Genomic DNA, 144179 nt, shown 5'->3' with positions numbered 1-144179 from the left:
CTTGCTTTCTAAATGTGTGGCGCACCCTTATCCACGATCCTTGGGTGCTTCAGGTCATCAAACGTGGGTATGCGATCAAATTTACCCAGTCTCCTCCAGACCAGTTTGTGACCACTCGCCCTTTACCTGCTGCCTGTCAAACCATGCTAGAGTCTTCCATCCTCGAGTACATCCAGAAAGGAGCCTTGGAAAAGGTCCCTCCTTCGGATGAAGGAGGCAGGTTCTACTGTCCAGTCTTCCTGGTGCCCAAAGCAGGGCTGGAGAATGATCATAGACCTCAGGTACTTAAATCGTTTTATCGTAAAAAAGCATTTTCGGATGGAGTCCATCGACTCAGTAGCTTTTTTTCTGCAGCAGGGCGACGTCATGGTCACTTTGGACCTCAAAGACGCTTACCTGCACATACCGATCTTTCAGCCACACAGACAATTTCTCAGGATCGCTGTTCAGATTTCTATCCACAGGGAGCATTATCAGTTTGCTGCTCTTCCCTTCGGCATCACCTCTGCTCCCTTCACATTCACCAAGGTAGTGGCCCCAGTCGCCGCCGCCCTCAGACTTCAGGGTCTGTTTATAGTTCCCTATTTAGACGATTGGCTTATAAAAGCTCAATCAGTCCCAGTCCTCCAGCAACATCTTCAGATTGCCACCTCCTTCCTGCTGAAGCTAGGCTGGCTAATCAATTGGGAGAAGTCAGAGGTCATACCATCCACCCAAAGGAAGTTCCTGGGGTTCCAGTTGAACTCGGAGACTATGCAGATCTCTCTATCCGGCCCAAGAAGGGCAAGAATTCAGGCGGGTGCCCAAGTTTTGTTCAAGACCCGGCAGGTTTCCATCAGAACCACCATGAAAGTCCTAGGCCTAATGTTATCTTCTGCCCGGGTGGTCCTTTGAGCTTTATGGCATTCCCGTCCCCTCCAGGTGGAGGTAATGATGAACTGTGGATTTGTACAGAGCAGACTACTACAAAGTTTGAGTTTTATATATATAGATTTATTTTTTTTTTATTAACTTTAGTTGATGGTAAAACATAGCCTAAAGCTATTACCCCATATTGCAAAAAAGCTGCTATTTTGTTGCTGATTTTGTTGTGATATTAAACCAAAGCCAAATGTTAGTTTAGTAGAAGTATACTGAATACGTTCTTATTTTATATTCCCCATTCCTTTTGTAGCTACTCCTGTTTTTGCTCCAAAATCTGCAATAAAAAAGTAACTTTTCTACAACATGTATCTTCAGCCTTAAACAATTTTTTTTATTGCTAAGTTGTAAGATGAATTAGGACTCAATATAGAGTATAAAAGTGTTGGAAGGGTACTAACATATTAAAGGCTTAATCATTGTGTTGCAATTAATATTTGTTGATGATGTTTTCTTACTGGTAAACTCAAGCTATCAATTTTCCTTTTTCTGTAAATCCAAATTTACTTTCTGGTCTACGTAAGTTTGGTACTTTCCACCAGACATAATTAACATATAATCATTTGTATTTCTATCTATTGTAAATCACAGTTGTTAAATCTATAATGGAATCTATTGCACCATGCAGCCAAGTTTGTGTCCTCAGTCTCTCCAAAGATTTATGGAAGTGGATAATGCCCTAAAGTGGCAATAATTAAATTTTATAATGCTGTAGCGGTACAGTACATTTACTCCCTTAATACATGATTATGTACAGGAAAGGGCCTTTCCCTGTTGTCACATACCTGAAAACATAAAAATGTCTTTGTCAGCTGTAACATTAGCATCAAACTTCAATGGAAATAAGGGGCATATGCCAAATCCTAAAAAAAATCAGCCCCATATAACTATTCCTTATCCAACAAGCTATACAGGAGGCACTATGCTTTTCAGTAGGTAGAATTGCCTGGGCGTTTGCCAAACCCAAATTTCACCATCAGGCTACCAGATAGCAATACATGATTATCATGCTGTTTCCAAAAGTGCAGGTTCATATAAAAAAAACTCTTGGGAATCTTGATTGGCCTACAAATATGGACTGCTCTCCTCTCATGATGTGGCTGCTGATGGATAAGGTAGTTCATATCTTCCTTTATAATCCTTTGTATGGCAATGTACCATGTAGGCCCCCCCCTTTTTGATGTCCAGCCCTCCCGGCTGCCTTAGCGTATAAGATAAGATTGATCAATGTCATATCCAATCCACTTTCCAGAGACATCAGTTCCTCCTATTTCATGGTGCCCCACTGGATTGTTTGTTTCATCCTGCACAGTGAAGCCACCATTATGGTGGTGACTGTGCGGAAAGCGGAAGTGCTGATTGTAGCACCCACATTGTTACTGTGTATCTAATAATACTGTGTAGGCAGCATGCAGGAAAACGGAAGACGAAAGGAGAATGACAATGGGAGGCTGAATACAGATGAATAGTGAGACAGAATGAAGGAGAATGGTGAGGCTGAACACAGGAGAATAGGGGACAGAACTTGATTTTTTTGAAAAATAGGTAATTTCGGGTGACACAGTACCTTTAAAGAAGATCTTCCATCAGTTGCTTGCATCTTTCAATAGGTTTTGCTTCACTAATATAACTCATAGATTGTAAGCTCTTGCGAGTAGGGCCCTCAGTCCCATTGTGTGAAATGACTTTCTTTGTAATGTATCTTTCTGTCTGTATTTGAACCCTACTAATTGTACAGCGCTGCAGAATATGTTGGCGCTATATAAATAAAATATATTACTATATATTATTATAACTAGGCTCTCCAGTGTCTAGTGGGTGGTCTCAGGGAAGGAACAGGCAAAGAGACCTGATTTTGAGATATCTGAGACTGTCCAATAAGATGTTAATAGTGGCAGAGAGCTGAAAATCATGCCCCTTTGCCTGTTTTTGTATGAGATCACCCACTTGACAGCAGAGAACCTAAATGGCATCAGACACCAAAACTAAGTGCACGTATTAGACAATAACATTGGGGTCTACAGAAAAATACACAAACACAAACTGTATACACATACAATACATTACTTATCAGATATACCGTATATACTCGAGTATAAGCCAACCCGAATATAAGCCGACCCCCCTAATTTTACTACAAAAAACTGGAAAATCTTATTGACTCGAGTATAAGCCTAGGGGGGAAATGTGGCAGCTACTGGAAAATTTCAAAAATTAAAATGGTCAGAGTTTTTGGGTGCAGTAGATGCTGGGTGCTGAGGAAGGGGAGGGGGTGTTTTGGTTGTCTGTCTGCCCCTTCCCTGAGCTTGAGGACTGTTTTTTTTCCCCCCACTTGGAATTCAGCCTGGCTGAATGTAGGGTATCTGTAGTGCTCCTATTAACCCATTCCTGACGGAATAGGAGCACTGCAGATACCCTATATTCAGCCTGGCTGTAGTCAGACTGAATTCCAAGTGGTGGTGGTGGTGGGGGTCTGCCCCTTTAAGCTCAGGGAAGGGGCAGACAGACAACCAACCCCCCCCCCTTCCCCAGCACCTACTGCACCCCAAACCCTGACCCTCCATTGTTAGAGTTAAGTCCTCCATCTTTGTATTTTGGCAGCCATCTTGTACCCAACACCATCAACATCAATCTAGTATTTATCTCCTATCCTATGGATAGGGGATAAATAGTTGAAAGATCACTCTTACTTATTCATTTCAAGGGGTGGGTGGGGGTGGAAGGGGATATTGTTATATACACTCCAGACACTGTATTGTTTACACGGTGTACTCACATTCTGCTGCAGTTGTTCCAGGGAAAGAAGGTTGTCCAGCCAGAAGGTCCAGGGGGAGTGCAGCAGGATGCCCTCACTGTCTGGCTTCTGTGACAGCTCCAGGTGATGGTTCAAGTGCAGCTGCTCGTTGCTCTCTGCCTTCAACTCCCGCCGGCCCAGACCCGCGGGGAGCGCCATCTTCCTGTGGACCCCGGCAATCTTCGTCCCTTAACCGCGCAGAGCGTCAGCAGTTTTGGCGGCATGGTATGGAACCGCGCGAAGCGCCATCTTCCTGTGGACCCCGCACTGCGCAGAATCAGGATCCCCTCACTGTCCGGCTCCTGCGGCAGCTACAGGCTGGTGATTGTTCAGGTGCAGCTGCTCCTCACTCTCTGCCTTCAGCTGCCGCCGGTACAGACCCGCGGGGAGCGCCATCTTCCTGTGGACTCGACGCCGAAACTGATGACTCTCTGCACAGTTAGTGACAATGCTGGCGCTCCCCACGGGTCCGGACCGGCGGCAGCTGAAGGCGGAGAGCGAGGAGCTGCTGCAGGAGCCGGATAGTGAAGGAATCCCGCTGCACTCCCCGTGGACCTTCTGGCTGGAGTGCAACCTACACCGTGCAAACAATACAGTGTCTGGAGTGTATATAACAATATCCCCCCCTGCGCTTGACTCGAGTATAAGCCGAGGGGGACTTTTTCAGCACAAAAATTGTGCTGAAAAACTCGGCTTATACTCGAGTATATACGGTAACTGTGTTAATTTACTGTGCAGTATTCTGAACTGTAGCAAGCCAGGACAACCCAATGTTTACAAATGACAAACATCCTCACAGTTATCTGATACCATCCATTTCTATTTTAGCACTTTTTGCATTGAAAGCAGGAAATATATAGTAGCCCTTGTCTAGTAGGAGTGTAGTATATTGCAGTAGCCTTAACAAAACCAGAAAATGTAGAAAGCAATACTTGTCTTTGTAAGCTCAGGCTGTAATATGTGAAATATTCAAATATTCAAAAATACATTCAATGCCTTAAACGCCGTATTAGTTCTGCCACAGGACAGAGCGGAGTTTATCAGATTCAGATATGTATGTGCCAAGTTCATTATAAATAATTAAGGGTGTTGCCATATAATAACTTTGGATTTTCCACTTCCTTGTTCCTTCATGTTAGCCTTTTTTGTGTTAATCCGCTGTAGATAATTTATGACTATCAAACGTAACTTAGCACTACTCTTTATTTTTTTTATTTGTTTTCATCTTTGGAATAGATTTAAATAGGACCTTTCAGGTCCTTGGGCACCTGCAGTTTTCTATACCGCTAGAAAGCAGACAGTGCGCTGAATTCAGTGCATTGTCTGCTTTTTTGTTATACGCCCCAGGGGAAGAGATATGGGTGCTGTTACCTTAGCTCTTCACTGTCAGAAGGGCGTTTCTGACTGTCTTTGAGGAACTCCCCTCCTGACTGTAAATTCCATAGCCTGGTACTGTCAGAGGGGCCGTTCCTTACCACCCAGTGATGACGCTGAGCGGTGAGGAATGTTCTCCCAGTACTCGTCTATGGACGAGTACTGTCAGGCTGCAAGGGGCGTTCCTCACGGCTCAGAATCATGTCTGGGTGGTAAGAAACGGCCCCTCTGAAAGTACAGTGCTATGGATTCTACTGTCAGGAGGGGCGTTCCTTACAGACTGTCAGAAACGCCCTTCTGACAGTGAAGAGCTATAGTAACGGCACCAATAGCTCTTCACCAAGGGCACATAATGGGAAAGCCAATGACTTCAATGGGTTCCTTTTTCTGCTACGAAACCCTTTGAAGTCAATGGGAGGCTTTTTTTCAACGCTGAAATTCAACAACAAATTTTCCTCCGTGTGAATGGACCTAAAGGCTAAGGCCCCACGTAGCAGGCTGCAGCAAAAAAGCACAGCAGGGAAAACCACAGCAGCAACACATCACAGAAAGGACATCTCTGTGGACTTTCTGCTTCCATTATACTTATTGGGAAACTGCCAGCATTTCCAGAGGTATAATTGACATATTGAGAGTTCCAAACTTGTTAACAAATTGATTCTACACAGTCCAGTCACATTAATGTGACCACCGTCTTCTTTCGACGTCAACGTTAAATAACCAATCACAGAAGGCGTGTGTCATCAGCCATCTGGGTGCACTCATCATTGTGGAAGGCACGATGGATCAACACAAGTATGCATCTATCCTTGCGGACCATGTTCACCCCTACATGCGAATTGTTTTTCCACAAAATAATGGCATCTACCAGCAGGACAATGCGACGTGTCATAAAGCTTGCAGTGTAGGTGCGTGGTTCGAGGAGCACCAGGATGAGTTTACCATACTCCCTTGGCCAGCAAATTCCCCGACTTGAACCCAATCGAGAATCTGTGGGACCACCTCGATCGGGTTGTTCGTGCCATGGATACTCAACAGCGTAACCTAGCTGGCCATTGCACTGGAGTCGGCATGGCTCAACATCCCTGTGAACATCATCACAATATCCTCTCTCTTCCTGCACTTCTCGCAGTAGTATGCTTTGAGAAAGGTGATTATTCTGGATTTTGACAGGTGGTCACATTAATGTGACTGGACTGTGTATATCAAAGAAAGTTCATCTTAACCGCTTCTTGACATCTAATATAATAATCTGTAATCGCTCTCAATAGCTATATAATGAAATGCATGTACAAGACCCCTAATAAAATAGTTTAAAAAATTTAAAACCTTTTTAAAAATATAAAAAAAACTAAAAAGTCAAATCAGCCCCTTTCCATGGATTTGAAATAAAAATAATTAAATAAAAACAAACATTAACAATTTACATATCTGAAATGATCGATCTATATACATATTGTAAAAATATTTTTCCCATACAGTGAATGCCGTAGTGGGGACAAAAGGAATCAAAACTGGGGGCCACATAGTGGCTCAGTGGCTAGCACTGCAGCCTTGCAGCGCTGGAGTCCTGGTGTTCAAATCCCGCCAAGGGCATAAAACCATCTGCAAGGAGTTTGTATGTTCTCCCCGTGTTTGCATGGATTTCCATCCCGTATTCCAAAAGACATACTGATAGGGAAAAATGTACATTGTGAGCTCTATGTGGGGCTCACAATCTACATTTAAAAAAAAAAAAAAAAAAAGGAATCAAAACTGCCAAACCAGCATTTTCTCACTGCTTTGCCTCCTAAAAAATTGAATAAAAAGCGATGAAAAATAATGAACATTCTCCAAAGTGGCCTTATGCATTCCTGTACATGAAAATATTTTTTTTTCCCCAAAGTTTTGGATTTTTTAAGAGGTTAAAATGTAAAAAATAAGATATAAATACGAACAATATAAATTTGGTATCCCAGAAATCATAATGACCCATAGAATACAGGTGGCATGTCATTTTGGCTGCACAATTAATACTGTAAAAACAAAGCATGTAAGAAAGTCCCTCATATGCAGTTTTTCTCCAACTCTACCCCAGACACACTGATCAAATGGCATTGCACTGAGCGTCCTGCGCACTCTAAGCTGCACCAAACCCAACCCTCCACAGATGTTCACCAGAGCCCCTGATGGTGGGGATGGACTTGGAAGCTATCATTGGGCAGGGCGGTTATGGGTCAGAACGCTAGACACACAGCGCACCACTAGTCACAGCAGACCCAGAAACTGGAATTACTTTCCAGAAGGTTTTCAGAGTTGAGATGAAGGTCTGAAGAATAAGAAGGCAGCGGATGGCGGTAACCTATAGATGGCACCAGTGCACCAAAAGAGTAGTCTTCCAATCCTGGTTGTCAATGTGAAGTCAGCACAGTACAGACAGGTAATCCAGGAGAGAGGTCAAGCAGGCTGGGTCGGTAACTGGACAGCAGAGCGGTCCCAAGTCGTGTTCAATAAGCAGAAGTCTGAAGGCAAGTGGGGGTTGTTAATAGGAGAGAGCAGAGTACAGAGTCAAGAGGCAAAAGCAGAATCAAGAATGGAACCCGGAGATCAAAGCAGGAGACATATGAGACATAGCAGAGGAGCGCTAACAACCAGAGTGAACTGAATAGCCAGCAGTGAGCGGGTGGAAGTTCAAAATATATAGGCTCCGGCAGGCCCAGCATCATCCCTGTACCGGAAGAAGAAGGCATGCCACTGAAGAGGTTCTGGCCAGACTCCTAACATACTCCACTTGTGGGTGTAAATTGATGTTTGGGCACACTGCACTGCACGGAAGGGAAGGGGCGACACTTGGCAATTGAAAAGAAGATTTTACTGGATTAGTTTTCAGATGCCATGCCTCATTTGCAGAACCCTTAACATACCAATACAATGGAAACCCCTAAAAGTTTATTCCCACATATGACATTAAAGGGGTTGGCCACTTTCAGAAAATATTAAGAGATAAATGTTATTGTTCGTACAATAAAAAGATATACAGGACTGTGTCCCTTACTCCACGTCTGGCCCTTCATATTATAGGTCACAATATGGAGGATACACTCTGTTTAGACACAGGTAGGAGAACAGAAGGAGGTATTGAGTATTGCAGAAATACTCAAAGGGGTTGACACGTTTCAGACCAATATTGAGAGACCAATGTTATTGTTTGTATAATAAAAAGTTGTACAATTTTCCAATATACTTTCTGTATCAATTCCTCACGGTTTTCTAGATCTCTGTTTGCTGTCATTCATTCTGTTACTTCTAGTGGATAAAACTCTGACCGTGGTCATGTGATTTACGGTCCATGGTCATGTGATGTACGGTCCATGGTCATGTGATGTACGGTCCATGGTCATGTGATGTACAGTCCATGGTCATGTGATGAGCACACAGGTGCACAGCTGATTACCAGGCAGATGTCTGATTATTGTGCTGTGACTGTAACGAGAGGCACCTGTGTATTCATCACATGACCATGGACCGTAAATCACATGACCATGGTCAGACTTTTATCCTCTAGAAGTAACAGAATGAATGACAGCAAGCAGAGATCTAGAAAACCGTGAGGAATTGATACAGAAAGTATATTGGAAAATTGTATATCTTTTTATTATACAAACCATAACATTTGTCTCTCAATATTGGTCTGAAAGTGACCAACCCCTTTAAGTAGGTTATGCTGGGTACAACAGTGCCATACATGTGAGCATAAATGTAAGCTGTGAGGAGTACATAGGGAACACCAAATTCCCTACAATTTCCCCAGTAGTTCCCATGACTGGGGGGGGGTCTCTTTTGGGGATCACTTCTGGTTTATTTGAAAGCTGTAAATCTGGGGTATTCCCTGATATACACTCACTCAGCTTATACATTCATTTACTGCAGCAGTCAGTTCTGTTCTAATGATTTGGTGATTTTTGTGATTTTTTTTTTGCCAACACATTGTGCGAGGTATTTTTTTTTTTTATATTTCTGGTGATCTATACATATGAGGACTGTTTATTTTGCAGGATGAAATGTATGTTCTTGTATTGTGTGTATATTCACTCATCTTCCCTGGACCTCCACTAACTGTACTCTGTGGGTCTGTAGGTGTTGAACTCCCAAAATTTCAAGTTTGACTGAAAATGCAGCTTAAAGGGGGTTTCCAGGCAGAAAATCTTTTTTTTTTTTTTTAAATAAAAGTCTGTTAGTGCTAGTGATGGGTTAATAAATATACCCATATACCTTTAGCAGTTATTTGAGTGACTTCTGGGTGTCTCTGGTTGCTGCTGCATCCTCTGTGTTTGCTTCATGCTGTTGCTTCCTGCTGTGCTGCTTCCTGTAGCTGCTGCACTAACTCCCTCTCACTTAGCCCCCCTCCCCTCTTACTCTGTTACAAAACCCTCCATCTGACTAGCCTAATCCCTCACACCCTGTCTGTGTCACCAAGCCTAGCCCCTCCCACTCTCACTGACTGGCGATCCCATCCATTTACTAGTCCCTACCCCCCTTGCTAATTCACTAGTCCATCCCACTCTCCCCATCTGCTGGGATAAGCTATTCCACCCATTGTAAGCAGACAGGAAGAGGGGGGGGGGGGGGAGCCATTCCCCGGACACAGGAAGGCTTGGTAAGTATTGCAGGGGATAGGGTTGGGGGAAGAGTGATGGTGACATTCCGTTTCAGAAGTGGTAAAACGGAACGTCAAAGAATTATCAGAAAGTGTCCATGAAGTGGTCACATGACCGCTCCAGGAATATGGGTAATTATTAGAGATGAGCGAACACTAAAATGTCCGAACGGATTTCGAACCCCATTATAGTCTATGGGGGGGGGAAATGCTCGTTTCAGGGGTAGGCAAAATTCGATATAATTATACTGACCAAGTCCACGAGTGACAGTCGGGCTGCATTCCCCTTGAAGTCTTCTCCCGGCGCAGCGCCCCCGCGGCGTCTTCCGGCTGGAATTCACTCTGCCTAGGCATCGTGGCCTAGGCAGAGCCGACTGCGCATGCGCGATCGGCTCTGCCCGGCCCGACGCCTGAGCAGAGCCGACTGCGCATGCGAGGGCATGCCCACGCATGCGCAGTCGGCTCTGCCTAGGACGGATGCCTAGGCAGAGTGAATTCCACCCGGAAGAAGACGTGGGGACGCAGCGCGGAGAAGACTTCGGAAAGGTAAGAGAAGAACCAGCGTTGATTGGCAGAATGTATAGCATTCTGCCAATCAACACTGGTTCTGCATCGAACCTTAAACTTCAGACAGCTAGTAGTGTTCGATCGAGTACGAGTATTTCGAATACCGTAGTATTCGATCGAACACCTACTCGATCGAACACTACTCGCTCATCTCTAGTAATTATAGATATTTTTAAATTGATGTAAACTAGATGTTAGGTAGGGGGAAGGAGTTTAGATTAGGGGTTAAGTATCAGTTTATCCTGAAAACCCCCTTTAAGCCCAACCCAAAATTGTTAGAAAATTCCTAGGTATGTGGGATATATTAATTTGATTAAAGTAGGGCCACTCTGGATCATTATACTGTGTAGATGGCCACTATAGGCCATTAGGCTGTATGAGGGGCCACTCTTGCACATTATTCTGTGTCACAGGCCAATATATGGCATTTACATGCAGAGATCCTGCTGTAACACTATCAATACGTGAGGAGTGCTGAGGAAATTAATATAATATATCTATTCCGATGGTGGCAGTGATCAGGTGTGACATTTCTGCCATTATAACTCTCTTTTGACATAGACAAATTGCTAGAAATATGACGACTTCAGCCTCTGAGTGACTGCAATGGTCATCTATTATATGCAAGTTAACAGACACTGGGAGGGTCAATGAGGACAGTTAATATTTTTTTTATTTAAGCCCATTTACAGAGATTTGAAAGATATTGAAATCTTGATGAGGAAAGGCGTGATATGGAAAAGATACCTGTAGAAGCAACTATATAAAGTTTTGATAAGAGGTAGATTCTAAATATAGCATTCTACTGACAAACCTTATTTATACTATACTTACAACTATACCGTATGTCTTCTATTGTCTTTAATCAACTTTATTTTATCCTTTGTCTTTCAGTTCATCACCATTACTTTTTTTCTTGCTGTTAGTGAAAAGAACAGAGGCCAAAAACCTGTCATTATATCTAATTGGATAACTTTATAGTTGTCATAAAGTTTTCTTTTAATGGGATGTGCATCCAGTATTGTGCTTACTATACAGGCAGACCACTGCTGCTGTGGGGCCAATGGAGGAGGGGGCTGACACCAAATAACTTCTTCCTGACATTAATTTACTGCAGATTCTTGCAGCTGCCACTAGGGGGAGTAATGTAAAGAGATTTAAATTTTTTACAACTTCCATTGAGGTCAATTGTAGCTGTATTAATTCCTTTGCATTTAGCCTCCCATACTGGTGGCTGCAGGAGGCAAGTTTTAGCATCCATTGAGCCATAGGCAGTATCTGACAGAAGTCAATGGATTTTACTATATACTGCAATGCATTTGTATTGCAGTGTATTGTATGAATGATCAGACCCTGTAGGGTTTAAAGTCCTTGCGGGGTCAGAAAACAAAGGTAAAAAAAAAAAATATAAAGAGTTTTTAAAAGTATTAAAAAAAACACAAAAAAATTAAAATTAAAATCACCCCCTTCCCATCGACCACATCTAAAAATAAATCAACAAAAATAAACATAAACACTTTAGGTGCTCAAAAATGTCTGAACTATTGAAATATAAAAATATCTATCCTATATGGTAAACACTGTAGAGAGGGAAAAAAATTTGATAAAAGATGGATAAAAAATGATTAAACCATCAGACTTTACCCAACATGATATCAATAAAAATGACATCTTGTCCCGCCTAGAAAGATGTCTTAACCAGCTCCAGTGGCGGATCCAGGGTTTGCGGGGCCCTGGGCAATTGACTTTGGCGGGGCCCTACTTACTGGGGGTCTCGCACTTCTAACCTGTACTTCCCAACTGTTGAAGACTAGAAAGAGGGAACAAAACGTGCGGCGCGCGCAGCGCGCCGCAGCAAAATAGGCCCCGCCCACTTTTATGTTGACTCCACCCATTCTCATTCAATTTTCATGTGATTCCACACAGTATAATCCTCCTACAGTCACCCATAAATTATATCTCACCCCCATTTTCATATACACCCTTCATCTACCCCTAGTTTCATGTCCCCCCCTCTATCTCTGTCCCCAGTTTCATGCCATTCTCCCCCTTTATCTGCCCACAGTTTCATTTCCCCCCGTCTCTGCCCCAGTGTCATGCCGTTCTCCCCCCTTCATCTGCCCCAATGTCATGCCATTCCCCCCCCAATTTCATCTGCCCCAGTGTCATGCCATCCCCCCTTCATCTGCCCCAGTGTCATGCCGTTCTCCCCCCCTTCATTTGCCCCAGTGTCATGCCATTCTCCCCCCTTCATCTGCCCCAGTGTCATGCTGTTCTCTCCCCCTTCATTTGCCCCAGTGTCATGCTGTTCTCCCCCCTTCATCTGCCCCAGTGTCATGCCGTTCTCCCCCCTCCATCTGCCCCAGTGTCATGCTGTTCTCTCCCCCTCTATCTGTCCCAGTGTCATGCCGTTCTCCCCCTCCATCTGCCCCAGTGTCATGCTGTTCTCCCCCCCTTCATCTGCCCCAGTGTCATGCCATTCTCCCCCCTTCATCTGCCCCAGTGTCATGCTGTTCTCCCCCCCCTCCATCTGCCCCAGTGTCATGCCGTTCTCCCCCTCCATCTGCCCCAGTGTCATGCCGTTCTCCCCTCTCCATCTGCCCCAGTGTCATGCTGTTCTCTCCCCCTCTTCATCTGCCCCAGTGTCATGCCGTTCTCCCCCCTCCATCTGCCCCAGTGTCATGCTGTTCTCCCCCCCTCCATCTGCCCCAGTGCCATGCCGTTCTCCCCCCTCCATCTGCCCCAGTGTCATGCCGTTCTCACACACACACACACACACACACACTCACCATTCCTCGTTCCCCCGCAGCTCTCTCCCTCATACACATATTGTAGCCACGATGTGATGACGTCATCACATCGCGGCTACAAATGCCGGAGCTCAGCGTTAAAGCAGGAGCTGAGCTGTGACAGCTCCTGCTTTAAACGCCTATGTATTCGGCTCATCGGCGTCCTACCGCCGATGAGCCGAATACATAGGCGTTTAAAGCAGGAGCTGTCAGCTCCTGCTTTAACGCTGAGCTCAGTTGGAGTCGGGACATGCCGATCGGGACCATTTTGTTAGGTCCCGGGCCACACCGCGGGGCCCTGGGCTGTTGCCCGGCTCGCCCGGCCCTGGATCCGCCCCTGACCAGCTCCATACATGAAAATCTGAAAAAAAGTTTTTCAATATTGCAAAGTTTAAAAGGTATCAAAACATTAAAATACGATATAAATTTGGTATTGCTGAGATCATACTGGCCCACTAAGTACAGGTGACATGTCATTTTTATCACGTAGTGAATCCTGTAAAAATTAAACCCAAAAGAAACTGGTGCAAATGCATGTTTGTTCCCAATTTTACCTCATTCTAATTTTTCTTCCAGCTTCCCAGTACATTGCACAGGATATTGAACGGTGCCATTACAAAGGACAATTTGCTTCACAAACGATAAGCCATCATGTGCATCTCTGAACTGAAAAATGAAAAAATGTCTATTGGAATGTGAGGAAGGAAAAATGGAAATGCAGAAACAAAAGTTGGCTTGGTCCTGAAGTGTTTAATTTGGTAAATGAATTTGATTATTTATTCTGTGTCCATATGGAATATATGCTTGGTATTGTGATATAGTTAAAATATCCTCTACATTTAAATTCTTTATAGAAAATATTGGTTTAACCCCTTCCCACTGTAGCTATTTTCAATTATTTTTTTTTTTTACTCCCTGCGTTCCAGAGGCCATAACTTTTTTTTTATTTTTCCATTCACAAAGCCATATGAGTGCTTAATTTTTACGGGCCAAATTGTACTTCTTAATGGTACCACTTAATATTCCATATGATTTACTGGGAAGTCAAAGACACATTCAGAATAGGGTGTAAATTAGAGAAAAACTGCGTTTATATGACATTTTTATGGACTTCGTTTTTACGACGTTCAGTGTGCAGACAAAATTACATGTCACTTGCATTCTTTAGGGTGGTACGATTATGGTGATAGCAAATTTATGTAGTTTTTTAAATGTTTTATCCCCTTAAAAAGTGCAAGACTTTACTGTAACTTTACAGTTAAAGGTTTATAATTAAATAAGGGTGTGACTGGCACCCAGGTGAATCTACGGGATAGGGTCCCAACCCGGATTATACATGAGAGTAAAAAAATCCCAGTAGAGTAGATTCTGGTATCAAAAAGTGTTTTTATTATAATTTAAATTGCACTGTGCCACACGTGGCTTTGCAGAGTACAAATGAGCAATGTTTCGGCACTATCTGCCTTTCTCAAGCTCGTAGCATCGATAGTGATCCAGTGTAGATATAAGACAGTTAAGTATTGGATCCCTTCCTATATGTGTCCTGTTAAGTAAGACCAGGTCAATGACCGCGGTTGTGTACACGGTACTCTGTGTTCCAGCCGTATACTCAGGGTTCTTTATGTACAACTTGGTCTAGTCTGCCGCATGAGGTACCAGGCAATAGGCACATGTTAGGAAGTGGATACTCTTTCCATAGATCAGAATGGCCCTTAGTTATGAGTTGCACTGGTGTAGCCTGTCAGTCTAGGATTGCTGGTATGGGGTTGTGATCAGCTGCTGGGATGGCCTTTAGGTCTGCCGTGCTGTAGTCCCCACTAGCGTGGCCCCGGGCGGTCACCGTTGGTGGCGGTAGTGGAAGAGGAGCTGACAGGCTACACCAGTGCAACTCATAACTAAGGGCCATTCTGATCTATGGAAAGAGTATCCACTTCCTAACATGTGCCTATTGCCTGGTACCTCATGCGGCAGACTAGACCAAGTTGTACATAAAGAACCCTGAGTATACGGCTGGAACACAGAGTACCGTGTACACAACCGCGGTCATTGACCTGGTCTTGCTTAACAGGACACATATAGGAAGGGATCCAATACTTAACTGTCTTATATCTACACTGGATCACTATCGATGCTACGAGCTTGAGAAAGGCAGATAGTGCCGAAACGTTGCTCATTTGTACTCTGCAAAGCCACGTGTGGCACAGTGCAATTTAAATTATAATAAAAACACTTTTTGATACCAGAATCTACTCTACTGGGATTTTTTTACTCTCATTTACAGTTAAAGGGATTCTACCATTAAAAACCTTTTTTCTGTGGATAAGACGTCGGAATAGTCTTTTACCTTTAGGTGTGATCTCCGCTGCGCCATTCCTTAGAAATACCGTTTTTTACCAGTATGTAAATTAGTTCTCTCGCAGCGATGGGGGCGGGCCCCAGCGCTGAAAATGCGACGAGGGCGTCCCCACTGCTACAAGAGAACAGGATCCTGCGACGCCTCTATCTTCTGCTGGATCCTCCCCTTCTTTCCTCATCTTTCTTCGGCGGCGTCACCTCCAACGCCTGAGCAGTTGGCTCTGCCAGTGAGACACTAGCAGAGCCGACTGCGCATGCCGGCCGGCGGCCATAGTTCCGAGGCCGCAATTGCGCGCATGCGCAGTCGGCTCTACTAGTGTCTCACTGGCAGAGCCAACTGCCCAGGCGTCGGAGGTGACGCCGCCGAAGAAAGACGAGGAAAGAAGGGGAGGATCCAGCAGAAGATAGAGGCGTCGCAGGATCCTGTTCTCTAGCAGCAGTGGGGTAGAATCTCTTTAAGTCTTTTTTTGCAGGCCCATATGTACTTTTGATTTATACTATTATAGGAAATACTGTCACTTTAATTGTTTTTTATAAAAAAAAAATTTATGTGAGACAAATTAGTGAAAAAAAAGAACTTGGGCTATTTTGATTTGTAAACGCTGCATTTTTGGACGTATGGATGCATAATTTGTCTATGGTTATTTTTGTTTATTTATCTTTATATGAGATCTTTATATTTTTACTATATATAAAATATATATATTTTAACTTTCTAATTCCCCTAGGGCAGTGACAGCGAACCTTTTAGAGTCTGAGTGCCCAAACTGCAACCCAAACCCCACTAAATGATCACAAAGTGCCAACACGGCAGTTTAACCAAATACTGTGCGGATCTACAATTTCAGACAATTATGGACCCGCAAAATATGGGGCTTTACAGAGGTTTCAATTATACAAACAACTTTGTACTGCATTTGGTACTGTCTTTGCTATAATTTTGAACAATTAATGTTCACTATTTACATCATACAGATCTGTTTTATAGTGACCGTGCAATGTTATTATGACCTATAATAACATCACATGTCTGTTAGGGGGCGTTCACACTACTGTCGGTGTCCGACATGTAGTGTCTGCTCCTAGTGTCCGCTCAAAATCTGTCACGGACACTAGATGTGTCCGTGACACCTGTCATTCACTTGAATGGGCATCGGGTGCGTTCTTTTGCACTCCGTGCCCGTCCTTCCCTGTCCGCAAGAGAAGATGTCCGACTTCTCAAGCGGACAGAAAAACCCTGCATGCAGGGTTCCTCTGTCCGCTTGAGAAGTCGGACATCTTCTCTTGCGGACAGGGAAGGACGGGCACGGAGTGCAAAAGAACGCACCTGATGCCCATTCAAGTGAATGACAGGTGTCACGGACACATCTAGTGTCCGCTCCTAGTGTCCGTGACAGATTTTGAGAGGACACTAGGAGCAGACACTACATGTCGGACACCGATGGTAGTGTGAACGCTCCCTAATAAAACAGATACTGTGTGATATAAATAGTAAAAGGTCCCCACTCAGTCCAATTTGCTCCACCGTGTCCCCCACACATTACAATCTGTTCCACAGTGACCCCCACACAGTCCAATCTGCTCCACAGTGGCCCCATACAGTACAATCTGCTCCACAGTGGCCCCCACACAGTACAATCTGCTTCACAGTGGCCCCCACACAGTATAATCTATTCCACAGATGGGTGCCAACAGAGAGGACTCTGAGTGCCACCTCTGGCACCAGTGCCATAGGTTCACCATCATGGCCCTAGGGGGTTTAAACCTGTGATCTTTACTACTGTAATACTACTGTATTGCAGTCTATAAATAAATCGTTTCATATCTGTGAGGCCTCAAGCAAGCCTCAATAGGCATATTGTTAAGACAGCCTAAAAGTCTTCATAAGGCTCTAGAATGTCATGGCAACCAGGCGGCTTCTTGAAATGCAGGAGCTGTACTGGAAGAAGCATTAACAATGGCGGTAGGAGTAATACAGGTGGGCCTCTTTTTACACTGAGCAGCCACCATATTTAGACATAATGTCCAAAAATCAAACCATCTATATTAGTACTTTAAAAGTCAAATAACGCTCTTTCCCTTCCGCATCCTGCTGTGTGCCCAAACAGAAATTTAGACTCGCATATATGGAGAGGGAAGAGTAGACGGACTAGGAAGACAGAGGACAAACAAGAAATTTCTATACAGCAGAGCTCTGTTGTAAAATAAAACTATCATTGTATAGCTCAGTGGGCATGACCTAAGGTTGGGGTCACTGATTGCAGAAAAGCTACATTTTTTGTTTTTTTGGTGCTTCAGCCTTATATCTCTAGGAGCCATTCACCTTCCCCTCCCCTCTGAATAGACTGTTACTGTCTGCTACTTAAAGAGGACCTATCACTATATCTGCGAGATTCAGTTCTTTGTAGCTTTTAATACGCTCCACTGATTCCAGCACTGTTGCAAATTTTTCCTCATCCCCCACCATTTCTGAACTGTAAGTGCTGTTTATTTTGGTGCCTTATATGCTGGCAAGGTTCTTTACTGCCAGGTCAGAGGTGCAAGACAGGAACAGGCAAAGAGTGTGACTCCAATCTCTGACACTGTCCACATCTGATTGGAGCTCTGCATCACACCCTATGCCTGACAATAGCCACCAGACAGAAATTGGAATATCAGGCACCAGAACTAAGAGCAGTCAGGAATGGTGGAGGTTAGAGAAAATGATAAAATTGTGCTGGAATCAGTGGAGTAACGCCTGTTAACAGATACTAAGAACTGGAATTGTGGAGTCAGAAGTCCTCTTTAAGGTTGAAAAGACTTTTGTATGGGGATTTTATTTGAGACTGAAATAAGGAAATAAGAGAAGAAAGTATCACTTTTCTTTAATAAAAAGTGCTTAAAGTTAATAATAAAGTTTTATATTAGCACATGAACTATTGACTTATAAAACCTATAAAACATTGTAAACATTTAGCTGTGCTGTAACTTAGCATGCTGATAATGGCGGCTGCTAAGCTTTTGGGTCAGGCTACAGGAGATGTGCACAGATTATATATTGTTTATTCAAAGTGTCAGTATTAGAGATGAGCGAACACTAAAATGTTCGAGGTTCGAAATTCGATTCGAACAGCCGCTCAATGTTCGTGTGTTCGAACGGGTTTCGAACCCCATTATAGTCTATGGGGAACAGATACTCGTTAAGGGGGAAACCCAAATCCGTGTCTGGAGGGTCACCAAGTCCACTATGACAACCCAGGAAATGATGCCAACACCTCTGGAATGACACTGGGACAGCAGGGGAAGCATGTCTGGGGGCATCTAACACACCAAAGACCCTCTATTACCCCAACATCACAGCCTAACAACTACACACTTTACACACTCAATACCACCTCTCTGACAGTAGGAAAACACCTTGAAACATGTATATTTGGCACTTGCAGTGAGGAGAGCTTGTCACCAGCAGTGAATTTGGCCCTTGTAGTAAGTTGAGGTTGGCACCAACATTTGTTTTGAAAATCAGGGTGGATTGAGCCTCTAACCAGCAGAGTTTGGGCAAATTCATGGTGGAGGGAGCCTCTAAAAACCCCAGTTTGGACCAATTCATGGTGGAGGGAGCCTCTAAAAACCCCAGTTTGGACCAATTCATGGTGGAGGGAGCCTCTAAAAACCCCAGTTTGGACCAATTCATGATGGAGGGAGCCTCTAAACAGCCCAGTTTGGGCAAATTCATGGTGGAGGGAGCCTCTAAAAACCCCCAGTTTGGACCAATTCATGGTGGAGGGAGCCTCTAAAAACCCCAGTTTGGACCAATTCATGGTGGAGGGAGCCTCTAAACAGCTCAGTTTGGGCAAATTCATGGTGGAGGGAGCCTCTAAACAGCCCAGTTTGGGCAAATTCATGATGGAGGGAGCCTCTAAACAGCCCAGTTTGGGCAAATTCATGGTGGAGGGAGCCTCTAAAAACCCCCAGTTTGGACCAATTCATGGTGGAGGGAGCCTCTAAAAACCCCAGTTTGGACCAATTCATGGTGGAGGGAGCCTCTAAACAGCTCAGTTTGGGCAAATTCATGGTGGAGGGAGCCTCTAAACAGCCCAGTTTGGGCAAATTCATGGTGGAGGGAGCCTCTAAAAACCCCAGTTTGGACCAATTCATGGTGGAGGGAGCCTCTAAAAACCCCAGTTTGGACCAATTCATGGTGGAGGGAGCCTCTAAACAGCCCAGTTTGGACCAATTCATGGTGGAGGGAGCCTCTAAAAACCCCAGTTTGGACCAATTCATGGTGGAGGGAGCCTCTAAACAGCCCAGTTTGGGCAAATTCATGGTGGAGGGAGCCTCTAAAACCCCCCAGTTTGGACCAATTCATGGTGGAGGGAGCCTCTAAAAACCCCAGTTTGGACCAATTCATGGTAGAGGGAGCCTCTAAACAGCCCAGTTTGGGCAAATTCATGGTGGAGGGAGCCTCTAAACAGCCCAGTTTGGGCAAATTCATGGTGGAGGGAGCCTCTAAAAACCCCAGTTTGGACCAATTCATGGTGGAGGGAGCCTCTAAAAACTCCAGTTTGGACCAATTCATGGTGGAGGGAGCCTCTAAAAACCCCAGTTTGGACCAATTCATGATGGAGGGAGCCTCTAAACAGCCCAGTTTGGGCAAATTCATGGTGGAGGGAGCCTCTAAAAACCCCCAGTTTGGACCAATTCATGGTGGAGGGAGCCTCTAAAAACCCCAGTTTGGACCAATTCATGGTGGAGGGAGCCTCTAAACAGCCCAGTTTGGGCAAATTCATGGTGGAGGGAGCCTCTAACCAGCCCAGTTTGGACCAATTCATGGTGGAGGGAGCCTCTAAAAACCCCAGTTTGGACCAATTCATGATGGAGGGAGCCTCTAAACAGCCCAGTTTGGACCAATTCATGGTGGAAGGAGCCGCTAAACAGTCCACTTTGGACCAATTCATGGTGGAGGGAGCCTCTAACCAGCAGAGTTGGTGGAAATCAGGGTGGAGGGAGCCTCTAACCAGCAGAGTTGTGGGAAAGCAGGGTGGAGGGAGCCTCTAACCAGCAGAGTTGTGGGAAAGCAGGGTGGAGGGAGCCTCTAACCAGCAGAGTTGTGGGAAAGCAGGGTGGAGGGAGCCTCTAACCAGCAGAGTTGGTGGAAATCAGGGTGGAGGGAGCCTCTAACCAGCAGAGTTGGAGGAAATCAGGGTGGAGGGAGCCTAGTATTAGCAGAATTGTGCAACGCTTATGGTGGATGAGTATGAGGATGCGGAGGAATTGGAGAGGTTGAGTACAGACATGGAGTTTCATGTTGGGGTGCTTTACACAGGTGGGCACAAAAATGAAGGCTCTATCCAGTGGTGGTTCATTTTTATCAAAGTGAGCCGGTCGGCACTCTCAGCTGACAGACGGGTGCGCTTGTCAGTGATGATGCCACCGGCTGCACTGAACACCCTCTCAGATAGGACGCTGGCGGCAGGACAGGACAGCACCTCCAAGGCATATAGGGCAAGTTCAAGCCACAGGTCCAACTTCGACACCCAATACGTGTAGGGCGCAGAGGGGTCGGAGAGGACAGGGCTGTGGTCGGAAAGGTATTCCCGCAACATGCGCCTATACTTCTCACGCCTGGTGACACTAGGACCCTCCGTGGCGGCACTTTGGCGAGGGGGTGCCATCAAGGTGTCCCAGACCTTAGACAGTGTGCCCCTCGTTTGTGTGGACCGGTGAGAACTTGGTTGCCTACTGGAGGAACTGCCCTCCCTGCCGCCGTCACATGCTGGAAACATCTCCATCATATTCTGCACCAATTGCCTGTGGCAAGCATTGATGCGATTGGCCCTCCCCTCTACCGGAATAAAAGACGAGATGTTGTTTTTATACCGGAGGTCAAGGATAGCAAAGATCCAGTACTGGTTGTCCTCCATGATTTTGACAATACGCTTGTCGGTTGTAAAGCACCCCAACATGAACTCAGCCATGTCTGCCACAGTGTTAGTTGGCATGACTCCTCTGGCCCCACCGGAAAGTTCAATCTCCATTTCCTCCTCATCCTCCATGTCTACCCATCCGCGCTGCAACAATGGGACGATTCGAAGTTGCCCGGAAGCCTCCTGTATCACCATCACATCATCGGACAACTCTTCTTCCTCCTCCTCCTCCTCCTCCATTAAACGCAGTGAAGCGGACAGATGTGTGGACCTACTCTCCAGCTGTGCTGCAACGTTTCCAACTCGTAGCTGGGGTCAATCTAACAGCGGAGGAGGAGGCGGTGGCGGAGGAGGAGGCGGTGGCGGAGGAGGAGGCGGTAGAGGAGGAGGAGGAGGGGGTTGTTCTTCTCGTGTCCCTGCCAGGAATGTTAGGCGGGGAGACGAGGTACACCGGGCCAGTTTGGGAAGCAGTCCCAGCCTCAACTACATTCACCCAGTGTGCCATCAGTGAAATGTAGCGTCCCTGTCCGCATGCACTTGTCCAAGCGTCGGTGGTCAAGTGGACCTTTGTGCAAAGCGCGGAACTAAGGGCCCGCCTGATGTTGAGTGACACGTGCTGGTGCAAGGCGGGGACGGCACACCGGGAGAAGTAGTGACGGCTAGGGACGGCATAGCGAGGTGCTGCAGTTGCCATCAGGTCCAGGAAGGCGGGAGTTTCAACAAGCCGGAACGCCAACATCTCCTGGGCCAGCAGTTTAGCAATGTTGGCGTTCAAGGCTTGCGCGTGTGGGTGGTTAGCAGTGTATTTCTGCCGCCGCTCCAATGTCTGAGAGATGGTGGGTTGTTGTAAAGAAGCGCCTGATGGTGCCTTTGATGGTGCAGGAGAAGGAGATAAGACAGGAACAGGGGAGGATGAGGGAGAAGTCAACAAAGTGGCGGAGGCAGATGAAGTGGTGTCCTGGCTCGTCCTCTGGAGTGCATTGCCAGCACAGTCAGCAGTGGCAGTGGCAGAGGCAGAGGCAGTGGCAGAGGCAGTGGCAGTGGCGTGAACGGCAGGCGGCCTTTGTCCTGCCGTTGCTGCCTGCCACTGATTCCAGTGCTTGGATTCCAAATGACGGCGCATTGAAGTGGTGGACAGGTTGCTCTTCTCAGAGCCCCTAATCAATTTCGAGAGGCAAATTGTGCAGACAACACTATATCTGTCCTCGGCGCATTCCTTGAAAAAACTCCACACCTTCGAGAAACGTGCCCTCGAGGTGGGAGTTTTTCGGGGCTGGGTATGAACTGGAACATCTTGGGAGATTCCGGGTGTGGCCTGGCTTCGCCTAAGCTGCTGACCTCTGCCTCTGCCTCTAGCTACCCTTTTTGGTGCTGCACCTGCCTCAACATCCACACTACTTTCCCCGCTTGACATCCCCCCTGTCCAGGTCGGGTCAGTGTCCTCATCATCCACCACTTCCTCTTCCAACTCCTGTCTCATCTCCTCCTCCTGCACAATGCGCCGGTCAACTGGATGCCCTGACGGCAACTGCGTCACATCATCGTCGATGAGGGTGGGTTGCTGGTCATCCACCACCAAATCGAACGGAGATGGAGGAGACTCTAGTGTTTGAGCATCTGGACACAGATGCTCCTCTGTTAGGTTTGTGGAATCGTGACGTGGAGAGGCAGGTTGAGGGACAATGAAGGGAGCGGAGAACAGCTCTGGGGAGCAGGGACAGTTGGGGTTATTGTTCTGTGAAGCTTGGGAATTTTGGGAGGAAGGAGGACAAGACTGTTGGGTAATAGGAGGAGAGGAGGCAGAGTCTGACTGGCTGCTGGACAATGTGCTGTAAGCGTTCTCTGACAGCCATTGCAAGACCTGTTCCTGGTTCTCGGGCCTACTAAGGTTTGTACCCTGCAGTTTAGTTAATGTGGCAAGCAACCCTGGCACTGTGGAGTGGCGCAATGCTTGCTGCCCCACAGGAGTAGGCACGGGACGCCCTGTGGCTTCACTGCTACCTTGCTCCCCAGAACCATTCCCCCGACCTCGCCCACGGCCTCGTCCACGTCCCTTTCCGGGAGCCTTGCGCATTTTGAATTCCCAGTTAGAAATTGGCACTATATACCAGCAGCAAAAATTGTGGGTGCACGTAACCCCAATATATTCTTTGAATTCCCAGTCAGACAATGGCACTATATACCAGTAGCAAGAAATGAGGGTATTTATAACCCCAATATATTCTTTGAATTACCAGTCAGAAACTGGCACTATATGGCAGTAGCAAGAAATGAGGGTATTTATAACCCCAATATATTCTTTGAATTCCCAGTCAGACAATGGCACTATATACCAGTAGCAAGAAATGAGGGTATTTGTAACCCCAATATATTCTTTGAATTCCCAGTCAGACAATGGCACTATATACCAGTAGCAAGAAATGAGGGTATTTGTAACCCCAATATATTCTTTGAATTCCCAGTCAGACAATGGCACTATATACCAGTAGCAAGAAATGAGGGTATTTATAACCCCAATATATTCTTTGAATTACCAGTCAGAAACTGGCACTATATGGCAGTAGCAAGAAATGAGGGTATTTATAACCCCAATATATTCTTTGAATTCCCAGTCAGACAATGGCACTATATACCAGTAGCAAGAAATGAGGGTATTTGTAACCCCAATATATTCTTTGAATTCCCAGTCAGACAATGGCACTATATACCAGTAGCAAGAAATGAGGGTATTTGTAACTCCAATATATTCTTTGAATTCCCAGTCAGACAATGGCACTATATACCAGTAGCAAAAATTGTGGGTGCACGTAACCCCAATATATTCTTTGAATTACCAGTCAGAAACTGGCACTATATGGCAGTAGCAAGAAATGAGGGTATTTGTAACCCCAATATATTCTTTGAATTACCAGTCAGAAACTGGCACTATATGGCAGTAGCAAGAAATGAGGGTATTTGTAACCCCAATATATTCTTTGAATTCCCAGTCAGACAATGGCACTATATACCAGTAGCAAAAATTGTGGGTGCACGTAACCCCAATATATTCTTTGAATTCCCAGTCAGACAATGGCACTATATACCAGTAGCAAGAAATGAGGGTATTTATAACCCCAATATATTCTTTGAATTCCCAGTCAGACAATGGCACTATATACCAGTAGCAAGAAATGAGGGTATTTGTAACCCCAATATATTCTTTGAATTCCCAGTCAGACAATGGCACTATATACCAGTAGCAAGAAATGAGGGTATTTGTAACCCCAATATATTCTTTGAATTCCCAGTCAGACAATGGCACTATATACCAGTAGCAAGAAATGAGGGTATTTGTAACCCCAATATATTCTTTGAATTCCCAGTCAGACAATGGCACTATATACCAGTAGCAAGAAATGAGGGTATTTGTAACCCCAATATATTCTTTGAATTCCCAGTCAGACAATGGCACTATATACCAGTAGCAAGAAATGAGGGTATTTGTAACCCCAATATATTCTTTGAATTCCCAGTCAGACAATGGCACTATATACCAGTAGCAAGAAATGAGGGTATTTGTAACCCCAATATATTCTTTGAATTCCCAGTGAGACAATGGCACTATATACCAGTAGCAAAAATTGTGGGTGCACGTAACCCCAATATATTCTTTGAGTTACCAGTCAGAAACTGGCACTATATGGCAGTAGCAAGAAATGAGGGTATTTGTAACCCCAATATATTCTTTGAATTCCCAGTCAGACAATGGCACTATATACCAGTAGCAAGAAATGAGGGTATTTATAACCCCAATATATTCTTTGAATTCCCAGTCAGACAATGGCACTATATACCAGTAGCAAGAAATGAGGGTATTTATAACCCCAATATATTCTTTGAATTACCAGTCAGAAACTGGCACTATATGGCAGTAGCAAGAAATGAGGGTATTTGTAACCCCAATATATTCTTTGAATTCCCAGTCAGACAATGGCACTATATACCAGTAGCAAGAAATTAGGGTATTTATAACCCCAATATATTCTTTGAATTCCCAGTCAGACAATGGCACTATATACAGTAGCAAAAATTGTGGGTGCACGTAACCCCAATATATTCTTTGAATTCCCAGTCAGACAATGGCACTATATGGCAGTAGCAAAAATAGTGGGTGTATATAGCCCCGATTCTATTGCTAGGGGACTTGCAGTGTATTTCTGGGGTGAAGGTGGGGGGGCACACCGTTGGAACGGGTATCGGGGGTATATATCGGGTATACGGGAATACACTGTCAGTGTATTCCATTCAGGATCCTGGGAAAGCTGGGTTGCGGCGATTGAGCCCGTCAGTGCCACGTTACACTGACAAGCTTCTCCCTGGAATTGAAGTTATATGTAAGCCCAATATATTCTTTGAATTCCCAGTGAGACAATGGCACTATATGGCAGTAGCAAAAATAGTGGGTGTATATAGCCCCAATTCTATTGCTAGGGGACTTGCAGGGTATTTCTGGGGTGAAGGTGGGGGGGCACACCGTTGGAACGGGTATCGGGGGTATATATCGGGTATACGGGAATACACTGACAGTGTATTCCATTCAGGATCCTGGGAAAGCTGGGTTGCGGCGATTGAGCCCGTCAGTGCCACGTTACACTGACAAGCTTCTCCATGGAATTTAGCTCTTATAAGAACTGTTGGTTGTCTTCTCCTTCCTATCCTAGCCTGTCCCTGCCTACCCAGAATCTAAGCCCTAGCTAACTGGACGGAAACCTCCGTCCCCGGTGAATTGCAAGCTCAGAATGACGCGAAGCTGGGCGTCGCTGTTCTTTTAAATTAGAGGTCACATGTTTTCGGCAGCCAATGGGTTTTGCCTACTTTTTTCAACGTCACCGGTGTCGTAGTTCCTGTCCCACCTACCCTGCGCTGTTATTGGAGCAAAAAAGGCGCCAGGGAAGGTGGGAGGGGAATCGAGTAATGGCGCACTTTACCACGCGGTGTTCGATTCGATTCGAACATGCCGAACAGCCTAATATCCGATCGAACATGAGTTCGATAGAACACTGTTCGCTCATCTCTAGTCAGTATCCATATGTTGTGCATGTTCTCTTTTACTTTATTCTTCTACAAGGTACCGTGTTAGAGAAATACATACTGTCTGTATTCCATCCATGTCCCAATCTCAGCACATGAAAACTATTTAATTCTGGTCAGAAGTCAGGAAAACAAGTAATCAGTATTGGCGGAACTCCAGGTATCCAAAATTGTAATCTAGAACTGCTTGTAAGACTTCAGATTTATACATTAAAACATATTTACAATATTTACAGAAAAAACATATTGGAGGGCTATCTTATAATAGCATATACAAGTATGATTTTTTTTTTTTTTTTTTAACAGCCATCACATATCTGATATTCACTGTTGTGTAAATATAGGTCAAATCACACCTGTGTGTTTGTGCAGATGGCTTGACACTTGCCTTCATGGCCTACAACTGTTGGATGAAGATGTTGAAGCTGTGGCTGGCACCTATGCAGCGGGGTACCCTTATCTGGGGCCCCCAGGACATAATTTGACCCAGAGAACTTTTAGTCCCCATGGCTTTTTCTAGTGATATATGACTAGCTTGTAGAATTAGATACCAGTTAGCTACCTTGACATCACCCATGACACCCTTTTTATTTACCACTATTATACCTTCCTGCACTCAAGTGGAAATAGTGAGACCTTGGTTCGTCTCGTATCCTTTTTCACCCAGACGAGCTGGCAGATCTTTGATCCTATTTCCTCCTATTTGATTCTCTGCAATCATGCCTTAACCTACCCTCCACATCAGCTCCTGGCTATCAGCAGATCATACAATTTGTCTACTCCATGTCAAGTACATCCCCCCACCACGCCCTATGGATTTTGAACATTTATAAAAAGATGGACCAATTATTCCAGGACCTCATCTCTAATATATAGAATTTTAATGGGACATATATCTTCTCTTGCACCTAAACACTCTTATATGACTAGTCGGGAGAATTGTTTAGGTAGGGAATTCCCTTTTTCTCTCTTGTTGATAGTCTGATCAGAGGCCAAGAAAAACTTGAGACGCTCACAATATAGAGAAAGCCAAATTAAGCCTTTTTCTGTGGTATCACATATTTGAAGTCTTTCATAACTGAAATCCCACCTTCCCAGATTTGTACTGGAGATGTCATTATTCGAGAGAATCCATATATTATATATATTGGCTTGTCCTCTGTTTTGAAACGAGGTACACTTGCTCCTCCAGGAAATCTTTGACCAAGACCTCCCTCTGATGCCAAAGCTCTACCTTCTTAACCAATCTCCCAAAACTATGGGGAAATTGCTGCCAGGCTGATTATTCATTTCCTCACTGCCGAAAAGTGTCTTATTGCTGTGTTTAGGAAGAAGACAGTCCTCTCATCCTATTTAAATGTGTAGTCTAATCTAACCTAACAGATTAGAATTTGTGTTTGCTGGAGTGCCTTAAAGTCATTATTCATGACTCCAGGGAAAAATTCTTGGTGGTATGGTTGGCCTGGGACCTACATTGTACTTCAGACTAATGTGGCTTGCTTGCTCATACCTCTGCAATGGCAGTAGAATTGTTTGATATACAAGGTGGCCATAAAATAACCTCAGGTGTTTGGAGTCGTGTGTAGGCTGACCCAATGGACGGAACTGCCTGAAAATTTGTATGTGTGCTAATCAAGGCATGGGGAAATGGACAGCATGAAAAAAAATTTAATACCAAAACTCTGTACTCTGTGGTGCTGTACAGTAAACGTCCCTTATTCTCTACTCAGTCGTCACGTTGCCTGTCTCTTTGCCATTTCGTGCGCGTCTAGTGAGGATGTTTTATGAGAATGCCGGGAACGCCACAGCTGCCCTGAGAGCTTTTCGTTGTTTGAAAGACCTGCATACAGGTGCCGGCCCAATGTCTGTAACGTCGCTGAGACAAATGATGAAACGTTTTGAGACAACTGGGTCCGGCCTACGACCTGTACCGAGGTTGTGGAGGATATTGTTGCAGCTGTTGAGGAACAGAGCACCAGTAGTCATAGCGGTAACTGCAGTGCACGCAGTGTTTCCAGGCAATTGGGCCTCCCATACAGTACCGTGTGGAAAGTTCTGGGAAAAATCTTGCGGATATACCCATATAAAATTAGCCTTCATCACCAACTGCTTCCTCGTGACAATGACACCCACATGACATTTGCATTAATGTTTCTGGCCAGAGTGGAAGTGGATACCAATTGGCCATGGAATATCCTGTGATGCGACGAAGCGCATTTTTACCTGAATGGAACGGTCAACACACAGAACTGTCGCATATGGGCCACCGAAAACTCGTATGCGCTTGAGGGGGTTCCGCTGCATTCGCCCAAGGTGACCGTTTGGTGTGGGTTCACCTCAACGTTCATGATCGGACACTACTGACAATCACCAATGTTAGTGTCAACGCCCCCTTAGTGCTATGCTGTCTGTGGTTGATCCTCTTTTCACATGATTTTTTTGGGTTCTTTTTCTACCCTTTATATGTCTCTAGGTCTATGAGAAACAGATGACACGAGGATGTTATCTGTTTTTTTTTCTCACAAATCCATACACTTTCATCAGTGAAAAAGGATGTGCTTCTGGATGTCTGAATAAACAACGAAACAATGAAATAAATGGATACAAATGACATCTGAGAAAAATGCAGATGCCACATGTATGTGATTTGCGGAGTTGTTAATAAGGCCTAAATTCCATAAATTCTGAGGCATCTATAACAAACCGACATTGGGATTCTAACAATTCTAAATAAACATTTTGGTGTTTAGTAGAATTTATGTGTCATATCACAATACACAAGCAATTGTAACACAAATGTATGCCCATATAGCAGTCATAAAAGAACTCTTTTAGTGGCTTCAAATAAGGACAGAGTCTGCATGTGTTTATTCATATTCATAGCAGCAGAACAACATATAACTTTTTGTTCATCCCAGGAAGTAGAAACACAATATTTATTTTGATAGGAAGAATTGCATGCACAAAAGACAATGTTCTCCTTTTCTTCATAAAGTTTTATATATATATATATATATATATATATATATATATATATATATATAGTGTTCCAACTTGTCAGACGTAAATTCTTAATAAACTTTATGGGTTAAATGTAAACCTCTGTAATAATTGCCATAGGCATCCTTCCTGTTTTTTGGAATTTTAGCCTGTTGCACAATGTAATAATTTAACATAGTCCTATTAATAGACCATATTACATGTAATAGTGTAAGTCCTTGTTGTTTAAACATGTCCACTTATCAGAACCTTCACATGGCAGAATTAGAAACATTGCTTAAAAATGAATCATAGTAGGGTTTTTACAGTGTATGTTCAGTACTGTTAAAAGAAAACCAAGCCATACTGTACAAAAATAAGTTAAAAATTATATTTTCATATTGCAATTTCCTTTAAAGAGAGTCTTTCACCAGGGTGAAGCATATTAATACAAGACCAGAAAGGGGTATCCCCTCAGCAACAAAAATCAAGATTAAAACCTAACTTTTATTAAAGTCATTTAAAATAAGTCTATAAAGTTCATGTGTACCTCCTTCTACCACCTAGTGCAATAAAATCACTATTCCTCACTGAGTGGCAAATCTTTTTATGCAGGCGTGTGTTCTGTGATACCTAATCTGTATGTCGGGTGTTCACCCTGAATCTAGGTACTTGTTCACACCACTCTCTATAGCTCACCTAAGCTGACAGGTGCTCGTTCTGACCGCTCCATCTCTCCTCCTCAAACAATTGGGTTTCAAATTGACTGTGCTGGGAGTCTCTGCCTGAGCCTGGACACTTATGAGAACCTGCAGCTCTGGACCCTGCTAGTTATTCTGCCTGTATCTGTGAGAACAGATTGATATTCTAGGACATCAGATATGTTTGTCCCTTATATTATAGCGTCTCTACGCGTTTCATCAAGATTATCCGTAGACGATTAAAATTTTTGCATGCTGCCCTAATAACTATAGCCTGCCATCTAGCCTATTGCAATACCAGCGATATGGCATGTGGTAAAAACCACAGTTGAGACCGGGACCCTGATGGTGGATCCCGGTTGTAGTAAAGAGGCTGACACTGCGCTCTGTCGTCTCACTCTTAAATAACCCCCGAGCGAGAGCCAGATGTACCTTTTATTTATACCTTTTTGGGGAATGTCTGATGTTTTGATGGTTTTCAATTCAAGCTGTTTTGGGAGGTGAAAGGGCAGTTCAGGTCTTTTCGGACACAGGCATACCTAATGTGTGCTTGATTTACTTTATTTCTATATCTGATCTAGGGAGAAGGGGGTGAGTTAAACTTTTTATATTTTCAAAAACATTTTAGACCCCTATGAGGTCGCAATGATTTGGCAATTTGAGGGTGGTTGCGAATTCTTGCACTTGATCATCTGCCTGTGTAGCAGAGCCTTTCATTTTTGCTTAGAAATATGAGGAGGTGGGTGGACAATAAATGGATACCTCCAGGTTTTTTTTTTTATTGTTGATCTTCCTTTTGATTTGACACATGTTTCTAGTAATTTAACAAAAACCATGTTTGTATAAAAAACTATTGCAAAATATCAACAGTATTTGACATTAGTTTATATTATTGTGTATGCAACTGATCATAGAATTCCACACATATCACACACATATGGTTAAGTTGTTGACCTAACTTATTAAGCAACATGATAAAGATAATTATACCTTGACAAGTACTGAAATTGCATATCCTGAAACCAAATAATAAAAGGTGTGTACACTTTGCAAGCTTCCTAGCAATAAATTACAAGCCCACAAGAGGAAGAAAATGACAATTGTAAAAGTTGGCTCTTATTTGCACTATATGCCACTAAGGGGGTAATGACAGTAAAAATGCATTTTATTGCACAAAGGGTCAGTGTATGGAACTAAAAAGGGACTATATTGCACTACGTACACTCAGTGGCCAAAAGTCACAGGAAGCTGTGTCACAGTGCCGGTTGTGTCGGATATGATATTCAAACAGTGTGACGCGATGCGGCCTATGGTGATAATGTCGTCAGGATATCTGAGCAGTCTGATGCAGACAGGTGTCTCGAGAACATGGCAGCACCTCGCGAGTTATGTGACTTTGAACGTGGGATGATAATCGCTGCAAGACGTATGGGGCATAGCATTTTGGAGATTACCTGGGAATTTCAGTTTCTGAGGTCAACAGTGTCTTGGGTGGATCTGCAGTATCGCAGAGACAATGTTGGCAGCCACGTAAACCGGCGCACCGGTTGACCATGAGTGTTCAATGAATGGACATCACGTCACCTCCAAAGAGTCTTACGAGGCTCTCAATGATCTACTGTGGGTCAAATCAACATCGACTTGAATGTGAGGCGCCAGGACCCCATTTCCACCAGGACTGTACGCCAAGAACTGCACCACATAGGCTTCAACAGTTGACGCCTGACCCATGTCCCTTTTCTGACGCTGCAACACACAGCTGGAAGACTGGCATGGGCCCGCAACCATCCTCATTGGACCATGGAACAGTAGCGGCATGGTCTGATGAATCACGGTTCCAGTTGCACAGAGCCGATGGGCATGTGAGAGTGTGGCATATCCTCCAAGAAGCCATGGATTCTGCATGCCAACAGGGACGTGTCCAGGTGGGAGGTGGCTCTGTCATAGCTGGACCATATTCACATGGTCACAATTGGGTCCTGTTGCCCAAATGTAGGGAGAAATGACCGGTGCGCGATACGTGCAACTTATGGCAGATCATATGCACCCCTTTCTGGTGTTGGAGTTCCCTGATGGGGATACTGCGTACCAACAGGACAATGCAACATGTCATTGCTAGTTGGTGGCATGGGACTGGCTTAATGAACACACCAGTAACCTCACGATCCTCGATTGGCCTGCCCGCTCGCCTGACCTCAACCCCATAGAGCATTGATGGGATGCTGTGGATACCAGTGTCCACTCCATGTACCCAGCGCCAACTACACAGGACCAATTGTGGGCTGCAGTACAGATTGTGTGGATCAGTATCCCTCCAGAACTCCTCCAACACCTCGTGGAGTCCATGCCTTGTCGTCTTGCTGCAGTTATCAAGGCTCGCGGAGGGGCGACCTGCTATTAATGGTGCATCCAGTACCTTCACATGACTTTTGGCCACTCAGTGTATATGGCCACAGAATAGCACTATGTATCTGGTCACTGTCAGACGCTACTTCACTTTATTTCAGTACTAAAATTTTATTAAGGCAAATGTGGTAATTAAGATTTGCTTTTATTGACAAAAAATATTGCAGCAAGAAGGAATTGCTGGAATGGAATGAAACTTTCTATGTGTGAATGTAATGATGATATATGCAAGATTCAGGTGTCAAACACAGGGCTCATGGCTGCAATCAAGCGTCCTGAGGCAATATCCTCAGGTGATGCTTCATTGCATTTACTGGGGGTTGACAGTCTTTGTTTAATCAGCTGTTACCTATTGAATTATTGTAATAGGAGCTCCTGTCCAGGACAGCCACTAGGAAATGATGCACATTTTATCACAACATTGAAGAATGCCAGGATGTTTTGTTACTTATCGGCTCTCTTTAGTGCCAGGTACATGGCACCCTCATGGTGGCAGTGGAGACTGGTCTGGAGAGGAGCATGGATCGGTGAGTAACTTATTGACCACTAATCATATGAGTTTATGTATATTCAGCGATGAGAAAAAAAACTGACATCCAGCGCTTCCACTCGAATAAAAATACAATCTTCCTTTATTGAAATCCAATGAATTAAAATGTGACAATTCCAGACATCTGGTGGTACAGCTTGATGCAAAAAAATTAATGCTCGCTGGCGCCTTTCGAGAGCATGTCTCTCTTAGTCATAGCTAACTTCTATGTGTGTGCACGATGTTGATATAGGCACACATACTCCGTTCATAACAGCTGTTTACAATTAAGAGTAAAATCGTCACAGTGACAAACATGAACCTAAGACGAACGAATGATCATTATAAATAACATTGACACACACATAGAAGTTAGCTATGACTAAGAGAGACATGCTCTCGAAACGCGTCAGCTAGCATTAATTTTGCTGAGACAGGTAAGATGATTATGGCAGTCCTAGGGGTAAAGCAACAGTCTTACAAAGATTTTCATTCTACAGCAAGTGGTTAGGTTAATGTTATAACTTTACTCTGAAAAACAAAATTGCTGAAGTCTGTGAACAGACAGGATTGACTGAAATATTAATTCAGGCACTAATGTATCTAAGGCATACACCCTGCAAACCTCTGAACTTGTTCTCGTTTTAGATACCCTTCATCCTGAGATTTTCTTCATGATTCTCAGTTGTCTTTAGCACATGAACGTTTGACCTGTGTTGTACAGTTACATCAGATACTACCTGATTTATATACTGTAAGTAGGTCTTCACTTCATCTCTTGACCCGGACAATGCACATCTGTAATACTGTTTACATACTGGTAAATGGATTGTGATCAGACATCTTGTTTTATTCTGGAAAACCTCCTTATTTGGAGTCTGCTATAAATGGATCTTCTTCTGATTTGTGTTCAAGTTAAAGTGGAGGGTTTGTGGGCCATAATAAAGCATCACCAATTCACCAACATGGAAACTCACGGTAGCTGAAAAAAATCCCAAAAGAACATAGTATAAGGACAGACGTTTGGCATGGGGGGGGGGGGGGGGGCATGGGGGAATTTAACATATCCGAGTGTGCCCTTAACCCAGTTATATCATTATTATCACTATACAGTTACCATATTGATAGATACTGACTCTACATAGGGCTACTGCAGACCATTTAAGTAAATACAGTACAGGAAAAATGTAGTGACTTTCAGGTAACATCTCTGACTGTAATTGTTCATATTTATCGTTTCTTCCATCTCTTTCCATGATCACTTCTTCCAGCTGGACTAGCGCAGGTAAAGGGAGCAATGTGCATTAAAACTCTCCCTTAATGTCTGTATTACAATGTATGATCTGGGACAACCCATTTAAATTAATGGTCCCCTCAATTAACAATGCCCCTGTGGCCCCTAATTAATAATACTCTTGTATGTCTCCTTAAATCAATAATGCCGTCTTAAATTAGTACAGCCCAATACCCCAGAAAGTAATACTTCTTTACATAAATGCTGCCTCCTAATGCCCTGGCATGCCCCAATAACTCTTTATATTAATAACAGTTGCTATATAGTAATGTCATTGCATCTTAGTTGTTGCCAACTTTCTGCTATAACATGTATTTCAAATGCATTACTGTCCTGTCTATGTCTGAAATTCAGAAATTTCTGTGTGTTTGTAGCAGCCTTGGAGTGGGCCCAAAAAACTCAGTAGACCCATGGCTCGTGCCTTCTGCTAACTATGCTTCTGTATCAGAACCTAGGTACACTGTACTCCAAATCCAGGTTATCATGTAGCTAAAGGACAGAGACAACTAGGGAGTAACTCTAGCTGGTAATGGGCCCTATTTACTTACTTCTTCTGGCTTCGGGCCTACTTGTCTGATGTCACATGACCAGGGCCTGCGTCCTTATGCTTTGTGTTGCAGGCCCCGGGTCACATGACATAATGTACGTCATTGAAAATGGTCAACATCAGTGGAGACTGCAGCAGAGCCAGGGAGAGGTAACTAACAGTGTTTTTTTTTATTTTTGTATCCTCCCCTGGATTTCAGATTATGATATACTGTGTGTGCAGTATAATATACTGTTTGTGCAGTATAATAATTGTTTATGGGGGTCCACAATGGGACATAGTACAGTGTGCAGGGGCCACTATGCGGCATCATACTGTGTGTGCAGGGGCCACTATGGAGCATCATATTGTGTGTGCAGGGGCTACTACGAGGCATCATACTGTGTGTTCAGGGGCCACTACGGGGCATCATACTGTGTGTTCAGGGGCCACTATGGGGCATCATACTGTGTGTGCAGGGGCCACTATGGGGCATCATACTGTGTGTGCAGGGAGCACTAGAGGCATCATACTGTGTGCAGGTGTCACTATGGGGCATAATACTGTGTACAGAGGACACTATGGGGCATAATATTATGTGCAGGAATGTGTGTGGGGGTCAGTCAGGTCTTCACTGTCGGTCAGGGGGCCCCATGTCAAAAATTCGCCACGGGCCCCACCATTCCTAGTTACACCACTGCTAAAGGAACTCCCTACACAGAAAACAAGAGATCTCAGCACAATCAAAAGGCTGCTTGCTGTCTATGACTAACATCCTATCAGCAATCACTCAGGCAGCTAACCAAAAGTAAAGAAACTTTCTTTGCACTCATTGTGAGAAGTTTGAGCCTCCTCTGAGCAGTTATAGGCTGGAGTCATAAAGCAGCAGATTTATGTGTTGGTTGGCACTGTTGGTTCCTAAAGACAAGCTTCACTAGTATGAGGAACAGCAAATTAGGGGGACACCTAGTGGTTTTTCAGGCAGAAAACAGCAAGAAGTTCACATACAATGCACTACATTTTAGTTCAGAATCACATGATCTATTAAATGAGGCTAAGCTCTCTAGAAAGGTAGTGACTGTAAAAAAGGCTTTTCTGGTCTAAAAATATTTGTAAGCTATCTTATCCTATCCTGCATGTAATCAATACATATAATAGGCATTGCAGCAAAATTGCATAGTTAATACTTATATAGCATACATTGCTTCAATTTTGTTATTTTTTAAACATTTTTCTTAAATTCTTTTGTCACAAATTTCATAACATACATTATTAGTTATTAGGATTGGAGCTTAGTTTTGGGTAGTGTTCCTTTCACAAAGCCTAATTTACATGTGTACTTTTTAATTGTGTTTTACTATGGGAGGAGTTGGTTTTGCCTGTGGCATGATCACATTCTAACTGGAGTATGAGACTTTTAGTATCCCAGGAGCAAAGGTTCCCCTTTGTGTCTTACTGGGAAGTCATTGTGGATTAATTTGTGCATCTTGTGTTATCCCATGAAGCAGCTACCACGTCACCAGAAGCCAGAGGGTTTATTTCGCGAGCATCATCTGTAAGAGTAGTAAGGCCAATCGCCTTGTGGAGACTTTGGGTGACTGAGGGTTTTTCTGTGAATAGTAAGGTGTCCTTGTGTTTTCAAACGCATCCTATTGATCTCTCCACTATATTACCCATATGGAGCTGGAATGCTACTTCCACGGTATATACAGAATAGGATGCTGTCACAATAAGACCCTTTCCTATGAGTAGGTTTCAGGTGTAACCATTGTACAGGGGGTCTGCAGAATAGGGCAGGTTAATCACAGGGGAAAGAACAAAGCTAACAGTAAGTGGTATTACATTAGCACATATTATGTTTTAACATGAAAGCATGTTATAAATCATTATTACACAGCCAGCATGACCTACTGGTAGTGATACAGTAGCTACATCTATCTTTTTAATCAGACTTCTACCCCATGCTGGTGTTTGGGCTGAACAAGCACACAACCTCACATCTGCAGTCTTCCATGCAGTTAGATATTGGCAAACAAAAACCTATACATGAATTCTAACATTTATTATGACAAACTGTAGAATATACTTATGTGTAGCTGTTTACTTCTTTTTACAATCAACTGTATTCCTTCAAAGAGAAAGGAGAACATCTGTAACTGGGCTTTACTGAGGCGAATGAAAACAGGCATTATCATTTTGGAAAGTTTGCACGTCTGAGGTGTATTAGTAGTGCTGAAGCCACTTTTGCAACAGCTGGTTGGAGGAGAGATTGAGACAAAAGGGTTAGCCAACTAGAATATTGAGAGAGGCTAGAAGGAAAGCTTCTCACAAAACTCAGGTTGAACTAGTTCAGAAATCCAAGCGGTTTTGTAATAATGATGTTTGTAGTAGAGACACTTTTTAATTTACATTTAATACGCATACAGATGTGATACACTCTACCATTTATAAAAACTGCAACATCATCCAAAGGGATCCAGAGTTAGTTAAGATTTTTCCTGATCAACCAATAATCGCCTTTAATTTTTTTTTTTTTTTTACCAGTATCACTGTAAGAGATAAATTGGTCCGTAGTAGGTATATCAGGATGAGTAAGAAGAACTGGTTGAGGTATCATACTGCTAAAGGCAATTTTGCTCGCAGACACTGCAACTTTTGCTCACAAAAATTGAAAGTAGAACCTTTCCATAGGAAGTACACATTTTGTAGTGATCCGATTTCTAAATTTCAAGACTAAATATTTGTTTTTTTTGTTATTTTTTGGCTCTGTCAGTTTTATTATAACCATTGTATTCAGTTTAGAGAACATGTAGCTCTATCATTACAGGGCAAGGCTCCCCTTGCCTCATACAACATGTCAGCAAACAACACGAAGACAACGCAGAGGTTTTAAGGTTTGCTGGTATTGAGGTGGTCAACATTAGTTCCGGAGAAGGTGATCGATATCACATGCCCTGGGACCTTTGGGTCTTAACAACAGAATCAGCACGAGAGTCTCCCGATAATATGGTATTGCTTTAATAAGCCATCGTTATAAATTGATATATGTATATGAGTTGATTGTAAAATAATGAGATGTGACCAGTGTGTTTGTATCTAATGGAATTTTACTTTGTACACTTTTGTATGTTTTTAAATACTGTCTCCTGGTTGCTGTAACTATGCTGAATGCGCAGTCTGTGCTTGTGTCAGTGCTGAAGCAATTGGTGGTTGCCAATGTGATGGAGACAGAGGGCACCTTATTATGATGAACCTGGATTCTTCCACGACATCAGGCTGTAGAAGTACGATGTGCACGAAATAGCCCTTCACTGCTTTGTTACCAATGATGCATATTTTTACTTGCCTCAATAAAGCCTGGTTACAAATGAATGCCTCCTCTTTTTTCCTTTCTCTTCTGGATTTTGGATTTGTTTGGCGCATGCACCCATGTACAGCTAAATGGACTGCAGCAACTGAAAATAATCCCTCCAGCCTGCATTATATAAGTGTTGTTATTGTGGAGCAGTGCCAGCTGTTGCCTCTCCCTCTTTTTGTTATTTTTATTGTATCTTATGTTCTTGTAAATTAGAATATATCAGTACTACAGTCTTCAGAATTTTCACCCTGACATTACCATTGGGGAAGTGCTTCTTCTTTGTGCAAAGTTGACTGCTGAGCGTCTGCTATTGGATTGCTGTGGTTGCTAATCCTTTTCTGAAGAGGGAGTGCAATACAACTATATTAGCACTATCTACTGTACAATATAGCTAAGATTAGAGGCATATTTCCATTACATTGTTGGTGCCAATACTAATGTGTGAAAGTCCTACGCTTAAATGAGATTATTTTATGCAAATTTTGTGTGGTATGATTTTAGGTTGTGTCATATTCAGTGTTTTCATATATGTATAATCAAGGGTGAACCTAGCCTCTCTGTTGACTGGGGCAAACTATAGAAAGACAACCACTGTGATAGGGCCCCTCATTTGCAGATGAAAAAATTCAACTGTACTGGGACCCACACTGCATACTGCCCCCTTTACTGGCCCACACAGTGTATTGTTTCCCTTTCCTGGCCCGCACACAGTATAACACTCCCTTTACCAGTCCACGACACATAATACAACCCTATTATTTTGCCCCGCACACAGTATATAGCCCCTCTTTTTTTTTGGCCCCCACACAGTATATGACCACCTTTTTTCTTGGCCCCCACACAGTATCCAATAGGTAGTGGCTAATTTAAAAAGAGTGCCGCCCCCACCTTCTCCCATTTATGTCATGAAGTGCTGCCTGAGACGATCATCTCAGGTCGCCTAATGGCAGATGTACCCTTCTATATAATAGTTGGCAATAATGCCATGTCAAAACATGCATGTTAATTTTTGCTGAAAGCATTTCAGTTTAAAGCAGTGGTAAATAATATGACCTGAAATGTATAATGTAAAAAGTGATTTCATACTTGGCAGATTTAATGCAGAAACTTATGTGACTGTTAAGGGGACTGGCCGAAATGTATGTATCTCATGTCCCGTGTCAGTGTGACAGCTCTTTTCACATACAAACATAAGCATGCATGGTGTTTACTTCCTTGTCTGCTGAAATATTGCTATAGCAACCATATATACCTTAAAGAGGACCTTTCACCATATCTGGGCACTGGCAGTGTTATATACTGCCAGAAAGCTGACAGTGCACTGAATTCAGCGCACTGTCGGCTTTCCCGATCCGTGCCCGGTGTAAAGCGCTATCGGTCCCGGTACCGTAGCGCTTTACAGTCAGAAGGGCGTTTCTGACCATTAGCCAGAGACGTCCTTCTGCCTCGCGGCGCCAATCGCGCTGTGCTGTGGAGCCGGGAGGAACGCCCCCTCCTGCTCCTGATAATGCTCGTCTATGGACAAGCTGTGTGAGCAGAGGGAGGGGGGCGTTCTTCCCGGCTCCACAGCACAGCGCGATTGGCGCCGCGAGGCAGAAGGACGTCTCTGGCTAATGGTCAGAAACGCCCTTCTGACCATAGAAGAGCTACGGTACCGGGCCGTAAGCTCTTCACACCGGGCACAGATCGGGAAAGCCGACAGTGCGCTGAATTCAGCGCACTGTCAGCTTTCTGGCAGTATATAGAACTGCCTGTGCCCGGATATGGTGAAAGGTCCTCTTTAAGGTTAAGGCCCCACGGGCCGTATACGCAGCACTTTCCGCAGCGCTTTTAAGAGAAAGTTCACACAGTTTTCCTCTGCGGACTTTCCCTTAACATTATATCTATGGGAAAGCCGCCGGCGTTTCCATAGATATAATTGACATGCTGCGATTTGCAAAGCGTGTCTGCGCTGCGATCTTTTCCGCAAAGTGGAGATGGGATTCACATGAATCATAAGCAAAAGCACTGATGCCCAATATTAAAACATAACATTTATTTATTCCTATATAAAATACCTTGATCCCTTATAAAATATCCTTGTGTAAGGACAACAGATAGTCAAGCTTTCAGACTCAGCACATGAGTATTATTCTTTCCTCACCCATGTAGCAAAGCCCAACCGTCTATCAGATGTAATAAATAGAAACGGTCTTACCAGGTCTAGTCGCCGGCAGGAGTACTGTGGACAAAGGGTTAATTCAGGAATCCTCCCTATGCATATTCTCACAATGACCCTCAGTTCCCCGTAACTCCCGCCCTGACAAGGGCAGTCCACAGCTGTCCCTTACAGTTGCCTGGTATAATATAGTATATATCCCTACGCGTTTCCTGGCACCGTATTGCGCCAATCATCAGGGGATTTTCAAAAACACTAAAGTATCCAAGTGCTATGCCTGCCCACAGTGGTGAGACTAGACTAACTTAGTTAGACAGTGCTAACTAGCATGACTACCAATGATGACTATGATAGCAAATGAGGAACGATACCTGGTTTCTTTTTAAAGCCATCCAAGCTCCACCTTTTCTTCTGTCACCAAGTCCATTCCCATACAAACTGTCCGGAGATTTCGCGCCCTTTCCGCGCCTGGTGATGACGTAACATGGGACCACGTCATCCCCCTTCCCCTTCTCTGTAAACGGAGTGCCGAACAGAGATAATGCACATGCGCATTCAGCGTCAGGCGTCTCCTAGGAGATTCTCACGTGCACACTACACAGCTCGGCCACTGTGTGTGTCCTTCAGACACTTGGATTGGCACACCATAGCTCCAATTGCTGTATGATTCACATGAATCCCATCCACTTTGCCTGCACTGTACAATGCCGCGATTTGCCTGCACTGTTCAATGCCTGCGGGCAAATCGCGGTGTTTATGTCCCGTGGGACCCCGGCATAACATTGAATTCACACACCACAGCTTTGTTGCAGGCACTTATGTTACTATCCTATTCATCTGAATAGAGCTTGCAGAAGCAGAAGCAATCCTATAAAAGCTTACCTACTAGTAATGAAAAAATATACTGAATTGTAACTAATTCCAGATTTCATTTCAGTAAACAATTGCTAGTGTTGTCTTGTGGTAGTGTTATGGTAGATGGCGGCATCAGTGTATATAATAATAACTTTAAAACTACTTGTCTGATATTGTGTTTGCTTCCCTGTGCCTCCAAAACTGCTCTCACCATCGAGGCATGGACTTCACAAGACCTCTGAAGGTGTCTAGGCACCAGCATGTTAGCAGCAGATCCTTTAAGTCCTGTTAGTTGGTAGGTGGTAACTTCTTGTACCAGCACAGCACACAGTGGTCCCCCTGGTCAGTACAGTGGGGGTCCTGAGTCCCCTGACTATACAACTGCAATGAGGGAAATTTTAAATGAAGGAAATGCCTGAGCATGCGCCATGCTTCCATGTCTGTAAAACTGACAGAAAGTCCTATTGGCTTTGAATGGAGTGACTGGATGAATGCTGGACCACCGATCAGTGTATTCTCTAAGATTTGCAGTCTGGAAAGGACAGAGTTACATCAACATACTAATGAGGTCCATGAGCCCAATAACTTCTATTCCTGTCTGGAGGGAGTGTTATATTTTAACTCTATCATTTCATATCATCTTAAAGGAGACAATACCACTGCTCCATTCAAATCCTCACTATAGTCAGCGAGCCTGCTACTGAAACTGGGAAAGTTCTTGCATAATTTGGAGGGTGTAACAGCACTATAAGGAGGGGCTTAACACATAAATACAGGACTGTAGTTCTTCTATATACACACAATTGTCACTGACAGTGAGAATAGACATGACATTTAACAATAGAAAATATAGTTTTCTGTACTGGAAAAGTTCTGGATCTCATTTTTTAATGATATTGTTTTTTGGAATTGCTGACTGTCATTCCATGCAGAGAATTACAGAATGTGGAATACAATGCTCCCAGGTAAGTAGGTTCTCATACAATATTAATAGTAATAACAATAGTAAAGAGCTGCTTATGCTATTTATATTAGTTATATAGTATAACGTGTAATATTTTGCAGAATGTTATTTTTTTGTGGCTCATTTCATTTGTAAATAGTTGTATATTTTATATACAATGATGTCTATCACCTATACAGCACTATAGCTATTTATACAATAATCTAAGAATGTATAATATTATCAAATGATGCACAATTAGGGTCATCTATATAACAGACATATAAAGTCCTATTCGTCCTTTTCTGTATTTTGCATCTTTTTCCTTTTTTCTAAATAATTAACATAAGGACCACAGAGTCCATGGTAATAAAACCGTTTTGGTACAGTTATGAATTAGTCTTCATAGTATCTCAAACTGAATACTGAATATCTCAATACAGAATTATGTATTGATATAAAAAGGTAGGTGCATATGAATAGCCAGAGCATAGACAAGAACTAATAAACAGTGATGCTCTGAAAGTTTCTATTCATCAATGGTAGTAATTTTTCCACTAACTGTCACTAGATGTCGCTGTTGTTGAAAGACTCAATACATTGCTACAGTGTATACAGCTTTGCTTTAGTGTCATATATATAGATATTTGTAAGTTAATAGAATACAGAAATAAATTATATTGTATTGTAATCTCCTGACCTTGTCGCCACACAAGTACTTGTAACACTAATATGTGTACCTAGACTTATATCTACAAATATGCATCCTCATTCTAAAATCTCAGTCTTTATATATGGAATTGAAGCAGAATTCCAGAATATTCTTACAAAGACTTACATGGATTAGTATATATGTATCAGTTACCTGATAATCTTCGTTTTCACCATGTTTACCCAATTACTCGTAGTTTGTGAGCATTGTATCTTAGCTGTAAGGCGATTAATTTCAAGGTGCACTGACTTCCTGGTAAGTTTCTGCTAGACTGAAGTGTGTGCACACAATGCTGGAGTGCACAGAATGAGGAAGAGAGGAGGGAGGAAGGGATGGAGTGAGCAGCTCCTGAGTTACTGAGGAGGCAAGAGGTGTGTTATAGGCTAATTCAGACTAATACAAGACCAAGCACTAAGATAACTCCTAACATAACTCAGATCTCTATCGTAATAATGCAGAGCTAGAGAACACGATGCCTAAATTAAAGGTTGTATAAATGTAGATTAGATGGTCTAAAGATACGCCAGATTTATCATCTATCATCGGTTACTGTGATAAATTTGGTGCATTTGTTATACTGTCCAACTGTTAGTAAGTCTTGTCCATTGTTTTTGAGACCTCACCTGAAATGACACTTTGAGATGGTTTACCATCCTGCTGTATATACTGGTATATTTCATTTCCACTGGCAATCTTACTATTTTGAGCAGATCAGTAAAATATAAAGGTTGATAAGAAATTATATATTTATTTACACATTTATTTTACAGTGTTAAAGCCATTAACAGAATTTCATATCTAATTAAAACTTATTACAAGGATTTGACTTCCTGATCATGGGCCTCTGACCACTTAGGGTTCACTCACATGACCGAGTTTCAGCAGTGAGATTTGGTGCATGTGTTGGCCGTAATTATGGACCGGGATAGGTTGTAATTGGTATGGGACAGTATGTTGCTGGGAGGCAGGGACTCCTAGCAGTATAGATAACTATGTCTCTCCCAGGATAAGGTGCAGGCTGGAAAATCCAACTGACGCATGGACTGAGTTTCATTGCTGGTACTCAGTCATGTGAATGCACCTTTAGACCCACACAGTACATTTTGATGAAGTGGTCATAAGCATGGCGCTGAACTTCAGTACCTATTTGGTACTTGTCTAAGGTAGTATGGAGACACACCTTGAACTGTTGGCACAGGGAAGGGTTATGCCCCTGTCCTGACATCAATCCATTAACGGTAGTACAAACTGGGTATGAATTCATATTGCTAGGTGCACGTTCTATCCCCACAGATGGGGTTAATAGACTAGGCAGAATCTGATGGGATACTACCTGACTGTCATCACAATGCTACATCACATCTGGTGACCAGAGACCATGTTCCAGGGGACCCAAGGAGAGGAAGTGCTATGTCGAATTACCACAAGGGATGCTGGGGCCATATGGTCCCTGGCAGTCGAAGAGGAGAATCTCAGGCCCAGTGCACTGAGTAGGGTTGTGTTCTATTGGTAAAGGAACACCAAGCGGTGGCCATGGCAGCTGCTTTGACTGAGGTCTCAACTAAAGAGGAAGGAGAGCCAGCCATACACACTGCAGTATAGTCAAAAGCAGGATTGTTGTTAGGTGTGCCTGGAGACTCGGCAGAAGAGAGCTGAGGAGATGCTGACAGTACCTACACAGTCATGACAGCCATGCCTCGGCAGATGCCTGTTCAAACGGAAGGCTGTTAGTCCCTTGCATGCTTTAGTTTAGGTGTTTAACTTAGGTTCAGGAGAGCTGCACCTTCTGCTGGTCAGAGTCTGGAGCGGTATGACCAAGAAAGGGGGCTGTGTGGGCAGGTGCAGCTGATTCTCCTGGTTGGTTGTGTACACTGGTGTCCTTGTTAGGGTTACTGGGTTAGAATCACCTATAGTTATTGTCATTAAGAAGTAGAGTTACATGGTCAAGCTGTTAGAATGAACTACATGGTCAAGTCCTAAACACTGTCCAGGACTCTGGGGGATGGACTACACTTCTGAATTCCCAGGCCCCTCCTGAGCTGCCCCCTTTGGATGCTTGGCGGGGGATGCAACTTCGTCACTTTTTACATTCTCTCCCTGCTCCTGCAGAGTTCCGCGTCGAACCTACCCCCTTGGAGAAGATTTTTGTTGGTGCTGGCCCCCTTCGCCACTCCCTCTCGCTCACTTACCGGATCCTGGTTGAACCTCCGGAGGACTTTGTTCCGCCGTTCTTGCTGAAATGGGAATCTGATTTGTCCCTTTCCCTCTCTCAGGAGCAGCGTAGGCGCATTTTTCGCCTTTCTCATACTGCTTCCATCGGCTCTCGCCACCAGGAGGCCAGCTACAGAATCTTGTCCCGATGGTATAGGGTTCCTACGAGACTCCATGCTATGTTTCCTCAGGTCTCCCCATTATGTTGGCGCTGTGGCGACGAGGAAGGCACGCTGCTACACATTTTTTGGTCCTGTCCTGCCCTTTCGTCCTTCTGGGAGGGGGTCAAGCGGATAACCCTCCAGCTTACTGAAACTTCTCACCATTTGGGCCCTGCCCTGTTCCTCCTTAATCATTGTGAGTCTTCTGTAAAGGTCTTTAAGCGTTCCCTACTTAGATTCCTGATCCTCGCTGCCCGGGCTTGTATCCCCCTTTTTTGGAAACGAGTGGATCCTCCTCCTCTCTCCCTCTGGATTTCGAAGGTCAACAAGATAATGCGCATGGAAAATCTCACGTCTTTCCTGCATGGCACGACTGAGGCGTACATCAAAACCTGGTTCTACTGGTTCAGGTTTCAACAGTCTGCAGAGTACCGGACGCTCCTGGGCTCTGACCCCTCCTCTGATTGATACTCTTGTTGTTCGTCTCAGGTATTTGACCAGTGGTTGCTCCCGAGCCCTTCCCAACTGGCTGTGGTATGGATGACCTGGCGAGCGCTCTCACTGGTTTCCTGACTGCTCACACTCACCCCTACCTACCCTTTCACCCCCCACATTTAGTCCTCTCCCCCACTCATCTGTCCCACTAACCCCTCCCTCCCCCCCCCCCTTTTTTCCTTTTTCTTTTTTTTTCTATGTTGCTTTCTTTGTCTTTAATTTTTTTTTTATTTTTTTTTTTTTTTTTTTTATTTTATTCTTCTGATTGTATTTTGTGTTGCACTGTGTGCTTTTTCTGTTCGCAGGGCGGGTGTTCGCCTTGTAACTTGTAATTGTTTTTTCTTTTCTTATTGTTTAAAAAAATTTTCAATAAAAATTTGAGTTATAAAAAAAGTCCTAAACACTGAGTCCTAAGGCTGCTACAAAGTTTCTACAGCTGTGGACAGCGGTTAAAAGTTAATGTTATGGATGTCTCTCTTTATGTTATGAGACTGAATAAAAGGTCTGCATGTTTAGTAAGACACCTTCTATACCATGCTGTATGTATTATCTGTGCTATAAGAGGGGAGCAGCATGGAATCATGTAGAACCCTGTAGGTACTTAGGTGGCAGACCCTGATGTAACCACAGGCTCGCATATCAACCCAGTCCCCTTGTGAATCAGTGTCTTCATTGGATCAGATAATGATATAATACATTGATGTATTCATGCTAAAGATCTGTGAGCATTAACCATTCAGTACTAATGTCCTTGGTATTTGTGCATTCCTTTATCTTAAAAATCTACCATTGTAATTATAATAAGCCATGCAATAATCCACGACTGGTTCTTAGTCTCTTCCTTTTAATTAAAGGAATTTCCCAATGTACTACACCTGCAGGTACATTTGCAGAAATACAGGTAGTAAGAACTAGTTTCAGTACTAAACATACTTGTATATTGCTCTCAGAGAATTCCTTTTCTCTGATACAAATCAAAAAATTTGCTTCAATGTGAAAATGAAAATGTCAGTGAGAGATCTCTATTAGTAAAGCTCTGTCTGCTATATGATAACCTCTAGAGATGAGCGAGTACTGTTCGGATCAGCACGTCCGCATAGAAATGAATGGACGTAGCCGGCACGCGGGGAGTTAAGCGGCCGGCGTCAAAGCGGAAGTACCAGGTGCATCCATTCATTTCTATGGAGCGTGCTGTTCGGATCGGCTGATCTGAACAGTACTCGCTCATCTCTAGTAACCTCCTCTCATGTTAAAAAAAAAGTAATGGACACTTGCCATCCGTTTTTTCTAACGGATACAAAAGTCCTGCATGTAGGATTTTTTGTCTGCTGGAAAAAAACAGACTTCTGACAGATTGTGTGTAAACGGACACTAATGGACACAATATAAAATCCCATTGAAATGAATGGAAATTTTAACGGATTTCTGACTGTTCAGTTAGTGTCCGTTGCTAAAATCTTGTATGGACAGTAGCTATGGACACTACTGACTTTCACCAACGGTAGTGTGAACGCCCCGTAAAACACATAAAAATGTGGTGCAAAGAACCAAAGAACGTGGACCTGTTTTGGGTGAAATTATGCCAGAAGTCTAACACATTTCACTAAGCAGATCTTCTCCACTGGATTTACTCAGATCCCAGCAGGGGTGAGATATAAAGATGAGGTGTTTAATACCATAGCTCATGATTACTGATGCATAATGTTTGTGTTCCATTATGAGCTACTGTATTGGAGATCTGTTGGCCCATATACTGTTCTTGCACATGAACCCTCTGCTATCTGTGTCTGACCTTGGCTTCCACCAAACTAAAAAAAAATCTTAACATTAAATGTGTTTTCTCAGCCACCCTCATCCTTGTCCCATCTGGACATCACAGAGGCCATTTCTTGCTCAGCACTCCGTTAATGTATCACAACAAAGAGTGGCCTGCCTTGATGAACTGGACTTGTTCACACAATATTGTCAGGGCTGCTTCATTTAAAAAGCGGTTATCTTTATGAGATATAAACATATAAGTTCCCTGTAATGGCACCCATTAACAAGATTACAACAGGACAGGTTCATCGCATGTCCCTGTGTGTGAATAGAGTGCTGGTCAGGCAGTAAAAAAGACCCCTTGTTGTCATTATCAGTGAGGGCCCCAGCAGTCAGCCCCCCACTGATCAGACTTTCATCACATATTCAGTGGACAGGAGATAACTGGTAAACTTGGTGCAACCATTTTTATTCTACAATATGTCCTTATGAAGAAGAGCATAGGATTTGAAACATGGTATCAGAATTGGATGTGTTGTAAATACTGATACACTATAAAAATAATTGTTTAACCTAAAAGAAATTAATATTCATAGTTAGATATAAGGTATAAGAATTATATTAAAGGACACGTTTCCTTTATAAGTGTTACCCCTATTAATTTCCCTAATATTTTGTAAATTTCAAGACAGTGTACTCAATATGGAAATATCTTAATGTCACAAGACTTTATGGCACAAGTCCCACAGTACCCAACATTGCATCAATATTTACTTTATTCTGAAATCAATGGCAAGGAACATTTCCCTGAAGCAAGTAGTTAAACAATGAACAGCATTGACACTACTTTTATACAACAGTTTGTGATGGCGATGTGACCCCACTGACATGCTGCAATAATAGGAATGTCATTTTGCATGTATGCTTTATTTTGTGCATGTTGTGTTCCTGCATATCTTAAGGTCCTTCAAATACGGAACTAGTTTAGAATATCGTGTCAGGTGAGGCATTCATGAGCCTGTCGTTGTTCTTTATAACCTCTAGCATTGTGAGTAATGCCAAAATAAACATATTCACCTGATGAAATTTACAATGCCACTTGATTGTATTTATTGCGTGTTTCCTTCTATACTATTTCCTTGTCATACTGAACTTCCCTTTCTGAAACAGTAAATAGTTTGCATGTTAACTTTTGTTTTGATCCTGTGTAGACTTCTCTTTTTTATAGGTTTATAGAAACCTAAAAAAAAATTCAGCTGTCTAAAATGAGGTTTAGGTGTTGTAATTTCATGATTCCCCTCTTCAAAATGTATGCATCACTGGGTTTTCCCACAAAAAAATTAATAATATGTCAATAAGATATATCATACAACACAGAACTAGTTTTACTTTTGGCAATAGGTATTTTTGTGGTGTATTCAACCCCAGCCTGCCTCAAGCATTTTTCAATTTTCGTTTTTGATTCCCCGCTTTCCGAAAACCCCAGTCTCTTTATATTTTCATTCACAGAACCATATTTACTTTCATATGTATACTAGGGAAAGGGGATGATTTACATTTTTTATACTTTTTTATATTTGTTTTTAACTTTTTTTTTTTTTTTTATTTTAGACCCACTAATGGTCTTAAATCCTTGGAGGCCTGATTATTAATACCGTGTTTCCCTGAAAATAAGACAGTGTCATATATTAAATTTTGGTCCTAAAGATATGCTATGTCTTATTTTCAGGGGATGTCTTATTTTATTCTTGTGTGCTGCTGCTACCACTGCACTACGCTGAGATGTGCTTGCTGTGCAAAGACTGTATGAAGAAAAACATTGCAGCTGGCTGAACGCTGTGTGCGGTGCTTCGTGTACACAGGTATGACGGCTGCTGTGATACCGCACGTTGTATCCACTCTTCCTGCAGCTGTGGGATGAGCTGTGAGAGTGGACCCCGTGCCACATACGATGCTTAGTGTATGTACAGCGGGCATCTCCCAGCTCATCCTACAGCAGCAGGAACAGTGGATACAACGTATCACAGTGGCGTCAGCAGCCGGAATACCTGTGCATACGGAACATCGCGCACAGTGTTCAGCCGGCTGCAATGTTTTTCTTCATACAATCTTTGTGCAGAAAGATTATTATTATTATTGGGGGGGGGGGGTCTTACTTTTGGGGGGTGCCTTAAATTAGGCAATTCAACAAAACCTCTGCTATGCCTTACTTTTGGGGGATGAATTATTTTCAGGGAAACAGGGTACAATACATTGCAATGGAAGGGATTTAAGGAGGTTTTCCCTTTTGGGCAAGTTATCCCCTATTCACAGGATATAGAATAGCTTGCAGAACAGTGGGGGTATGACTTTCACCATTCAGGAGAACATGGCATTTTTTTTCCCCCATTCTGAATGGAGTGGTCAGCAGGCAGGGCACTCAGCTTTTTGAAAAATTACTATCCTTGCCTTCTTTATCTCTGTGTACACAGCACTCAATGAGCGCTATATTCACAGCTATGAGAGCCACCATGATTCAACTTTCCTCTGACCTAGTCAGCTCTGCACTTATTATCAGTAGGCTTATGTATCAGTTCCAGATATAGAAGAAATCAGGCAAAAAAAAAGTACTGTTAAGATGTCCCTCAAAGGTCCCTTAGGTATAATAGGAGCACAAACTCTGCAGAAATATATATATTTTAGACTTATTCATTTTTGTAGCTTCTATTTTTAGACCATTGTATAGGTTCTTTAAGCCCAGGGAGTCGGATCTCTGATACAATACACTGAAATGCTAATTCATTCCAATGTACTGCAAAATCCATACACTTATATCAGAGTCTGCCTAGCATTGTTTTTTTTAACCATTCCGCCGTAGCAGTGGTATGGTGAACGGGCTCCTGTATAGTGAATAGAGCAGTGGAAACATACTACATTCAATTAGTAATATTGATAGTTTTACAAGGACCCACATTTTTTTTTTGCAAGAGGAGTGGCTCTGTTAAAGAACATAACATTCTTAAATGCAAGGACATGATTGAGAATAGACATGAAATTTACTTTGCTTTTTTGTAGGTCTTGTTATCAATAGGATAGGCTTAGTATAATGTGCTTATGCATGTTGGACACAGATGATGTTTCAGTAAAACATTCTTCCGTGTCTGAATCCAATCAAACAAATAAAGATCAGCAAAACAATACATGTAATTAAATAAAACCATGGTGTACTGCTTAGTTCCGGGAAACCAGATTTACATACTCCTTTTCAAACAACACTCTAAACCTTCTATTGTTTTGACTCTATGATCAAACCTATAAAAGGAAGCTATTAGGGTCATATTGTATTGCACGTGTTTTGTGCAAATAAAGTTGGGCAACTACAGTATAATGAAGAAATACCCCAGTTTTTTGGGGCTTTTTAATGGACATGTAGCACATGGATATTGATTGTCTTCCTTACAAGACTCACTTATTGCATAATTTTCCAAATAATGATTTGTCACCTGTTGGGTGCCAGCGATTTATCCGAAGTGGCATCACTTTGTGGCGTGGTCTTCCTCATAAATGAGAGTATATGAAGATTTTTTTGTGCCCTATTGCAGATAGAGAGGAGGGGGCACCCTGCTTCCACTAGTTGTCCTATAGTTAGACACAGCCGTATGAGAAGAAGCAAGAAATGCATGATGTCCTAGGACACAGAGCTTTATTACTATTAAAGTTGAGGCCCCACATTGCGGAAATGCAGCTTTTATTGTTGCAGATTTTTCTGCATTTTTTTTTGTGCCAAAGCCAGGAGTGGATGGAGAAGATAGAAACATAAGTACTTCCCATATATTTCCCATTCCTTTTGTAGCCATTTTGTGGCTAAAAAAACAAACAAACAAAAAAAAAACCACAGCAAATTCTGCATAAAAAACTACCTTTTCATACCATGGGGCTTCAGTCTAAAAGTCGGAATTAAATAAACAAAATGAAATCAAAGAAAATGAGGAAATTAAGAGCAGCTTTGCTGTTTTTGTGTGTGCTTTTGTCTATAATAATAAACTGAATGGTAGGCTTCCTGGTTTTACAAGGAAATCTTGTAATTCTACAGTAAAATCCCAGACTGAGGAAGTAGAAAGTATAAAACATATTCAAAGAAAGTCACGCAGACCTATTTTTAGTATAAAATGGCTTTTGTAGCAGCAAAGGCTACAAAGTAATGAGAAATCTGTCACTGAATAATAGAATTTCTTTTTATATCTGCTTTTGAACTTTCGGGGTGATAAGCTTTGATTATGTAACATGGAAATACACCTTAGTCCTTACATAAACTCCTTATTTAATGTGTTTATTAGTAGCTAGCATAGATAAGTCACCAGGTTAAACAGAAATGAGTCAGCATTTCAAGACTTCTACAAGACAGTAAGTCCTGAATAATCTTTTGAGGCCATAAATAGAAGTAGTAGTACAGTATCTAGGCAATCATGTATAATTCAATGCATCTTAAGGTAAAATCATTTTACTAAAATGCATTCTTTCTAGAATGAATGCTTATGTAATGGTAATATATTTAAACAGATAGTAAGAAATAAAACAGATGAATTATTTATTTTCCTAGAAACAGCTCCACTGATCTCTATGGAGTATACCTGGTATTGTAGTTTGGCCTTTTAAAAATGAATGGGGATGTGTTGCACCAACCTTCTCACAATGAGGCTGATTTATTAAGATCGGTGCTTTTTGTGCTAGTGCTGGTACAAGGTTTTGTGTGTCTCAGGAGGACAAAATGAATGGATAAAAAAAGTTATGTTCACCATGGACAATATTAATGATATAGGACTCCCCAATATTTAAATTGGTAGGAAAACATCATGTGATCAAAAGTATACAGACACCCCCAAAAACATACGTTTTTCATATTAGGTGCATTGTGCTGCCACCTACTGCCAGGTACTCCATATCAACGACCACAGTAAACATCATGAGAGAGCAGAATGGGGCGCGCCACAGAACTCACGGACTTCGAACGTGGTCAGGTGATTGGGTGCCACACATCACGCAGGTCAATGCCAAAGACGCCTCGCTTGGTGTAAGGAGCATAAACATTGGACGATTGAACAGTGGAAAAATGTTGTGTGGAGTGACCAATCACGGTACACAATGTGATCCGATGGCAGGGTGTGGGTATGGCGAATGGCCGGTGAACGTCATCTGCCAGCGTGCGTAGTGCCAACAGTAAAATTCGGAGGCGGTGGTGTTATGGTGTGGTCGTGTTTTTCATGGAGGGGGCTTGCACCCCTTGTTGTTTTGCGTGGCACTATCACAGCACAGGCCTACATTGAGGTTTTAAACACCTTCTTGCTTCCCACTGTTGAAAAGCAATTCGGGGATGGCGATTGCATCTTTGAACACGATCGAGCACCTGTTCATACTGCACGGCCTGTGGCGGAGTGGTTACATGACAATAACATCTCTGTAATGGACCGGCCTGCACAGAGTCCTGACTTGAATCCTATAGAACACCTTTGGGATGTTTTGGAACGCCGACTTCGTGCCAGGCCTCACCGACCTACATCGATACCTCTCCTCAGTGCAGCACTCCATGAAGAATGGGCTGCCATTCCCCAAGATGCCTTCCAGCACCTGATTGAACGTATGCCTGCGAGAGTGGAAGCTGTCATCAAGGCTAAGGGTGGGCCAACACCATATTGAATTCCAGCATTACCGATGGAGGGCGCCACGAACTTGTAAGTCATTTTCAGCGAGGTGTCCGGATACTTTTGATCACATAGTGTAGCACAGCGTCAGATGCCTACACAAGGCTAAAGACGAGGAGAAGATGCAGGTGGAGTGAACAGGAGGCAGGAGAACAGGTTCACTAACATAAAATATGCTTGTCTGAATGACATCTATTCTATAGTACTAATAAATATTTTCTTAAAGGACCACTATTTCAAGTATTGTCATTTTGCTATGACATGGTACCACTTCTTGATCCGTGAGGATCTGATTCCCCGGACTCCCACCAACCATCAGGATCATTTGTAGAACTAGTCTAGCCTTGTAGCTTTAATGTTTCTATTACATTTCTTGCAGTGATACTCCTGGTTATCCACTTTACAGGGAACTTTACATTGTTCCACCTGAACAGCAAACAGTTAGGTACACTGCTCTGAACAACAGAAGCTCATGGCTCTTATGCCTTTTAGAATTGACAAGGGTCTCAGCTATCAGCTGCTGATAAAGGCTCAAACAGTATATGTTATCTCTATAAACACAAAGATAACAACGTTTACTGCAAGTCATTGTGTGTCCTGGCAGCATGTACATTTTTTTTCTCTTCAAACCTGTGTAATGTAAAATATATTGACTGCACTTATTATTAGATCTGATTAGATTTTGAGTAATCATAATAAATAATTAGAGATGAGCGAGTAGTACTCGATCGAGTAGGTTTTCCATCGAATACTACGGTATTCGAAATACTCGTACTCGATCGAGTACCACTCGCTATTTGAATGTAAAAGTTTGATGCAGAACCAGCATTGATTGGCCGAATGCTATACAGTCGGCCAATCAACGCTGGTTCTTCTCCTACCTTTAGAAGTCTTCTCCGTGCAGCTTCCCTGCGGCGTCTTCCGGCTCTTCATTCACTCTGCCAGGCATCGGGCCTGGGCAGAGCCGACTGCGCATGTCCACTTGTAGTGCAGGCATGCGCAGTCGGCTATGCCCAGGCCCGATGCCTGGCAGAGTGAATCCAGAGCCGGAAGATGCCGCGGGGACGCTGCACAGAGAAGACTTCTCGGAGGATCCAGCCCGACCCTCACTCGTGGACTTGGTAAGTATAATTTGATTGAATGTTGCCTACCCCTGAAACGAGCATTTTCCCCCCATAGACTATAATAGGGTTCGATATTCGATTCAAGTTGTCGAATATTGAGGGGCTACTCGAAACAAATATCGAATATCGAACATTTTACTGTTCGCTCATCTCTATAAATAATCTTTCAGTGTAAAGGCAATGTCTATAGCTATTGCCCTGTCCATCAAAAAGTCAAAGATCACCCACCAGCTTGTAAGCTTGTTGTGGAATACAGGAAGAGAGAAGAGAGAGTAGGCAAACTGCTGAGAGAGGGAGCTGTGAAAACCTGTTTAATGTTATAGCATATGCTAGCTTGATGATATAGTTCTATATGATGGATAAAGTATATGTTTACACTGAAACTTGAATTTTCTTGATGAACAATAACAATAGCATTTTATTATAATAGTAACCACATAATTGAAATAGGCTATATTATGTTTTAATATTAATTTGCCCCTATCTGTTTTATTTTAGGGAGTTATTTGTAAAAACAAACCAGCATGTAAGTATAATGTGTTGTTTCTTAATATTATCTATAAAAGTAAAACCAATCAAACATATCAAATCATTAAACACTTTACATTGTGTGTTTGATGTGATTTATGAAAATACATAATTGCCTGTTTGAGGAAATAACTATTCTCCTACTAATTTTATTAGTCAAGTATTTGACAACCTCATGTAAATGTGCAATAACATTTCCTACTACTGCTTCTTTAAGAGGTATGACGTGTGTATGTTAATGCTTCCGTTTTTTTAGAAAGTGAGGGAGTTTTCCGAACTTGCATTATAGGTGTGGCATGCACTTCTCTTCTTTATTTAGAATACCATCTGATGGTCACATTACGTACATGATAACAAAAAGGGAACTCCTGCTGTATACTTTTCTCAGCACCTACTCTCTCCACGTCACATAGTTTCCATTGCATATTAAGATAGGGCAGCAGAGAGGAAGGTATGTGAGTCACTATGTGACATGTAGTAATGTTTTATTGTCAATAAAATCTAGTAGTCTTGTGAGTATGTTGTAATGGGTCATTTATTCAGTTATATACTCACATAGGAAATCTTACATCATTGTTACAACCCCTAGTCCTTGCCTCATTGCTTTTCTCTTGGATTACAAATGCCCGCTGGATCTTCTGATCTCAGTGTACAGAGGTGATTATGTCATCTACATGATGAACAGGCGCTTTTTCACTTTTCATTTTAAACCTGAGTTACTGAAATTCCTTGTTATCTATTATGCTTTAAACGCTTTAGTATCATATTACAAATATAGAAGTTATATCTAAAGACATGCCTTTTAAATTGGTCCACTCACTATGACAGTTCTTTTTAAATCGCAGTATTAGAATGGTGTCCTAATACAGGTATAATGGGGCATGTAATTGTTTTATCCATTAAAATGTTAAACAAAGTGAGTGGGTAGGAGGAAGGTGGGTCCCAGTATGTTCTCTGTATAGTTATCCCCAGTAGTGTAATTAGCAAAGACTGGGCCCCCCAGCAAAATTTTGACTTGGGCCCACACCACGGTATAACACCCCATTTACACACATTTAAGTGGCCAAAGTGGCCTGCAGACTGTATAATGTCCTATAGCGGCCCCTCCACATAGTGTAATGTAACGGCCCATCCAAATAGTATAATGTCAAATAGTGGCCCATCCACACAGTATAATGTCCCACCGTGGCCCCTGCACACACTATTAAAAAGGCTATTCAGGTGCTGCTATTAGTTTGTAAAAAGACCCCCCCAATTTTTGTTAATTACCTTGGTAATAAGTAAATGAGCTTGATCGTGCACAGTGGGCATGTCGTGCACCCCTTAGCGTCATAGCTTCTGCACGCCCACCGCTTCCTCCAAGCCCTCCTCCTCCTGCTTATTCACGACGGTTTCTATTGAAAGTGCGTGCGCTTTAGCGCTCCCTCCGGTGCACTACTGTGCATGCTTCAGCTCGCAATGTTCTTTATGGGAAAATGGCGCTGGAGCGTGTGCAGTAGCGTGCCGGAGAAAGCTTTCAATAGAAACCGCTGTGGGCGTGCAAAAGCTATGAAGCTAAGGGGTGCACGACACGCCCACCATGCACGATCAAGCTCATTTACATATCGATTACCAAGGTACTTAACAAAAACGGGGGGGGGGTGTCTTTTTACAAACTAATAGCAGCACCTGAATAGCCTTTTTAAAGGCTATTCAGGCATATATTTAGCTCATAACCCAAAAATCTGCTGATAGAGCCCCTTTAACCCCAAAAAAATCTAAAGGGAATCATATGCAAAATCAGTGTAAAAAATTTGTATAAAAACAACGTATACTGCTGAAATTGTGCACAAGGAAATTGGTGTTCATCACATCAAAGAGTTAGAAATATGTATTACATACCCAGTACTCAAGTTAAAATACAATAAGTAGGGATCAACAAGACAACAGCGTGCTTGAATAGGGCATATGCATAGAAAAAAAACTGATAAACCTATGAATAATTAAGGTGCCTATTGAATAATACAAAAAGAAGTATGAAGTTATAAAAACTGAATGAGAGTCATATAGTTGGATCAAAGTGACATAAATATATGCAAGTAATAGCAAATTACGTCACAATTGTGGTTAAATGAAGCAACTGAAATCAGGTGCTTGATAAAACACCAATATAAAGTTATAGTAAGGAAGAGAACATACCCATAATGATAGATGGTATAGATACCTAGCAGGAGCAGACCCACCCTCCCTCCCCTACGCGCGTTTCGGCTGTGATGTGCCTTCCTTCCGGACCAAAAAACTCCATCTGAACTTACCCTAAAATGGTACGTGTGGCCCTGGAGTCTATGTACTTCTATCTACTTCTAATTAGCTCTTTGTGTTATTGCTGATAGGACATTTGTTATGATCTGAGGATCTCTGACCATGGACTGGCCCCTGACTGATAGCTTCTCGGTCAAGCGTAAGAAAAACACAAAAGAAAAACAAAAACTAGAGTAATGAGCGGTTTAGAATAACTTGTGTGTGGATACTTCTAATTCCTGCCTTGCAGTGACCTGAGTGGGCGCGAACACAGCCGAAGAAATAACTCGCTTACAATTAAACAGAAACACCTATATTTTTTTACATTTAGAAATGAGAGATAGATACAGGGAAAGCTCTCCCCTCAGTTGTCCGACTGGATTAATGGTGAATATGAGGGAACACAAAGTTTAGAGCACAAAGTAAACATGAAACACAGCAATACTGACACTATGCGAAGGGATAGGAAAAACAGAAAAAAGTCCAAATTCCAAGAAGTAAAAAGACTAGGGTTCACTGCTTGGAAAAACCGGAACACTATGCTTGGAAATATGTGCTCAATACTTAGCAAAAAATCCTGATAGTGTGAACAGGAAGCAAGGTAAGCTGAATGGTCCAGGATTCAGACACAGATGAATGAAGTAGTTTCAGGCAGACAGATCATTTCAGGAACACTGGAAAGTGGAGTTTAAGACCGGCATCTGACAGCATGCAAAGCGGAATTAAATAGTCAAGAGCAGGAGTAACCAGAGAGGGGATTGGAGGCAGAACCACCCACAGCCTGTAATGAGTTCTCAGCACTGCAGAGGACTTAACCCCTTCTGAGGCAAAAACACGCTACAGCACTGACCCACAATGCAACTCACCACGTGATCCACGCATGACTGCTACCACAGAAATCGCATGCCCAGTGTGAACATTCACCTGCAGATGATTTATGTGCCAAATGCCATTCAGAAACTTTGCGCCTGAACCTAACAGGCTGATGCTAGGTTCACACTAGTGCCTGGAGTGCGTTCTCAGCTTTCCGTCTTCTGCATGCAGACCGGGTCCGGCCGTGAGCGCCAGTGAGCGTTTTCTGCTCTCCGCCGCGAAACAGTTTTTTTTAAAATCGGACACAGAATACTGCATGTCCGACTCTGTGTCTGGTTTAAAAAAAAAACGTTTTGCGGTGGAGAGCATAAAACGCTCACCGACGCTCACGGCCGGACATCTTTCAAACCCATTCAAATGAATGGGTATGAAAGAGTCCTGCAGGTTTCCGTCTCCTGCTCAGTTTTGTGCAGGAAACGGAAACCTGCAGAACGGAGACCAGGCGCAGATGTGAACGAGCCTTTAGACTGCAAAGACCGGGTCATAACAACATTACTTATAGGCAGCAAGTAGCATTCTTGGTTACGCTTAGACTTCTCTTTCTATGGGTAGAATATGCAAATCTGTCTTCCATGATGTAATTAGGCAGTCAGGTGCCTCAGTGTTGCAAACCGATAGAGGGCGCTCACTGGAATGTGCAAGCGTGTCTTCCCTGATGTAATTCAGAGATCTTTTAAGCTGCATCATAAATTGGATTTGCAGTCCAGTGTTCCTATATCATGGTCACTTGGGATCAGCTATTTGTTTGCTATTTTACAGTTACTCTTGGCAGAATTTCATGTATAGAAACCAGTAGTGGTAATAATTGATGGAGGGGAGGCAGACTACTCTGTATTGTACATACTCCTACCTCAGGAAAAGAAGTAAAATGTGATGAAGCTACAATGGGGCTATTAGTAGCAGAAAAATTGATAAGACACCATGTATTAAGGCTTATACAACCAGGGAACAGATTGCCCAGCACAACCCTGTAGATATTTAAATTTTTGCTGAAGACTCCGATACCCTTTAAATGTGGCACTGTCATAGGATGTCAGTTTAAAATTTCAGCCACATAACTACTTATTCCTACATTACTTGATGTCGTTTACAGCTTGTTTTATTTTCTGTTTTACTATAATGTCACTTTATTTACAGATGATATATTGAACCTATTTTGCCGGGCATATCCTGAACCAAACACACCAACTATTTTGGATAATCTGAAGATATCTACAGTTATGAAGTGCCCACAGTCTAATCGATGTTCTCTTCATTTAGAAGTAGTTGGAACAGTATTTGTTAATGGTATGAGCTCTATTGTTTGTTCTAACACTGCCACTGTCCAGTAGTATTTTATATGCAATAATTAAAGATGAAATTCTTGTTTAATTCATGTATGTACCTGCCACATATTTAGTTCTTTGTGGCTGTGCCCTTAACCACTAGTATGATTTTAATTTCCCATTTTTGCTACATGGTTTGATGATGGGTGGTTTACTAATATTCATATTGATCCATTGGCTTCTGCAGCAAAAAATGCTGTGTTTCACATCGCCTGCAAAGTGGATGGGATTCTGGTCAATCCCATCCAAACATGGCTGAAAAAAATCTGCAGCGGAAATACTGCGCTTTCAAAACAATTGCGGTTTTGCAAATCACAGCATATCAATTATACCTACATAAGCGCTACCGTTTTCCTTATAGATATAGGGGCAGAAAGCCTGCAGGTGAAAACTGTGAAATTGCAAATAAAAATGCTGTGGGAAAAAATACAATGCTTTTCTGCTGCGTTTTTTTCCGCAACGTTTTATTTATTTATTTTTTGCTGCTCATCGCTACATAGGGCCTTAGCCTAAGTCCAAATACAGACTGCATGTATTTAAGGTGGAGGCTGGCATAGATGTGAGCCATAAGTTACACCACTTTCTGCCAAAAATTATAATAAATCCACCAGGCTGCGAGAGAGCACATGCCCACCTGCTAAGGCCTGCCCAAATACACACCCACATTTTGGTACAGTGCCATGAAGGGGGCACAAAAAGCCACAAAGTTACATATTTTGGTTCAAAATAAGCCATGTGCTAAAAGTTGCACCTTTTTATGTCAGTTTGAAATTATAAAATAAACCTGTGATATTACATCATATTGCATTAAAGGAGTTTTCTGGGCAATTTCTTTTTTTTTTTTTAATAAAAAAAAGGTCTGTTAGTGCTATCAATGGGTAAATAAGTTCACCCAAATACGTTTACCAGTGTTTTGAGGGATTTCTGGATTTCTCTGGGAGCTTATGGTGTCCTCTGCATTTGTTTACACGGGTAGCTTCCTGCTGTCTTAGCCTACAACTACCATGATGCATTGCAGTTCACTCAGATTCCCCCCTCTCACTTCCTCCCTCACAAGCCCCTCCCCATTTTCCTAGCTAACCCATGGACTACTAGTCCTACCTAACTAGCTAGCTAACTCAGTCCCCCAACCCCATCCCCACACCATCATACTTATCTGTCTTGAAGATGACTTTGAGGTGCCTCTGTCCCTTATTCTGCCCGCACCTGGGATCTGGAACTAGCACCTGTGCAATAAAACACTGGTAGAAGCCACGCATGCGCAATAGAACACTGCTTCTTTTTGCTTCAGCTAGCGTTCTATAGTGCAGGCGCAGACGCAGGCTCCGTTGTGATGAAATGACACCCAGCAGAAGAAATGAGCGTTGGTATGAGGGGGGGACATGGGAAGGAATGGGGAAGAGGCATACTGGTGGTTCTCCAGAAACAGCAAAACAGGCTTAGTGGTAAAGGTTTAATTTACCCTGGACAACCCCTTTTAAGCTACATATACACTGTACATGTACACTGAGCTGTCCACTTGTAGTAATTAGGGCATAAATATTAACACATTATAGGACAAAGTTTCAGTCTAAGAGAGACCTTCCTCAGGTTTAATCTGATATTGTGTCTAAGAAAACATATCGGCGTATTACACCAGCAAATGGTTTGTAAGAGTGCTCACCATTCTTGCCAACATTTGCTGCTGTAAGACGTTTTCCCGTCTTGCAAAAATATAGACAGAGATATATAATTTTTTTTCAGCATTGCAGTCTATGTAAAATGGAGGCTCTTTCATGCATCTGTCTGTATCTATTTTTTTGCTATATGTTTTGATTTTTCTTTTTACTTCAGAGTTACAATCCTTTGTGGAACCCACCCTATACAAAAGCAAAATATTGCATAAATATCTAATTTAGACCTAACCCAGAAGACCCTGGAGAAGACAAATGTATTTTATATTGTTTTTCTATATCTGTTTTATTACCTCTTCTACAATATATAAATAAGGAAAATATATAAATGTTTTATCATATAAGTTGATATCTTTCTAGATAAAATTCGAGGAGTGGAAATATGTTCTATGTCACTCAGCTCTCAACACAACCAATGTATGCACATAAGGTTTATGAAGCCTACACACAAGAAGTTGAAACATAAGGTAAATAAAAATGACCTTTGCAGAACTACATTTACAGTATGATATCACCTTGAGTTTCCCATTCATACATGTAGGAAGATGTAAACAGAACTGTTTCTAAGTGGGGGCCCTATTACAGATTTTGCATTGGCATCCTTGAGCTTCAAGTTATTCTTCTGGGTTGATCAATAATGAACACTTATCACATATCCACTGCATATGTGATATCTGTCTGATCTCTGGGATTCTGACTCCTGAGGCCCAACAGATCACAAAAACAGGGACCATGCATTCAGCATTTCAACGGAGATACAGTCTTGCATGCTGCTCAATTCCAAATAAAGTTCTCAGCTTTCCTCAGCAGTCTTACATACTTCATATCGAGTATGCAATACAGTGATCTCATTCAAACAGGCTCCATAGGGTCAGATTCTTGTGATTATGGGATAACCACTTTAAGTTTTATGCACAATGAGTCATGAACAATAATACTATATTATCGTCATTTTTAATGCAATATGAAGGCTTAGTTTTATGGAAATTCCTTGTTATTAACCGAGTGAAATGCTACTATATAAAAAAAAACATAACTGATTATCAAAGCTTGTTCATTTATATTCTCTAATAGGATCAACCCAGGTGACTTTTCAACTAATCTAATAAAAAATCTTAATTACAAAAGACTGTACCATACTACTAACAGACATATGCTTAGGGTAGAAAAAGACAATGTGCTGTAGTTACTCAACACTTAATGCAAGTTATGTAATCAGGTTGTCTAAGGGAGCCTGCACACGGAGTTACGCTCCGCTCATTCTGAACATAAAATTCGTTCAGAATGAGCACATAAAAAACAGATCCCATTGATTTCTATGGGTGCCGGCATACGTCCGCTACCCATTGAAATCAATGGGAGGCTATTTTCCCTATTGCTTTCAATGTAATAAGCGCATATGCCGGCACCCATAGAAATCAATGGGATCTGGTTTTCACGTGCTCATTCTGAACAAATTTTGCGTTCAGAATGAGCGGAGCGTAACTCCGTGTGCAGGCTTCCTAAAACTGGATTTTTCCTATAAGGAAATGTCTTCTCTGTTCTTGGCAGTATGGGGAAATCCCAGAGATGACAAAAATTGGGAAGTAAATATGAAAGTAATCTAGTACATACTTGTCTAAAATTGTCAAGCTGACACATGTAATAAACACTTGCACATGTAAGGCATTAAGTAAATGGGAGCCTATTTTTAAAAGATTGCATGTTAAATGTGTACATTCCAGTTCCAGATACAGGTCCAGGCTAACTGCTTTGAAGTGGGTGTTTCTGAGCTTGTTTTTGTAACTATGAAGACAGTTCCAGACTACTGTGGCACTGAAATAAGTAAAGAATATCAAGTGGCAGGTAAGGCAATGCAACTGTTTGCCATCCAACATTTATAGGGTCTTCAGACTAAAAAATATTATTATTTGTGGATTTCCTCCCATACGCCAAAGACATACTAAGGGGAAAAAAATGTACATTGTGAGCCCTATACTCAGCAGTATGCTGAGTTGTATAGTGAGCTACAAGAATATGGCACTCGAGCATGCGCAGTAGCACTCACAGCAGAGCGTTACTGCGCATACCCGGGAGTTGAAAGCGCAGAAGCGAGACTGGATGGAGGATGGAGGCGGTTACAGCAAGTGAGGAGGAGGGCATGAAGGGAGCACAAGCAATGGAGGGGTGTGAAAGAAGTATGACTCAGGGGGGTGTTCGCTGGCCCTGGGGAACGCCCAAGGTGCTCAGTGAGCATCCTTAGCATATCGGTTGTACCAATGGGGCGGTCTTTTGAAAAACTAGTGGCAGCACCTGATTGATTTTAAAGGGGGTTAAGCGGCTGGACGCCGGCTGCATCCATTCATTCCTGTGGAGCGAGCTATTCGAAACAGCTGAATTCGCTCATCTCTACTTTTTAGTTTTTGTCTGATGCAAAATACAAGTAGTATTTTAGTCTTTTAAGTGAGAATATAATGAAATGTTGCGATGTTGTTTGTGTCAAAAATTGGTTCAGTTATTTTAAAAAATTATGTGGCCAACATTTCCTACAATAAAGTTCTCGAATGATTTAACTCCTGTGAGAATAGGTATGTTGTAAGGAGGGTGCTCCAAAGAATTTTAAACAGATATTCCCCTTTGAGGTTAAGGCTGCGGAAAAGACTGTGGTGGAAACCATAAATCATTGACTGATCCATCACACAATACACATCATCAGTCTCTCTTCGGCATTTATTGGGTTCACTTAAATATTTGCTGTTTTAATGGAAAAAAATAGAGCTGGATATATTACTGTTTTTCCTGTCTATTATGATGGAATCAGGGACAGACCCCCCCCAACAGAGCCTCCCACATAGACATTTACAGAGCCTAACCCAATGTTTTGTTGCTTACATTGTTGAAACTTGTTATTGACTATGCTTTGATACACTTGGCTTAAGATGCCAATTTGGAACATATGACTAATGTTTTCATTGAAATTTTTAGCAGAACATTATACGTTTGTCATGTGGGTGAAGAAAATGATGGAAACATTTATTTCCATGCTAAAGATATTTTGATTGTGTGGTATATAGAAAAATATTTTCCTGACCTGGGGGTAGGATATACACTGTATACATATACGTATTTATGTATAGTTATCTGTTCTCCATTCCAATCCAGTGTCACACTTATACTAAAAGCCCAATAATTCTGCTATAAACAAATAAATAAACAAACATATACCATATATAGGTACACTCTCTGGTGTAATTAACCCCTTAGCGACCCTTGACGTAACTGTACGTCATGGGTCGCATGGGGATGTATGGAGCGAGCTCACACGCTGAGCTCGCTCCATACATGGCAGATGCCGGCTGTATCATACAGCCAGGACCTGCCACTAACAGCAGCGGTCGGTGCCCGAGCCGATTGCTGCTGTTAACCCTTTACACACTGCGGTCAAACGTGACCGCAGTGTGTAAACGACGCCGGCGGCACGGGCGCCGCCATGTTTCCCCGATCGCCGCCCTCCTGAACGTCACATGAGGGTGGTGATCGGTTGCTATGACAGCCGGAAGCCTATTGAAGGCTTCCAGGCTTGTCTCTGCACGAGATCTATTAGACGATGCCAGAGGCATCGTCTAATAGAAGTGCTGCGATTTTCCTATTCACTGCAATACTGTAGTATTGCAGTGAATAGTATGAGCGATCAGACCCCCTAGGTTTCAAGGTACCTAAGGGGTCTGATCATAAATGTAACAGAAGAAAAAAAAAAGTTTTTAAAAGTATTAAAAAAATAAAAAAAATATAAAAGTTCAAATCACCCCCCTTTCCCTAGATTAGCTATAAAAGTAATTAAAGAACATTAAACATAAACATATTAGGTATCCCCGCGCTCCAAAATGCCCAAACTATTAGAGTATTAAAACATTTATCCCGTACTGCGAACGGCGTAGCGGCAAAAAAAATAAAAACCGCCAAAAAGCGTTTTTTTCAACACTTTGCCTCCTATAAAAAATTGAATAAAAAGTGATCAAAGCATCAGATCTTTCCCCAAATGGTATCAATAGAAACGACATCTTGTCCCGCATAAAAAGACACAACAACCAGCTCCATACATGGAAATATGAAAAAGTTACAGGTGTTAGAACATGATGACACAATTTTTTTTTTCTATTTTGCAAAGTTTATCATTTTTTTAAAAGTATCAAAACATTTCAAATACTATATAAATTTGGTATCACCGCGTTCGTACTGACAATTAGAACACAGGTAACATGTCATTTGTACCAAACAGTGAACGCTGTAAAAATTAAACCCATAAGAAAATGGCGCAAATGCATTTTTTCTCCAATTGCACCTCATTCTGAATTTTTTTCCAGCTTCCCAGTACATTGCACAGCATATTGAATGGTGCCATTACAAAGTACAATTTGTCCCGCAAATAATAAGCCATCATGTGACTCTGTGAACTGAAAAATGAAAAAGTTATGGCTCTTGAAATGTGAGGAGGGAAAAACGAAAATGCGAAACCAAAACATGGCCTGGTCCTTAAGGGGTTAAATGGAAAATCACAAAAAACCACCAGGTACACAAGTTTAAGCAAAAATAGAAAAAAAGTTTTATTACATAAAATCCACATATAACAATACAACATATAACATTTCAAAAGAAGGGAATAGAGGGGGCAACTGAGTTACCCAATAAATAGGAGTGAAAATGGGAAAAATGGAAAGTATGCACATGAGAAATGAATTGATATAATTAGCAAAACCATAGGCCCACAAATATATATGGAGCAGTGGATATATAACAAATGTAGCACAACAAAGCAAGGTGTATTGCTATAATAGCAAAAGTAACATGCCACAGTTGTACATCTCCTACAGAACTGTGATAGACATATAGGCCCATGAGTGGTGCAAAAAATACATGATTACAATAATAGTAGCATACAGACCGTATAGGCCAAAAGGCCAAATGTCCCAATCCACTCCACTCCTGGGTGTGGAGTGGATTGGGACATTTGGCCTTTTGGCCTATACGGTCTGTATGCTACTATTATTGTAATCATGTATTTTTTGCACCACTCATGGGCCTATATGTCTATCACATTTCTGTAGGAGATGTACAACTGTGGCATGTTACTTTTGCTATTATAGCAATACACCTTGCTTTGTTGTGCTACATTTGTTATATATCCACTGCTCCATATATATTTGTGGGCCTATGGTTTTGCTAATTATATCAATTCATTTCTCATGTGCATACTTTCCATTTTTCCCATTTTCACTCCTATTTATTGGGTAACTCAGTTGCCCCCTCCATTCCCTTCTTTTGTAATGTTATATGTTGTATTGTTATATGTGGATTTTATGTAATAAAACTTTTTTTTCTATTTTTGCTTAAACTTGTGTACCTGGTGTTTTTTTGTGATTTGCTATAAACAAATAGCTAAAAGATTATTCGCATCTTGGCAAATCCCTTCAGAAATAGAAGTAACAGATGGAAAAAGCGAACTGCTCCTTAGGGGGCGTTCACACTACCGTTGGTGACTGTCAGTAGTGTCTGTAGCTATTGTCCATTACAAGATTTTAGCAACGGACACTAACTGAATCGTCAGTAGTCTGATAAAATTTCCATTAATTTCAATGGGATTTTATCTTGTGTTCGTTTGTGTCCGATTACACCAAAGTCCGTTTTTTTCCTGCGGACAAAAAAAATCATACACGCAGGAATTTTCTGTCCATTAAAAAAAACATACGGCAAGTGTCTGTTATTTTTAACATTGAAGTCTATGGGCAACAGACTTATAACAGACAGTAACTGATAGGTTTCTGTTTTTTTTTTTTTTTTTTTTTTTTTTATACGGATACCTTCAGAACAGAATCCAAGGGTAGTGTGAGCCCTTCCTAAGTTCCAACCCTTAGAGCATGGTATTTGGGAACAGCTAAGCACTGCTGCTCTGTGGTGTTTTCATAAACAGGTCAAAAGGGAGCTATGCAAATAGTACATATAACTATGCTGTTTCCTTAACTGTGAAGTTCCGGAGACAATGTAGCTGAGCTGTGCTATACTTTCCATAGCTCACATTCACCTCTACAAGAATGATGGAAACAGCACAGACCAGCACTGCTTGGCTGTTCCCATAAGTCCTGCCCTTGGAGCAGTTATTTCCATCTTGGCAGATGGGAGTAACCCTTTTAGTATAAAATGTAAAACCACTAAACTTTCTAGTCCAAAAATACCTTTAGAATTGTATATTAAGCATTTATCCAATGGATTTTCCATAAATATCTCAGATAGGACTACCCTATGAGAACATTGTGTTGGTTACTGAAAAGAACAACTCTCTAAGTAGATGGGTTTATAAACCAATTGGTACTATATGTGTTTAATATGTAGAACTGTAAATGTAATTGTGACAAACACTTTATAATAAAGCATGTTTCATTTCTAGGTTGCCACGATATGGATGTCGGAAATAACATACTGCCCTGTCTAAGTAAGTTACAATGTGCTAAAGGCAAAAAGCTTCTCTCTAGATTCAATAAGAAATGGAGGTCATCCATTAAATATTGTATACCCTACCATCAGTAGTGCTTGATGTCATACATTATTGGAATGTAATGTGTTCAGTATCCAACAAGAGATTTGTAGTAAACCATCCCAACTCTTAACAAGTCAACAGACACGTACAATTACCTGATAGTGGATACATGTGGTTTTTATTGCCTGGAATACTCTTCATAAATGAGTCCAGTCTGTAATGTATGGTGCTCAGTTGCTATCATATATAAGAAAGTAATGTAAATATCTGTCTTTTATTTCAGCTGGGATATTAGATTACTTCGTCAATGAGGAAAAGAAAAATATAATTGTTTATGTTTCTAATATCCCGGAAGATTATGATTACAATGTGCGTTTATGTTTGAAGCGTATTACATGCCATGACACTGGAGCTCATGCCCTGGTTTGTACAATCATTTCTATATGACATTTGTATTGTTTTTAGTAAAATTTCAAAGTTACTGACCTTCATATTCTTATGAAGCAGCAGTCATCAGAACATTGTTATTGCTATGTACATTGTATATACTATAGACTATGGTTATGGTAACTGGTGGCTGTAGGGTATATTACACAGCATTACTGTTCAGCTGACTTAATCAGGCTTTGTCAGAGAGGAGACCTTTCTAGAATTAAGGGATTCTCCAAAACAGACGGTTGACTGGCTATTACTAATCTTAAAGAGGACATTTCACCACCTTCACTAACTCCTACTCTTGGCATTCTTCAGTAGACATTCACCACTGATTTTGGCGCAGTTGGAATCTTTCTTTAGCCCCCATAGTTTCTGAGCAACTGTAGTTGTTACATTCAGCACCATATGCTAGTTACACTCTCTACTATCAGGTGTTAGGATAGCAGATGCAGTTTCAGAGCCAAAGTAAGAACCAGTACTAGATATACCGATTAAAATGGTTAACATGGTGCTGTGTGTCCAACACCACCCGGGCCGCACCAACTCCAACCCCACAGTGGTGTGCACCAGACCCCCAGATGGTGGGGATCGACTTGGATGCACTGCTGGGCAGAGAGGTACAGGTTGGGAAACGCCAAACACACAGCGCACAACAAATCACGACAAACCAGACACTGTGACTCTAACCAGCAGACGTTTAGGGTTGCAGGTTTGGTCCAGGGATCCAGAAGGCTGAAGCAGGTGGTCAGCAGGTGGCGGCATAGAGTAAATCGTAGTCGTATGGTCCGGGTCATCAGCAAGAGGGCAACGCAGTACAGAGGGAAATCAAAGTGGAACATCAGGCAGGCTGAGTCGGTAATAGGAACGGTAGTGTAGTACAAAGCAGGGTTCAGGGAGCACAGGTCTAGAGGCAAGCCAAGGTCATTAACAGGAACAATGTTTTATGTTTCATTGTATTCTCATATTTCAATTTTCTGTGTATAGATACTAAAGGACAACTCCACAAAGGCTGTCACTTTGCCATTTTCTGAAATTTTACCATGCTTGTGCATTGAGGTAATTTTCTAATTATAAATGTTTAATATAGAACAATTTTAATAAGATGTGTTTTACTTTAATGTTACCTTAAATTCTGAAGTTCGGATATGACTAATTTGGTATATTTCCCCTTTTTTTCCCATTTATGTATATATTACAAAACATGTAAAATTCTCAATTTTCATTAGTTACCCCACTGTTCTTTCACAGTGCCAGTAAGTCCTACTTTACCACAGATAACCACATCCTGTTTTTCCAATGTGGTATCTTTACTTTGTGCTGAGTTATAGATTGGATGCTCAGACAAAGTTTGATACATAAGTACTCTATGGAAAAAATATGTTATTTATATATTCATTTCTCTCCCTCAAAGTTGTATGATATATATATATATATACTAGCTGGTACCCGCGACTTCATCTGCGGTGATTGTAGAAGTGGGTATATACAGGCGCGGGTAAGGTTTTCGTACTGTGTATAAGGGATGGGATATAAAATGTAACTGTGTATCTTGTTTTTACTGTAATTCTGAGAGCACATGAGACTTCTGTGTTGAATGTAATTTGTATTTCAGCCGCTATACGGTGCTGGTATAAACTGTACATAGTGTCTTTGGGACAGAGGTATTTCAGGTTAATATACTTCGATATACGACATTGTATGAGTTGTTATTTTGCGCCAGTACATGTAAGTTTTGGGCACAGGATACTCTTGAGCAAGCCACATAAAGTCTGGCCCTGTGCATGACAGTTTAGTAACTCCATGCGCCTCTTATTAATAGCAATTAACCCCATCATGTCCCTCACATTAACCCCTGTGTAAGAGTTACTGATAGAGATGAGCGAGTACTGTTGGGACCAGCCGATCCGAACAGCACGCTGGCATAGAAATGAATGGACGTAGCCGGCACGCGGGGGGTTAGGCGCGCCGGCTACGTCCAAGCGGAAGTACCAGGTGCATCCATTTCTATGGAGCGTGCTGTTCGGATCGGCTGATCCCAACAGTACTCGCTCATCTCTAGTTACTGATATGTGAGAGACTTGGAGGTAATAATTAAGTATCTTCATTATTGAGGTCTTTTATTAGTCCCTCCATATGTCTCACATATTAGTAATCTTTATATGGGGCACACAGGGATTAATATGAGGGACATGATGGGGTTTATTCCTATTAATGTGAGGCACACAGGGGTTAATATGAGGGACATGATGGGGTTTATTCCTATTAATGTGAGGCACATGGAGTTACTAACACTAAACTAATAACCCCAAATGCCTGACAGTAATGAGAATAGGAAGTAAAGGAAGGGAGCTGGGTGTTTCTTACTTTCAGTTTGCTAGCAGCTTCGGCAGGAGCTATCACTATAGCAGGCAGGCAGAGACTTGAGCGATTAAGCTCCACCCCCTGGGTTTCCTGCACACCTCGCAAAGGGGAGTGTCCTTATGCCTTAGCTATAGCACAGCACTGAAGAGACTCAGACTTCATTTAACTCTTGCAGGTCCTGTGCTGCTGGTGTGCCAGTGAAATATGGCAGGAGTGCCACTCTTGGCACGTGTGCCAGGGGTTGCTGACCTCTGCTGTAGAGGGTAATCTGAATTTTGTGGCTTGCTATGGTCCAAAGTGTGTGAGATTGCAGAGATAGTGATGTGAGTTTGGGTTTTGTGGGGGTCCTGGGAAAAACGTATGTGCGCTATTGTGACAAAAAGTAGCCTATTGCGCAATCGAGTGTAGTGACTATGTTTGTGGAAAATTTCAGCCAAATCGGTGGAGCGGTTTTTGCGTGATTGACCGCCAAACATCCGAACATCCAAAGTCACAAACCCACAAACATTTCACATTTATAATATTAATAGGATATATATATATATATATATATATATATATATATATATATATATATATATATTAATATTTGTTCATACAGAAAGGTCTTTTAATAATGAGATTTTTTTAATCCTTAAAGGGGTGGCCAGTATTTCCTGACGCGAGAAGAACAAGGCTTTGTCCGTTTAAAAATGGCAAGTATAACAAACTAAAGTATTGCCCATGATACATTTGGAACTTGTACCATATATATGTAATGCTTGAGAATGATCTGTTTGCTATGCAGAGCACAAATCCTATGTTTTGATACTGTATTTAAGGATAGAATAGATATGATCAGTAACTGTCTATAACGCTTTGATATCAGTCCACAGTATCTTCTTCACAGTAACAGGGTATTACATCTTACACTTCAGTTTCCATGTAAACCACTATACAAACAATAACAAGGGAGTTATCACATCTCACCCGTCCTTTAGCAGCTGTTTTCAGAGGGCAATATAGCAGTGTTTCTCTGTATTTCTTAGCTAAGTAAACTTTAACTCAAGTAAAATTTCCTTTACGTATGTCCAAGGTGATTTTCATATAATGTACTGTGCATAGAAAGCATAACAATGAGGCGGTGCTAGTATTCCCTATAGACATAGCATGAATCACCAAGGCTACATGTGTCACAGGTTAAGAACGTATGCCAAATTGGAATTTCAGCTTATTGAGTAAGTTGCTTAGAGAGCAATAACATATTAGCGTGTTTTAGATGTTGTTACATCAGATGTGGATTGGAACATCTTGGATTAAAAGTCAAGTCAAATGTGCATATGATAGATTCTTGGCAAATATATGCAACTATCAACTGAGAAAGATTAGATGTGTGTATGTATCTAAGAGGCAAATGCAGGGAAAATCTATATTGGTAATCAAAAAGAAGAGAGAGAGACGGTTTCATTTTTTGTTTGTTTGCTTGGAGCCATGCAAAGCTTTTGTTGGCGGTTTCATAAGATCTGGTGGCAAGAACAGTATAACTAGGGTTATCTTTTCCAGCGGGATCGAGATCGGAGGTTATCTCAAGATCGGCTCAACCCTAAAAGTGACTTTTCCCATAGAGAAGCATTGACTAGGGTTGAGGATTGGGTTCGGAAAGGATCGGATTCCGATCGGTGATCGAGCAAATTTCACGATCGCGATCAGGATCGAGATCGGCTGGAAAATGATCGGAAATCGGATTTTAAAATTGATCTTGAAATCTCAAGATTGGCTCAACCCTAAGTATAACATAAAGCACTTTTACTGATGTCAAAACACCAAAGTATCAACACATACCCATTAAAAGTCAGTTAGGTCTATTGTGTAGCATTGGGATCCGATGTATGACAGATCCAGAACAGCCTTATCACTGTTATAAACGAAACCATTATGTGAACAGAACCTTAAAATGTTCCAGTACTCCAGCATGTAGAACTTTATGTAATATTATAGAATTGTTAATTTTGAATTTTTTTTTTGTCATATTTTTTCTTTAAATACATTTTGCTGTTTAACTTATGCTTACGATGACTTGTGATGTAGCCTTATAAATTTTCTAGAGCTTGGAGTGCTGATAAATGCAGATCAAGAATGAAACTTCACCCATTACCCACATTCTAACCTTCATTCACCTTAAAGGGGCTCTATCACTGGATTTTCGCTATTTTAGATAAACATATGCCTGAATAGCCTTTAAAAAGGCTATTGAGGTCCTGCTAATCTATACAGAGCAGGGGCTTCAGCTCCCTGTGTCTATCATAGCATAGATCTACTGTGCACATGGAGATTTATGGTAGACACAGGGAGCTGCAGCCCCTGCTCTGCATAATCACTACTTAGAAGATGACGAAGGACCTTGTAGTGACGTCATCACAGGGACAAGCCAATCACAGAGCAGTAGTGACGTCATCACAGGTCCTTTTCCAGAAGCAGGGAAGAGACAGTCGGAGGCAGTGAATCGAAAGCAGGAGGAGGGACTTACATAGAAGAACCACAGAGGAGGGCGTGAACAGAGTATGACGTGAGATCTGCACGGGAACGCCTATGGTGCATAGTAGGGCTCATTTACATCAACGTTTAAAAGGTAATTAATTAAAAGGGGGGGTCTTTTAACAAACAATTAGCAGTACTTGAATAGCCTTTTTAAAGGCTATTCAAGCATATGTTTATCTGAAATAGCGAAAATTTGGTGATAGCCCCTTCAACTAATTCTCAAACTCTTGCAGCTAAATTCTGGCAAAAGACTTCTGCATATATAAGGGAGAACCTTTAGACATTTTCTTTACAGTCCCTGCAAGGTGGATGGGATTCTAGTGAACAAGTTCATTTAGGTTTGAACTTGTTCAGATAGAACTAGAAGTTAAATTATTATACTTTGGGGAACCCAGAGAATAATAGGTGGAAGCCCAGGGAAGGTGTAAAAAAATAACTAACATTTATACTCACCTTACCTTACTTCTTTTGGGCCTCTGCCTGGCATCCATAGTTCTCTCTTGGATCCTGGGTGATGTCATGTGTCTGGAGTCACCGTTGAGGCCTGTGATTGGGCCTCAGTAGTCACATTGGGCATGCCGAGCCTCCTGATAAAAAGAACCCAAAGAATAATAATTTCACTTTCATTTCGAGGGCGACAAATCCCAAAAGTTTTGTTTTCAGACTTTTGGAAATTTGGTTTGCTCATGTCTACTTCTGCAGGATGCTTGAATTCAGATTTTCTGCACCTACAAATAGTGTTAAGGGAATCAAAGCTATAGATGGTACAGGGATTGCAGTCACACTCAGGGCCAAAAGACAGAGAAGGCCCAATAGCTTTCTGCACCCATTATGAGAAAATTATTATTGTAACCATTAAATCGTTACTGTAACCACTACTGCCATCAGGGGCCTAGCCACAGCTTTATTGGAAAAGGGCGCAGTCGCTGGATGCATTACACTGTGTTGATCCATTATTATGCATTATGGGTGCTGTGGGGAGTACTGTATATCTTGTGGAGCATTATACTGTGTGGGGCCACTTTGGAAAACTATAAAGTGGGGGATAATTGTGGAGGATTTTATTGTTTGAAGGCTCTGGGGAGCCTTTTATACTGTGTGGGCCACTGTGAAGTATAATACTGTGTGGGGGGGGGCAGTGTGGAGCATATTATACTGTGTGAGGCTACTTTGTAGCATTATATACCATGTGAAGCCATGGTGCCGCATTATATACCATGCGGGGCCACTGTAGAGCATTATACCGTGTGCAGAATTTTATTCCATGTTGAGTATTATATTATACTCAACATTATACTGTGTGTTGGGGCCACAAGACAGGCCACATATGATATGCTGAGGATATACCCACAAATGTTGCCAGTATAGGGCCCCAAATACCTGATGCCAGCCATGGTCAGTTAAACATAATGATCATTTTCAGGTAGAGAGTCATCTTCTTCTATATAAATAAGGATGTTCGACTGCATCACTAGAAGTCACAATAGATACACAGTTGACTTTTGTACCTCAGATGCAGGAATGTGCTGTCTATGGCAAGCTTTACAGGAGAATAAACATATTTTTGAAGCCCTAAACCTAAATAATAGGATTTCAATATTTACTGCTCATCCATTGGTCATGTCTGATCTGCCTCACACCATTATCCATGCAGATTCCTACAGAATGACATGTCCTTTGAGGCTACCCCTCAGGAAAAAAGTAGGCAATCACTATGGACATGATTATGGTGATCAATGGAAAAATGCTACCATAGATCTATTATACACTTTATTGTATTACAGTTTTAGGCCCATGAAAAGCGGTTTTTCCTTGGAAACTCCTTCATTGTTGCTTAAATGCTAAAGCAAAAACAGTGTTGTGAAATGACGCACATTCTCCACCTCTGATATGGTGACTTGTGGTACAAGTTTAGACTGACTCAGTATCAGGTTATCTAAAGGATTAATCATCACTTCTGGTTAGATATACAAAGAAACAGAGAACAGAAGCTCTCATTGAAGACCATCGTGTGTCTGCGCATCGTTACTAAAGTATGAAAAACAAAGCCCTAAAAATAGCAGTCGTCTGTCTTCTGTATGACAATTTACCGTACTTTGTTTTGTTCCTTGCCAATAATGGAAAAACACATGGGGCAGATGTATCAACACTGGGGGGCAAGATCTAGTATGCTGTAAAATTGCTCATTTTTGTTTCAGCAATAACAGCAAAATTATTTTTTTTAGACTGTATTGCAAACTGTGATGTTGCTTGTTAAAATGCAGGCAAAAATCTGTTCCACAGCTGAACAAATTCTTGTACCCATAGAAAAAAAATAAACCATGAGGCTTAGGCCCAATGTGGAGAATACCTTCCACACACCGCAGAAAAATACCTTCAGCGGAAATGCTGCAATTTCCAAAAACGGTTTCGTTTTTGGAAATTGCAGTATGTCAATTATGCAAACGGAAACGTCTGCAGAGGAAAATTCTTCTGGCTTTCTGTGAAAAGTACTGCATGAAAACAATGCATTTTTGCCGCAGTTTTTCCTGCAGTGCTATTTCACTGTGGCCCGCTACATGTGGCTTTAGCCTAAGGTTCCATAGTGACATACGGTTACCTGCAATTCTAGAATAAATCATGGTAAAACTTCAGTATACTTTAAGTTTTGCTTGCTCCTTTCAGAATGGAGACTAGGTTGCTTGTACACTTTTTGTTCCTTTGGGAAACATTGAAGTTGCAGCTTAGTCTCTCTAATCCCACAATTTCACTGTAGCTCACAGCCCAGTAAGCACTATGTATAACAGGTTGACACCATTGCCTTGTAGCACTGAGTTCTTGGCTTCAACTCTAACCAAGGACAACATCTACGTGCAGTTTGGATATTCTCCCCATGTTTATGTTTTTTTCTTTTAACTAACTGGTTATCAGATTAATAAAATCAAATCCTGTGAGTGTCTTTCAGACATTAAAATGACATTGTGAATGAGACTGGGGATCAGAAGTGATCACTGTCTATACTGTGCTGCGGAATAAGTTGGCGCTATTTAAGCAATGGATAAATTATATACAGTGACATCTTTTAGGTGGATCCTATTTTACAGTAAAATTGTAATTATTGTATGTGTAGTGAACTTAGTCTTCACTAATATTTCGGGTTGTTGTCATTTTAGCTTAATACTTATGGGATATGGGATCTTATATATGGGATCTTGTGGCATTGCTACTCTTCATTCTAGATGATTGATTTTGTATAAGAAATAACAATACTATGACTCATGCTACAGGGTAATATTTTGATATTTTTAGCTGTGTAGATTTGCATATAGTTCATTTATATATCATTATTTCCTTCTTAATATAATATAAAGACACCTATTAATACATCAGAGCATTCCTTTATTCTAGAACTTCAACATATTTTACAATCTGCTCTGAAACACACTGACCTACATAGAGATAATGACGGAAAAGCACTTTTGTGATCATAAACTATAAATCATTTTGAATGGTCACGTAGATTATTTGTGTGCCCTTCTGACTATAGGCCAGGGACAGGCACGGTCAGTAAATGCAGAAGGTTAGTGATATAAGTCTTTCATACAGTGCCCATGGTATGGATGTGTCCATGTGCCTATGACTGCAAATACATGTCCTCTATTCTATAGTGCAAAAATGCAGTAAAGTAATTAACATTTCTATTACTATGATACACATTTAGGTTAAGGCCCCACGTAGCGTTCTTTCCTGCAATGCTTTCTGCTTCAATTACACTTATAGGGAAACCGCCAGCGTTCCCTTAGGTATAATTGATGCAATGGTTTTGAAAATCGCAACATTTCCGCTGTGCATATCTTTCTGCAGTGTGCGGATGGGATGTGCAGGGCCACGTGGGGTCCCGGCCATATATTTCATGTGGTGATGGTTTTTCCTCACTGTAGAAAAATCCATTTTAGAGCATTGATCAGTAGAGTAACGTTTCCTCTTATTTTAGGTCAAAGTGAATCCTGTGATCCTGTGAATTCCATCCTCCCCAAATCTCACCTGTTTACCTGAGTGAAGTTGTTTTTGCCGCTTCCGTCTCTGTACAAAATTGTAAATAATAGTATAGCTTGTACATAAAGTATAGTTTTAATAAATTCTTACAATAAAAATCCATCTTGGCAAATGTATTTCTTTATTCATATTAAGCTTTATTAATCATAAAAATATAGACAAGACAAATCCAATAGACATAACAAAAAGGACAGTGTATAAAAGATGTCAAGTTACTCACATAGAACGTACCCGTGATCTATAAATTACACCCAATAAATTCATGAATAAATATGAAATACAATACAAATATAGAAATGGGTACTATTCTTATAAGATTAATAAATAAATTACATTACTACCAAAGAATGTTATTAGAAGTATCAAGCTGAAATACGGCCATTAAACTTGTATATGAGCTCTGGAAAATGTCTATAAGTACCCCACATATAGCAATGGCTGAGAGGCTAATAGCATAAGTCAGGGGCAGGGCAACAATGAAGCAGCTAAATCCAGCACCAAACACAAATACATGTGGATCATAAATAGTGGACATATGGTGGAGCGATTTTATCCAGGGGTAAGACTTGACGCCACTCCCGACACACGTTTCAGTTGCGCCTTTGTCAGGGGCTTATTTATTTATAGGGTTATTTATTTCTTTTGAGATAAGCTCTAGTGGAACTTACGCCCCCTGGTGGGCTTTACAGTACATGCTCTTGTCTTAGTGTTCTTTGTTCGTTATTTAAATTTTTACATACTAATATTTTATTTAATATTAAATAAAAGAAAGCAAACTTTTGCACAAGCGGATTATATATATATATATATGTATTTAAAAAAAAAAAAAAAAAAAAATAACATATATATATATATATATATATATATATATATACATACACACACACACACATATATTATTTTAATTTTATGTATTTATTTATTTATTATTTTTTAAATACATACATATATATATATATATATATATATATATATATATATATATAATCCGCTAATATTGTCTGTTGCTTCCTTTTGCATTACTGCTGGCTTGCAGTTTTTGGTTATAGTTGTGAATGAAGACTTTTCCCCTAGAAGATCCCTAATGCTTTGGGGTAAAAGCTCTATATGCTGTAGAATCTTTAATTTAGCATGAACTATGGGAGGGCACTGGCACTGGTCGCTCCAGAATTATTAAGAGCCTCCACCCCTGCAATAATTATTTTCAGGAGGTTTTGAGAGCCATAATTCATATCTATGCAGTCCATTGATTTCCAGTATAACTCATAACTTGTCTGGCATGAAATTGAAGTAGATCTCAATAGAGGCTGTATATTTAATCTCTATATTGAGGCTTATGGGGATAGCTATTAGTGTATAGATATGAAATGTAAAACAAAAACTTTTATTGCGTAATTATTAGACTCAGCTATGTATGCAGGTTATCTGGTAATCTGCACCACAAATACATATTACTCACTATTAGTATGGATCATTGTACAATACAAGTAAATCTATGCACCAATGACAATCCCCCCTATATTCTGGGCTTTATCCTTACAAAAGGGTCACCAGATGATGTGGACACTCAGGAAAATACTGAAACAGTTCAGCTGGATCATTAGTTATATGAACCCTGAGACTGAGGCGATCTTACAGCCATATAATCCCCCATCTAAAGCTGAGACCTATCAATGAATATAAATTCGGACTAATAAGGATTCTCTCTAAAAAGAGTAAACTCCACTGCAGAAGTATGATAATAAGAGAAGTAATCTCGGTAACTAAAATTGCTGTAGTGTTGTGCAAGTGATCAGAGGGTCAGCATAATGGCAGTGGATCAAGTCCTCCAATACTTAGCGGTCTGGCATGGAGGGAATATTAAATTTCCTTCTATATGTTTGTGTTCTCCACAAAGTAGCCTAAAGATGTGGAGGTATGAAGACTGAGATAGACACTCCAAAACCTTCACTTTCTTCTAAAGCAGCCACTGAAGGGCTTTATGCTTCACATCATTGTCATGTTGGAAAGTCCATTTGTGCTTCATGGTTATCTTCTTGGCTGAAGACTACAAACTGTACTTTTATGTGACCAGATAACATACTGCATACTGGCCTCAGTTTTGATACAATTCTGCTTTGGCTCACACAAGCCCACGTTAGCAAAGACCCCATTATATATTCACACTAGGGATTAGTGTGCTTGTCTTCATAGACTCGGTTGACTCTCTAAACAAAGCAATTATGTTCATGACACTTTGGTTTTATAGCTTATAGTCAAAGAGGACGTTTCACGGGTTTGGGCACAGGCAGTTCTATATACTGCTAGAAAGCCAATAGTGCGCTGAATTCAGCACACTGTCGGCTTTCCCGATCTGTGCCCCGGGTAAAGAGCTATTGGTGCAGTTACTGTAGCTCTTTACAGTCAGAAGGGCGTTCCTGACAGTCTGTCAGGAACGTCCTTCTCCACAGCAGCACCTATCGCACTGTATAGTGTGAGCGGGGAGGAACGCCCCTCCCTCTGCTCACAGTGCTCGTCCATAGATAAGTATTATCAGGAGGGGAGGGGGCGTTCCTCCCCGCTCTCACAGTACAGGCGCTGCTGTGAAGAAGGACATTCCTGACAGACTGTACCGGCACCAATAGCCCTTTACCCGGGGCAGAGATCGGGAAAGCCGACAGTGCCCAAATCCATGAAAGGTCTTCTTTAAATGATTTTGTTTCAGAACTTTTGAGCTTTGTCTATTTGCATATTTTACTTGACCATTTTGTGGGGTTAGTGCCAGAATTTTGGTGCAAAGTTACCCTGTTAGTAGATGGCATAAATACAGATAAGACAGTCTAAATATTCCTTAAATTTATCATCCAGCATGTGGTACAATACAACACATAAAACAATGGCACAATTGCAGGTTTTTTACTATAGCCCTCAAAACATTAATAAAATTAATAAGTACTAAGCAAAACATTATATGTACCAGAGTGCTGCCATAAAAACATGTCCTGTAAAAACATGTATACAGAGAAATAAAAAGTTTTGGTTTTGGAATGGTTATAAAACGGTGTGTAAAATTGAGTGCTTTCTTAGTGGGACTCTTTTTCACTTTCTCACAACCCAGTGATTATGCTAGGTTGCAAGGCCCAACCCTTCTGACAGTGGGGAGATATTGGCCCACGGCAAGAGCATTTGTTGAATAAACCCCAACAAATACTATTATTATAATTTGGGGTCTCTAATGACTGGAGGCCCCAGGGAGGTTAGCAAACTTAAAAAAAAACAGTGGTACTCATCTCTGTGTAAGGATCCAGTTCTGTTTTTACGTTTCACCTGTCTGTGGGCAAGTCTGCCTCGTTGTAAGATGGCCGCTATAGCTTCGGTGGCCATCTTGCCTGCTCTTGAGGCTATATTAATGAATGCACCTGTGTTCCTCCCTGCTTGAGTATCAGTCAGATCTTTGTCTCGGCTGCCTCTAGCTCTCCGCCTCTATTGTGAAGAGTCCCGTGGTTCTCTTGTTCCAGAGTTCTGCCATTTCTTACCATACCTGCATCTTGATACCTGTCTTCCTCCCGGCTGTTGCCCTTCAGCTTATCCCCTCAGCTGCACATGAGCTCCCCCTGATTGATTCAGTCTCTCATCAGGAAAACCTCTAGTGCTACACAACCTGCCTTTTACTACCGGCCGAACGCTACCCAGCTGTGCTGCAACTGACTGTAAGTTCGTCTCTTCTTTGCTGTAACTATTGTCTGCTGTGCATTTCCCCTATCAGCCATAGGTGTCCACAGAGCATCCACACATAGTGTAACACTCTGCTGAGTGACTGCATGCTGTCTTTGGCTTCTTTAGTGATATTACAGATGTTACACGGGTCAGGCCAGCCTCACGACGCATAATGGTGCTGGCGTAACCCACATCTGTGATGTCATTGAAGTGGACTGAAAACAGCAGGGTGTCGCAGTGGAGCCCAGGAGTGTGAGTAACACTGTTTTTTTAAGTTTGTCATCTCCCCTGGACCTCAGTTCATCATACTCTGGCGTCTCAAAAGACCCCAGAGTATAATAATAGTGTGTGGGTGGTGTACCTTAAAAAATTTTAGTTCTGCTGAACCCAAAATTTTTGTAATATTTGCTACAAACACCACTGGGGACAAGATGGGACAAAATACTATGTGGAGGGGCCACCTATGGAACATAATACTGTAATGAGGGGCCGCTATGGAACATTATATTGTGCGGAAGGCCACTTGAGCCATTATAGTGTGGGTAAATGGGGCGTTATATTGTGTTGAGGTAAGGAAAGGGAATTCTATTCAGTGGGGCGGCCCAAGTCAAAAGTTTGCTGTGGGGCCCAGTTTTTGCTAGTTACGTCCCTCTTTAAGAGTATATGATATATTAATTATTCATACTTTTTCATAGATATTGGCCATCTCTGGGACCACATAACATATAATCCTATAACCCATGACCTTGCCTGGAAGTCAGCATGTCCTGTTGGTGCTACCGTCAATCTATGCAGGATGAAAGAGGAAAAATGTCTAAACATCCCAAATTCAACAAGTGTGAACCAAGACCAGGTGGGGTAATACTCCTTTGGTTCCCAGTTTGGCATTTAGTGCAAACTTTAATTTTCAAAATAGACAGAGCATATTCTTACAGCTAAGGAATAGGAATGAGCGTTGAAATAGTATTTTCTGTATAAAGCAAAAAGAGAATATAACCACATAGACTTTGATAACTTCTCCAGCAGTCAATAAAGCCACCTTTTCCATTGCCACCTTTGTTGCTGCAATATTTCATTGTATCATATTGTTTCATACTTTTACATGGAGTGGCTCTGCATTAGCTATATGTTCTTATTACTAAAGAAGGATTCCAGAACTGCACATTATTGACAGTGTAGTTACAAGGGTTGTTTCACAGTCCATCCTAAATATTGACATACTAAATGTATTATTTTTCTAAATCTGGATTGTAAATGTGTTAAAGTAATTATTAAGCATTTCTTGTTTGTAAAGTTGTAAAAAAAATTAGAAAAACTGCCAAAGCCTGTATGGTCCGTTCAAAAAATTACAGGGCAGATTTGGTAGTGAACATGCAACAAATGAATTCTGTCACATATTGGCATACGATCAAACAGTATCAACAAATATATTTCATTGTACCAACAATTAAAAAGATACATAATATGCATGAGTGGGGTGGGACTGTATACAGCTGAAAGTGTCAACTTAAGAAAGAAAGTTTTGTGTAAGGCTGAAGCTCCAAGTTGTGGAAATGCGCCAAGAAAGGCTGCAAAAGGAATGGGAAATATATAGGACGTTCTTATTCTTCTACCTTCTGCTCAATCCACTCCTAGCTTTGGCTCAGAAAACTGCAGTAAAATCTGCAACAAAAAAAGCTGCGTTTCCACAACGTGGGGCCTCAGCCTAAGGCCGGCGCCCCACGGGACGTAAACGCTGCGATTATCCCGGAGCGGAGACGCGAATCCCATCTCCACTTTGCGGAAAAGATCACAGCGCGAACATGCTGCGATTTGCAAACCTGTTGTGACTTTGCGAATCGCAGCATGTCAATTATATTTATGGAAACGTCGACGGCTTTCCTGTAGATATAATGTTAACAGAAAGTCTGCAGAGGAAAACTCTGAACTTTCTCTTAAAAGCGCTGCAGAAAGAACCGCAATGCGTTCATGCAGCGGTTCTTCCTGCAGTGCTTTAGTGCTGCGGATATGGCCCATGGGGCCTTAGCCTTAAAGTAGTTTTCATTTTAACAATTTTTGTTATTATTTAGGCCATGTATAATCAAGTGGACCCTCATCCTGAGCTTTGTATGAAGGCAAGTACACAACACTTTTTTAAAAAAATTAAAAACATAAAGTCTTAAAAGAATATTCAGTAGTAGATACCTTTTAGTGGCTAACTAGGCTTGGTTCACAAACATGTCTGAATCTCTATTTCGAGACTCAGTCACAGTGTTTGCCCCAAATCACCAGACAACACATGATATAGTCAAAGGGGTCTGTTGGGACCTGTTTGTGTTGGGATTTTAATGCTCCATTTGTCTGTTATTCTGGTTCTCCAATGACCGTGGTGGGGAGATATTCGGTTGTACAGTATTTTACATAGTTCATTGGACTTTTTTTAATGTTCTGATTCATTTCTTGTTTTATCTGAGAGCATATTGTACTATGTTTCTATTATTAATTATGGTTATCTTATTCTAAAAACTTTAATAAACAGAGTAATAAATAATATCATGACATAAGCAAACTTTCAAGATTACTCAGATCTCTATCAGGTGTGGTGGAATAGTGTGGTAAATGAGACATGTGATGTAAAGCAGAGCTATCAATATAAGTGCTCATTCACACAAATATACCATATACTTGACTGTAAAAGACATAAAAACAAGGCTAACCCATTTTCATGGATCCCTCATGGACTTGAGGATCAAGGAAATGACAGGTTCTATTATTTAATTGATCAGTTAAACAGACCTTTAGGCTAAGGCCCCATGTGGCGTTTTGTAGTAAAAAAAAAGCAATGTGGGAAAAACTGCAGTGGCAACACATTGCAGTTCTTCCGGCAGTTCTATTTAGGGTGCATTCACACGGAGTAAAATGGAGTGTAATTTGGAGAGTTCATGGAGCGTATACGGAGCGTTTACGTAAACGCTCCGTAAACTCTCCAAATTACACTCCATTTTACTCCGTGTGAATGCACCCTTAAAGATACTTCGTAGAGGTTTCCAAAAACACAACGTGTCTGTTGCAAGTACTTGCCCGCAAAGTAGAGATGGGATTCACTTGACTCCCATATCTACATAGCTGTAACTATAAAACACTGCTTTTTTTGTGGTGTTTCCGCAGTGGGAAAACTGTCGCATTTACATGACTTGGGTTCTCGGCCTTAAAAAACAAGAATGTGAATAGATCCATTAGTGTCTATGAGGTCGTATGCAGGCCATTATTACAAAGGGTGGCGCATAGGCGGAGAACCCTGTTGAGTGAATAAGCAGTAAGGAGGGGTGTAAACAGTAAATGATTTGGCGTGAAGTCTGGGGAGTGGAGGCTTAATTCTCTTATGATTGAGATCTGGTTCATGATTGTGATGCACCCACCAGGCCTTAGGACACATCGTTTAAGTCATGCAGAATAATAATAATAATGATAATATATTTTATTTATATAGCGCGAACATATTCTGCAGCGCTGTACAATTTGTAGAGTTTAAGTACAGACAAAAAGATTCATTACAAAGAAATAGTTAATTCACATGATGGGACTGAGGGCGCTGTTCGCAAGAGCTTACAATCTATGAGGTAGAGGGGTGACAAGAGGTAGCAGGGGCGGCATCTGAGGTAGCATTGCTTATACAGTGGTCAGACAATTTTGTAATAGAGATTACTGTCATTACACACACAAAACTGTATGAGCCATTACCAATCGTGTCCTTTAACGTGCAGTTGGTGCCTGGATACAGGTATATAAAGTTAGTCTGAAACGGCATCATATTCTGTAGGCTACTGTGGGAGCATGAACATAGGAGGCTTCGTTTTAGGGATTCTAAATACAGTACGAAAGGGTTTACATTAGGTATTGTGACATGACTATCTGAAAAGATGAGTCTTTAGTTTGCGTTTGAAGCTGTAGAAATTGGGAGTTAATCTGATTGTCCGGGGTAGAGCATTCCAGAGAAGTGGTGCAACTCGGGAGAAGTCTTGTATACGAGTGTAGGAGGTTCTGATGACATTGATAAACTATTGGTCTTAGGTCATTGAGTGAGATATTAGATGAGAGATATTAAATTTTAGATATTGGTCTTAGGTCATTGAGTGAGCAGAGCGCACGGGATGGGTGATAGACAGAGATGAGAGAGGGAATGTAGTAAGATGCAGCATTATGGAGAGCCTGGTAGATGAGAGTAATACATTTATATTGTATTCTGTAGTGAATAGGCAGCCAATGTAGTGACTGGCACAGACCGGAGGCATCGCTGTAGTATCTAGACCAGTGGCATAACTATCGCCATAGCAGCGGAGGCAGCTGCCACAGGGCCTGGGACATTAGGGGCCCGGTGACAGCCGCTACCGCAGCTATCATTATACTCAGGGGTCTTTTCGGACCCAGAGTATAATGATCGGCGTCCGGGGTCATGTGACGTCCGACGTCATTGAACAAGGACAGCAGTGGAGAAGGCAGCGGAGAAGACCGCGTAGGAGACGGGGGACAGGTAAGTAAGTAACAGTAGTTTTTTAGGTTTTTATTCCCCCGGGTCTCTGATTATTATACTCTGGGGTCTGAAAAGACCCCAGAGTGTATAATAATTGTTTATGGGTGTCCACAGTGGGACATAATACTGTGTGCAGGGGCCACTATGGGGAATAATACTGTGTGTAGGTGCCACTATGGGGGACAATACTGTGTGCAGGGGCCAGTAAGGGACATAATACTGTGTGCAGGGGGATAATACTGTGTTCAGGGGCCACTAAGGGACATAATAGACTGCGGAGGAAGGGGTCGTTCGATGTCTTCGGCGTCGGTGTTGGTCGGGGGGGGGGGCATGTCAAAAGTTCGCCACGGGACCCGCCATTTCTAGTTACGCCACTGATCTAGACTGATAGATGAGCCTGGCCGCTGCATTCAGAATAGATTATAGAGAGCAGAGTTTAGTGAGGGGAAGACCGATTAGTAAGGAGTTACAATAGGCACGACGAGAGTGAATCAGAGCGACAATAAGTGTTTTTAATAGATTTCGGATAAGGAAATGGCGTATTCTGGAGATGTTTTTGAGGTGGCGATGACATGAGCATGTGAGTAATTGGATATGGGGCGTGAAGGAAAGGTCTGAGTCAAATACAACCCCGAGGCATCAGGCATTCTGACTAAGAGTTCTAGTAAGGCCGGAAACCTTAATAGAGATAACAGGGACAGATCTATTAGATGCTGCAAACAGCAGTTGAATAAATTCATGTGACACAATATTTTAAATTCTGAATGTGTCAAAGGTTGTCGTGGGTTTATATTTTCAGAAGATGCGACAGGGCATCCACAGCCAACCTTAAAATGTTCTCAAACTGCACCTAACAAAGCTCTGCGCAGACAATGCCTCCCGGACTAAGGCGATGCATGAAAAACAAAATGAAATGTTGTCCAGCAAAGAGAAGGGGTCCAAAATTTCATAAAACGTAACATTTAATAGAAAAAAAAATCCATAAAAAACATTCACAAATGGATAGACAGAAACCCAAATTTAAGCTAAAGAAACATTAACAAGCACCCCTTTAAATCACATTGCCCATGACAACCACAGATGGAATAGGAATGGTCATTGTGGATGTGTGTCTGATGTGGTAAGACCTTCCAAAATTAACTTTTATGGTCCTTAACATGAGCCCTTCCAAATTATGTTAGAGGCCCTTAAGCTGAGCTACCAGCAGAGATTGAGGCCCTTTAGGTGACTTCAGCCTTGCACCAGCAGAGTTTTTGGCCTTTGGGTGAGTTGAGCCTTGCACCAGCAGAGTGTTAGCCCCTTTAAAATTCTTAGCCCCTAAAACGGTGGTTCCAGAGCCATTACTCTCATTGTAATGGATTGATGCAGTGGATTGGACTGAGGACCCAGACATTGACCTTGATTTTGATTGGGAAATTGATAACATTTTGAGGACCGCAAAGGTGGAGAATTGGCTGCAACTACTACTACCGGTAATGGTCCTCTAATATCGGAATCTACATTACCTATACAGGGTTCTGATCAGGTGTTAATAGTCCAACCACTTTCCCTTCCGACACCAGATTTAACCAACAAGTAACTGTTCTGTATCCCTGTTTTCCACAGTCTGTGGAAATCTGGACTCCTGTCCCTGCAGTGTATAGCTCTGAGAAGAGCTGCTGTTGTTCTTCGGTTTTTCCCTGCCTATCTCAAGCTAATGCCTATCTAACCCTCAGCAGATATGTCTCTCTCCCTATCTCTCACCGCAAAATGACACAAATATGGCGGCGGCCGTTCTTATGAATGGGAGGTCACATGTTTTCGGCAGCCAATGGGTTTTTTCAATTTTTTCTCTGCCTCCGTTGTGGTAGTTCCTGTCCCACCTCCCCTGCACAGTTATTGGTGCAAAAAACACGCCAGGGAAGGTGGGAGGGGATATGAATATTTACTGCGTATGCCGCGTGGTATTCGATTGGGAACTGATACATCGAACGGCCTGATAGTCAATCGAATGGTGTTCGCACAGCTCTAGTAAACATAGCTTAAATTTTTTTTGCCACATATAGATCTGTCTTTTCTCCATTTTTACACAGGCTCAGTGCAGATGATTATCCCCTTCCTGACATCCACTATGTATATATGTATGTGTATATATATATATATATATATATATATATATATATATATATATATATATATATATATATATATATACACACATACACACACACACACACACACACGTCGGAACTTCAAATATAATGCCAGCTCAGAGTGGGTGACATAGCCACCAGGTCTCCATAATGCCTGGGATCAGAGAAGACTCTGTAAAATTAACTTTTATGTGTAATCAAAGTTTATGGGTTTTTGATAATAAGAAAGGGGAAAAAGGAGCACACAATAAACAAAGGCATGTAGGCCTCACAACAAAGGCCATTGAATGTAATGGCAAGGCACATGCAAGACCACCATTTCATTCAAAGTTCTTCACACTATGGTTGTGCCGTGACAAGGAACTTGAAGATCAGGATTTACGATCTATTGATTAGTGGAGGTCCCAGCCATCAGACATGTATCTGATCATATGAATAGGTGATAAATGTAGTTCATGGGACAACCCATTTATTGATGGTACAATTCTTTTAACCCCTTAACGCTAAATCACGTACCTGTACGTCAGGGAATGTGGTTAGTTCCCGCATTCCCACGTACCTGTACGTGATAGAGATCGCACGGGTTCAGAAGCAGAGCCCGTGCGATCTCCATGGGAGGCCGGCTGTATCTGACAGCCAGGCTTCCCCTGTAGCAGCAGGGACGGTGATTGCACCGACCCCCCCCTGTTTAACCCTTAAGGTGCCATGATCCATAGTGATCATGGCACCCTAGGGGTTTGGCCGGCCATAAAGCATGCTGCCGGCTGCCTAAGGAGTCTGTGTGAGCTGTAATTTACAGCTACAAGCTGCTCCTTAATCCCTCCCCCCATCGGAGCTCGCTCCGATGGGGGGGAGTGTTAACCCCTTGGATGCTGGGACAAGAGAAAGCTAGTCTATGCATCTGCATAGCTAACTTCCGCTATAGACTGCAATACACGTGTATTGCAAGTCTATAGTTAGTATAGAACCAGTGATCCTCTCTGATCGCTGGTTCTAGTGTGCTTACAGCACAAATGTAAAAAAGTTTTTTTTTTTTTTTTAAAGTGTGTAAAACAAACAAAAAAAACAAACAGTTACATTTCTTGTAAATCTAGAAAATCGCTGTTACACTTGTAAGCCTTGTAACGTCCACAATAAATTAAAATACAATCAAAAGATGATGCCGATATAAAGCAGAGATATGGGAGATAATATTTATTACTATATTTGGGTGGTATAACTACCGTATTTTTCGGACTATAAGACGCACTTTTTTTCCCCAAAATTTCGGAGGAAAATGAGGGTGCGTCTTATAGTCTGAATGTGGGTTTGCAGCATGGCCGCGCTACTGCCACCGCTGGTTTTCTTCAGCGGCAGTAGCACGGCAATCCGCAGGCCCCGGCAGCTAAGACAGTCCCCGGCATCTGCTGTAATAGACCGGCGGATGCCGGGGAGTGTCTTAGCTGCCGGGGCCTGCAGATTGCCGCGCTACTGCCACCGCTGGTTTTCTTCAGCGGCAGAAGTGTGACAATACTGCAGGCCCCGGCAGCTAAGACACTCCCCGGCATCCGCCGGTCTATTACAGCAGATGCCGGGGACTGTCTTAGCTGCCGGGGCCTGCGGATTGCCGTGCTACTGCCGCTGAAGAAAACCAGCGGTGGCAGTAGCGCGGCCATGCTGCAAATCCGCTCCTCCTCCGCAGGTCCCGGCAGTTAGTTAGCCCCGGGGCCGGTCCCCCCCGGCTACCTTTAGTGATGCAGGCCGGCTCCTGCACGGCGAGGCCGCAGGAGCCGACCTGTTCCGATGACAGCCGGGAGCCTAATGAAGGCTCCCAGGCCTGTCATAGATATATATTACTATCGCGGCTGGTCTATGACCCTCCGCGATAGTGATGTATAGAATCTCCCATAGACGGCAATACACTTGTATTGCCGTCTATGGGACTTGCAATCAAATGATTGCAGGTTCAAGCCCCCTAGGCGGGGGATATTAAAATAGTAAAAAAAAAAAAAAAACACTTAAAAAAAATATAATAAAAAATAAAATAAATAAAAGTTCACCTCCTTTCCCTAGAATACATATAAAAGTATAACATTACTGTGAAACATATACATTAGGTATCCCTGTGTCTGAAAATGCCCGGTCTACACCTGGCCCCACAAAAAAAAACGCCCTATACATCCCCGTACAGCTGCAGGGTCACCTGTCAATGTGGCCTTGCAGCTGTTCCAAAACTACAACTCCCATATATTAAATATTTTACCATTTTTTGCCTTATAATTTTTTTTCCCTATTTTTCTCCTCTAAAACCTGGGTGCGTCTTATAGTCCAAAAAATACGGTATCTGCATGAAAAGCAGAGAATTTCACATTTTGAAAATTGCATTTTTTTTCCAAATTTCCATCAAATTTCCTATTTTTTTTAATAAACAAATACATAAATATTGATCAGTGTTTACCACTAACATGAAGTATAATGTGATACGAGAAAACATTCTCAAAATCACTTGTGTAAGTTAAAGCGTCTCAAAGTTATTGCCATTTAAAATGACACATGTCAATTTTGAAAAAATAGGCCTGGTGCTTAACATACTTTTGGGCTGTGTCCTTAAGGGGTTAAGGGCTTATTCAGGCATAAGTTCATTGTTTCATCTGTATAAAACAAATTTTTTCTTTATTGTGTGCAGTCCAAGGAAAACCTAGATTGCAAACTACAATCACATTTATCAGAGAATTGGACAAACATAGGGCATGATGTGTTTTTGCCTGACCTGGCCCATATACATATGTATGCACTTGTTTTTATTTCCAGTTTACCACTGAAGAGAACTCTTGGGTGAGATGTCCCTTTGCATCTGAAGCCTTTCCAGGTAATAACACAATAGCACAAACAATATGTAAACCTAATATCAAGTTATATATCTGAAAAATATAATATAACAGAGCGGCATTGAAAAGACCAATGATAAGATGCAAACTGCAGATACAATTATACACACACTGAGAATATTTACTCACATTAGTTTCTATTTCAGCTTGGAAAATGAAAACTAATGTTATGGCTGAAATGATACAGATCAAATTCATCTCTTCAGCTAAAGCAAAGTTTTCGGTTTTTATTTGCAATCGGACAAAACATGATTCTTGTGAAACTCTTCAAAAGCTTGCTTTAGTCCATGTGGTGAGTTTGCAGATTTTTGTACAATCTGCCTAACACTTTATTTTCTCAAGTACAGTCTGTTACAAATGCATAGCAAATAGCAGGTGGGATGTGAAAGCAAATAACAGAAATTAAGGTAAACAAAAAAATTCTACATAGGGGTATCTTCCATTTTAATGCGTGCAACTGATTTAAGGATGGATTCACATCACCATTATTCAATGTCTATTGCTCTCATCCATCATAGGACGAGAGCAGTGGATATTGAATGACAGATTCGGAGTCCTCACTATTGGTGGTCTATCTGCATTTCTCCCCAACCCCAATGTACAAAACACAATGGCAGCTTTCATCCATTAGGGTATTTGCTTTTATCACTGAAGAAAAAGTCCTTTTTTACATTAGAGTCAATGGGAAGAGACACAGAAAGAGGGAGATGGATGATAGCAATGCACTCTTATAATGGTGGTGTGGATGTAGGCTAAGATGGTGATTAGTATAAAGAACAAGCAACCATGTCCAGAAAAATTGGGATAGAGAAACATTTCTTTATTTCACATCTAAACACTGACTGACTGAAGTGGATTGAAGGTAATTGGACAATGCATAGATAAGCAGTTACATGGTCTGGTGTGGCCTGTTGGTTTGCTATTTCAGAAAAAAATAGGGATATAAAATGTCTGGATAGAGATTGAGTTAAAGTCTACAATTTAGTAGCTTAGATTGCTCAATTTGCAGCACAGATAGACGTCAATACAAGTTAGGGTCCATTAATATGGAGGAAAATGGTGAAGAATTTGGTGTGGAATTTCAGCGCCCAAAAAAAAAAAAAGCCTCCCATTGACTTCAATGGGTTCCTTTTTCTGCTAGGAATTTCAGCGCCGAAATTCCACACCAAATTCCTCACCATTTTTGTCTGTGTGAATGCACCCAAAAGAAGGTCACCATTATATTGACACAAAACAAACCTATCAGAAAGCAGATATTTGGTACATCGTTAGAAAGAAGAAGTGTATCAGGAGGTAGTCACAGGTTCCCAGTCTAAGAAATAGCTACTGATAATATTGGCTAAAATAGAAGAAGATTCTTCTGTTTGATTAGTTTCTCACATAAGAAGCTAAGTTGTTAAAGTTCACAGTACCTGCTGCTTTTATTCTGGATGTTTGGAGGATGAATTCCTGTAGTCCTGAGTATAGCGCTATACTTTCCTCTTGGAGTCAAATTCTGCACTAGTGATAGGACACGGTTTCAGAATATAGTGATACAAAACATTTCATGAAAATAACCCAGGAGTACTTTACGTCATATTCATTGTGGTGGTTGTGTATGAAGGATGGACCCAACTTTATGTTCTTAGAGATTTATATTACATGCAGTATAGGTCAAACTCTTCAGCATCAACATTTTTAAATTCTGCTCTATGCAGGTAGGAATATATTTTTCCATCCATAAGTTTGTCCGTAATGTTACTCAGAAGCTCAGAGGTATATTTCCCCATAGAAAACCAGTATCAGTACTTCACCAGTTATTTTAAAGAAATACACACTTTATAGGATCCATAATCTTGCAGAAATAAGCTAAAGGAAGGTTCTGAGATTCTATTGCAACAAATATAAAAGTATGTTCAAAAACTCAATTGTCTAGACCACAAAGTTTATTAATAAAACACTGAATAGCAGCGACAACCACTGTACCAGGAACCCCCAGACAGTAAGTAATAGGAAAATGAATAAGAATGACACCCAAGGAAACGCAAATAATGTGAAAGCCAAGGACCCCCATAACAATAGTAGACAACTGTCTCCAGCAAAAGGACTGAGCTTTCTTGCTATAACACAAAGGAATCTCATCTCTCTCTTTATATTGTTTATTAGTTTAAGGTATAATGCACAAAGCTGAGTTTATGACTTATCTAGTACTTTGGAATGCCACATGTGACTACATAAGTAAAATCATTCATACTTGTAAAAATACAATAGTTAAAAAAAAAAAATATATATTCTTGGTGGATCTCGATCTCTGTTCAATTGTTCTGATCAACCAATTTATCACATTAAAATTATATTCGCTATCCTGTTCAGTCTGGCTAATAATTTTTACATATCCATAGGGAGCATCAGGCTACGTAACCCTCAACTTATCAAGAGATCTATGCAGACCAAATATTTGTATTCAGGTAAGAATATAATAAATATATAATATACTAGAGGGAGGACCCGGCTTCGCACGGGTATATTACATGTTATGTTTGTGTAGTGGCCTCATAAGAATTGTCCAGTTTTGCACTGGTGTATTTTGTATGTGGTTTGTGTGTATGTCCATAAGCGTCATGTGATTATGTGTATCTCATTTTGGATATCAGTGAAAAACCTGTGATCAGTTGTTATGGATACCTGGAGTAAAGCTGTATCTAATCCTTCCCCAATCCTTGTTGGTGTGGTACTGTGTACAGATGTGTGTATCTAATCCTCCCGTAAATGAAACTGTGTGCAGACGTGCATATCTAATCTTACAGCATGTGGTACTATGTGCAGACGCGTGTATCTAATCCTCTGGCGTGTGGTACTGTGTGCAGACAGGTGTATCTAATCCCTGGCGTGAGGTACTGTGTGCAGATGCGCGTATCTAATCCTCCCCCGTGTGGTACTGTCTGCTGAGATGCGTATCTAATTATCTGGCATGTGGTACTGTGTGCAGATGCATGTATCTAATCCTCCAAAGTGTGGTACTGTATTCAGACGCATGTATCTAATCCTCCCCTGTGTGGTATTGTGTGAAGTGGCGCGTATCTAATCCTTTGGCATGTGGAACTGTGTGTAGACTCGCGTATCTAATCCTACAGCATGTGGTACTGTGTGCAGATGTGTGTATCTAATCCTCTGGAGTGTGGAACTGTATGTAGATGCGTGTATCTAATCCTACGGCATGTGGTACTCTGTGCAGACGTGTGTATCTAATCCTATGGCGTGTACAACTGTGTGAAGACACGTGTATCTAATCCTCCCCTGTGTGGTATTGTGTGAAGAGGCGTGTATCTAATCCTATGGCGTGTGGAACAGTGTGTAGACGCGTGTATCCAATCCCCCGGCATGTGGTACTGTGTGCAGACGCGCGTATCTAATCCTACGGCATGTGGTACTGTGTGTAGACACGCGTATCCAATCCCCGGCATGTGGTACTGCGTGTAGACGTGCGTATCTAATCCTCCCCTGTGTGGTACTGTGTGCAGACGCGCGTATCTAATCCTCCCCCGTGTGATACTGTGTGCGGAAATGCGTATCTAATTCTCTGGCTTGTGGTACTGTATCCAGAGGCATGTATCTAATCCTCCAAAGTTTGGTACTGTGTGCACACACACGTATCTAATCCTTCCTTGTGTGGTATTGTGTGAAGAGGCGCGTATCTAATCCTTCGGCATGTGGAACTATGTGTAGATGGGCGTATCTAATCCTATGGCATGTGGTACTGTGTGTAGACGCGCGTATCTAATCCTCCCCCATGTGATACTGTGTGCTGAGACGCGTATCTAATTCTCTGGCTTGTGGTACTGTGTGCAGAGGCATGCATCTAATCCTCCAAAGTGTGGTACTGTGTGCACACACATGTATCTAATCCTCCCCTGTGTGGTATTGTGTGAAGAGGCGCGTATCTAATCCTTCCGCTTGTGGAACTATGTGTAGACTCACGTATCTAATCCTACTGCATGTGGTACTGTGTGCAGACACGTGTATCTAATTCTATGGCGTGTACAACTGTGTGCAGACGCGCGTATCTAATCCTCTGGAGTGTGGAACTGTATGTAGACGCGTGTATCTAATCCTATGGCATGTGGTACTCTGCAGACGTGTGTATCTAATCCTATGGCGTGTACAACTGTGTGCAGATGCGCGTATCTAATCCTCTGGAGTGTGGAACTGTGTGTAGATGCGCGTATCTAATCCTACGGCAAGTGGTACTGTGTGCAGACACGCGTATCTAATGCTACGACATGTGGTACTGTGTGTAGACACGCGTATCTAATCCTACGGCATGAGTTACTGTGTGCAGACGCGTGTATCTAATCCTATGGCGTGTACAATTGTGTGAAGACACGTGTATCTAATCCTCCCCTGTGTGGTATTGTGTGAAGAGGCGTGTATCTAATCCTATGGCATGTGGAACTGTGTGTAGACGCGCGTATCCAATCCCCCGGCATGTGGTACTGTGTGCAGACGCGCGTATCTAATCCTATGGCATGTGGTACTGTGTGCAGAGGCATGTATCTAATCCTCCAAAGTGTGGTACTGTGTGCACACACACACGTATCTAATCCTCCCTTGTGTAGTATTGTGTGAAGAGGCGCGTATCTAATCCTTCTGCGTGTGGAACTATGTGTAGACGTGTGTATCTAATCCTACGGCATGTGGTACTCTGTGCAGAGGCGTGTATCTAATCCTATGGCGTGTACAAATGTGTGCAGATGCGCGTATCTAATCCTCTGGAGTGTGGAACTGTATGTAGACGCCTGTATCTAATCCTTCGGCATGTGGAACCGTGTGCAGAAGTGCGTATTTAATCCTCTGGTTTGTGGGACTGTGTGCAGACGTGTGTATCTAATCCTCTGGTGTGTGATACTGTGTGCTGATCTGTGTATCTAATCCTCTGATGCGTGTATCTCAGTTTGGATATCAGTGATGTATTGTGCATGTGGAGTGACCGTGTGTATTGCAGTTGGAATATGAGTGAAAGTCTGGCAGGTTTGTATTGGCTAAGGGGGGGGGGGGGGCACTGTGTTTGGAATGCTGTATCTCAGCAACGGTACGTCCGAGTGAGTTGGAGTCTCATCTTAAACCTTCCCGGATACCTGAAGTATCTCTGTACCAAATTTGGTGAAGATCGGTCCAGTCGTTTGGTTCGCATTAGAGCACAGACAGACAGACAGACAGACAGACAGAAATTCATTTTTATAATATAGGGAGATAATGGTTTGAGATCTAGTATAAGACCTTACCTCCTCTTTCCATAAATCAGCACTCATAGTTTGCAAAATGAGGTCAGAAAAACACTAATTAAATCTTTCTGAATTACTAGCAATCTTACTATACTTTATGAAATACTTTTTATCTAAAGGATTATTCCATTAATGTTGAACACTTTTTTGGAGAGGCAAAGCTCTGGAAAAATGTTGATTTGTGCATTTGGCCTTTTTCCTGTTATGGTGTTCACTATATGAGATAAATATTTTTAGAAGATATGAGTTTGCCATTTTTTGAGTACAATGCTGTTTATTTTTTTCATTTCCATTTCCATATAGTCCCCAGTATAATCAAGTAGTGCAGGCCATTAAAAGAAACTTACAGATTCTGGAGACTGATCCAGTGGTTAAAAACATCTTACAAGCGGGTGTCAGATTTGTTCCGAGTAGGGGTAGGTCACTAGCAGATCACCTCTCTCCGAGTTTATATAGTTCACAAGATGAGCAAGAATCTACATGGTTGAAAACCGCAGGTTTTTATAAATGTGCATCTAGCAGATGTACCGTATGTAAATATAGCAAAAGAACAAAAACTTTTGGTCCATCTACCAACAAAACCCTATTTAACATTAGGAATTTTTTAAATTGTAATAGTACGTATGTCATTTACGTTATTGAATGCACTTTGTGTGACCTGCTCTATGTAGGTTGTACAATCCGCCAAGCTAAAACTAGAATATCCGAACACCTGGCGGATTGTTCAAAAAATCCATCAGACAATATCTCCAATGTATCGAGACATTTTGCCACCTGTCATAATGGAGATAAATCATCTTTCCTGTTTTATGCGATCCAACATGTTTCTATGCCTAAGAAAAAGGAAGCCTTCTGGATCTGGAAGTTGAATACTAGAATACCGGTGGGATTGAATATTAGGCAGGGTTTGGCTCTAATTTATTGATGGGTTTATTGTTTGTTTATCGGCTTTTGCCTTTTTTGTGGGTTTTCTGTCTATGTCAATCATACTACACCGGCGTTTGAATTGAACCCGCTGCACGTCATGTGATGTTCCATGTGATCTAGTATTGCGAGAGTGCTTCGCTAGACGTGCGGCGGGCCTTGGGTGATATACGCCACATACAAGATTTGGATAGACTCCTACAGCTCCAGTCAGGGTTTGGTGAGTCTGTGATATGCTTTATTAGTATTTGTACCATGTAAATGAGTTAATTGTATCTCTTTGTGCTTTATGATTAGTGTTCCTTGTACTGCATAAACTCTATATGTTTTTGTATACATAGCATGTATAAGGTTAAATTAAAGCTGAATGTGGGAGGACCTAACTAGCTATATAATGTGGGTTCAGTTGGTAACTAGCAGGCTATGAGTAAGGGGCATACTATGCAGCCCCGAAACGCGTAAGCTACTATTTTGTATTACTGAGTGGATCCATTTTTGTAATTATTTTATTTTTGATGAAGTAAAGGTGAAGTTTTAATTTTTCTGGCGCTGGATATTTTATTTTCTTCGGTTTCAATATTGTGCATTTGCATCCTCTTCAGTCGGGGATTTATCTGGAGCAGCCTTAAACCAAGTATGTTTCCATTCCTTTTTACCTAAAGGGGGTTGAGCGGTTTCTTTGTTATATTATAATTGAGAATAGGAAGTGAATTTAGAATGGTTGAGAATTAGTTGCTATTTTTTAGCAACTGTGGATTTTTCTTTTTTTTAATATGTAAAAACTTTTTAATTCCATTAAGGGTCTAGAGCTCCAACCAGCCTCTTCACTCATGCTCTATAATACACTACTTCTGTAACATGGACAGGCACCTTATTAAGCCATGGGGACTTGAATACAATGATAACTCCTCCAAATACCTGTCTTTGCATCACATGGCTTGGCAGATGATGAGGTGGGGTGATGCAGACTGTCACATAAATGCTTATAAGTGTTATAACCCCGCATTATGCAGTAAAGACTTCTGGGAAAGTCGGGCATGATGTTCAGGGTGCTTCCCAATAGAGAGCAGCATAACAGAGGCACTGTCTCCCTGTTTACATCTTGGGAGACAGATTTGCATATTCTTCCCATATATAGAAAAACTAATACTTGTTAGAGTTCTCTTTAATGGATTTTGAGGCAGAATAGGAGTGAAGTGTCTAAGTTGTACACTTTTTTCATATTATGTGATGAAACATGACAAAGATGTAAAATATTTTGAATCTGTAAGAAATGTGTTTATTTCAAGACATTAATCTCTCCATCTTATAAAAATGAATTCTTGTCTGTCTGTCTGTCTGTACTCTAATGCGAACCAAACGACTGGACCGATCTTCACCAAATTTGGTACAGACATACTTCTGATATCAGGGAAGGTTTAAGACGAGACTCCAACTCGCTCGGACATACCGTTGCTGAGATACAGCATTCCAAACACAGTGCCCCCCCCCCTTAGCCAATACAAACCTGCAAGTCTTTCACTCATATTCCAACTGCAATACACAGGGTCACTCGACATGCACAATACAACACTGATATCCAAACTGAGATACACGCATCAGAGGATTAGATACACAGATCAGCACACAGTATCACATGCCAGAGGATTAGATACACGGGTCTGCACACAGTCCCACACACCAGAGGATTAAATACGCATTTCTGCACACGGTTCCACACACTGAAGGATTTGATACGTGCGTCTGCACATGGTTTCACATGCCGAAGGATTAGATACAGGCGTCTACACACAGTTCCACACTCCAGAAGATTAGATGCGTGCGTCTGCACACAGTTGTACACGCCATAGGATTAGATACACGCGTCTGCACACAGTACCACACGGGAGGATTAGATACGTGTGTGTGCACACAGTACCACAAGCCAGAGAATTAGATACGCGTCTCAGCACACAGTACCACACGGGGGAGGATTAGATACGCGCCTCTTCACACAATACCATACAGGGGAGGATTAGATACACGTGTCTTCACACAGTTGTACACGCCATAGGATTAGATACACGGGTCTGCACACAGTCCCACACACCAGAGGATTAAATACGCACTTCTGCACACAGTACCACATGCCATAGGATTAGATACGTGCGCCTGCACACGGTTCCACATGCCGAAGGATTAGATACAGGCGTCTACACACAGTTCCACACGGGGGAGGATTAGATACGCGCGTCTACACACAGTACCACATGCCATAGGATTAGATATGCGCTCTTCACACAATACCACACAGGGGAGGATTAGATACATGTCTCTGCACACAGTACCACAAGCCAGAGAATTAGATACGCGTCTCAGCACACAGTACCACACGGGGGAGGATTAGATACGCGCATCTGCACACAGTACCACATGCCGGGGGATTGGATACACGCCTCTTCACACAATACCACACAGGGGAGGATTACATACACGTGTCTTCACACAGTTGTACACGCCATAGGATTAGATACACGCGTCTGCACACAGTACCACATGCCGTAGGCTTAGATACGTGCGTCTACACACAGTTCCACACGCCGTAGGATTAGATATGCGCCTCTTCACACAATACCACACAGGGGAGGATTAAATACGTGCGTCTGCACACAGTACCACACGCCAGAGGATAAGATAAGCGCGTCTGCACGCAGTACCAAATTCCGTAGGATTAGATACGCACGTCTGCACACAGTATCACATGTCGTAGGATTAGATACCCACGTCTACACACAGTTCCACATGCCGTAGGATTAGATATGCGCCTCTTCACACAATACCACACAGGGGAGGATTAGATACGTGCATCTGCACACAGTACCACACGGCAGAGTATTAGATACGCGCATTTGCACACAGTACCGCACGCCAGAGTCATTAGATATGCGCGTCTGCACACAGTTTCACTTACTGGAGGATTAGATATGCGCCTCTTCACACAATACCACACGGGGAGGATTAGATATGTGCATCTGCACACAGTACCACACCAACAAGGATTGGATACTTGCATCTAAACACAGTACTACACGGGGAAGGATTAGATACAGCTTTACTCCAGGTATCCATAACAACTGATCACAGGTTTTTCACTGACATCCAAAATGAGATACACATAATCACATGACGCTTATGGACATACACACAAACAACATACAAAATACACCAGTGCAAAATTGGACAATTCTTATGGGGCCACTACACAAACATAAAATGTAATATACCCGTGCGAAGCCGGGTCCCCCCTCTAGTTATTGATAAAATAAGGAGGTGGTCATTAATCTCTCCTAGGTATGCTGTATATGAAGAAGATTTAAAGAACACCTGTATATTCAGAGTCATATTCAAATATCCCTGCCTTATCACGAGTTTAGCTCACATGCATGCTGTATTCTTGTATAACATTGCAGGCATGAAACAAATGTGTAAAAATGTGCAATGAGACATTCACTAAGATAACTTAATTAAGATATTAGATATGATAAAGACTTCAGTATCGACCAAACCTGTTTAGCATTAGAGTTGTTGATCTACTTTCAGGCTAGTTGGTAAGGTAATGACCTTTGAAGGCTACCATCAGGATAAGGACACATATTCAGTAGAGATGAGCGAACACTAAAATGTTCGAGGTTCGAAATTCGATTCGAACAGCCGCTCAATGTTCGTGTGTTCGAACGGGTTTCGAACCCCATTATAGTCTATGGGGAACAGATACTCGTTAAGGGGGAAACCCAAATCCGTGTCTGGAGGGTCACCAAGTCCACTATGACACCCCAGGAAATGATGCCAACACCTCTGGAATGACACTGGGACAGCAGGGGAAGCATGTCTGGGGGCATCTAACACACCAAAGACCCTCTATTACCCCAACATCACAGCCTAACAACTACACACTTTACACACTCAATACCACCTCTCTGACAGTAGGAAAACACCTTGAAACATGTGTATTTGGCACTTGCAGTGAGGAGAGCTTGTCACCAGCAGTGAATTTGGCCCTTGTAGTAAGTTGAGGTTGGCACCAACATTTGTTTTGAAAATCAGGGTGGATTGAGCCTCTAACCAGCAGAGTTTGGGCAAATTCATGGTGGAGGGAGCCTCTAAACACCCCAGTTTGGGCAAATTCATGGTGGAGGGAGCCTCTAAAAACCCCAGTTTGGACCAATTCATGGTGGAGGGAGCCTCTAACCAGCCCAGTTTGGACCAATTAATGGTGGAGGGAGCCTCTAACCAGCCCAGTTTGGACCAATTCATGGTGGAGGGAGCCTCTAAACAGCCAAGTTTTGGGAAATTCATGGTGGAGGGAGCCTCTAACCAGCCCAGTTTGGACCAATTCATGGTGGAGGGAGCCTCTAAACAGCCAAGTTTTGGGAAATTCATGGTGGAGGGAGCCTCTAACCAGCCCAGTTTGGACCAATTCATGGTGGAGGGAGCCTCTAAAAAACCCAGTTTGGACCAATTCATGGTGGAGGGAGCCTCTAAACAGCCCAGTTTGGACCAATTAATGGTGGAGGGAGCCTCTAACCAGCCCAGTTTGGACCAATTCATGGTGGAGGGAGCCTCTAACCAGCCAAGTTTTGGGAAATTCATGGTGGAGGGAGCCTCTAACCAGCCCAGTTTGGACCAATTCATGGTGGAGGGAGCCTCTAAAAAACCCAGTTTGGACCAATTCATGGTGGAGGGAGCCTCTAACCAGCCCAGTTTGGACCAATTAATGGTGGAGGGAGCCTCTAAACAGCCCAGTTTGGGCAAATTCATGGTGGAGGGAGCCTCTAACCAGCCCAGTTTGGACCAATTCATGGTGGAGGGAGCCTCTAACCAGCCCAGTTTGGACCAATTAATGGTGGAGGGAGCCTCTAAAAAACCCAGTTTGGACCAATTCATGGTGGAGGGAGCCTCTAAACAGCCCAGTTTGGGCAAATTCATGGTGGAGGGAGCCTCTAAAAAACCCAGTTTGGACCAATTCATGGTGGAGGGAGCCTCTAACCAGCCCAGTTTGGACCAATTAATGGTGGAGGGAGCCTCTAACCAGCCCAGTTTGGACCAATTCATGGTGGAGGGAGCCTCTAACCAGCCCAGTTTGGACCAATTCATGGTGGAGGGAGCCTCTAAACAGCCCAGTTTGGGCAAATTCATGGTGGAGGGAGCCTCTAAAAAACCCAGTTTGGACCAATTCATGGTGGAGGGAGCCTCTAAACAGCCCAGTTTGGGCAAATTCATGGTGGAGGAAGCCTCTAACCAGCCCAGTTTGGACCAATTAATGGTGGAGGGAGCCTCTAAACAGCCCAGTTTGGACCAATTCATGGTGGAGGGAGCCTCTAAACAGCCAAGTTTGGACCAATTCATGGTGGAGGGAGCCTCTAAAAAACCCAGTTTGGACCAATTCATGGTGGAGGGAGCCTCTAACCAGCCCAGTTTGGACCAATTAATGGTGGAGGGAGCCTCTAACCAGCCCAGTTTGGACCAATTAATGGTGGAGGGAGCCTCTAACCAGCCCAGTTTGGACCAATTCATGGTGGAGGGAGCCTCTAAAAAACCCAGTTTGGACCAATTCATGGTGGAGGGAGCCTCTAACCAGCCCAGTTTGGACCAATTAATGGTGGAGGGAGCCTCTAACCAGCCCAGTTTGGACCAATTCATGGTGGAGGGAGCCTCTAACCAGCCCAGTTTGGACCAATTCATGGTGGAGGGAGCCTCTAACCAGCCCAGTTTGGACCAATTCATGGTGGAGGGAGCCTCTAAAAAAACCCAGTTTGGACCAATTCATGGTGGAGGGAGCCTCTAACCAGCCCAGTTTGGACCAATTAATGGTGGAGGGAGCCTCTAAACAGCCCAGTTTGGGCAAATTCATGGTGGAGGGAGCCTCTAACCAGCCCAGTTTGGACCAATTCATGGTGGAGGGAGCCTCTAACCAGCCCAGTTTGGACCAATTAATGGTGGAGGGAGCCTCTAAAAAACCCAGTTTGGACCAATTCATGGTGGAGGGAGCCTCTAAACAGCCCAGTTTGGGCAAATTCATGGTGGAGGGAGCCTCTAACCAGCCCAGTTTGGACCAATTAATGGTGGAGGGAGCCTCTAAACAGCCCAGTTTGGGCAAATTCATGGTGGAGGGAGCCTCTAACCAGCCCAGTTTGGACCAATTCATGGTGGAGGGAGCCTCTAACCAGCCCAGTTTGGACCAATTAATGGTGGAGGGAGCCTCTAACCAGCCCAGTTTGGACCAATTCATGGTGGAGGGAGCCTCTAAAAAACCCAGTTTGGACCAATTCATGGTGGAGGGAGCCTCTAACCAGCCCAGTTTGGACCAATTAATGGTGGAGGGAGCCTCTAACCAGCCCAGTTTGGACCAATTCATGGTGGAGGGAGCCTCTAACCAGCCCAGTTTGGACCAATTCATGGTGGAGGGAGCCTCTAAACAGCCCAGTTTGGGCAAATTCATGGTGGAGGGAGCCTCTAAAAAACCCAGTTTGGACCAATTCATGGTGGAGGGAGCCTCTAAACAGCCCAGTTTGGGCAAATTCATGGTGGAGGAAGCCTCTAACCAGCCCAGTTTGGACCAATTAATGGTGGAGGGAGCCTCTAAACAGCCCAGTTTGGACCAATTCATGGTGGAGGGAGCCTCTAACCAGCCCAGTTTGGACCAATTCATGGTGGAGGGAGCCTCTAAAAAACCCAGTTTGGACCAATTCATGGTGGAGGGAGCCTCTAACCAGCAGAGTTGGTGGAAATCAGGGTGGAGGGAGCCTCTAACCAGCAGAGTTGGGGGAAATCAGGGTGGAGGGAGCCTAGTATTAGCAGAATTGTGCAACGCTTATGGTGGATGAGTATGAGGATGCGGAGGAATTGGAGAGGTTGAGTACAGACATGGAGTTTCATGTTGGGGTGCTTTACACAGGTGGGCACAAAAATGACGGCTCTACCCAGTGGTGGTTCATTTTTATCAAAGTGAGCCGGTCGGCACTCTCAGCTGACAGACGGGTGCGCTTGTCAGTGATGATGCCACCGGCTGCACTGAACACCCTCTCAGATAGGACGCTGGCGGCAGGACAGGACAGCACCTCCAAGGCATATAGGGCAAGTTCAAGCCACAGGTCCAACTTCGACACCCAATACGTGTAGGGCGCAGAGGGGTCGGAGAGGACAGGGCTGTGGTCGGAAAGGTATTCCCGCAACATGCGCCTATACTTCTCACGCCTGGTGACACTAGGACCCTCCGTGGCGGCACTTTGGCGAGGGGGTGCCATCAAGGTGTCCCAGACCTTAGACAGTGTGCCCCTCGTTTGTGTGGACTGGTGAGAACTTGGTTGCCTACTGGAGGAACTGCCCTCCCTGCCGCCAACGTCACATGCTGGAAACATCTCCATCATATTCTGCACCAATTGCCTGTGGCAAGCATTGATGCGATTGGCCCTCCCCTCTACCGGAATAAAAGACGAGATGTTGTTTTTATACCGGGGGTCAAGGATAGCAAAGATCCAGTACTGGTTGTCCTCCATGATTTTGACAATACGCTTGTCGGTTGTAAAGCACCCCAACATGAACTCAGCCATGTCTGCCACAGTGTTAGTTGGCATGACTCCTCTGGCCCCACCGGAAAGTTCAATCTCCATTTCCTCCTCATCCTCCATGTCTACCCATCCGCGCTGCAACAATGGGACGATTCGAAGTTGCCCGGAAGCCTCCTGTATCACCATCACATCATCGGACAACTCTTCTTCCTCCTCCTCCTCCTCCTCCTCCTCCTCCTCCATTAAACGCAGTGAAGCGGACAGATGTGTGGACCTACTCTCCAGCTGTGACGGATCGGATGCTATCCCTAACTCCTCTGTGTGATCTGAGTTATCCCTGATGTCAATCAGGGATTCTCTCAGAACACACAAGAGCGGGATTGTAAGGCTCACCATCGCATCCTCAGAGCTCACCCTCCTTGTGGACTCCTCAAAGACCCGTAGGATGTCACAAAGGTCTCTCATCCATGGCCACTCATGGATGTGAAACTGAGGCAGCTGACTTTGTGGCACCCTAGGGTTTTGTAGCTGGTATTCCATCAAAGGTCTCTGCTGCTCAACCACTCTATTCAACATCTGAAACGTTGAGTTCCAGCGTGTGGGGACGTCGCACAAAAGCCGGTGTTGTGGCACATGCAGGCGTTGCTGGAGAGATTTTAAGCTAGCAGCGGCTACTGTCGACTTGCGAAAGTGGGCGCACATGCGCCGCACTTTCACCAGTAGCTCTGGAACATTGGGGTAGCTCTTTAGGAAACGTTGCACCACTAGGTTGAAGACGTGGGCCAGGCATGGAACATGTTGGAGTCCGGCAAGCTCCAGAGCTGCTACCAGGTTCCGGCCGTTATCACAAACGACCATGCCTGGGCCCAGGTGCAGCGGCTCAAACCATATTGCCGTCTCATCGAGGAGGGCATCCCTCACCTCGGAGGCAGTGTGCTGTCTGTCCCCCAAGCTGATCAGCTTCAGCACAGCCTGCTGACGTCTACCAACGCCAGTGCTGCAACGTTTCCAACTCGTAGCTGGGGTCAATCTAACAGCGGAGGAGGAGGCGGTGGCGGAGGAGGAGGCGGTGGCGGAGGAGGAGGCGGTAGAGGAGGAGGAGGAGGGGGGTGTTCTTCTCGTGTCCCTGCCAGGAATGTTAGGCGGGGAGACGAGGTACACCGGGCCAGTTTGGGAAGCAGTCCCAGCCTCAACTACATTCACCCAGTGTGCCATCAGTGAAATGTAGCGTCCCTGTCCGCATGCACTTGTCCACGCGTCGGTGGTCAAGTGGACCTTTGTGCAAAGCGCGGAACTAAGGGCCCGCCTGATGTTGAGTGACACGTGCTGGTGCAAGGCGGGGACGGCACACCGGGAGAAGTAGTGACGGCTAGGGACGGCATAGCGAGGTGCCGCAGTTGCCATCAGGTCCAGGAAGGCGGGAGTTTCAACAAGCCGGAACGCCAACATCTCCTGGGCCAGCAGTTTAGCGATGTTGGCGTTCAAGGCTTGCGCGTGTGGGTGGTTAGCAGTGTATTTCTGCCGCCGCTCCAATGTCTGAGAGATGGTGGGTTGTTGTAAAGAAACGCCTGATGGTGCCTTTGATGGTGCAGGAGAAGGAGATAAGACAGGACCAGGGGAGGATGAGGTAGAAGTCAACAAAGTGGCGGAGGCAGATGAAGTGGTGTCCTGGCTCGTCCTCTGGAGTGCATCGCCAGCACAGTCAGCAGTGGCAGTGGCAGAGGCAGTGGCAGTGGCGTGAACGGCAGGCGGCCTTTGTCCTGCCGTTGCTGCCTGCCACTGATTCCAGTGCTTGGATTCCAAATGACGGCGCATTGAAGTGGTGGACAGGTTGCTCTTCTCAGAGCCCCTAATCAATTTCGAGAGGCAAATTGTGCAGACAACACTATATCTGTCCTCGGCGCATTCCTTGAAAAAACTCCACACCTTCGAGAAACGTGCCCTCGAGGTGGGAGTTTTTCGGGGCTGGGTACGAACTGGAACATCTTGGGAGATTCCGGGTGTGGCCTGGCTTCGCCTAAGCTGCTGACCTCTGCCTCTGCCTCTAGCTACCCTTTTTGGTGCTGCACCTGCCTCAACATCCACACTACTTTCCCCGCTTGACATCCCCCCTGTCCAGGTCGGGTCAGTGTCCTCATCATCCACCACTTCCTCTTCCAACTCCTGTCTCATCTCCTCCTCCCGCACAATGCGCCGGTCAACTGGATGCCCTGACGGCAACTGCGTCACATCATCGTCGATGAGGGTGGGTTGCTGGTCATCCACCACCAAATCGAACGGAGATGGAGGAGACTCTAGTGTTTGAGCATCTGGACACAGATGCTCCTCTGTTAGGTTCGTGGAATCGTGACGTGGAGAGGCAGGTTGAGGGACAATGAAAGGAGCGGAGAACAGCTCTGGGGAGCAGGGACAGTTTGGGTTATTGTTCTGTAAAGCTTCGGAATTTTGGGAGGAAGGAAGACAAGACTGTTGGGTAATAGGAGGAGAGGAGGCAGAGTCTGACTGGCTGCTGGACAATGTGCTGTAAGCGTTCTCTGACAGCCATTGCAAGACCTGTTCCTGGTTCTCGGGCCTACTAAGGTTTGTACCCTGCAGTTTAGTTAATGTGGCAAGCAACCCTGGCACTGTGGAGTGGCGCAATGCTTGCTGCCCCACAGGAGTAGGCACGGGACGCCCTGTGGCTTCACTGCTACCTTGCTCCCCAGAACCATTCCCCCGACCTCGCCCACGGCCTCGTCCACGTCCCTTTCCGGGAGCCTTGCGCATTTTGAATTCCTAGTTAGAAATTGGCACTGTATACCAGTAGTAAAAATTGTGGGTGCACGTAACCCCAATATATTCTTTGAATTACCAGTCAGAAACTGGCACTATATGGCAGTAGCAAGAAATGAGGGTATTTATAACCCCAATATATTCTTTGAATTCCCAGTCAGACAATGGCACTGTATACCAGTAGTAAAAATTGTGGGTGCACGTAACCCCAATATATTCTTTGAATTACCAGTCAGACACTGGCACTATATGGCAGTAGCAAGAAATGAGGGTATTTGTATTCCCAATATACTCTTTGAATTCCCAGTCAGACAATGGCACTGTATACCAGTAGTAAAAATTGTGGGTGCACGTAACCCCAATATATTCTTTGAATTCCCAGTCAGACAATGGCACTGTATACCAGTAGTAAAAATTGTGGGTGCACGTAACCCCAATATATTCTTTGAATTACCAGTCAGACACTGGCACTATATGGCAGTAGCAAGAAATGAGGGTATTTGTATTCCCAATATACTCTTTGAATTCCCAGTCAGACAATGGCACTGTATACCAGTAGTAAAAATTGTGGGTGCACGTAACCCCAATATATTCTTTGAATTCCCAGTCAGACAATGGCACTATATGGCAGTAGCAAGAAATGAGGGTATTTATAACCCCAATATATTCTTTGAATTCCCAGTCAGACAATGGCACTGTATACCAGTAGTAAAAATTGTGGGTGCACGTAACCCCAATATATTCTTTGAATTACCAGTCAGAAACTGGCACTATATGGCAGTAGCAAGAAATGAGGGTATTTATAACCCCAATATATTCTTTGAATTCCCAGTCAGACAATGGCACTGTATACCAGTAGTAAAAATTGTGGGTGCACGTAACCCCAATATATTCTTTGAATTCCCAGTCAGAAACTGGCACTATATGGCAGTAGCAAGAAATGAGGGTATTTGTATTCCCAATATACTCTTTGAATTCCCAGTCAGACAATGGCACTGTATACCAGTAGTAAAAATTGTGGGTGCACGTAACCCCAATATATTCTTTGAATTACCAGTCAGACACTGGCACTATATGGCAGTAGCAAGAAATGAGGGTATTTGTATTCCCAATATACTCTTTGAATTCCCAGTCAGACAATGGCACTGTATACCAGTAGTAAAAATTGTGGGTGCACGTAACCCCAATATATTCTTTGAATTCCCAGTCAGACAATGGCACTATATGGCAGTAGCAAGAAATGAGGGTATTTATAACCCCAATATATTCTTTGAATTCCCAGTCAGACAATGGCACTGTATACCAGTAGTAAAAATTGTGGGTGCACGTAACCCCAATATATTCTTTGAATTACCAGTCAGAAACTGGCACTATATGGCAGTAGCAAGAAATGAGGGTATTTATAACCCCAATATATTCTTTGAATTCCCAGTCAGACAATGGCACTGTATACCAGTAGTAAAAATTGTGGGTGCACGTAACCCCAATATATTCTTTGAATTACCAGTCAGACACTGGCACTATATGGCAGTAGCAAGAAATGAGGGTATTTGTATTCCCAATATACTCTTTGAATTCCCAGTCAGACAATGGCACTGTATACCAGTAGTAAAAATTGTGGGTGCACGTAACCCCAATATATTCTTTGAATTCCCAGTCAGACAATGGCACTATATGGCAGTAGCAAGAAATGAGGGTATTTATAACCCCAATATATTCTTTGAATTCCCAGTCAGACAATGGCACTGTATACCAGTAGTAAAAATTGTGGGTGCACGTAACCCCAATATATTCTTTGAATTCCCAGTCAGAAACTGGCACTATATGGCAGTAGCAAGAAATGAGGGTATTTGTATTCCCAATATACTCTTTGAATTCCCAGTCAGACAATGGCACTGTATACCAGTAGTAAAAATTGTGGGTGCACGTAACCCCAATATATTCTTTGAATTCCCAGTCAGACAATGGCACTATATGGCAGTAGCAAGAAATGAGGGTATTTATAACCCCAATATATTCTTTGAATTCCCAGTCAGACAATGGCACTGTATACCAGTAGTAAAAATTGTGGGTGCACGTAACCCCAATATATTCTTTGAATTACCAGTCAGAAACTGGCACTATATGGCAGTAGCAAGAAATGAGGGTATTTATAACCCCAATATATTCTTTGAATTCCCAGTCAGACAATGGCACTGTATACCAGTAGTAAAAATTGTGGGTGCACGTAACCCCAATATATTCTTTGAATTACCAGTCAGAAACTGGCACTATATGGCAGTAGCAAGAAATGAGGGTATTTATAACCCCAATATATTCTTTGAATTCCCAGTCAGACAATGGCACTGTATACCAGTAGTAAAAATTGTGGGTGCACGTAACCCCAATATATTCTTTGAATTCCCAGTCAGACAATGGCACTGTATACCAGTAGTAAAAATTGTGGGTGCACGTAACCCCAATATATTCTTTGAATTACCAGTCAGAAACTGGCACTATATGGCAGTAGCAAGAAATGAGGGTATTTGTATTCCCAATATACTCTTTGAATTCCCAGTCAGACAATGGCACTGTATACCAGTAGTAAAAATTGTGGGTGCACGTAACCCCAATATATTCTTTGAATTACCAGTCAGACACTGGCACTATATGGCAGTAGCAAGAAATGAGGGTATTTGTATTCCCAATATACTCTTTGAATTCCCAGTCAGACAATGGCACTGTATACCAGTAGTAAAAATTGTGGGTGCACGTAACCCCAATATATTCTTTGAATTACCGGTCAGACACTGGCACTATATGGCAGTAGCAAGAAATGAGGGTATTTGTATTCCCAATATATTCTTTGAATTCCCAGTCAGACAATGGCACTGTATACCAGTAGTAAAAATTGTGGGTGCACGTAACCCCAATATATTCTTTGAATTCCCAGTCAGACACTGGCACTATATGGCAGTAGCAAGAAATGAGGGTATTTGTATTCCCAATATATTCTTTGAATTCCCAGTCAGACAATGGCACTGTATACCAGTAGTAAAAATAGTGGGTGTATATAGCCCCAATTCTATTGCTAGGGGACTTGCAGGGTATTTCTGGGGTGAAGGTGGGGGGGGCACACCGTTGGAACGGGTATCGGGGTATATATCGGGTATACGGGAATACACTGACAGTGTATTCCATTCAGGATCCTGGGAAAGCTGGGTTGCGGCGATTGAGCCCGTCAGTGCCACGTTACACTGACAAGCTTCTCCCTGGAATTTAGCTCTTACAAGAGCTGTTGGTTGTCTTCTCCTTCCTATCCTAGCCTGTCCCTGCCTACCCAGAATCTAAGCCCTAGCTAGCTGGACGGAAACCTCCGTCCTTGGTGAATTGCAAGCTCAGAATGACGCGAAGCTGGGCGTCGCTGTTCTTTTAAATTAGAGGTCACATGTTTTCGGCAGCCAATGGGTTTTGCCTACTTTTTTCAACGTCACCGGTGTCGTAGTTCCTGTCCCACCTACCCTGCGCTGTTATTGGAGCAAAAAAGGCGCCAGGGAAGGTGGGAGGGGAATCGAGTAATGGCGCACTTTACCACGCGGTGTTCGATTCGATTCGAACATGCCGAACAGCCTAATATCCGATCGAACATGAGTTCGATAGAACACTGTTCGCTCATCTCTAATATTCAGGCTTTGCTGATCCAGTTTATAAAGATAGACAGTGGTGGATTAAAAAAATAAAATAAAAAATAAAGTAGCATGTCTTCTATACCACCCACCTTTATGATTCACCACTAGTTTTTGCAACATAAAAGTTGCAGTGTCTCCTTAGACAACAGAATATGGCTCTTCAGGCTGTTGAAAGTGGACTCAGCAAGAACACTGTCTCACATGTTGAGTCCAATTCCAAAAGCTTGAAGGAGGGCCCTGTGTCTTCTGAAAATGTAATGTTGAATGTTGTACAGCTATTAACATACATTATTGTATATGACCAACCATACAAACCTACTAACTAATAAGTTCAGGTGTTTTAGCCACACGTATTGCAAGTCAAGCACACAGCCATGCAGTCTCCATAGACAAACACTTCTAGTACAATAGTTTAACACAGTGGGAACAGTTTGGGAAAAGCTGTTCTCTTGTAGTATAACTGTGCCATTATACACATAGTGAGATTCCCAAACGCATGGTGTGATAAGTTTGTAGAAGATCAACTCAATTGGCGACCACAAATCTCTCAAGTCTACCATATCAAATACCTTAACTGCGATTGTGAACAAGATCTTCTTGACCAATCAGTTACTGATTTCATAAATGCTCTTTTAGGGAAGGAACACAAATTTCCACAGATGTACCCCAAGATCTTATGGAAAGTGTCCCCTCCCCAACGATGTGGCATATCGAAAGGATAGCCCATTAAGGAAAACAGACAACCCCTTTAAGCAAAGATGTAATACAAACACTGGATTTTCTCTGAATTAACAGATATGCACATTTTTTTTTTTTTAAATCAGATCCTTATTAGTTTTTTTTAACAGATTCTTATTCAAATACATAGAGATATTAAGACAAGACAAAAGCCCATGCAGCAAAGTATCCAAAAAAAAAACCCCAGCGAGACCATATAAACCATTTCTCAGATCCCCCCTGCCCTATACCACAGGGAAAACATCTGTCAAAGCATGAATAAAAGTCATATACAAATGTTTTTGTTAAAAATGCTACAAAATAATCTTCTGTAGTACCAGGACTTCAGGTTTGGCTCATTTTGGAGATCTGTCAGAATGTGTATACCTCTTGAAGGTGTAAAATACCGTGTTATTAAAATGATACATTATATTGCTACTAATATTGATAATTAGTAATCCACCATCATGTTAAAATATTATGGCAAACAGTCCTAGCTTTATATATTAATTACTAATAAAGTATGTATCTCAAAATGTATTATCCTTGATTTCCCACAGAGCTTAAGGGTGGATGTGAGTTACTCTTTCCCTGTCCAGATCTGTGATATACCTTGTAGTAAGTATCACTGATACTGTTGCAAATATAATACATGTACTAACATTACTCTATTAGGGGATTTCGGAGTTAAACATACTGATGACCTTTACTAAGGATAGGTTATCAGTAGCAGATCAATGGGGTCTGACTCTCCCACCAATCATTTGTTCTCAATAATTTTAGTCTGGAGAATCCAATTAAAGAATGTCCTTTTCATGATCTGAAAAGCTTTATTGTAGTCCATAACAGAAATGAGTGCATCTAAATATTGTACTTTATATTGTAATCTGCAGCTGAGATAATTAAAGTATGTTGGATATGTATAAAAGACAGTTGTATGGTAAGTCATAAGTGCATAGTTATTATGCCAAGTACACACTGGGTTAATCCATGGTAATTTACAGTGGCAGCAGCATAGTGGATGGTACTTGAAAAATCCTACGCATGGCAGCATAAATCACACAATTTTGGATGTTTTTTTGTGTGTTGTCAGCAGAAATCATGTGGAGAGAAAAGTGCTACAAACCATTTTTTAATAGCTCCCCATCGATGGGTCCATATAGCTACATTCTAAAAACTGGTGCTAGAACAAGTTCCTCTTTTCCACCAAGGAGAACTTATTTGGATTTTCCTTTCCCAGAATTCTTAGAATGACATGCATGCAATGTACATTTTTTTTCCTATCAGTATATCTTTGTAGAATGGGAGGAAATCCATGCAAACACGGGGAGAACATACAAACTCTTTGCAGATGTTGTTCCTGGCAGGATTCAAACCCAGGATTTCAATACTGCAGTGCTAACCACTGAGCCACCCTGTGGCCCCTTCTGCAGGGACAATATTTGCATAGTTCTGTACAATGAGTTGTGGATGAATAGTATTAATATAGTCTTCTAGTTACCACAGAGCAACTAGACATTTGCCTTTTGTCAAAGGACATGTTATCAGATGTCATGTTGGGTATACGTACCATGCAAGAAATATATAGCAAAGGTAGGTTTATTGGAAAGCTGAGAACAGTGAAAATATTTTAGCAATAGATTCTCTACAGCCTGAAAACTCTCAGATTGTCATGCATGCCCAATAAGCGACCTTTCAGCCATTGTTCACAGTAAAAATGTTTTCTTACACAGCAATTTTAGAGTACAGGGAAATTCCCACTACAGTAGTCATGTGGTATTTCCGGATTGGTTTGTTCATACACACTTTTTTCCCCTTAATTTTAACCCTTTCCCAGAAATTGACATGCCATTGTACAATATGTAAGCAGCTTTGAGGTCACCAAGTATGCAGCACATCCTTTAAGACTTGTAAGTTGTAAAGAGTTTTCAATAGATCAGACTTGTTCTGGACACATCTCAAAGAATAAACTTAGATCTGAGGAATTAAGATGTCAAGTTAACTGGCTAAAAAGGGGGCAATATGCCAATATACTGCATGAGGGCCAATAAAGAGAGCAGTATACTCTGTGGGGGCCAGTAAACAGGGCGTTACACTGTGTGTACAAAGTATGAACGAATGTAGCATAGGGAGCCTGTTAGTGGTCAACATAATGCAGCATGCTCCACTATTTTGCCTACATTTCAGGCCCCAGAGTAATCGGAGAACCAGGGGAATAAAAACTTTAAAAAACATTACTGTTTCTTACCTGTTCCCGGCTCCTATGCTGTCTTCTCTGCTGCCGTCCTTCTGAAATGACGTCAGACGTCACATGACCCGGGATGCAGGCCGGTTCATGTGACATCAGAAAGGACGTCAGGAAGGAGGCCTGGCAGGATCGTGGAGAGGTAAGTAACAGTATTTTTTATGTTCCCTTACCTCTCCCAATCCGCCGATCATTATACTTGGGGGTCTGCAAAGAATCTGGCTCAAAAAAAAAAAAAACGTCGCTCATTCACTTCAATGGGAGCTGGTCATTTCCTTTTTCCGCAAGCGGAATCAGCGCATCAAACTCCATAAGACATATTACACTGGGGAACACAATTTTTGTTGACTTAGATCTGACACTTGTTTCAGACTTACTTTTAGCTCTTGGTTCCAAAAATGACCCCCGTTTTTCTCTAACACGTCAAGTTTTTAAGATACAGGATACCCTCCATTTTTCATGAAAATCTTACAAAATATACACTTACATGACAATGAAGCAGAAATTAATCTGAATATACTAGAGTTATTTTCTTCCTACAATTGCTATTTATTGCTCAGTTTTGTCCATTGTTTTAGAAGTAGTAAAGTTTTTACTTGGAATGGTGAAACTGCCACAGATGTAACAAAACGAATCAGGGCTGTTGAGGCACTTACGACGAGAAGATGAAGCCGCAGACATGATCGAATGGAAAGCAAAAAAGTACTTATGTCTATAAAATAATAAATTCTGTTAATTGCTTGTCTACAAACAAGAACTCACAAAAAAAATTCTGAAAACGATAGCCATCTAGACTAGGGGTGGGCAATTTTCCCACGGGGCCACATTAGAAATTGGAATGGTTTCAGAGGGCCTGACTAATATAGTTAAGGCTTCCTGCACACGACCGTGAAAACAGATCCGTGTGCAAGGCCTGCTCTGTTCTATTCTGTGGTAGTAGACTAGAACAGGACACAGGATGTCTGGAGCGCAGGGCACAAAGCCTGCCCATTGCTCCATCACAATCATATTCCCCATTGCAGCCCCCTACACACACAGTGCAACATTGCAGCCCCCCTACACATATAGTGCTACATTGCACACAGTATACTGCCTATCGCACCCCCGCCCGCACAGTATAGTAACCATGGCGCTCACCACAGCCCAACACTGAGTACTCACCTCTCAGCGTCTTCTCCCAGTCAGTCGGGACAGTTATGACGTCACCACGCGCGCGCGGGAGCCGGGTGCACAACCTCCCACCACCTTGTCGCATGCGTTACCAAATAGCCCAGCGTGGTCACATCAAGATACGCTGTAGAGAAAAAAACTTGACGTGATAGAAGAAAAGTAACTGCAGATTTAAGTTCAGCATGTCAATTTCAGTATTAAACAGCTCAAGTAAATTGAGAAAGGAGCCTAGACGTTCCGAAACATTGTAACCTGTCATCATTATTAGTTAGCCATTAAAAAGGTATCAACTACTGAAGACTATCAAGTTTTTTGTTTTTCTGTAATACGCTGTGATTTTAGCCGCAGCATTTTGCCCGCAGCGTTTCAGGCCCGTGGGGCCCCGACTTCATAAGTACAGAAGGAAAGAGATTTATTTAATAAGATATATTCCAAAGTTTATTGTATTCACTTCTATTCGTTTTAGAATTGTCAGTACACTTTTGAGCGTGCTATCCCAAAGCAGTCTTTTACTCATGCTAATGGATGTGCTATTTGTTCTATACCAATGAAAATGTCACTGATCAAAAATGGTAAACAATGGTTTGGTTTCAAAAAACACGTTTGTCCCTCCAAGTGCAGCAAATAGGGTCTGGAAAAATCTGTTGCAGGTGAAGCCAGATATGGATGTAGAAAAAAAAAAAAAAAAAAAATTTTATATTTATATATATATATATATATATATATATATATATATATATAGTACAAACATTGGAACCGCACACAAAAAAATAAAATAAAAATAAAATCAATTGGTGGTGCAGGCATAAAAGGGTTCTGCAATTCATGAACAGAAAATAATGATTTTGCCGCATACGTATTTTTGAGTGAAAAGTGAAAACATTTTTTAATTTCTGACTTCAGCACAAACACCATAAATAACACGCCATGTATGAAGAAATTATGGTACAAAAGCCAAGCTGTAGATCAGAAGTAGAATGTTTCGGTTCGCCATGTCCTCCTTTCCTCTGAGCTTGTATGGATCTAGCTTGAGGAAGGTCATCTGATCTACAGCTTGGTTTTTGTACCATAAGCTCTTCATACATGGCGTGTTATTTATTGTGCTTGTACTGTAGTCACGAGTTAAATTTTCTCTTCACTTTTCACTCAAGAACGTGTGCGGCAGAATCATTATTTTCTGTAGCTAGTATGTCAAAATTTACCTGGAAAGTTTTCATCGGAGATTCCCCATTTGTGACTACTGGTGACACCATGTTACACAGTCTACTCAAGCTTTGTAATACCAAAATCTGTGCCGAACGCCTGAAATAAATTTAATTTATAAAACTTTGTAACATTTATTTTTTAATTATTTTATTATGATTAATTAGTTTAAGCAGATGAATCTTGCATATTGTATAAAGTTATATAATGCATCTTTCTTGCTTTTCAGATTTAAATGTATCTGGATGGATAATTAGCACTCTCATTTAACATTTTTTTCAGAAATTCGTCAAAAGAAAATGAAACGTTTATTGAAATCAAAAAAGAGGCACTCCACAAAAACTGGTGAGTATATGGCTATACTTAGTTTACCAGCAATGTGTATATCCTTAGTAATACTAACAATAAAGGACCAAAATCCAGAACACCGTACAATGTATTTATACTATGGTGTACTCTGTTATATAAACTATAATAATGGAGCCACTGTGCTCAATAAATCACATCAGAAAATGGACCCAATTATATTAGTAAACCAATATTATAAATTACCTCAAATCATAATTAAACAATATATCATATCCCTCTACCCCCCCATCCCCCCTTCTTCCTTGTGTGTGCTCTGCTTGCACTCAAACCACATCATCTGGCATGGACTCCCTCTAGTGGTTGCAGCGGCCAGTGACATGTTAGTCTCTCGCATAGAGCAGTTGCTCTCAATTGGTGACTGCATTCTGCGATATGTTTCTTTATATTCTGGAATTAGCTCCCTCTGGTTGTGCCAGTGACGTCTTACTATATTCTATAGAATAGGCCCTCTAGTGGTGCCTGTGACTTGTGCTATGTTAGGCACTGCAGCCAGAAGTACATTACTATCTCATACGCAGGGGTGAACCTGCCCCTTTCGCCGCCCGAAGTGAACGACAGAAAGCCCCCCCCCCCCCAACCGCCACCCGGAGGAGGGGGCGTGGCGGCGCGGAGGGGTGGGGCTTAGCGAAGGGGGCGGGGCTTAGCACCGTTCACAGGCAGAGAGCAGGCACGGAGAAGACCTGCTCTCTGCCTGAGCGTGAGGGGAGGCTGCTGGAGCAGCGCTGCTCCAGTGGCCTCCCCAATCCACTGCTCCGTGCTAAGCCAGTCCAGGACAGCTTGTCCTGGACTGGCTTAGGTAAGAAAAAATGCCGCCCTCCTTGGGGCCCTGGCATAGCGCCACCTGAAGCGGTCGCTTCAGGTCGCCTCATGGGAGGTGCGGCGCTGCTCATACGGCATAGGCCCGCTCTAGTGGTGACAGCAGCATGTTACTATAGATTTTGAATAGGCTCCCTTCTTGGGGTGTCTGCAGTCAGCAGCAGATTACCGTGCGTTACGACAGACAGGATCCCTTGACTCTATTTTCAATCTACCGTCTACATTTGCCTCTCATTATGTGTTTTACTATAAGTGCCTCACACATTGTCCTTTTGTTTGTTTGTTATTGACCCTCCTTACTATGGTTTACCGTCTCCTGTTTGCTTTATATGGTTTTTACTTCCTGTGTCTTCGTTTGTTTTTTTGCTATAAATAAATAGATCATAATACTAGGGTTATTCAATAGGTTATCTACCTGAATAAGAAAGCAAACTTTTCTGACATCATTGAACTTTCTACTTTTCAATGTAATCCGCCTTGACTTCACCACCCTTATTTCACTTCACCTCCAGAGATTGGACGCCCTCAGAATAGAAGGAGACTTCTCGCTGCTGCAGGAACCCTGTTACCGCCTATCTGACTGCATCATCATCAGGAAATTCTTGCCCATGCAGAAAGCTCTTCAGGTTGTAAAATAGAAGTGAATGACTGGGATACAGGTCTGAACTGTAGCGTGGAGGTTTAAGCTTCATGAAGTTGCATTCCCTGGTAGCAGCTTGTGATTTATGTGCTTTGTGACCTGGTACATTGTCGTGAAGCAAGAAAACTCCTGCCAAGATGATACCATGGCACTTCTCTTTGATGCCTCACGTATTCCTTCATTATTGAAGCCTAGATGTCTCCAGGAATTGTCTTATGTGGCATGAATTCTAGTAATAAAACACCTTCTGTATCCTAAAAAACAAAGTAGATATTACCTTTCCAGCTGACTGCTGCACAGCAGATTTCTTTGTTGTTGGTGAACCCTTGTGCCTCCATTGCATGGACTCTTGTTCGGTCTCAGGATCATGGTAGTAGATGCTTGATGCATCACCTGTAACAACTGAAGAATAGACGTCTCCTGGATTTTTTATAAATATGTCTAAATTTTCTTGGCTACATTTCTTGTGACATGTTTTTGCTCAAGCTTACATTCGTGGCAGCCACCAGAAACTGACCTTTGACATCAAAGCATCATGAATGATATTGGAAACCATGCCAACTGAAATACCCAATTCATAACCTACAACATTGACTTTGACTTGAGGATATTCCAAAACCATGGCATCACCTTTATGGCACATGTTCTCTGAAGATTATTTCTGATTTCTGGTTTATATTGTCAATAAAATCCTAATTCTGCAGTGCATTTTTTATGTACAGTATGCCTAACTACATGTAGCTCTTTAAAAAACAAAACAAAAAAATCCCAAGACCTTAAAGGGGACCTTTCACGTACTCAGATGTGTGGTATTGTCATTGCTGGGCAGTAAGAAAAGCCCCCTCTGAAGTACAAGGCCATGGAGGAATACTGTTCGGGAAGGGGATATGGGGTGTGGGGGGGGGGGGGGAAGAGACACAGTGTCAAGATATCGGTATCAAAAATAACGGCACCAATATCTCCAGGACTGGGGCGCAAATCACGGGAATGCTGATAATGTGCTTAAAGGGGTATTCCCAACTCTCCTGCTCACCAACTTGCAGGCTTGTATGCCTTGTTCACTTCCTGGTTTTCTCAGTAAGTTGGTGGGTGGGGTTTCACTTGCTCTGCTAGCTCTTTTCATAGCAGTACATGTTTGCAGTCAGTAATGAGGGATAGTTGTAAATAAATTAGCACAGTATCACTGGAAGATGCACAATATGAAGCTGATTTAGCAGTGATGGATTTGATAGGTGATGATAATCCCAAATTTACATGCTACAGGACCAAGAGTAAGCTGGCAATAAACTCAGTTTTAGGTCTATGTTTACATACAGAGGTAACAGACACCCTCTCAGCCCTTATCAGCAAAAATCAATTAGCAGACCCAGGAAGAGGGAGATAAAGAGCTCAGAAACACAAGCTCACTCTGAGCGCTCAGCTCCTCCTCCCCTCCTGAGAGCAGGGAGCTACATCACTTGTCCTGGGCAGAGAGATAAGTATCCCCAGATCTGTGGTTATGGAAACACATTGTAAACAATGAAGTGAAGAATCTCAGCGTCCAAACAAAGCAGTTTTGCTGAAGCTAGCTGTATAGATAGGATCCAAGAGATGAGACAACTCTGTTTGCTTACTAGTGGTATATAATACCACACATCTATGAGGATAAAAAAAGGCCCTCTATAACATAGCTATTTGATGAAAAAAAACCCCGTTATGAGCTTTGGAATTCAATGACAATACCAAACTGTTTAGAAAAACAAACAAAACACATTTCTATTGTGCTATGAGCACAGCATATTGCGATTCCATCTCCATTACAGTTGGTCCAACAGGGAAAAAAAAAAAAAAAAAAAAAAAAAAAAAAAAAGTGTGAGCAATCTAATGTCATGATACAATGATATTTTCCTCTAAGATGACTGGGTCTTCGTGTTGTTTCAGCATATATACCTTGCATATGGCATACACATTACCTTCAAAATCATCCAACCATTGGCCACCACTGGTGTGTAAAGTTTTTGCCAGCTGATACAGCATTTTCTATACCGAAATGGTCAACTAATGTCCCGCTAACTTAAAAGTATCCTCTAGTAAAGTAACTGAAAAAGATAGATAAATACAAGACTCCAACCTATAAACCTATCATGTGGATTCAGAGGACGGCACATAAACCCCATGAAAAGGACACCACTTGCCCTTACCTATTATAAGTATGGAAATCTGAATCCCAAATCAACATCCCATTCCAAAATACTAGATTCCATGACTTATAAAATTGTGCACTGTTCTCCATATGTGGTGATTTACATAGGGGCTATACTGTATCCTTTTCATGAGCTTCTATACCTCTGTTCTCTCATCCCCTAATTCTGTTTCAGTGACAGTTTTGTCCATTGTTGTAATATTTAACATACTTGTTTCCATGGCCCAGGTGTGTAACTTTACATTTATATTAAAATGAATTTGCCATTTCCCCAAATCCCTATGTAATATTACACTAGCCTCCTCTGCATTGACTAAGACCCCACATAACGGTCCACAGTAAAAAAGTGCTGCGGGAAAAACCTCTGCAGACTTTCTGCCTCCACTACACCTTTAGGGAAACCGCCGGTGTTCCAGCAGGTATTATTGACATACTGTGATTTCCAAAACTGTTGAAGTTCATCGTATCCACAGCGCAAATTTTTTTGCAAGTTGTGGATGGGATTCAGTGACTGCAATATGCATCATTTTTTTCTGCTGTGGTTAAACCGCAGCATTTAGAGATTAGATATTAAAGTATTAGATATTTGTGGAGCAACAAAGCTACATTGGAGATTTTGAGATTTCACATTGCTGCGGTGACGAAATGAAAGTGTAGTCTACAGTTATAGTGAAATATGGAAAGAAGAAACGTTTTGTAATAGTTAACCTTTATACTTTGCCTCCACCTATACTTAAGTATATTAGTCATACCTTACATAGCTATTGTCACTATTCACGGTGCTTATGACTCATACCTGCGGGAATCCCTGCATTTAAAATAGGTTACAAACCTCACATGTTATTTTTATGGCATCGGGCATTTCCTGCTACATCACAAGGACATTGTGTTGACTCAGAATAAAAAAAATGTAACCGATTCTTATATTGCAAATGTCATTTGATAATGATTATTCCCCTTTCATGGAACGGCAGTTAACTATTCTTTCAAATTACGTTTTCCCTTATGATCTGTTCATACTTGGATTATGATCTCTATTTTAACCCCTTTCCGCCGATGGCAATTTTTGACTTCCTGACCAAGCTCGATTTTTCAAAACTTTCGTGTCACTTTATGTGGCAATAACTTTGGAATGTTTTAACTTACCAAAGTGATTGAGATTGTGGTTTCGTAACACATTATACTTCATGTTAGTGGTGAATTTTGGTTGATATGTTTTGTGTTTAATTATGAAAAAAAATAGGAAATTTGGTGGACATTTTAAAAAATATGCATTTTATAAAGTTTGAAATGATGTGCATTGCATACAGATATTCAGACCGCCAAAATTATATCCTAAATCTCATGTCCCAGATCTCTGCTTTATGTCGGCATCAAACTTTAGTCGCCCTTTTATTTTTTATTTTTTTTTACAGACATTAGAAGATTTACAAGTGAAACAACAATATTCAAAATTTTCAAGAAATTTCCAAAACCCATTTTTTAACCCCTTAGAGACACAGCCCAAAAGTGACTTAAGGACCAGGCCTCTTTTTTCAAAACTGACATGTGTCACTTTAAATGGCAATAGCTTTGAGACGCTTTAACTTACACAAGTGATTCTGAGATTGTTTTTTTGTGACATATTGTACTTCATGTCAGTAGAAAATTTTTGTCGATATTTTTTGCCTTTGATTATGAAAAAAATAGGAAATTTGATGAAAATTTGGAAAAAAGTGCAGTTTTCAAACTTTGAAATTGCAAGCCTTTCAAATGGAAAGCCATACTACCCAAATTTTTTGATAAATATAATTAACCATGTCTCTGATTTATGTAGAAGTCAAATTTTAATCACCCTTTCATTTTTTTCAGATATTATAAGGCTTACAAGTCAAGCAGTGATTTTCCAAATTTTCAAGAAAATTTCCAAAACACATTTTTCAAGGGACCAGTTCAGTTTTGAAGGGAACTTGAGAGGCCTCTCTTGTAAAACCCCCCATAAGTCACCCCATTACCAAAACTGCACTCCTGAAAGAATCCAAAACAGTTAGAAAGTTTCTTAACCCTTTCAGCATTTCACAGCAATTAAAACAAAATGGAGGTCAAATTTACATTTTTCAATTTCTATCACTAATATATTCATTTAGCCCTAGAATTTACACATTTACTAAGGGTTAAAGGAGAAATTGCACCCCACATTTTGTTACGCAATTTCTCCCGAACACAGCAATACCCCATATGTGCTGGTACCCTAATGTACAGGCACACAGTCGCTCTCAGAACGGATGGAGCGCTAATTGGATTTTGTAGGCCAGATTTTGCTAAAATAAATTGCAGGCACCATGTTCCTTTTGCAGAGCCCCCAAGGTGCCAAAACAGTGGAAACCCCCAAAATGTCACCCCATTTTGGAAACTAGACCCCTTAAGGAATTTATCAAGGGGTATAGTGAGCACTACAGGAGTGTAACAGAATTGGCCCAACAAAAGGAAAAGTGCCATTTTTTTGCTATAAAATGAAGCTTTAACCCCAAATTATGCATTTCCACAAGGGGTTAAAAGAGAAAATGCACCCCACAAATTGTCAAGCATTTTCTCCCAACTACAGAAATGCCCACATGTGGACGTAAAGTGATGTATGGTCACACAGTGGGATAGAACAATAGTTGGAGGGTAGATTTGGCTGAAATTGGTTTTAGTTACCATGTCACATTTGTAGAGGCCTTGAAGTGCCAAAACAGTGAAAGTCCCCAAAAATGTGACCCCATTTTGGAAACTAGACCCCTTGACTTCAGTGACGTTAGTGTTAAATTACACCTCTTAAAAAATTTACCAAGAAGTATAGCAAACATTTGGATGCAACTTGTATGACAAGAATTTATTTAGCAGAAATTACTGCATAACCGGATGAAAGTAAATGTGTGCAGAATACGTGATGGTATAAGGAGGCGATATTCCATGGAAAATAAATTCTAAAATTAATATTCCATGGAAGTGTGGTACAATCTAAAGCACTCCTTCATGCACAGGCCAGGTTTATCAGGGCAGGTGTCACACTGATAAATGGTGTCTCTCCTTATTCCTCTTTTGTAACACACTCTGCATCTTTTCTGAGTTTTCCTTTTTTAGCAGTTTGGGGGACTTCACCGGGAAAATGTTGCCCTGGTACAATACGGGAACCATGAGTTTCAGAAGTACTGGGGCCTGGCACTTCTAGGTCCCCAAATATCAGGGACTTGATAATTGCCTCCTGAAACTCAAGGAAAGTTCCTGTGTGGCCTGCACATCGTGATAGCACGTAAGAGTTATACAATGCCATCTGAACCATGTGCACGACCAGCTTTTTGTACCACACTCTTGTTTTTCGCATGGCACTGTAGGGCTTTAGGACTTGATCAGATAGATCAACCCCTCCCATGTACTTATTGTATGCCAGGATGCAGTCTGGCTTGGAGACAGTGGTACTGGTGCCACGCACAGGGACAGAGGTGCTGCCGCTGCCATTAGCTGTGGTCAGTACAAGGACATCCCTCTTGTCCCTATACTTGACCAGCAGCATATTCTCATTGCAGACGGCACTACTCTCACCCTTTCTGAGGCGCTGCTCAATATGTGCCCTAGGGAGGCCTCTTCGATTTCTGCGCACAGTCCCACAAGCTGCAGTTCCTCTAGAACTCAGGGACCTAAAGAGTGGGATGCTGGTGTAAAAGTTATCCACATAGAGGTGATAACCCTTGTCCAGCAGTGGGTGCATCAAATCCCACACAATTTTCCCACTAACTCCTAGGATTGGGGGGCAGTCTGGGGGCTCAATCCTTGTGTCCCTTCCTTCATACACCCTAAATTTATAAGTGTATCCTGAACTGCTCTCACATAGCTTATACATTTTAATGCCATACCGTGCCCGCTTACTGGGCAAGTATTGGCGGAATTTTAGCCTCCCTTTGAAACTGATCAGAGACTCATCAATTGCAATGTTCTGATCAGGGATGTAGGACTCTGCAAATTTGGCACTAAAGTGGTCAATGACTGGCCTAACTTTGTATAAGCGGTCAAAATTTGGGGCATCTTGGGGCGGGCACTGGGAATTATCATTATAATGAATGAACTTTAGGATACTTTCAAACCGCTTCCTGGACATAGCCATTCGAAAGATTGGAGTGTTGTGCAAGACGTCTGTACTCCAATACTGAAGAATTTTAGTTTTTTTCACTATGCCCATATGCAGAATAAGACCCCAGAAAATCTTAATTTCTGCTGCATTTACTGGGGTCCAGTTCTGTGGCCTGGCATAGGAAGAGGTGGCATTTTGTTCCAAAAATTGTTCAGCGTACAAATTCGTTTGGGCCACCATAAGATCTACAAACTCAGAGAAAAAGATTTTTAAAAAGTCATTTTCTCTGAAGCCCTCAGTCTCAATTTGTATTCCTGACCGGGCAACAAAGTCAGGAAGCTGAGGCTCATAATTTTCTGGGGGTGGGGTCCACATGGGCTCTACAGGTGGGGCAACTAACTCAGCAATTGTTCTGGGGCGCCTCCTTTGGGGTTGCTCATCACTGGAGGAGGAGGAGGAAGAAGAGGAAAAATAAAGGAATGGGGCATTTTCCTCTTCTCCCTCGCTGGCGGTATCAGTGTCAGAGGCCAGTATGGCGTACGCCTCTTCTACTGAAAACCTTCTTTGGGATGATTGGGACATTTTTGTGTGTGTGTGGTGTTTTACTTGAGTATATAAAACTTTATTTCTTGAAACTTTATTTCTTTGAAACTTTTTCAGTGTGGGGTGTGTGTTGTGCTTTAACACGTGTATTTTATGTAAAAAAAAAAAAAACCTTCCCTTCTATCAAAAATGGAGCTATATATAGATTGAAAAAAAACTGAGCCAAAAATCACAAATGTGACCAATAACGTATATTTTATTACTGGTCAGTTTGCGGTGGCGAGTTTTACAAAAAAAAAAAAAGCTTGTGCACAAACAAAATTCTCTTTTCTACCTACTAGAAAAAAAAACTGCCCCCAAAATCACAAATGTGACCAGTAACGTATATTTTATTACTGGTCAGTTTGCGGTGGCAAGTTTTTTTAAAAAAAAAATAAAAAATAAAAATTTGGAGAAATGCCAAAAAGGGCTTTCTCAAAAAGGGGAGGGAGGTGAGTCTCTTTTCTGCACAGAATGCATAGTTTAGGACCCAGAAGCTGGAGGAGCCAGACAGTCTCAGAGGCCTCGGTCAGGAAAGGGTGGAGAGGAGATGGGAGGGGGGATGGGAGACGGCAGAGGGGAGAGATGGGCAGTAGAGGGCTGGCTGGGAGAGGTGGAATAAGGGACCTAGGACGTCTGGCAGAATTGATGTCTGATCGAGGTATGACGCAGTGGTAATGCAGCAATCTCACGCTAAGAGCTCACAGGGCAGCACGGGTTCTGCTCTGCTCGCAATTCCCAGAGGGAGTGATGTAAGCAGAGCAGTGCCCAAAGTTTACACTGCCCTGCACGCCATTGATTGATCAATCTGCCATGATGCTGGCAGATTGACCAATTAAAACATCTGGAGGGGGTCGCACCACTGTACGCCCCCCAAACACTCGACAGGGATTGGTGCTAGGTGTAGCACCAATCACTGTCACTTTTGTACTGATCCGTCGGCACAGATCATTGGATCTGTGCCGGCAAGCTGCAATTGGACATTGCGAAGCAATCGTCCAATTGCAGCGATCCACGTGGCAGGGAGGGGGTTAAACCTCCCGATTCATGTAAAGAAAGTTGTCTGCTGTCATGGACAGCAGCAACCTTCTTACAGTTTCCGTGTCTTGAGACACGGAGGCTGTTTATAACCATGACGTATTATTACTTCATGGTGCGCGAAGTACCTCGCGTCCATGACGTAATAGTACGTTAAACCCCCCCCCCCCCATTTTCAAAAGTGCACCCCTTAAATAAGCCAAAACAACATATACCAAGTATTTCAACCCTATAAGTGCTTAACAGGAATTAAGACAAAATGGAGGTGAAATTTTCAAATTTGATTAATATTTTCGTTTAGCCCTAGAATTTGCACATTCACAAGGGGTTAAAGGAGAAAACGCATCCCACAATTTGTTATGCAAGCTCTGACTACCATAGTACCCCACTTGTGGGTGTAAATTAATATATGGATGCACAGCGAGATGCTGAAGGGAAGGTGCGCCAAAGAGCTTTTAGAGGGCAGATCTGGCTGTTATCAGTTTCAGGAACCAGGTCGCATTTACAAAGCCCTTGAGGAGTCAAAACAGTGGAAACCTCTAGAAAGTGACCCCATTTTGAAAACCGCACCCCTCAAAGAATTTATCAAGTGATGTAGTGAGTATTAGTAACCCAGAAGTGAATATGTAAGCTGTGCGGAGTAAATTGGGTACACCAAATCCCATTCTATTTTCCCACTAGCTCCTATGACACGGACGGGGAAGAGGGGCATTCTGGGGGATCAGCGCTGGTGTATAATCTCTCATAAGCTCTAAATATGGGGTGTCCCCTGAAAACACTCGTACAGATTATACATTTCCTTCTAGTCGCAGCTAGAGATGAGCGAACACTAAAATGTTCGAGGTTCGAAATTCGATTCGAACAGCCGCTCAATGTTCGTGTGTTCGAACGGGTTTCGAACCCCATTATAGTCTATGGGGAACAGATACTCGTTAAGGGGGAAACCCAAATCCGTGTCTGGAGGGTCACCAAGTCCACTATGACACCCCAGGAAATGATGCCAACACCTCTGGAATGACACTGGGACAGCAGGGGAAGCATGTCTGGGGGCATCTAACACACCAAAGACCCTCTATTACCCCAACATCACAGCCTAACAACTACACACTTTACACACTCAATACCACCTCTCTGACAGTAGGAAAACACCTTGAAACATGTGTATTTGGCACTTGCAGTGAGGAGAGCTTGTCACCAGCAGTGAATTTGGCCCTTGTAGTAAGTTGAGGTTGGCACCAACATTTGTTTTGAAAATCAGGGTGGATTGAGCCTCTAACCAGCAGAGTTTGGGCAAATTCATGGTGGAGGGAGCCTCTAAAAACCCCAGTTTGGACCAATTCATGGTGGAGGGAGACTCTAAAAACCCCAGTTTGGACCAATTCATGGTGGAGGGAGACTCTAAAAACCCCAGTTTGGACCAATTCATGGTGGAGGGAGCCTCTAAAAACCCCAGTTTGGACCAATTCATGGTGGAGGGAGCCTCTAACCAGCCCAGTTTGGACCAATTAATGGTGGAGGGAGCCTCTAAACAGCCAAGTTTTGGGAAATTCATGGTGGAGGGAGCCTCTAACCAGCCCAGTTTGGACCAATTCATGGTGGAGGGAGCCTCTAAACAGCCCAGTTTGGGCAAATTCATGGTGGAGGGAGCCTCTAACCAGCCCAGTTTGGACCAATTAATGGTGGAGGGAGCCTCTAAACAGCCCAGTTTGGACCAATTAATGGTGGAGGGAGCCTCTAACCAGCCCAGTTTGGACCAATTAATGGTGGAGGGAGCCTCTAACCAGCCCAGTTTGGACCAATTAATGGTGGAGGGAGCCTCTAACCAGCCCAGTTTGGACCAATTAATGGTGGAGGGAGCCTCTAAACAGCCAAGTTTTGGGAAATTCATGGTGGAGGGAGCCTCTAACCAGCCCAGTTTGGACCAATTCATGGTGGAGGGAGCCTCTAAACAGCCCAGTTTGGGCAAATTCATGGTGGAGGGAGCCTCTAATTAGCCCAGTTTGGACCAATTAATTGTGGAGGGAGCCTCTAACCAGCCCAGTTTGGACCAATTAATGGTGGAGGGAGCCTCTAACCACCCCAGTTTGGGCAAATTCATGGTGGAGGGAGCCTCTAACCAGCCCAGTTTGGACCAATTAATGGTGGAGGGAGCCTCTAACCAGCCCAGTTTGGACCAATTAATGGTGGAGGGAGCCTCTAATTAGCCCAGTTTGGACCAATTAATTGTGGAGGGAGCCTCTAACCAGCCCAGTTTGGACCAATTCATGGTGGAGGGAGCCTCTAATTAGCCCAGTTTGGACCAATTAATTGTGGAGGGAGCCTCTAACCAGCCCAGTTTGGACCAATTAATGGTGGAGGGAGCCTCTAAAAAACCCAGTTTGGACCAATTCATGGTGGAGGGAGCCTCTAATTAGCCCAGTTTGGACCAATTAATTGTGGAGGGAGCCTCTAACCAGCCCAGTTTGGACCAATTAATGGTGGAGGGAGCCTCTAAAAAACCCAGTTTGGACCAATTCATGGTGGAGGGAGCCTCTAATTAGCCCAGTTTGGACCAATTAATTGTGGAGGGAGCCTCTAACCAGCCCAGTTTGGACCAATTAATGGTGGAGGGAGCCTCTAACCACCCCAGTTTGGACCAATTCATGGTGGAGGGAGCCTCTAACCACCCCAGTTTGGACCAATTCATGGTGGAGGGAGCCTCTAAACAGCCCAGTTTGGGCAAATTCATGGTGGAGGGAGCCTCTAACCAGCAGAGTTGGGGGAAATCAGGGTGGAGGGAGCCTAGTATTAGCAGAATTGTGCAACGCTTATGGTGGATGAGTATGAGGATGCGGAGGAATTGGAGAGGTTGAGTACAGACATGGAGTTTCATGTTGGGGTGCTTTACACAGGTGGGCACAAAAATGACGGCTCTACCCAGTGGTGGTTCATTTTTATCAAAGTGAGCCGGTCGGCACTCTCAGCTGACAGACGGGTGCGCTTGTCAGTGATGATGCCACCGGCTGCACTGAACACCCTCTCAGATAGGACGCTGGCGGCAGGACAGGACAGCACCTCCAAGGCATATAGGGCAAGTTCAAGCCACAGGTCCAACTTCGACACCCAATACGTGTAGGGCGCAGAGGGGTCGGAGAGGACAGGGCTGTGGTCGGAAAGGTATTCCCGCAACATGCGCCTATACTTCTCACGCCTGGTGACACTAGGACCCTCCGTGGCGGCACTTTGGCGAGGGGGTGCCATCAAGGTGTCCCAGACCTTAGACAGTGTGCCCCTCGTTTGTGTGGACCGGTGAGAACTTGGTTGCCTACTGGAGGAACTGCCCTCCCTGCCGCCAACGTCACATGCTGGAAACATCTCCATCATATTCTGCACCAATTGCCTGTGGCAAGCATTGATGCGATTGGCCCTCCCCTCTACCGGAATAAAAGACGAGATGTTGTTTTTATACCGGGGGTCAAGGATAGCAAAGATCCAGTACTGGTTGTCCTCCATGATTTTGACAATACGCTTGTCGGTTGTAAAGCACCCCAACATGAACTCAGCCATGTCTGCCACAGTGTTAGTTGGCATGACTCCTCTGGCCCCACCGGAAAGTTCAATCTCCATTTCCTCCTCATCCTCCATGTCTACCCATCCGCGCTGCAACAATGGGACGATTCGAAGTTGCCCGGAAGCCTCCTGTATCACCATCACATCATCGGACAACTCTTCTTCCTCCTCCTCCTCCTCCTCCTCCTCCATTAAACGCAGTGAAGCGGACAGATGTGTGGACCTACTCTCCAGCTGTGACGGATCGGATGCTATCCCTAACTCCTCTGTGTGATCTGAGTTATCCCTGATGTCAATCAGGGATTCTCTCAGAACACACAAGAGCGGGATTGTAAGGCTCACCATCGCATCCTCAGAGCTCACCCTCCTTGTGGACTCCTCAAAGACCCGTAGGATGTCACAAAGGTCTCTCATCCATGGCCACTCATGGATGTGAAACTGAGGCAGCTGACTTTGTGGCACCCTAGGGTTTTGTAGCTGGTATTCCATCAAAGGTCTCTGCTGCTCAACCACTCTATTCAACATCTGAAACGTTGAGTTCCAGCGTGTGGGGACGTCGCACAAAAGCCGGTGTTGTGGCACATGCAGGCGTTGCTGGAGAGATTTTAAGCTAGCAGCGGCTACTGTCGACTTGCGAAAGTGGGCGCACATGCGCCGCACTTTCACCAGTAGCTCTGGAACATTGGGGTAGCTCTTTAGGAAACGTTGCACCACTAGGTTGAAGACGTGGGCCAGGCATGGAACATGTTGGAGTCCGGCAAGCTCCAGAGCTGCTACCAGGTTCCGGCCGTTATCACAAACGACCATGCCTGGGCCCAGGTGCAGCGGCTCAAACCATATTGCCGTCTCATCGAGGAGGGCATCCCTCACCTCGGAGGCAGTGTGCTGTCTGTCCCCCAAGCTGATCAGCTTCAGCACAGCCTGCTGACGTCTACCAACGCCAGTGCTGCAACGTTTCCAACTCGTAGCTGGGGTCAATCTAACAGCGGAGGAGGAGGCGGTGGCGGAGGAGGAGGCGGAGGAGGAGGCGGTAGAGGAGGAGGAGGAGGAGGGGGGTGTTCTTCTCGTGTCCCTGCCAGGAATGTTAGGCGGGGAGACGAGGTACACCGGGCCAGTTTGGGAAGCAGTCCCAGCCTCAACTACATTCACCCAGTGTGCCGTCAGTGAAATGTAGCGTCCCTGTCCGCATGCACTTGTCCACGCGTCGGTGGTCAAGTGGACCTTTGTGCAAAGCGCGGAACTAAGGGCCCGCCTGATGTTGAGTGACACGTGCTGGTGCAAGGCGGGGACGGCACACCGGGAGAAGTAGTGACGGCTAGGGACGGCATAGCGAGGTGCCGCAGTTGCCATCAGGTCCAGGAAGGCGGGAGTTTCAACAAGCCGGAACGCCAACATCTCCTGGGCCAGCAGTTTAGCGATGTTGGCGTTCAAGGCTTGCGCGTGTGGGTGGTTAGCAGTGTATTTCTGCCGCCGCTCCAATGTCTGAGAGATGGTGGGTTGTTGTAAAGAAACGCCTGATGGTGCCTTTGATGGTGCAGGAGAAGGAGATAAGACAGGACCAGGGGAGGATGAGGTAGAAGTCAACAAAGTGGCGGAGGCAGATGAAGTGGTGTCCTGGCTCGTCCTCTGGAGTGCATCGCCAGCACAGTCAGCAGTGGCAGTGGCAGAGGCAGAGGCAGAGGCAGTGGCAGTGGCGTGAACGGCAGTCGGCCTTTGTCCTGCCGTTGCTGCCTGCCACTGATTCCAGTGCTTGGATTCCAAATGACGGCGCATTGAAGTGGTGGACAGGTTGCTCTTCTCAGAGCCCCTAATCAATTTCGAGAGGCAAATTGTGCAGACAACACTATATCTGTCCTCGGCGCATTCCTTGAAAAAACTCCACACCTTCGAGAAACGTGCCCTCGAGGTGGGAGTTTTTCGGGGCTGGGTACGAACTGGAACATCTTGGGAGATTCCGGGTGTGGCCTGGCTTCGCCTAAGCTGCTGACCTCTGCCTCTGCCTCTAGCTACCCTTTTTGGTGCTGCACCTGCCTCAACATCCACACTACTTTCCCCGCTTGACATCCCCCCTGTCCAGGTCGGGTCAGTGTCCTCATCATCCACCACTTCCTCTTCCAACTCCTGTCTCATCTCCTCCTCCCGCACAATGCGCCGGTCAACTGGATGCCCTGACGGCAACTGCGTCACATCATCGTCGATGAGGGTGGGTTGCTGGTCATCCACCACCAAATCGAACGGAGATGGAGGAGACTCTAGTGTTTGAGCATCTGGATACAGATGCTCCTCTGTTAGGTTCGTGGAATCGTGACGTGGAGAGGCAGGTTGAGGGACAATGAAAGGAGCGGAGAACAGCTCTGGGGAGCAGGGACAGTTTGGGTTATTGTTCTGTAAAGCTTCGGAATTTTGGGAGGAAGGAAGACAAGACTGTTGGGTAATAGGAGGAGAGGAGGCAGAGTCTGACTGGCTGCTGGACAATGTGCTGTAAGCGTTCTCTGACAGCCATTGCAAGACCTGTTCCTGGTTCTCGGGCCTACTAAGGTTTGTACCCTGCAGTTTAGTTAATGTGGCAAGCAACCCTGGCACTGTGGAGTGGCGCAATGCTTGCTGCCCCACAGGAGTAGGCACGGGACGCCCTGTGGCTTCACTGCTACCTTGCTCCCCAGAACCATTCCCCCGACCTCGCCCACGGCCTCGTCCACGTCCCTTTCCGGGAGCCTTGCGCATTTTGAATTCCTAGTTAGAAATTGGCACTGTATACCAGTAGTAAAAATTGTGGGTGCACGTAACCCCAATATATTCTTTGAATTCCCAGTCAGAAACTGGCACTATATGGCAGTAGCAAGAAATGAGGGTATTTGTATTCCCAATATACTCTTTGAATTCCCAGTCAGACAATGGCACTGTATACCAGTAGTAAAAATTGTGGGTGCACGTAACCCCAATATATTCTTTGAATTCCCAGTCAGACACTGGCACTATATGGCAGTAGCAAGAAATGAGGGTATTTGTATTCCCAATATATTCTTTGAATTCCCAGTCAGACAATGGCACTGTATACCAGTAGTAAAAATTGTGGGTGCACGTAACCCCAATATATTCTTTGAATTACCAGTCAGAAACTGGCACTATATGGCAGTAGCAAGAAATGAGGGTATTTATAACCCCAATATATTCTTTGAATTCCCAGTCAGACAATGGCACTGTATACCAGTAGTAAAAATTGTGGGTGCACGTAACCCCAATATATTCTTTGAATTCCCAGTCAGAAACTGGCACTATATGGCAGTAGCAAGAAATGAGGGTATTTGTATTCCCAATATACTCTTTGAATTCCCAGTCAGACAATGGCACTGTATACCAGTAGTAAAAATTGTGGGTGCACGTAACCCCAATATATTCTTTGAATTCCCAGTCAGACACTGGCACTATATGGCAGTAGCAAGAAATGAGGGTATTTGTATTCCCAATATACTCTTTGAATTCCCAGTCAGACAATGGCACTGTATACCAGTAGTAAAAATTGTGGGTGCACGTAACCCCAATATATTCTTTGAATTCCCAGTCAGACACTGGCACTATATGGCAGTAGCAAGAAATGAGGGTATTTGTATTCCCAATATACTCTTTGAATTCCCAGTCAGACAATGGCACTGTATACCAGTAGTAAAAATTGTGGGTGCACGTAACCCCAATATATTCTTTGAATTACCAGTCAGAAACTGGCACTATATGGCAGTAGCAAGAAATGAGGGTATTTATAACCCCAATATATTCTTTGAATTCCCAGTCAGACAATGGCACTGTATACCAGTAGTAAAAATTGTGGGTGCACGTAACCCCAATATATTCTTTGAATTCCCAGTCAGAAACTGGCACTATATGGCAGTAGCAAGAAATGAGGGTATTTGTATTCCCAATATACTCTTTGAATTCCCAGTCAGACAATGGCACTGTATACCAGTAGTAAAAATTGTGGGTGCACGTAACCCCAATATATTCTTTGAATTCCCAGTCAGACACTGGCACTATATGGCAGTAGCAAGAAATGAGGGTATTTGTATTCCCAATATATTCTTTGAATTCCCAGTCAGACAATGGCACTGTATACCAGTAGTAAAAATTGTGGGTGCACGTAACCCCAATATATTCTTTGAATTACCAGTCAGAAACTGGCACTATATGGCAGTAGCAAGAAATGAGGGTATTTATAACCCCAATATATTCTTTGAATTCCCAGTCAGACAATGGCACTGTATACCAGTAGTAAAAATTGTGGGTGCACGTAACCCCAATATATTCTTTGAATTCCCAGTCAGAAACTGGCACTATATGGCAGTAGCAAGAAATGAGGGTATTTATAACCCCAATATATTCTTTGAATTCCCAGTCAGACAATGGCACTGTATACCAGTAGTAAAAATTGTGGGTGCACGTAACCCCAATATATTCTTTGAATTCCCAGTCAGAAACTGGCACTATATGGCAGTAGCAAGAAATGAGGGTATTTGTATTCCCAATATACTCTTTGAATTCCCAGTCAGACAATGGCACTGTATACCAGTAGTAAAAATTGTGGGTGCACGTAACCCCAATATATTCTTTGAATTCCCAGTCAGACACTGGCACTATATGGCAGTAGCAAGAAATGAGGGTATTTGTATTCCCAATATACTCTTTGAATTCCCAGTCAGACAATGGCACTGTATACCAGTAGTAAAAATTGTGGGTGCACGTAACCCCAATATATTCTTTGAATTACCAGTCAGAAACTGGCACTATATGGCAGTAGCAAGAAATGAGGGTATTTATAACCCCAATATATTCTTTGAATTCCCAGTCAGACAATGGCACTGTATACCAGTAGTAAAAATTGTGGGTGCACGTAACCCCAATATATTCTTTGAATTCCCAGTCAGACACTGGCACTATATGGCAGTAGCAAGAAATGAGGGTATTTGTATTCCCAATATACTCTTTGAATTCCCAGTCAGACAATGGCACTGTATACCAGTAGTAAAAATTGTGGGTGCACGTAACCCCAATATATTCTTTGAATTCCCAGTCAGACACTGGCACTATATGGCAGTAGCAAGAAATGAGGGTATTTGTATTCCCAATATACTCTTTGAATTCCCAGTCAGACAATGGCACTGTATACCAGTAGTAAAAATTGTGGGTGCACGTAACCCCAATATATTCTTTGAATTACCAGTCAGAAACTGGCACTATATGGCAGTAGCAAGAAATGAGGGTATTTATAACCCCAATATATTCTTTGAATTCCCAGTCAGACAATGGCACTGTATACCAGTAGTAAAAATTGTGGGTGCACGTAACCCCAATATATTCTTTGAATTCCCAGTCAGAAACTGGCACTATATGGCAGTAGCAAGAAATGAGGGTATTTGTATTCCCAATATACTCTTTGAATTCCCAGTCAGACAATGGCACTGTATACCAGTAGTAAAAATTGTGGGTGCACGTAACCCCAATATATTCTTTGAATTCCCAGTCAGAAACTGGCACTATATGGCAGTAGCAAGAAATGAGGGTATTTGTATTCCCAATATACTCTTTGAATTCCCAGTCAGACAATGGCACTGTATACCAGTAGTAAAAATTGTGGGTGCACGTAACCCCAATATATTCTTTGAATTCCCAGTCAGACACTGGCACTATATGGCAGTAGCAAGAAATGAGGGTATTTGTATTCCCAATATACTCTTTGAATTCCCAGTCAGACAATGGCACTGTATACCAGTAGTAAAAATTGTGGGTGCACGTAACCCCAATATATTCTTTGAATTACCAGTCAGAAACTGGCACTATATGGCAGTAGCAAGAAATGAGGGTATTTATAACCCCAATATATTCTTTGAATTCCCAGTCAGACAATGGCACTGTATACCAGTAGTAAAAATTGTGGGTGCACGTAACCCCAATATATTCTTTGAATTCCCAGTCAGAAACTGGCACTATATGGCAGTAGCAAGAAATGAGGGTATTTGTATTCCCAATATACTCTTTGAATTCCCAGTCAGACAATGGCACTGTATACCAGTAGTAAAAATTGTGGGTGCACGTAACCCCAATATATTCTTTGAATTCCCAGTCAGACACTGGCACTATATGGCAGTAGCAAGAAATGAGGGTATTTGTATTCCCAATATACTCTTTGAATTCCCAGTCAGACAATGGCACTGTATACCAGTAGTAAAAATTGTGGGTGCACGTAACCCCAATATATTCTTTGAATTACCAGTCAGAAACTGGCACTATATGGCAGTAGCAAGAAATGAGGGTATTTATAACCCCAATATATTCTTTGAATTCCCAGTCAGACAATGGCACTGTATACCAGTAGTAAAAATTGTGGGTGCACGTAACCCCAATATATTCTTTGAATTCCCAGTCAGAAACTGGCACTATATGGCAGTAGCAAGAAATGAGGGTATTTGTATTCCCAATATACTCTTTGAATTCCCAGTCAGACAATGGCACTGTATACCAGTAGTAAAAATTGTGGGTGCACGTAACCCCAATATATTCTTTGAATTCCCAGTCAGACACTGGCACTATATGGCAGTAGCAAGAAATGAGGGTATTTGTATTCCCAATATATTCTTTGAATTCCCAGTCAGACAATGGCACTGTATACCAGTAGTAAAAATTGTGGGTGCACGTAACCCCAATATATTCTTTGAATTACCAGTCAGAAACTGGCACTATATGGCAGTAGCAAGAAATGAGGGTATTTGTATTCCCAATATATTCTTTGAATTCCCAGTCAGACAATGGCACTGTATACCAGTAGTAAAAATTGTGGGTGTATATAGCCCCAATTCTATTGCTAGGGGACTTGCAGGGTATTTCTGGGGTGAAGGTGGGGGGGCACACCGTTGGAACGGGTATCGGGGTATATATCGGGTATACGGGAATACACTGACAGTGTATTCCATTCAGGATCCTGGGAAAGCTGGGTTGCGGCGATTGAGCCCGTCAGTGCCACGTTACACTGACAAGCTTCTCCCTGGAATTTAGCTCTTACAAGAGCTGTTGGTTGTCTTCTCCTTCCTATCCTAGCCTGTCCCTGCCTACCCAGAATCTAAGCCCTAGCTAGCTGGACGGAAACCTCCGTCCTCGGTGAATTGCAAGCTCAGAATGACGCGAAGCTGGGCGTCGCTGTTCTTTTAAATTAGAGGTCACATGTTTTCGGCAGCCAATGGGTTTTGCCTACTTTTTTCAACGTCACCGGTGTCGTAGTTCCTGTCCCACCTACCCAGCGCTGTTATTGGAGCAAAAAAGGCGCCAGGGAAGGTGGGAGGGGAATCGAGTAATGGCGCACTTTACCACGCGGTGTTCGATTCGATTCGAACATGCCGAACAGCCTAATATCCGATCGAACATGAGTTCGATAGAACACTGTTCGCTCATCTCTAGTCGCAGCCACTTATGTCCTAATGATTTGGTCACTTTGGGGTTTTTGTCTTCACATTGTACAAGCTAGATTTTTATTTTTATTTTCTGGCAATGTGGCCATATGAGGGCTTGGTGTTTGCGGTATTAGATGTCCCTTTCAATGCCACCATTTTGGGGCCTGTAACTTTTTGACTACATTCTATTAACTCTTTTGGGTGGGATGTAAAAGGAAACATCAATTCTGGCATTGCTTTTTAGCATTTTTTCCCCATGCAGCGTACAGCATAAGTAACATGTTACCTTTATTCTGCGGGTTGATACGATTACAGCGATACCTCATTTATATTATTTTTAATGCGTTGCTATTTGTGCAGAATAAAATTCAATTTAGGGAAAAAAAAACAATTATTTTTGCATTGCCATCTTCTGAAAGGCATAACTTATTTTTCGGTAGACAGAGCTGGTTGAGGGCTTATTTTTTGCGGGATGACCTCTGCTTTTTATTAGTACCATTTTGGTTTTCATCTGATAATTTGATTACTTTTTATTGAACATTTTCTAAGGGAAAGGTGGTGAATAATTTTATGTGGTTTTCTACGTTTTTTTTTATTTTTTTATGACGTTCGCTGTTCAGATTAAATGTTTTAATTTTATTGTTCAGGTTATTATGGACGCGGTGATACCAAATATGTAATTTTTTCTTCTATTTTTCTTTATTTTACATAAAACATTTTATGTGGGGGAAAAAGGGATTTTTGGGGCTTTATTTCTAATTTATTTTAAACTTAACTTTTTTTTTTTTCACACTTTTTTTCTGTTCCCAAAGGGGATTAAAGCAGTGACTTGCTGATCACTGCTTCACTACATGTATCTGCAATACACGTGTTACAATTGTATTTCAGAGCACAGGAAGCACTCATCCTGTGCAGACGCACAGGATGACTGCTTCCATTCCTGGCAGGATCAACCAGGTAGGTGCAGGGGACAGAATGGGGCAGACCCAGGGTCACTGATCAGACCCCAGGCTGCCCATTACCAACACCATTATATTGCGATCCCTGGAGATCGGAATTCTCTCGCAGCACTGGGGGTGGGCTCCAGCGCTCAAACAGCACTGGGGGCGTCCCCAATGCTGTGAAAGAACTCTCCAGCGACGCCTCCATCTTCTTCAGGAACATACTCTTCCTGTGTCTTCTTCCTGCGCAGTCGGTGAAACTTGCAAGCCTCAGGCCTTGGGCTGAGCTGACTGCGCATGCCCACAGGTCACAAGAACATAGCCACTTACTGTAGTAGAGAGGGAACCTATATTTTAAACATCTTCTACCATTGCACAAATTGGGAATACCTGTTCTCTAGGTAAGGATAAGTTCCATATGATGTATTATCTGTAATGATAATTTCTTGCAATATGAGTGCAATGAAAAACTGGAAGATATGAGGATTTATGAGACAAGCATTGGCCCTTTGTACTAGAATTAGTGCAGAACTCAGACACCACCAGTGACATATGCTGAATTGGTGTACTGTGAAAAGATGTCAGATTCAGTTCTGGTTCACATCTGCATTCGGTATTCCACATAGCGAGCCTGCTTAGGGACCCCCCCCGAACGGAATACTGAACGTCTTGACAAGGAGTGAGCAAAGAAAGCACATGGACCTCGTAGACTAATAGGATCTATGCGTTTTCCGCACGGTGTCTGCATGAGTCATGCAGAGAGGAAAGTAGTTCATGAGGTACATTCTCTGCGCATGTTCCATGCAGTCTCTTCTAAACTATACATCTAATATGGCATTGAGAGTGGATAAAACTTCAAACTTTATAGAGATACTTTTAAAAACACACATACATAGATTTAGTGATAGGTATACTGGCGGTGCTTACCTTTTGGGGTGTTAATTAGCTATTAGGGTATGTTACAATGTTTGTAACCACGCCTGATATATCCTGCAGAGTCCCTATAAAACGCAGCTTCATCCTGAATGTGAATATAGCTATACCTTTAGATCTGGCTGTTTGGTAACTTTGCTTATGTGGTCGCCACATTGCAAGCTCATTGGCAACCACAATATTTAGGTAGTTTTTCAGTGTCATTGGGCAGTAGTTACGGGGTGTTTTGAAACATTTTATCAGAGTGCCTCTATCATTAACCCATAGTTCCTAATATTAGTAATATAGGGTTAAAATAAGTTCCCTGGATTCATCCGTGAGCTATTTGAATGGATAGGATGGAGGTAAAGCGACTATTATAGGGAACATACATTCCTTCATAATTTGTCATCACTATATGTATGTATGTTTTTAATAGTGTCTCAAAGTTTGAAGTTTTATTCACTTATCAATGCCATATTAGATACATGTTCCATGCAGACACCGTGTGGAAAAAACTCAGACTCCATTATAGTCTATGGGTTCTGTATGCTTTCATTGCTCACTGCTTGTCAAGGCGTTTTGTATTCCGTTTGGGGAGTCCACAAGCGGACTCCCTGACCGGAATATAGAACGCAGATGCAAACCAGGTCTAACACGATTGCACCCGGGAGTTATCTAACTACTTCCTGGTGGCTTTTGGGCCTTACTGGAAAATGGCAATAATTTGGATTATTGACCTTCCCTTTTTGATCTATTTCTCTCTTTGTCAGCAGCACCAAAGTTCCCAAAGACAATTACATTCTCTTCTCTGCACTGTAGATGGTATTCAGCAGATGTCTTGTATCATCTTGTTCAGCACCTCAAAAATGTTCTATGTTTGTCCATATCTGCCTTTTTCAATCATCCTACATCCAAAGTCTGTTTCCTCCTCCCCACTTACATGTTCTTCTTTAAAGGCTTGCGTGCAAAGTCTCGATCATGAATGCTCATGCCTTGAAACTTTTATGCACCTCAGCATTTGAGATCCCACGCTGTAACATTACATGGTTTTTTTTTTTTTTTTATATAAATATAGATTGTGAGCCCCACAGAGCTCACAATGTACATTTTTTCCCTATCAGTATGTCTTTTTTTGGAATATGGTATGGAAATCCATGCAAACACGGGGAGAAGATAGAAACTCCTTGCAGATGTTTTTTTAACCTTGGTGGGATTTGAACACCAGGACTCCAGCGCCCGAAGGCTGCAGTGATAACCACTGAGCCAACGTGTGGCCCCCATGGTTTGCTACTTTGTAACTGAGTCGTTGTGTTCTTAACTACTACTCATAGTTGACTGGAATATCTAGGAGGGAAGAAATTTCATAAACATTGTCATCCTATTACACCTAGAACTACGCTGGAATTCAGAGAGCTCTTTAGAACGACTTAGAATTCCTACACAATTGTTTGTGAGGACAAGACTGCACGCTTGGTGCAATGGCAATGGGACCGAATAAAATGCTGGAATTAAGTAATATGTCCCAATACTTTTCTCCATATTGAGTAACTTACACATAACGTTTGAGAGTCTTATTACTAAGACCCTAGATACCTCTTACTTTAAAGGAGTTGATGTCTTTGTTCAAAATATAAGAATATGCCTCTACAAGTAAGTCTGAATTGTTCATGGTACTTCAACTGAGATAATCACGCTACTGACTGAATAGTAAAAGATGTATTTGCTATGATAGAAAACAGTCAGGTCATCAGATCTTATCATTGTCTTTGACACCTTTAGTTATAACTGACTTTCTACTTTGTGCAAATTATTTGTTCTAAAATTCCAGACATAAAGATCAGATCAGTGTGTGTGGTCTATGACTAATAAGGAAGGTGATATGGCTGACTTTCCCCTGCAGTGTGGTTCCATGACGAAAATTATAGGTTGTCAGGTGGAGGTATTTGTACAGTATTTAATGTGTTTTCCAAACATTATCCAACATTACACATATTGCAAAAACCACTTGAGATGTGCTAAAAATTATGCATCATACTAGGTGCAGTAAAACACTTGACATATTACAGTATTATGAAGTAAAGGGGGGGGGGGTTAACTTTTGTGAGTTTTTTTTTTTAGAATGGAGCATAGCTTATGAATATATGTACTATTGTTCTATGTTCTGTATGTACAAAAGTGGGCACAGAGTGGATAAGGAAATTGCAAGACATCATTCACACTACACAACCACATGACCTCCCTACACAGATGTGTCCTTATTCATCTTTCTTTTTGGCTGTGTAATGTCTGACAGGAACACTACCTATGGTCAAATTCTAATGGTTATAAGTGTATGTACTTCTTTATTATGTGTAATGTAAGATAAACTGTTCCTTCTTTATTTCTAGCCTTAAGGTTGGTCTTACACAACAGTAAGTTTAGTCCGCAAATGGTCCGCAATTGTGGACACATTGTATTCAGTGCGGCCTCTTACACCACCAGATATTTTACCTGTGGCGTGTTGTGCTGTGACCGGGGTCCGCACTGAATACTGCAAGTCCGCAAAGTCATGGACTGACCCATACAACTCTACGGACGTGTGCCGACCACTATGGCCGTGTAAGACCAGCCTTAGGTCTGTTTATAATGGTCTGCGCTGTGTCTTCAAGAGAGTTTTGCAGTGTAGACTGCCTCAATATCTATAGAAAGGTGGTATGTCGTAATCACTCTTTCTAAAAGGGGATATAATTAAAGTATGTGATGAATAGCCTTTCCTTCAGCCAGAGTAAGGTAGTTCAGTTAAGTATGGTTAATGGTACAGTTAGTTGTTAGCTCTAACAATTATTTCAGACAGAGAGGCTGCCACATATCACCAGGCCCCCACAAGTGTGCAAAGAAAAGCCTCTTCTGAAAAAAAGACCTTCACTACTACATAGTGAAGACTCATGCCCATTGTGAAGTTGTCCTGACAACCCATAAGACATGCCTGGACACTTATTTTCGTCACTGCATTGTGTCAACAGGGAAGTTTGGTGGAGGAGAAATAATGGTATAGGGTTGTTGTTCATTGGTTGGCCTGGGCCATTCAGTTTTAGTAAAGGGAGATCTTCGTGCTTCAGCATGCCAACATTTTGGATTTTTGTATACTTTCAACTTTGTGGGAACAGTTTGGGGGACGACTGCACTGTTACAGTATGACTGTCTAAGTGCACAAAGCAAGGTCCATAGAGGCATGTTTGGGTGAGTTTAGTGTGAAAGAAAGTGACATGTCTGCACAGAGTCCTTACCTCTACCATATTAAACACCTTTGGGTTCAATTAGACTACAGGTAACAAGCCAAAATCTCTCCTCCAACACCAGTGTCAGACCTCAGAAATGCTCTTCTGGAAAGACTTATTAGAGGACAGACCCTAAATTAGAACACCAAACAATTGTCACAATTTTGTACAGCTTGAAATAACAAAATATTAGCATCATGGCCATTAAACAAAGCCTATAAAATGAATGACACTATTATGTTTCTATCATCTTATTGATAGGGTTCCTGTTCAGGACTAAATCAAAGAATAAATCTAGTCATTTCAATGTAGTCCTGCCAAAATTCAGCTCATAATTACATTGTAAATACCAGACACAACTTGGCAGGATTACTTTGATTCTGCAGAAAGGTTTGTAAGAGGAAGTTTCAAAGCTTTTCTTTATGCCAATCTGAAAACAATCTAGAAAGGAATGAGATTATTTCCATATGCCTATCAGTCTTAATATGAAACCCTACTGCCCACATGTATTCTATGGAACTACTGAAGCTGTCATGTGGCGTTTGAAACCAAAATGTGGGCAGCAGACCCCTTGAGCTCCTTAGGTTGAAAAGTAGGACCTTTGAGGATCAGCGCATCCCATAGAGGCACCATTGTATTGTTATCTGGGGAATTTAGAGGCCAAATCTGTACTTTGCTTTTTTTTGGGCCCTTTTCTCAGCCATTCTTGAACAGCCTTTCCATCTGTGCTTTTTTTTATACATGAAATAGGCAAACTAAAGTACATGATGTAGATTTTAACTAAAGTACAGATTATTATATGTGTAACTATCAGCCACTGATCTGCAGTTCTCCTCTCATATAGGTGTGACAGAAGAACCTAAGTAATTTAAGTGCCCCATTAATATTTATAATATAAGCTTGCGGAAGCAGCATTCTTTTATTTTTAGCAGCTATGATGCGAGTACTGTTCCATTTGTGTCCCATATATCCTAGTATTCTATTTCTGTCCCAATATCGCCATCTACTGATAAAACAAAGAAAAAACATGGTTTAAGAAGATGCAATACATTTCCTGGCCATTTGAGTGTAATTTTGTATGCTTTGAATTGTACTCCAGCAACATAGGTGCTATTTATGTACTGTTTTATGGAAATTTATTTTTACTAGTGATGTACCATACTGTAAATTGATATTACTCAACCATATTGTAACTGAGCGGTATCTGGGGAGGGCAATGTTTAGCTGTTATTTTATTGTAAAAAGTTGTCATATGGAAACACAAGTAATCCTTAGCTAGAACATATGTATCGCTAATAATTTACCATATGTAAATGCAAACACAAATATATCACAAACATGGTGGGTAACACGAAGATAAGATTATGACTTCGGCTAAGTTCACATCTACGTCAGAAACTGTTGAAAACTTTGCCATAGAAACTGCCAGAAATTATTGGAGAGAAAAGTCCTGCACAGAGGATTCTTATCTCCACCACTTTCAGTATGAACATGGCAAACCCCAGTATAGTCAATGGGGTCTGTCAGTGCCTGTGGGTAACTGCTGTTTTGTGTTCCAGATCTCAGTCGTTCTGGTCCCATGGCAGACCTGAATGTTAGAGCCCAGCAGAAACGTGAATCTAACTTTGGCTGTATTTTTTTTTTTTTTTTTTTTTAAATATATCCAACAGATTGGATTCAGCAAGTGACAGCTCTGAGTCGGACTGAAGACACTCCCTCCTCCCGACTAGGCCCATAAAAAGTGCACCAATCAGTTCCCCAAACTCTGTCCAGAAGCCCACTAAAAGGGGCATTCCCAGAAGAAGTGTACCCAAGGCGGAATAAGATCTCCAGCATTTGGAGGGTATTATAGAGTTCATGGAATGTAAGTTTCTCTATATGTGATGCAGGTGACTTAGAGACCCTACTCCAGGTCATGAAAAATAGGACTACCAACAGCTACCCCCATTTAACCATATTTCTATGAGAGGGTAGATCTGAGTCCTCAGTTGAGAAAACCACCAGCCAGGACCCATTCACATCTAGGTATCTGAGCACCTGGGACTCTGTAGAACTCAGCTCCCATAGCAATAATAGGAGAAGCAGAGACCTTATATAGATATTATTTGGAGTAGAGAAAAGGCACCATTTATTACTATCTTATTCTGGGCTTCCCTCATGACAAGTTTTGGAATAGTTTCCACTGGAATGGCTACTACTCCCATCAGGAAGCTGCATGAGTTATAGTTATAGCATACCTCCCAACCGTCCTGGATTCAGCAGGACAGTCCCAGATTCCGGTTCCTGTCCCACCGTTCCGGTTGTGCAAGGTATGTCCCGGTTACAACTCTTCTGTGTCCGGAGGACCTTGATGAGTTGAATACAATGGTGAAGCCAAAGCTGTCCACAATTGCTCCTGTCTCACCACTGTGCTCTGTATGCTTCGAGCCCAGGAACTGTAGGTGCAATGCGATGACATCACTTACATCGTTCTTGCATCTCCTTGAGCCCTCAGGGAGAAGAGACCTCTGCAAAGCAGCATGGGAGTGTATAGAGGTGGGCATCAGTGTCTTTATTATGTTAAACTGGGGGCAAAAGCTGGGAAAATATTAAGCTGTTAGCAGATGGGGGGGGGGGCGGCATTAAACTGGTGGCAGATGAAGTGGGGACATTACACTTGAGACAACTGAAAGGAGAACATTGGGTTGTGGGTGTGGCTGAAGGGGGATACAAACATGGGAAGAAGATACAAACTCCTTGCATATGTTTTTTTGCCCTTGGCGGGATTTGAACACCAGGACTCTGGCGCTGCAAGGCTGCAGTGCTAACCACTGAACC

At 42.5% G+C, this 144179-nt stretch overlaps 1 protein-coding gene across 1 annotated transcript; it reads left to right on the top strand.

Annotated features, from left to right (window-relative positions):
- The first annotated feature begins 42045 nt into the window (after positions 1-42045).
- Positions 42046-139127, top strand: IL17REL (interleukin 17 receptor E like). Its single transcript, XM_075273437.1, has 18 exons — positions 42046-42183; positions 54799-54826; positions 59119-59268; positions 61340-61446; positions 62710-62824; positions 67401-67445; positions 67774-67913; positions 68910-68981; positions 70927-70981; positions 81230-81387; positions 82604-82648; positions 89967-90024; positions 90190-90335; positions 92425-92490; positions 114814-114948; positions 117248-117361; positions 137138-137206; positions 138876-139127. Exons 1-18 carry the CDS (start codon positions 42046-42048, stop codon positions 139125-139127), a joined length of 1893 nt encoding a protein of 630 aa, XP_075129538.1.
- The last annotated feature ends 5052 nt before the right edge of the window (positions 139128-144179 follow it).

This window comes from Leptodactylus fuscus, chromosome 5 (genome assembly GCF_031893055.1).
Source record: "Leptodactylus fuscus isolate aLepFus1 chromosome 5, aLepFus1.hap2, whole genome shotgun sequence".
In the NCBI taxonomy this organism is placed as follows: Eukaryota; Metazoa; Chordata; class Amphibia; order Anura; family Leptodactylidae; genus Leptodactylus; species Leptodactylus fuscus.
Note: the sequence above shows the minus strand (reverse complement) of the source record. Positions and strands in the feature narration are given on the sequence as shown.

Coding starts and splice junctions, on each gene's coding strand:
- IL17REL (XM_075273437.1), top strand. CDS start 42,046: ATGACATTTAACAATAGAAAATATAGTTTTCTGTACTGGAAAAGTTCT. Junction 62,825..67,400: donor TAAAGAATATCAAGTGGCAG/GTAAGGCAATGC, acceptor TTTCATTTCTAG/GTTGCCACGATATGGATGTC. Junction 90,336..92,424: donor AGCTTGCTTTAGTCCATGTG/GTGAGTTTGCAG, acceptor ACATATCCATAG/GGAGCATCAGGCTACGTAAC.